Genomic DNA, 112,241 nt, shown 5'->3' on the forward strand with positions numbered 1-112,241 from the left:
TTATTACCAGTTACATTCCCTCAGTCGCCTCTAACAAATCCGCGGGAAGAGACGGGGTAGTGCAGTGGCGTGCACTTCATACAATTACAAAAGCACTGCATACCCTAAAACATTTACAAAGTTGGTATAGATCTGTCAAATCGGTAACCATTTGACGTCATCTTCCTAATTTTTGCCTACCCCAGTGAAAAACCTTGTACACGCCACTGGGGTAGTGGCAACTGAATTTGAAATTTGACGGCCGATTGGCGCAGTGGGCAGCGACCCTGCTTTCTGAGTCCAAGGCTTAATATTTAGGTTCATTAAGGTTCGATACCCACAACTGGAAAATATTTGTGTGAAGAACATGAATGTTTTTCAGTGTCTGGGTGTTTATATGTATATTATAAGTATTTATGTATATTATTCATAAAAATATTCATCAGTTATCTTAGTACCCACAACACAAGCTACGCTTACTTTGGGACTAGGTGGCGGTGTGTGTGTTGTCGTAGTATATTTATTTATTATTTATTTATTTATAATTCCGACCTGCCGCCACCGCACGGCACAAATAAGACAACGGATAAGAAAGTATCTCTACGAGACATTGGTCTAACCGGTCGATCTGATTTCTAGAAAACGACAGTAATGGTATAGTATTTTCTGGTTGTTTAATAGGATTTTCGCCATTACTGGCGTGGGAACGTAATACAACGGCGGCGAAGAAATTGATTGTGCTATTGAAATACCATTTACTATGTAGTATTACTTGCTTAGCTCAGAGAAAGGGATTTAACGCAGAATTAAGAACGTACAGAACCCTCATTCAGCCATTATTGAATACAGTGCATGGTGCAAGCAATTCACATATCACTGGATTCAACGGTGAAGGAAAACATCGTGAGGAAACCTGCATGCCTGAGAGTTCGACATAATGTTCTCAAAGGTGTGTGGAGTCCAATCCGCACTGGACCAGCGTGGTGGACTACGGCCTTAACTCCATCTCATTGTGAGAGGATGATTGATGTGATGATATACTCTGGCCTCTAACTCGGGTACATAATTGTTCTAGAGCAAAATTTTTCTTCATTTTGTATTATCTGCCCTGCCTGGCATTAACAGGGATACCAGTTTACCACCACTATATTATAAACGCATTCGACATGGAAATATCAGACATGCTTGCGCGATTCATAACCTATGCCTACTGACATGGGGTTACCCGGGTTCTGGTGTTAGGGGGAGTTATATTGTTTTAGGTCAGATCATCCGCGGCTGTTTTGTGAAATTTTTGGAGGGCCTTCTATAATCGATACTGAAGCCAAAACTGTACTTTTTCAGTGTCTGTCTTTTTCAGTCTGCCTGTCTCTATCTTGGTAGTTCATACTTATTCCGCGAGGTTTCCAGCTTCCAGCTTGGTACGCCCATGCCTACTGAAGAAGAATTTGCCATTTGGTACCATCACTCATCATGTCTTCTTTCTACTGATATACACCTCACTGAGATAAAATACCAAAGTAGACTCTTGAATAATTGAAACAGTTGAACATCAACCGATCGCTTCACAGTAATGAGGATATGTAGTTATAGGAAGAGCATCATTTCCTACCATATACGAACTGGCTTCGACGACACATTACAACGAGCTATTGTAAACTTTAAGGGCATTGCGTTTGGGGTGATAACTGTATGCGTTTGTAAGACGTGAGAGAATTCGACACGGCATTTTTGTAAGCGGGAGACATGCTTGCATAATGTTGTTAATTGGTGCACTTTCCAATATTGGACATCAGTCGGTTTTTATTTTCAACTAGCTGATGTTATGTCCCGGCTTCGCGCGATTGGGCTTACGCCTTCTTCACGATCCAAAGTCTAGACCAGCTGCCGATTTAGTCTAGATTTGTATCTTACAGTTATGGGGTCAAATCCTGGTTTATTTATTTTTATTTCACTATATAAGTTAGCGCTTGAGTGCAATCTCACCTGGGGGTAAATGATGAAGCAGTCTAACATGATAGCGGGCTAACCTGTTAGGGAGTATGGCAGTTGTATTTAACCCCTAATCGGTTTCTAAGCGACATCGTACCGGAATGCTAAATCGTTTAGCGGCACAATTAATTAGGAAATTGTTGAGTCATATAAAATTGTTCTACCGCTTAGAAAACGTCAAACCGCGTAACTTAAGTTAGCATGTAGAGGATTATTGCTGATTTCCTGTTTTATTTCAGCTTTTTACTAATTTGGTACGAAACCCTAAAATGTCAAAGCTTTATTCAATTAGGTCTATAATGGACATTTTGTTTTTCTTTTTTGTATGGTATCCCATGTAAGCTAGCTTTTTTTGTATATCTTAGAAGACACCGACTAAGTTTGTTATTTTTTGTCGGCTTCTTCTTATACCAGGGCGCGTTTGGAACCCTCGTAACTTTAGTTTTAAGTTGACGAATTTAGTTATCGCCAGCAGATTCAGTCGCGGTACTACCATACAAGCCGAAAAGCCGGGCTTGCGTTACAATAAATATCTCTTTTAAATTTGTCTCGACTATTCCGAAATTAAATTAACAGTATAATTAACACTTGATAGCAATGAGGATATAAACAGAATGTTTTAACTTTTGCTCAATAATGTATATACTCTTTGTCTACGTTACTGCAAGCACTACGTTACTCTGGCAGATAAGACTCTGTGGTAGCAACCAGCCGAACACGATAGCATGTCCTTTAGGTAAGTGGGCTTTCTCAAATTAAAAACCCTAGGAACGCCACTGTATAGATTGCATCAAGATGAAAGAAAAAAAGAAAGAAAAATCGTAAAATGTTACATTTGTGTCATAATTCTGTTCATGTATTAAAAAAATGTGTCACAAAGTAGCTGCCTCAGTATAGCTGCATACTAAAAAGCGCAACACAGGTTTTCAGCCAGCCACATTATCTTCGTCGTCACTTAATCTCGCGACTAAGCAATAACAAAATAATCATAAAAAAGGACAATAACATCGAATTATATATAAACAAACGAAAGATGTTTTAGTTTCCTGCAACCAATAAACTGTAGAGTTTATTATTACGCCCCAATCTCTGGATCTATTGGTAGTTTAAGAAATATATTTAAATTAGCGATGGCCCGCGACTTCGTCTGCGTTTGTTTTTGTTTTTTGATGTGGCATTTAATTTAGTTGTAGTTAAAAAAAATTAAAGTATTCATAATCGCTAAGCCTTAAATGAGGGGTTTGCTGCTGTCCGCTCAGAAGTTCTGTCCTCTATCTCCAACCACAGTTTGGGCAAAATTAAACACATATTGTAACCTCTATAGTTCAAAATTAATTATTTAAAACGGTTATAATTTGTCGAAGTTATGGTGTAAAATCGTCAAACACTTTCATCTCTTCTCCCAAAAGAACCGAACTTAATGTCCGGATAAAAAATATCCTATATTACTTCTAACACTTCCAAGAATATGTGTACAAAGTTTCATAAGGATCGGTTAAGGAGTTATTGCGTTAAAGCGTAACAAACATACTTACATTGACGTTTATAATATTAGTAGCGATAGGGATTATCACTACGACGACCTCAATGGCGCGGTGAACGCTGTGGTTTCGTGTAAGAGGTCGCGGGTTCGATTCCCTGCAGGTTTATTTATCTCTGGCCGTGACTGGTTACCACCCGGCAAAGACGTGCCGCTAAACGATTAAGCGTTCCGATAGAATGTCGCGTAGAAACCAATTAGGGGTGTGACTACCATACTCCCTAACAGCTAAGCTAGCTACCATCTTAGACTGCATTATCACATTCAACATAATTGCAGTCAAGGGCTAACTTGTATTAAAAAAAAAACTTTATATTTCCATTTTTTACACGGCCGATTGGCGCAATGGGCAGCGACCCTGCTTTCTGAGTCCAAGGACATGGGTTCGATTCCCACAACTAGACGAATAACTAGAAAGTGTTTGTGTGATGAACAAACCTGTTTTGTGTTTGTATGGGGGTATTGGGTGTTTATATGTATATTATAAGTATTTATGTATATAATTCATTAAAAATTATTCATCAGTCAACTCGGTACCCATAACACAAGCTATGCTTACTTTGGGGCTAGATGGCGATGTGTGTATTGTCGTAGTATATTATAATAATAATAATTTTAATAATTTTTATTGTATTTCATTTAGAAAAATGTGTACAGCAGGAATCTCCTTACGTACTAGACACAGTGATACTCTATTGATTTGTGCACTAAGGTAACTAGTATTACTAGTGTCGCCACCTTTCTTCGGATCCTTTACATATTTGTTATATATTTAGTTTTATGGTAAAGCGCAATAACCGCCAACACTCTATGGCAGAGGCATGTAAAACCTCGTTTATGCGCCTCAAACACGAGTAGTGCCGTTGTGCGCAGTTATGCAACGCAAAAACTTCGCGCATATGCAAATTGTATAAAGAATCGTTGCAAAATGTATAAATCGAGTTAATAGTTTAAAGAATCGTTGTAAAATGTATATTTCATGTTAACTGCTGCCGTTATGTATGTACGCTTGCAGACAGCACGGGCTTTCTGTTTTTTTATTATCTGTAGATTGATATCTTATGGTTGATTGAGTCTAGTATCTATGGATTTTTATTCAACTACCATTTCTTGCAGTGGTCTGATATGGTCTTAGTTATCATCACAGTTGCCTCGTATGTAAAAGGAGATACGGTTTTACAGCACCACGCTGCTTACATGCGGATTGTTGGGTTAGGTAACTAAACCTAAATGGTGTAGGGACTAAATTCAAAAATTCTAAATTTACTTATTTTAAGTAGGATATACAAGTACTTTTTTAACGTCCAGTCTGTATATTTGAAGTGACTCTACCACCAGCTCGGAAGAAAGAAGCCCACAAGAGATCAGCAGTTGCTCTTTTCAATTTTCAATTTAACATTCATTTTTGTATCTTGTGAGAGAACAAATCAGAGTCGAATACTTCCAAGAAACAGCTTGTCATTAAAAACTAGACATTTGTTACACATAGCATGGGCCATAGACAAGATGATATACATATACAACGTGTAACCAAATTACTAAATACCGATTAAAGGTGAGTAAGGATATTTGACAAGAAAACAACCCGTAAATATATTAAATCAAAAGAAGCATATTTATTTTTCCATACAAGCTGTGACAACCCTATTGAAGATAAAAGACCGAGAGGAGCATAGTACCTACGCTACTTGACGTTTACCTAATAAAGTGACAGGAGTGACTCTGATTTCTTTCAGTAAAAACTATGGCAGTGGTTTACTCAACCACTACTAACGTTACGGTTTCACAGATAAGTCTTAGAGACAGTAAATAGTGTACCTCTAATTCATGTGAAGTAATATTTCGGTTTTCATCTACACGTTGTATAATTTCGGGCATACGACTGTAAATACATAAATATTTTGTTTTTTTGGACGGTTTGAATTAATTTCCAGAAAACCAATTAATTTTAAAATATTATACGTACTTAATAACAGTTCAGAAATTTCAATTAAATAATAATGAAATATAAAAGTGTAGAACGCGATACGCAACGGAAGATAGGCGATGCCAAACCACTGCGGTTTTAATACAAAGGCCGGTCGACCGCATGCAAATAATACCTATCGACGCCCGTCGGACTAAGCTAATGCAATTTGTACTCGTTATATTACTGATAATAATGACCTACTTTATACTCGCAACTTATTATATGTAGTAATGTTTTTCCAACTGCATATACTTACTCAAAACCTTTTATTTCGTCATTATTGACAGACCGAGCCAGGACTCTGGACCGCTAGTGAAAGCAGGAGACAAAATTATATCCCTTGACAATGGATATTATTAACATGTCCACCTACACACTTTATTACACAGAATTAAGAATATATAGAAACCGTGTACACGATTAATATTGAGGCATCAAAAACCACTCCACTTTAGTACAGTATTGTTTCTCGAACAAGCGGTTAGTCATTTCATTCCATTTGGCAGTTGGCAGTATTATTTTACAGTTCAGATTGGTGGACTCAAAACACTTTTGAGAACTCTCAGGCATGTAGGTATCCTCACGTTGTTCTCCTTCACCGTTGTAGCAAGTGCTATTTTAATTACTTAAAACGCACATAACTTTGAAAAGTTGGAGGTGCGTGCTGGGATACGAACTCGACCCCACGAAAGTGCAGTCAAGCTGTCACCCACTGGGCTATCACCGCTTCCGCGTAATTTATAATATAGCGTCTAAATCTGTACTCCTTTTGATATTTGCTACAGGCTGACCGAAATCCACCTCTGGCTTTTCTTGCTCTGACATAAACAAAAGTTAAAGGTGCTGGGATTTGAACTCGGGCCCCCGAAAGTGAATTCGAGCTCCTACCCACTGGGCATACACCGCTTTATATACGTGATTTAGAATGTGTTAAACTTTTACCTATTTTACACTCTAAATAAAATTTTGTGCCGTAAAAATTAACAGTTTAAAAATGTATTCCAAAACTAACAGTTTTTAAAAATGCCACAAACTCAGGAGATAGTTAGACCCTCTGAGGCTATCTGAGATCAAAAAACACCTTTTTATGTCAGAGTAAATATTTCAATACCAAAGAGGTATAGTCCTGTATCGAAGGCTCAGATGAGTCTGTGTTCTCAAATATCTGAGGTCACAAAACACCTTTTTTATGACATAGAGCAATGATTTCAATTTTCAATGCCAAAGAGAAACAGCTGACCTTCTGGCTAGTCCTCAACGACGTTGAACCTTAAACTAATCCGTAAACAAAATAACATTAAATCCACAGGATGATCTTCACCGCAAGGGCAATGCAGACAATTGTGAATTGCTACCATCCTGTCACTGCCCTAACTTCCTGTGTCACCAAACAAACCGTTTACAACCCAATCCCAGTAAGTTTAAAGTCCATTTTAAATAAGAAATCGTTATATTTATATGTTACAATATAAAGGACTTTATCAGTTAAATGACAAGGTTTATTTTTGACTGGTTTTAATGTTAATAAATCCGGGTGCGGATGCAGCGTAACCGCATCGATTTGACAGAGGTTCGGTCTAAATTTAGATTAAGTTTGTTTGAGCGGCTTTTTTCTCTTTGTAAAAGAATTTCTTTTTTATTTTGTATGTTCACAACAAAGGTGTGACAACCGCCTAAGTTTCAATGAACTTTTCTCATTTTACTTGGCTCAAATTGGCTCAGTCACCTTTGTGATGCAGCAACTTTCTGGCAAAATTTTATCATTGTTTAATATTTTTCCTCTTTCAGAAACACGTGTGATATATATGAAGCGCTTGAGTATTTCTTTGTGACTGTTATTTTTTTCATTTTTGAAAATCTGTAAAAACTCATCTTTCTCTTTCATTCTGTCATTCTTCTCATACCAATGAAAGAAGGGTATTCTTCACTTAAACTTTTTTATCCACAATCCAATATTGATTCCGAAATACCTGTTTGCTATTGATATTATGTTTGTTGACAAAATATAAATAAATAAATAAATATACTACGACAATACACACATCGCTATCCAGCCCCAAAGTAAGCGTAGCTTGTGTTATGGGTACTTAGATGACTGATGAATATTTTTATGAATAATATTCACACAAACATGTTCCAGTTGTGTTAATGGAACCCAAGGCTACGGACTCAGAAAGCAGGGCCGCTGCCCACTGCGCCAGTCAGCCGCCAACCGTTTACACAAGCCGTTACTTTTAAGGACAATATTCACGGGTGATTTGATGCATCGCTTCTAAACTGCTGTCCACACACGTGCAATCGATCGCTGCGATCGAACGCTATGACGGGACGGTGCGGGACGCACAATACAAAGCAAATATAATCCCCCAACAATTTGTGCATGTAGCTTGCACCAGCCTTTATATTACGGTTTGATCGAATCAAATCTCTACCAGTCTGACCAGATAATTTTTTTGGATTTGCATAGCACACTAAATTTGAGGAAGGTTATATACCTGAGAAAAGGGTGGTGCGACGCTGTGTATTGTGCAGTGTAAGATAACGGATGAAAGTTTGTGTGCGATGACGATGTTGCACGCGGACCAAGTCGCGAGGAGAAGGAAACTTAGAGAGATAAGGCTCGTACCTAGTTAAGCGTACGCCAACGATTATATGGACTGACAATACATGGTCCACGTAGACAATTATCAGCACAAACAATAGGTAGGTGAAATACCTACTCGGAATTATAATAGTGTGTAAAAATATTTCGCCACCCTTGCAAGATGCAATTTGTGGAATTGTATTTGTGTAATATGAGTTTTAAGTCAAGGTCACAGTTAATATTAATTAGTAATATTACCAATACAATACAAATTAAAGTGGGTATCGTTTTCATTATCTTTATAAAACATAACTACGTGCAGTTAGTAGTAGAGCTATTTGTTACAGTGCCTAAATCCCTCTCTCCTATCTCTCCTATAAAGAAAAATAGAGAGAATCTCTACAATACTGAGCAATGGTCCATTAATAGGTTAAGAATACTATTTACATTTATTAAAATGTATGCAGTGGCGTGCATAGAGGGTATGCACAGGACATAAAATGAAGATTATTTTATTAGATTATTATTTATTTATTTTATTTATTTATTTATTTATTCCCATCTTACATTTTTGTCATTACAGGAAAAAGTTATCCTTATACAATACAATGCAGCATGATATGTAAATTTTAATAATATATATAACTACTAGCTGTTGCCCGCGACTTCGTCTGCGTTTGATTTTGTTTTTAAAGTATTCAGTATCGCTAAGCCTTAAATGAGTATAGTTGTATATACATATAACATGTGACTGTCAATTAATTATAATTGACAGTCACATGTTATATGTATATAATTTGCAATAAAATAAAATTGTGACTTTACTTAAAGATCTAAGCTATCCTATCTCTTAAGTTGGACCAGACTGCTCACGGTGTGCTAATTTAATTTAAAATCGGCTCAGTAGTTGAGGAGTCCATCGCGGACAAACATCGTGACAGGAGATTTATATATATTAAGATAGTGTATATGATAAAATCCAAATCGCTATATTTCTGAGTTCACTCAGAGTGCAACAAAATAAATCCGTCTTCTCGGCTATCACATTGAGGGTACGGAGTAAAATAAACGCCATTAGGAGTTATAGATACTTAATGGTAGGCTTTTTATATATCTTACAGTGCCTATCCTTAAGATTTTTATAACTCTTACTGGAGATTTTCTTAATTTTATATCATTTGCATACCCTGTGCATACCCTCTATGCACGCCACTGAATGTATGAATGAATGAATGAATGTATGAATGAGTGAACGTACATAGAAAAAAAAAAAGAAAAGTATAACAAAACAACGTATACAATTTGTTGGCCTCATTGCTACATAGCGATTTCTTCCAGGCAACCAATGGCAGAGATAAAAAACTAATATTTAACTATTCTTATATTTTAAGAGAAAAGATTTGTCTGTTCGTTTGCTCAATCATCATCATCATCATCAACCCATTCCCGGCCCAATACTAGCTGTTGCCCGCGACTTCGTCTGCGTTTGATTTTGTTTTTGATGCGGCATTCAATTTAGTTGTGGTTCTGAAAAAAATTTAAGTATTCAGTATCGCTAAGCCTTAAATGAGGGGTTTGCTGCTGTCCGCTGAGGAGTTCTGTCCTCTATCTCCAACCAAATTCATCAGATCTACACAAAGATTGGGCCAAATTAAACACATATTTCAACCTCTATAGTACAAAAATAATTATTTAAATCGTTTATAATTTGTCGCAGTTATGGTGTTAAATCGTCAAACACTTTCATCCCCTCTCCCAAAGGAACCGAGCTTAATGTCAGGATAAAGGTCGAGGATCGGTTAAGTTTTTTTTAAGTTTGCGTGAAAGCGTAACAAACAAACTTACATTGACATTTATAATATTAGTAGGGATTTATGCGTTACATAGCGCCTTTATTTAGTAAAATTATAGGAATCAGGCGTTTAAGCAATATGAGTTTCAAGTCAAGGTCGTGACCGATACCAATAATTACGAAATTGCAATTCAAATTAAAGTAGTTATATTTTAATTACAATAAGCACGCGCGCAGGTAAGGTAAAAGGCTTAAAATTCATACTTATAATGTAAATGCGAAAGTGTATCTGTTTGTTTGTTGGCTAAGTTCCGCTCAACCATTGAACCGATCTTTATGAAATTTGGCACACATGTAGTTTGCATTCTGGAGATGGTCATAATATAATATTGCTGGTAAAATTCACCCGAAGTTTTAAAAATAGCATGTTTCAGCATGTATGGCTTAACTAATTTTTTAGAAATTTTAAAAATATATATTGTTGCAGTTTGCAGTTTTAATTTTTAATGGATATACTTTTGTCTCCTGTTTGCCCTGCTGAGCGTTTAGACCTAAGCTACGATTCTCATACCGCCTATGCCGTAATTAGTACAGGCCATTTTTATCAAAATGTTTGGAAAGATAAAAGAAAAGAAGCTACCTTTTATAATTATAATAATAATTTAACAATAATAATAAAAAGATAGCACATTAACCGTTATTGTGAAACGCAAACTATGGATAGATATATGATCTATCTTATTATCGGAGACAGCTATCTATCCGTAATCTCAGACAGTTTCTTGGAAGTGGCCGTAAAGTTATTATCATCCTTACTAATACTATTCATGTGAAAGTGCATTTGTTCGTTTGTTTGTAACTCCTTTGCGCCCTTACCAAGCAACCGATTAAGTTGTTTTTTGGCATAGAGTGAGTTAAAAGTACAGAGAGTAACTCGCTACTTTTATCCCGGGAGAAGGAACGGTTACTATGGATTTTTTAGCTTTAGCTTTTTTTTTATTTTTTTATTCCACTATAGGTTAGCCATAGACTGCAATCTAACCTGGTATTAAGTAATCTAAGATTGTCAGCGGGCTAACCTGTTAGGGACGAGTACGTAGCAGTTATATTAAGCCCATGCCCCAAATTGGTTTCTACGCGACGTCGTTCCGGTAAATCGCTTAGCGGCACATCTTTGTCAACTAGCCACGGCCGAAGCCAGACATATTTTTGATTTGGCTATAAGATTATCCCATTTCATCGCCTTCTCGCTCGTTTCGCTTTTATGGTTTTTGCTGCAACCCAAAAGTGCGTTTTTAAATACTCCACGTTATTATTGGCACAGTTGGTAAAATAACTCGCCGAGGCTCGCGACAGTTTGGCGCAGTGGGCAGCGACCCTGATCTGTATATTGTAAGTACTTATGTATATTATTCATAATAATATTCACCAGTCATCTTAGTACCCATAATACAAGCTACTGTTACTTTCGGGCTAGATGGCGATGTGTGTTTTTCGGCATTGTCGTAGTATATTAAAAAAATTGTTATTTCTTATGTAGAACATGATGAGTCTGCATTTCACCGCTCAATGTCGAAATCGAACTATTTTCGCGGAGCCCAAATTACACCGACACAATAAACTTTGCAGTTGGCATTCCGTTCAAGGCCGACCGATGAAAGCAACGTGGAACAGTTTTTATTTTATCAGTTCACACTCAAATTCAAATTCATTTATTTCAAGTAGGCCTACTTTATAAGCACTTTTGTAAAGTCAAGTATGTATGTTTGTAGAGACTCTACTGGTTCGGAAAGTAGATTCTACCGAGAAGAGCCGGCAAGAAACTCAGTAGTTGCTCTTTTCCAACATCAACATTTACAATAATTTTTTACTCAAAGTATTTGACGCTGTATATGTAGGTAAACAGAGATAAACTGTAATTACTTTCATTCATGTGAACGAAATCTCAGTATCGCGGTTGTCATCATCATCACATCAACACATTACCGGTCCACTACACAGCCAGGTCTCCCTCAATGAGAAGGAGTTAAGGCCGCCACGCTGGCCCAGTGCGGATTGGTGGACACAAACGATTGTGTATTTAAGTTAATTTAGTAATTAGTGATAGCGCGGATCCTGCCAGTATATACGGTGACGCTATGGGTAATCTTGGTGGCACTGAGGAGCCCCGGGTTTACGGTGATTCCGAGGCTAACTCTCGGTACGTAACTCGCTCAGTGGCACCGAACGAAAGGCCGCAAACGGCTCGCGATCAGCTGGCATTGTTTTAAAAAGAAAAAAAATGTATTTGTTATGTAATAATCAAGGGAAACATATTTAATATGGCGATATAGTGATATTGTCATAATATTGTGGTGGTAATTTAATTAGCATAACTATTATCTATCTGACGACCGACTGGCGCAGTGGGCAGCGACCCTGCTTTCTGAGTAAAAGGCCGTGGGTTCGATTCCCACAACTGGACAATATTTGTGTGATGAACATCTATATATTACAAGTATGTATGTATATTATTCATAAAAAATATTCATCAGTTTTCTTAGTACCCATAACACAAGCTTACTTTGGGATTAGATGGCGATGTGTGTATATTTTTGTAGTTTATTTATTTTTTATTTATTTATTTATTGTTTAACGGGAAAGATGTTGTGTAAATACACACATTTTAGTTAATTTAGTAAATTATTAACGCTTACAAATAGTCACAATCAAGCAGCTGGTCGTTTCATTACATAAACCTTTGAGGACAGTATGTAGATCTCTCAGACATGCAGGTTTCCTCACGATGTTCTCCTTTACCGTTGAAGCAAGCGATATTTTAATTACTTAAAACGCACATAACTCAGAAAAGTAAGAGGTGCGTGCTGGGATTCGAATTCGACACCCCGAAAGTGTCGAGCTCCTGCCCAATGCGCTATCACCGCTTCAAAAAGTTTTTTTTAATTGTACAGGAGAGTTTTTCCATTTTTAATCATCTCTCCGCTGAGAGAGATCATTAAAAATGAAAACATTCAGAGAGAGAGTATACCATGGGCAATATGCATACCCTACGGTCAAGCCGGGAAGTCAGTCCACGTGGTCCACTAAACTATACAGAGGCACTTATAAGACGACTGTAATTAAACATCTTAAAGTAAATTATTTAGAAGTCACATATTACATTATCAACAAAACGTAAAAAAAAACATTAAAAAAAAATGTACACCATTCTCAACTCGATCGATGTAATCTTTCATCTATGCTATTAACGCAAAGTTAACTTTCAAACGTGAAGTGCACAAAAAATCGCCAGAGAGGCTAACAACTTTCAGTGCTCTATAGCATAATAGGTACATTTTACCGATCATTGTTACATGCGCACGCGCAGAGACAATAAAGATTGTAGGAATATTGCTATTTCTCGTTGGATAACCAAGTAACCAACTAGCACGTAGTTCTAGTGGTGATTTTGTTACAGATTTAACGACCTCCCGGGCGCAACGAAGAGTGGAAGGTCCCGGTTTCGATCCCCGGCAAGGTCACTTTGGAAATTTACAATCTATGGTCTACCTTCAGGCTAAGGGTCTCCTGTAATTGAACTCAAAGCTGAATCCAGCTATTGAGGCTACCTTTATAGTATCTATACTTCTCTACTATCCTACTTATATTATAAATGTAAAAGTGTGGATGTAACATTTTTAAAAGTCAGCTAAAGGATTATATCTTAGAAAATATTGATAAGTTAGTCATTAACTAGAATTCTTATTTTTAGCTTCACCATTGAAATACTATTATACATAATACTAGCGGACCCCAGCGCCATCTGTCGGGCTGATTTGTGAATCTAAGCCATCCACGGTGCCACCCGAACGCATAACAAAAAAATCATTCAAATCGTACCAGCCGTTTAGGAGGAGTTCAGTGACATACTCACGCACACAAGAAATATATATTAAAAAAAAAAAAAATTAATTCTTAAAATCTACACAGAACGCATGCATTATATTATTTATATATATATATATATATATATTTTAAGAATTAATTTTAAACCTATTAACAGTATTTTTTTTGAGAATTAAATATCTTTAAACCGCTATTTGTTACACGATCACGCAATAAAGGCTGAATGGATTTGAATGAAATTGGGCATGCATGTAGCTTTTGACATGGAAGAGAACATAGGCTACCTTTTATCCCGATTCCTTAATTACGGAAAATTTAAAATTGTTAACGCACGAAGCGTTAGACAATTCTGAAGTACACGCAGACGAAGTCGCGGGTAGAAGCTGGTATTTAATAATATTTTAAAGAGAAATAGTAATATAACTGGTTGGTAATGTAAATCGCACAATGGCTGGAGCATGGCCGCTGGACCGTGGTGTTCCGGTTCACCTCCACCAGATATACATTTATACATGTGGCCAGCATTCATATGTTTTACATTAATGGAAACGGTTCTTTCTCTATTTCTTGTATCGATAGACTCTGACTAGTTTTGCGTACCCTTAGTTTAGTTTTTGTAGCCTTAGTACAAGATAAACTAACTCACAATCGGGGAGTCGTTTTTGAGTATTAAACTCAGTAAGGTTAAAGTATAATGGATCTTATGCAATACGTCTTAGAGTCACAAATCCTGTACTTCTTATTTTAATTTTCCAAACGTTTTTTTTTATTCCACTGCAAGTTAGCCCTTGACTGCAATCTAACCTGGTGGTAAGTGATGATGCAGTCTAAGATCTTTTCTACCCTAATAGGTGTCTACCAGTGGCGTGCACTTCATACATGCAATTATGCAATCTTCCTGCCGTGTGCATACCCTGGTAAGAAACCCAGTGCACGCCACTGGTTTCTACGCGACCTCGCACCGTAAGACTAAATCGCTTACCGGCACGTCTTTGTCGGTAGGGCGGTAACTAGCCACGGCCAAAGCCTCCCACCAGAAAAACGATCTAAAGAATTGTAGGCATATTTAATTCAATATGAATACGATCCAATTTAAAGTGATGTTCAAGTATTTGGATCCTAAAACGACTCGATTGCGACTAAGCGGATCTTGTACTAGATCAGCTCTCTACGTCTATCTTCGATGCATATCAGTACAGCTAGTATAGACAGGAGACATTTTTATCCCCGGGAAAGGATAAAATTTAATCTTCTCCCACAGTTTTATCGAAACTTCGAGCATTTGCGTTCGCGTAGAAATAATATTCAAATAATATGTACGTTAAAAATAAACGGGGGTAAACTTCTCCTGTTGCCGTGCTCAGGCAGGTGGACACTTTAATTTTATCCCTTGTAAAGAGATATACGATAGAGATAGACGGCCGATGGGCGCAGTGGAGAGGGACCCTGCTTTCTGAGTCCAAGGCCGTGGGTTCGATTCCCACAACTGGAAAATGTTTGTGTGATGAGCATAAGTGTTTTCAGTGTCTGGGTGTTTATATGTATTTTCTAAGTATTTATGTATATATAATTCATAAAAATATTCATCAGTCATCTTAGTACCCATAACACAAGCTACGCTGACTTTGGGGCTAGGTGGCGATGTGTGTATTGTCGTAGTATATTTATTTATTTATTTATTATTATTTATAATTCTCCTGCATATGCTACCCTGGATGGTCATAGAACCCTTAGTACAAGGTTTACTCGCCCGCAATCCTGGAGCCGTTTTCTATTATCGAAATACTTGAACATCATATTAAAAAGGAAACAATAATCATCTTATATACGTATTTGCCTGAAATTATTCAGTTAGGGTTTTCGCAGAACAAATGTAAAATAAAAATTAGAAGTACGAGATTTGCGACTCTAAAAAGAGGACAATAAGTACCTTTTTACTTTGACGGTACAGAGCTTGATATGAGATAAATAAACCTCGATTGCGAGCGAGCAAATCTTAAACTAAGACTTGTATAACTTTCTGACTAGCATAGAACACGAGTTTCCACGCGTGCGCCAACGCTCGACGAGTTGAAGAAAATGTGGGATAAGATACAATTTTATACTTTCCCGGGGTGAAAAATGCTAGCCGTACTGAGCTATAAGAAATGATTATTTAAAATGTTTGAGACCATCAGGCAAAAAAAAAAAAAAATCTTTATTCATGTAGGCCTATCACAGACACTTATGAAGCGTTAATACATATGTTTACATAATTTTAAGGGGATGATAACGTTCGCCAACTTATTCCTAAAGCTACGAGGGTTCCAAACGCGCCCTGGTCTAAGAGCCATTCATCATATATTCAAAAATAGTGTTAAGACCATTGTTTCTCCTAAATAAACATTTAAAACAAGATAATTATATAATAATAGGCACTGCAGTTGACTGTCAGTTTTTACATAGGTAGATAGACTTTTGACTCCGTTGTAGTCGCGTGACCCCAAAACGAGTGTTTTGGCGCCATTTTTATTTATTTGAATTTATTTATGGAATTTAATTTCTAAATAATCTTATTGTTTATTGTCAACTTATAGTTCATTTAAGACGATAAAAAAAAGAATCAAATAACTAATAGATATAATATAGTCAAAGTTATGTGGTCAAAGTCCACTCTGTATTATCTATTCTCTATTAGAGTCAGAACGGCGGCGGTTATCCGAAGCTCCAATTGTGGACCTTTTGACAAAGATTACATAAACTAGCTAAACCTAAATAAGTAAAACCCATAAATAAAAAGTACCTAGGTAACTAGATCGGTTTTCTGAGTAAGATTCTTAAAAGAAAAAGATCTCAGGAAGACACTTAAACTGAGGTTGTTCAAGATGCGTTATGGATATGTGCACGTGTGTTCAGGATCGAATGTTTTCGTAGGTCACGTTTTTAGGTACCGAAATTGTAACGTATACCAATTTCTTATAGGAAATTGACAAATCTAATGAAGTGTTTTTACATCATTGCGTCTTTTTTGGAAGTCTTGTGAATCCAGGTATATCTGTTAAAAACAAAATTGGCACCTGTATTCCAAAAGTAGAATCTAGAAAGGACGAATTTTAGCACACTGCACTGTTATCAACTCTCGGTAGAAAAATATACAAATAATGAACGTGTAAGAATAAATGGGAGTAATCTTCTCCTATTCCAAGTTCCTGGCGGGAGTGCGGTGAATGCTCAAATGTGTACTATGTATATGTATAGTAGGTATATGCGTATGTATAGTATAGGCGGTTAAGAGAATTAGTGGGTTAATATAGTATAAATTTTCTGTAAATCATAAAACTCTTTTGTGGAAGTCTTGTGAATCCAGGTACCTATTTGTGTTAAAAACAAAATGGGCACCTGTATTTCAAAGGTAGAGACGATAAGTTGGCCTATAAACAATTAAATGGATTAGTTATGCTTTATCGATAGATTGAGGTACATAAAATATTTGCTAAAATTACTTAGAGATATACCTGCCTAGAAGACTAATGATACAGAGTATACTCCTAGATAGTAATTTACTTAATGCTTAATAGGTTATATGCTAAGGTTGTAAGTAGATGTAGATTCGAGACAAGTAAGTAGGTACCTATCATCAATCACAGCGTAGGTAGGTATACCACCACACCGATTTCCTCTCACAATAGTACAATTTGAGTACAATCAATGCTCATCTTCGGGAGATAGGTGGACTCCTTATACCTACCTAGGTACATTGTTAATGTATACAAAATGTAGAGTCGAATAGATGTACGTACTTAAAGGCATTAAATTCACTGACTGGTTTTGTTTCGCGTCGTATACCCAATGTATATCATGTGAACCTTTCACTGTTTATATTTACAACGCTGAACACAGTACAGACAGCAACCTTTGCCGACTTGTTGCCGACGAATAAAAGAAAAAGCAATGAACTCTATGCAAAATGTATTATTTTACAATCTAACTTTCGTTTAGTGATCGCAGATATGTTAACAACACGCACGTGTAGTGTCTCTTTTGTGTTTGTACAGAGTTTGTGGAATAGGAAAAACACACTTCGATAAACACAGAAATCTTCACCGACACATCGAGAAAAAAAACAACATTAAACTCTATGCAATAATCTTTGAAAAAGAATATTAAACATCATTACTTTCATTCCGCGCCTGTCAAAATTAGGAATAGGTTTACACGTACACGTACCTACACGTTTTACATTAAAATTATCAGTTTTATACAATAACACATTACTAGATCTCGAAATTATCCGGTGATCCCTTTAGAAAAAGGCTGTTGTGTCTATTATGGTTTTATTTGGTTGACATTAGTGTTCGGTACATACCGGAGCGAACCTCTCTTCTTCAGCGTTCAACAGATCTCCCACAGAAGATGCCTTCGCCTGGCTCGCCAAATGCCTCCTATTCAGCACATAGGACAGCTCATCCAGGTATCTTAACGTTAAATTAGCCATTTTACACAATCACTGATATAAACAAGAGCATTTAGCGTCACACGATTGTTACAAAGAAACGTTCACAGGTTCACGTAAACAATTTCCACACTGCACTAACAACACGTCCTTTCACATCCATTGCTGGCGCGCAACTGGCGGCAAGATATGCCCCGCGATCGCAGTTTCGTTTCCGAGGTCAAAGATTATTAAATAGATAGGTTAAAGTTATTTGTATCCAAAAATACACAAGACAGATTCCCTTACTAACTTAAAACCATAAATAATAAATATGACGATACTTCCTATTTTGTCCGCGCAGAATATCTCTTTTTCCGTTTCCTGAGTTGATAAAATTTTAAATCATCAAGCGTTAAGACTTCTAGATAACCAGGGCCAGTTTTTTAGGACAGATAAAAAGCCTACAACTTGTAAAGTTCTTTATCTGAGTATTAGGCCCGTAATAATAATAAACAAAGCTAAGAGCAGATTTTCAAGTATAAGCCAACCTATGCTTCAGAAGAACTAGGGAACTTATAGTAGTACCTACCTAGTTGCGACAATTGCAATGCGACGGCCGATTGGCGCAGTGGGCAGCGGCCCTGCTTTCTGTGCCCAGGCCGTGGGTTCGATTCCCACAACCGGACAATATTTGTGTGATGAACATGAATGTCTTTCAGTGTCTGGGTGTTTATCTATATATAACAAGTATTTATGTATATTATTCATATTATAATTATTCATCACCCATAACACAAGCTATGCTTACTTTGGGGCTAGATGCCGATGTGTGTATTGTCGTAGTATATTTTTTTAGTTTGGTTTTTTGTCTCGGAAGTACTACCTTAATGCTTATTTCTGCCTCTCTTCTTTTTTTTTTGTTATTTATAAAGTTTGAATTAGGCAACCTGGCCGATAAAAAAAACACATAAAATACTATATAAATCCAAATTAAAATTAAATAAGAAAAACTGAAAATCATGGGTTCCGGTGTAACTACAGCCACACGAGGATTAACATCTTTGCCTCAGTCTGATGGACAAAGGGCGCCACGTTGCAGGATGTATTCGTTTCATTTATTTGTTTTTTTTTTTTATTTTACATCTTGTTAGTACGGCAGGGCCACTTACACTAACTAGATAGAACTAAATAATTTATGGATGAAAATAAGACAAATGACTGGAAGATGACTTTAAACATTATACAATGTATATTTTTACAGTGTACTATAGTGATACTCTGCGAATATTGAAGTAAAGGTCATTCAATATTCTCAGAGTATCTCAACAATTCGCGGAACAATGCTGTCCACCCTTCATGGAATTGATCCTATTGAGCATTGCTGTGTTCATACCCTGCGAAGTGTTCTAAGCGTACCAGGGGCGGGCAACTCTGTTTCATGATATTTAAAGAAACAATTTGAAGCCGCTGCGCTGCATCAAAGAATGCCGCGTGCGGCGTACATCGGCAGGAGAATTTGGAATTTTATATCGAAGTGCCTATGCCATGCTGTAGTGTTTAATGTTTTGGTCGTACTTTATGTAGCACCTACGTCGAACAGATGTTATGCTAGGTAGGTATATTTTTGTAGGATTTAGAAAGTAATGACGTTGAATCCTTTACTATAACCGAACACTTCGCGTGATGAAAAATAGAGTATGTTTTACTTTCGTTTATCTATTCATATTTTTCATCCTTTAACTTGACTTTACTATTTATATTCTTATTTATTATAATACCATAAGTATAAAATAGAAAAACAATTTATTCAACAAACAACAAGGTACTCACATAAAAAGCAAAATTTACAAAAAAAAATAAGTCCCCAAATTCTCCTGCGGGTGTACAGACATTTTGATATTTAACAGACTATACACAGTTCGTTTCAAAGGTTCCCTAACGCATACAAAGTAACGGTTCAAAGTTCCTCTAAGCCAAACGACACGACATAATAGTTGAACTCATTTCATTGTTTACGTAACCGACAGCGTCAGGCAAAAGTGTCCATGACGTGACGACAGACGAGTGACAACGCGCAACTTTACGTGAATAGTAACGAGTGAAATAACTACTGGCCGCTTGACAAATATTAGGAAACCGTTGCTGAGGAGTTGCACTATTTTTGATATACGAGTGAACTATTTAGGCAAGTATTTCAATTGCGGTAAATATATACTTCTTACTTTCATGTTCTCCTAGTACTCATTTTCGAACATGCACCTATAACGACCTTTCTGGCGCAACGGTGAACGCTGTGAATTTAAGTTGAAGGTCCCGGGTTTGATTCCCGGAACGGGCAATTTGGCAATTTATAATTTCTGAATATTCGTTGGTCTAGTGGGAGGCTTTGGCCGTGGCTAGTTACGACCCTATCGACAAAGACGTGCCGCGCGCTAAGCGATTTAGTGTTCCGGAACGATTTCACGTAGAAACCCATTAGGTGTAAGACTACAATACTCCCTAACAGGTTAGCCCGCTACGATCTTAAACTGCATCATCACTTACCAGGTGAGATTGTAGTAGAATTAAAAAAAAGTAAATTAAAGTGCCTCGTTGGTTGACATAAGCACCGTGCGAATACGGATCGGATCACAAATTGAGTTGGGTTTGATTCCCGAGAAAATTTATGAGGCATTCTGTCAAATATTTTTAGTAACAAACCGTAGTTAGGAAGTTTGCCATTCTTTTATCGCGCTTGATAGTAATAAACACGCCTATTCGCATTGGAGTAGCTTGGAGGGTGTTAGTCCTATATGCTTTTGGAGGAAAATTTGCTGACGAAATTAAATAATTATAATCAACAAAAGAATTTAATGTTAAAATTTTAACACATTTTCGCAGACAAGATATTTGAAAAGTAAGAAAGCAATATGAAATGCATTGAAATGTTTTAGTTTGAATAGGAAAACTTTTATAAGACGTACTCGTATATTAAAATCAGGAAGTTTAAAGGTGCACCTTCAACATCATTACTGTGACCATTGTCCCAATGAAATGGTACAACGCAATCTCGATTTTCTTGTCAGAAAAACTAATTTTCCCTTTGTCTTGGAACTGTTACGGCAATCGTACACAAATCCTCGGGATACGCAGACTAAAATCCTAACCATCAAACCAATGTTGCACATTCTTATACAATATGGTTTAAACTTAGAGACCAGGAGAACATAAAGGTTTAAAGCATAATTTTGTCCCACGCCAGAGAAAAACTTTAAATAACTACAAGAAGCCATCGATAACTTCGAATACAGGGATAACTTAAGTTCATTGAGAGATCTTATCAGTGCTCCCCAGTCGGGCTTCTGTTAAAAGCAGAAAAATCTGATCTAGTATATGTCAGAACAGGAATGTACAAAGCTTGGTTCCGTATTCATGCCCTATAAGATTTGTGTGCGTGTGTGTCCAATATATGACCATTTAAATTGGTGCTGATATTGAGCCTTATATAGGTAACAAACAATCACATAAACAAATGGACAAATTTCATAATTTATAATATTATTACAGAGATTGCTCGTTCGCAATTACACATTTGTTTTAGTGGGAAAACGTTATTATTTTAAAGAGTTTTTAGGATTTCCTGTTTCACAATTCTTAAAGTTACTAAGAGGATGGCTAAAAATATATTTAAATATTTTTTAATGCATATAAATATTACGGAACTGACAGGATTTAAACCTACGACTCTCCTACGGCCGATGCCGCAATTAGTATATGCCTTTTTATATCAGTCTTATAGCGACTGTAGACTTTTTATATATGCATTAATAAAATATACAACGTGTAAATGTAAACCGAAATAGTAATGTACAGACTTTAGAGGTACATTATGTCCTATCTCTAAGACTTCTCTGTGAAACCGAAAACCTAATAGTTTTTGAGTAAACCACTGCCATAGTTTTTTCTGAAAGGAATCAGATACAGCTCTAACATCACATACAAAATTAAAATCATTTTATTAGGTACGCGTCGCGTAGCGTAGATACTATGCGCGTGTTGGCCTTTTATCTTCAAAAGGGTTGTCATAAGAACACTTACAATGTTTTGAATTCGTTTGTATGGATAAATAAATATGCTTCTTTTGATTTAATATTTTTAAAGGAAGTATGAAGTGTACTTATGTATTCTTCAACATTATTTCGTAATTCGGTTACACGTTGTATATAATAATAAAAATTAAAACACTATTAAAAGATAAAATATAATTTGAACAAAAATAACAGCACGGAATCCTAAAAACTCTTTATAAAGAATAACGTCGCCTGGCTCAAATATCACTCATCTGGTTATTGATCCTCTATTAAGCTTCGGATGAGGGTTTTACAATGTAATGGCTCTCGAGCCAGTAAGCATAGACAAAATGTATAAAACATTGTGCAGACATAGAGACAGTGTTATGCAATTATATCGACCTCCGTGGCGCAGTGGAGACTGTCGTGGTCTTAGAAGTTGGAGGTCCCTGGTTCGATCTCAGGTGGGGACAATTTGAAAATTTATATTTTCAAAGTTTTTTGTAGTATGGTAATCAGGCTAGAGTTTAGGTTAGTAACTGATAATAGGCATGAAGACAAATTTTTGAAAAACTACGATGTTCGGAAGTATTTATGCATAAAATATATCTTATTTTTGGAGAAATTCAAGGGTTGTTGTTAAAAATTGCAAATTATATGTCGAGAAATTATTTCCCGTGGAAACGCTCGCCGGGTGTCATGGCCGTACTCGTGTAGTCATCGGAAAATTAGAGCTTTAGAAAGTCCTTGTTTAATGGATGAAGATAATAAAAAAACTTAGCAACTGATAGTTAAAATCACAAAATATTTGATACACGCAAAGAAAGACACATGATACAGTTCCAGCGATACAAAACTATGTTTATATTCTGCGTTCCCATGTCATGGTGGACCGCTAGAAATCGCAGTTTTACTTATTGAAAATAAACTACTACAATCTCACTTCGGATATACTTAAATAAAAATACGTTTTTCATTAAACATAAATCATACACGTATGACATTAGATAAATACAAAATGTTAGCGACTCTTTGTTACTGCAATCATGCCTATTATATCGAGCTCCCTAATGCAGTAAAGACGGGTTTTAACGTTTAAATGTTTTTAAAGTGGACTGTAACAATTTAATATTAGAAGTAAAAATAAATTTTTAGTGCAGTTTACTAGGCTGCATAAAATTACAAATTAATTTAAGGGTAATTGTATCTTTTTATAACAAATTACCAGATTAAATCATCGAGATGTCTCTCAATAAGTTAAAAGTTTACATAAAACGTAAGCTTATAGAAAAATCCTATTATAATATTGAGGATTACATATATGATAAAAAAGCTCTGGTATGTATTGCTCTAACTTCATAGCTCAACATTAACTAGACTGTGAGATGGTGATAAAAAAAACCTGGCTAAGTTTGTTGTGGGCTCTTCTTAGACCAGGGCGCGTTTGGAACCCTCCTAGCTCTAGTTTAAAGTTAACGAATGCAGTTATCATCATATAACATTAGTGTAACATGTTAATTTTATGAACGCTTCATAAGTGTCTGTAATAAGATCTACATGAATAAAATATTTTTGAATTTAAATTTGAATTAAACCCTGGCGGGGACAATTAGAAAATTTATAATTTTAAAGTTTTCTGTGGTCTGATCATCAGGAAAATTTTGGAACTGACGGTCTTGAGTCGTGGCTAACTATCACCATAGCTACAATATAGCGCGATTTAGCTTTCCGGTATATATGGGTACAAGCTTACAGGTAGGCCCGGACCCGGTCAGATTCCAATCAGGAGCTACCATGCAAAGGAATAAAACAATAATATCAAATTAAAACAAAAGGAGCAAAGGGATCAAAAGTAACTTTCCAACCGGTTTGCTTAAAATATTTTTATAATATTTAATGTTCAATTCGCACATACTTCACTGGGTGTTACATTATTTCCTCCAGCTGTCAGCGCTTTAACGGGAAACGTGTTGAAATAAACGGATGGCTCGTTATTCCTTGTTAGTTTTTAGACATCCTAATGTTTATTGTTACAAAATCGTTAACATATTATAACTATGTTTGAACTCTCAATGAAAAGTGTTGTTCTCAAAGATGTGTGAAGTCTTCCAATGAAATTACTGTTGAACTCTCGATGTTTTTCGGACTTATTGTCGCAATAGGTTGTCCTCAAAGTGTGAGAAGTCTAGCAATTGTACTACTGTGAACTCTCGATGTTCTTCGGACTTATTGTCGCAATAGGTTGTTCTCAAAGTGTGAGAAGTCTAGTAATGGAGCTACTGTTGAACTCTCGATGTTCTTCGGACTTATTGTCGCAATAGGTTGTTCTCAAAGTGTGAGAAGTCTAGTAATGGAGCTACTGTTGAACACTCGATGTATTTAGGACTTATTGTCGCAATAGGTTGTTCTCAAAGTGTGACAAGTCTAGTAATGGAACTACTGTTGAACGCTCGATGTCTTTCGGACTAATTGTCGCAATAGGTTTTTCTCAAAGTGTGAAAAGTCTAGTAATGGAGCTACTGTTGAACACTCGATGTATTTAGGACTTATTGTCGCAATAGGTTGTTCTCAAAGTGTGACAAGTCTAGTAATGGAACTACTGTTGAACGCTCGATGTCTTTCGGACTTATTGTCTTAAATAGATTGTTCTCAAACGCGTGTGAAGTCTACCAAACCGCACTGATCCACCATGGTGGACTGCAGTCGAAACCCTTCTCATTCTGAGAGAAGACCCGTGTTTTAAAGTGGGCCAGCAATGGGTTAATACTGATGATAGTAAGGTAGTTATATGTTGACATAATAAAACTGATTAGATGATTGCCTGATTTAGATAGATAAAAAGAACCCGGTATCATCGCGCAAATAAGGAAGAAAGTAACTATTCCTTTAAGAACGTTAGCTAATATTACAAACAGAACGAAATATATAAAATCGGGAGATTAATTGTCTACACAAATTCCTAATTCGTTTTAACTAGGCCTAGTTAGAATCAGTTTTGCAACGTGTAGTCTGTCTTTTCGTAGCGACACTAACACCGGTTCGGACAGCTATTTTAATACGAAGAAGAAAATAACTGATACTGAACTACATTCACACGATATGTTGTTCGCGACTTTGTCTGCGAGTTTCGGTTTTTTGAAAAGCCAGCGGGAAAGAATATTAGGCATACCTACTTGAATTAATTTGTTTTTAATAACAACCGTCTATGAAAATACATTCTCAGAAATAAGCAACCTAGAAGAAGTCTAAAAATATCTGAGAAATTGGTTCAGATTTGACGGAGAAAAGTCTAAAAAATTAATATGTAACATTTTAAACATTCATTTCTTTTTAGTTAGTTTAAAAATACTAATATTGTTGTCCTTCGTTACATTGCACAACGAATTATCATATTCAATGTCGAATTATGCTAGTCATTGGCTATCTACGTCCGCTTTCTGTCCAATCCATTTAGGGACCGTGAATAATAAAAACGCTTATCGTAAAAAACATCAATCACCTAACTAAACTAAAAAGACCTGTAAGTACAACAATAAAAATCTATTTTACTGGGGCTTCCATCCTGTAGATGGACATAATAAGTCAAAGTCAAAGTCAAACATTTCTTTATCCAAATAGGCACTTTTGATGCGTAGGTACATTACATGTAAAATATGACATTGAAGTGATTTGATGGCGATAACTAAATTCGTCAATTAAAAACTAAAGCTACGAGGGTTCCAAACGCGCTCTGATCTAAGAAGAAGCCCACGACAAACTTAGTCGGTTGTTTTTTCTCGTTATCACCATCTCACATCTGGTTAGAGCAATAATTTACAGCCAAGCATTTTTATCGTTGATGTAGTCCTTAATATTATATTCAAATTCAAAATTCAAAATTCAAAATGTATTTATTTCAAGTAGGCCTAATATAAGCACTTTTGAAACGTCAAGTCTGTCTGTTTGTAGTGATTCTACCACCGGTTCGGAAGGCAGATTCTACCGAGAAGAAGCCGGCAAGAAACTCAGCAGTTGCTCTTTTCCAACATCAACAATTTACATTTTGCATTTTAACATTCATTTTTCTATCTTGTGTGAGCTGAAAGCGGAGCCGGAAGCTTCCAAGCAACCTTGTCATTAAAAAATTCATCAATTGTATAGTAACCTTGCTGTAATAAGTGTGTTTTAACAAATTCTTTAAACTTGTGCATTGGCAGGTCCAAAATCACCTTAGGAATCATATTATAAAAGCGTATACTCAATCCCACAAATGATCCCTGTATCTTACGCAGACGATATGCAGATGACACTAATTTATGACCATTTCTTGTAAGTCGACTGTTTATGTCCACTTTTTGTTTATAAATACTAATATGTTGTCTTACAAATACTATATTGTTATAAATATATTGTGAAGCTACAGTAAGTATGCCTATTTCTTTAAACTTCTCACGGAGGGATTCGCGTGATTTAAGTTTATATATTGACCGTACAGCTCTTTTCTGCAATATAAATATAGTTTCGATATCAGCTGCTTTACCCCATAACAAGATTCCATAGGACATAACACTATGAAAGTACGCAAAATAAACTAGCCTAGCTATTTCAACGTCAGTAATCTGTCTAATTTTTCTGACTGCGTAGGCAGCCGAGCTTAGTTTACCCGCTAGTGAATCTATATGGGCACCTTACTGTAGCTTATTATCCAAGGTCACGCCCAGATAAACTGTGGAAGTCTCTATTTTTAGTGATTCACCATTTATCATTATATTTTTATCAATTTTCTTTACATTTGGTAAGATAAATTCAACACACTTTGTTTTTTTTGCATTTAAAAGTAAGTTGTTAACTGTAAACCAGTGCGACACATGCGACATAACACGGTTTACTTCGTCAGAGTTATCTTTACTCCTATCAGTCTTAAAAATTAGAGATGTATCATCTGCAAACAATACAATGTCGCATGTTCCACTGACATGGTACGGTAGATCATTTATATACACTAAAAATAGAAAAGGACTCAAAATCGAGCCTTGTGGGACACCCATTGAGGTATTTGAACCCTGAGACTTTGCATCATTTATGCAAACTCTTTGGGTTCTATTGCTGAGATAAGAGGCAACCAAATTTAGTGCAACGTTTTGGATACCATAGTGGCTTAGCTTAAGAAGCAAGGTTTTATGATCAACACAATCGAAAGCTTTAGGTAGATCACAAAAAACACCCATGGCATTCTGTGAACATTCCCAGGCATCATAAACATGTTTTATAAGTTTAGCACCTGCGTCCGCTGTGCTACGACCTTTAGTAAAGCCATACTGCTCAAGTTATTTACATTAAAATGATATAAAAGTTGATTTAATATAATTTTTTCAAATATCTTACTAAGAGCTGGTAAGATTGAGATAGGTCTGTAATTGTTTATATCATTTTTATTACCAGATTTAAATAGAGGAATGAGTTTACTATGTTTCATTAGGTTCGGGAAAGTACCTAAATCAACACATTCATTGAAAATTATGGCTAAAAGAGGAGCAATGACGTCAATAATATGAGATATTACCTTTACCGACATTCCCCATATATCACCTGTTTTCTTTAATTTTAACAACTTGAAGTTTTTAATGATATCCGATGCATCTGTACGTTTGAAATGAAATAAAACTTTGCACTCATTTATGTTGCCTCTTAATAAATTCTGAGCTGCAGTAGGTGAGGAATTTAGTGAATCTGTTAACAAAATAGGAACATTCTGAAAAAAGTTTTCAAAAGTACTTGCAACTTCTGCATCAGTAGTTACCATATTATTATTAATAATTAATTCAAAATTTCCGTCTCGAGATTTAGTTTTCCCAGATTCATTATTAACAATTTTCCAGGTTGTTTGTATTTTGTTTTCAGATTTTACTATCCGATCTTTAATGTATAGCGACTTAGCTTATCTACAAACATTTTTAAATGTTTTGGAGTAACTTTTTACATATTCAAGGAAAGTTGGAGTCTTATTGTATTGTTTTTCATCATATAGCTCATACAACTTATCCCTGCTTTTGTAAATGCCTATAGTCGCCCAATCACTAAACCTCATTTTTTTATTAAAATCTATGTATTTAATATTAAATACTTTATTAAATGCACTTTCTATTTCATTGAAAAGCGTACGATAAAGATTGTCGGGATGACAGTTTTCAAAAAAGAGAGCAGGAATTTTGGCTGATATTTCACCTTTAAATCGCGTTAGTTTACTCTGAGTTATCGGCCTGTACTTAACAATATGTTTATTTCTATTTGTACCAACAACAGTAATTTGTTGGCCACAATGATCTGACCTTAAATTGTTTAATATCGATTTACCTAAGATATCACAGTTAAAAAAAATATTATCTAAACAAGATGCTGAAGTTGCTGTGATTCTAGTAGGTTCATCGAAAGCATTATTCAAATTAAAGCATTTAAATAAGTTTAACAACCTAGTCGTAGTAGTATTATGTAATAAGATATCAACATTGAAATCCCCGCATACTATTACGTTTTTAGTAGACATACACAATCGCTTAAGGACATCTTCCATTACATCTGTTGAGCTGACTGCCTTCTGGAGTTGGTCGCGCTCCTCTATGACCAGAGTGTGTGCACTGTTTAACTCTGCTAGTTCACCTTTCAGTTGGGAGTTCTTAGCTATAATTGCTCTCAGTTCAACTTCACTGTCATCTTGTTCCCTCACCAAGTCAGCATTTACTTGTTTGAGTGACTTGAGTTCACGGAGGGCATTCTTTAGTTTCAATTGCTCTTCCAATGCAGCCGCTCTTCTGGTTAACATTGGAGGAGCCATTTTATAGAACTTGTCTCTGAAACACACCAAACAGTGTATGTAAGTGAAGGAAAATAGATGACCTACAGAAGAGAGAGACCAAAGGAATAAAAGTAGGATTCAAATTATTATTAAACAGAGTAATATTAAAGATCTGATTAGAAATATAAAAACATACTAGTTTGGCATATCCAACAGTTACAAATACTATTTTTTGCGCTGACTATTGAAGTTATTTCTAAAATGTATTAATTACTAAAGTAGATTACTAGAACAGTGACCTATATCATAAGGTGTGCATGAGTAGATGCTGTAAATGTTGACTGAGACAGTTTCAATAATTCTTTTTCTTTACTTCCACAAATCCGTCAAGTAAAGCAAGAATGATTTTGTCAGAGTGTATATAGGGACGTGTCTCGTGATCAACGAGAATGTACTGTGTAGGGAGTATTTAATAGCTAGCGGATATTATAACGTGATAACAGAGAACGATAAAGAAAATAAAAGCAATACTCCCCAGTAAAATCCTTTGAACGTAAATCATACGTCGTTACAGACGTTGGATTTTGAATTCTCGCCGGACGAACCTCCTGTCACATGGATAGTTCGCTTTTTGTGCTCGCTGAGTTGATTACACTTTTTATGACTATTTATCTAATGAACAAACACTTATTTACAAATAATTTACACAGTTTTACGAATATTAAGACTAAAATTAAAACTTAAATTATAAATAAAATATGAGCAGCTGATTTTACGACATGTCAGCTTGACAGCGACCATAGTAGTGTAATACTATAGTAGGACTTTTCTATAAGCTTACGTAGTACAAACTTTGAAATTATTAAAAGACATCTCCAAGATATAAACGGGTAGTTAGTTTATTGTAAAATTATAAACAATTTCCTTTAAATGAATGACTTATTTTATGTAGTACCTATATATATTGCACTGCAAGATTATTTTCCTTCTAATGTTTTCTTAAATTTAGATATATTTTTGTGAACATACAATATGTTTTCAAATACGTATTGGCTAAAGACTGTCATTATCTTAACATCTTTAAATGTATTTCTCAATAACTCTCTCGGATCCATTTTATAGAGCGACGAAGAGCCCGCTGCAGCACAAAAATAGTGCCAATATCAAAATTCAAAAAATTCAAAATTCATTTATTTCAAGTAGGCCTAATATAAGCACTTTTGAAACGTCAAGTCTGTCTGTGTGTAGTGTCTCTACCACCGGTTCGGAAGGCAGATTCTACCGAGAAGAAGCCGGCAAGAAACTCAGCAGTTGCTCTTTCCCAATATCAACAATTTACATTTTACATTATAAAATTCATTTTTCTATCTTGTGAGAGATGAAAGCGGAGTCGGATGCTTCCAAGCAACCTTGTCATTAAGAAAGTCATCAATGGTATAATAACCTCGTTGTAATAAATGTGTTTTAACACATTCTTTAAACTTATGCATTAGTAGGTCCAAAATTACCGTAGGAATCATATTATAAAAGCGTATACTCAATCCCACAAATGACTTCCGCACCTTTCGCAGACGATATGCAAATGTCACTAATTATGACCATTTCTTGTAAGTCGACTGTTTATATCTACTTTTAGTTTATAAAGACTAATATGTTGTCTTACATATACTATCAGCAGCATTACCCCATAGTAAAATTCCATATGACATAATGCTGAGAGTGTAACTAAAATAGACGTCATGGGGCGTATCTCCTTAACTACATAGGCAGCAGAACTAAGCATGTTCGATAAATTATTTAAATGAGGGTCCCATTCAAGTTTAGTATCTAACGTTATTCCTAGAAAAACTGCTGTATCCATCAGATTCAATTCCTTATTACGAAGTATAATGATATACATAATGATGGGTTATATACCATTCCAGAAAAGCTTGGTGAAATTGTGGCCTATTCTTATTCTTATTGTTTTCATGCCAAGGTCATTTCTAGAAGCTTCCAATCTCTTTAACTTTTGTTATAATAGGTTGGGGAAAAGGTCTTTTCGCATTATAGTATGTATGAACTTGTAATAAATTCTCTTTGGCTATGCTATTTGTATCTAGTTGGTTTTGGTATCATTAAAAGTTTGAAGAAGATAGTTCCAAATTCCATTTAGGAAAATTTGTGATTTTTATTGGTTTTTCGTACTGCGAAGATGAGTGAATCTAATGAAGAAATTCGATACATTTTGTAAGCTGGCAGGTGTGACTTAGTAACTATGATAATAATTACAGAATATATTTTTTATTTATAAATCGAAAAGAAAATGAAAACAGTTTGTTAGTATTCCGTGGTACGCGCGAACACAAACAACAGTCGAGAGCGGCGGCATGACGGCATTAAAGGGCGTCACGCCGTTTTACGTGACGGCACACTGGTCGTATTTACTGCCAACGCGCCGCTAGATGTTACAAACCAAAAAACTACCAGACTTTTAGCATTCAAAAAGTAAGATGATAGAATTGCACATTTATCATTAACGACATCGTCGCCTAGACTACAAAATTTTCCTTATGCAACTTAGTATTACCAGATAATAATAGGTATCTACGCAAGTCGAGGCAAATCTATGACCAATCCGTGTAGCATTACCACTGAAAGTAATGTATTTTGTTTCGCAAAGCGTTTACTTCTGATATCGTAATTGGGTTAGCTCAGCGTGGAAACCTACATTTCTTTTATTAAAAATGTTATTTGTTTAGCTCTAGACTTTAGACAGAACAGCCCAGTTTGGACATCCGAATCTGGGCAACCGAATTTCATTAACTTTAATTAAGTTTCAACACAACAAGATATGATCGAGGCTGTGGTGATAGTTTATATAATTACAATAAAGATACAATTGCATTGTTACTTTAAAATGGACAGTAATATTAAACATTAGTATGTTGGAAAAGAGCAACTACTGAGTTTCTTCTCGGTAGAATCTGTTTTCTGAACCAGTGGTATAGTCACTACATATAAAGTAGGCCTACTTGAAAAAGATTGAAAAAATTTTGAAACAATCTTATCAACTTCGGTATCGAAATGCTTACAATGCCGCTAAGCGATTTAGTGTTCCGGCGCGATGTCGCGTAGAAACCGATTAGAGGTATGCCATACTCGTCTTAGACCGCATGATCACTTGGTAAGTGTGATATTGCAGACAAGGGCAGACTTGTAGTGGAATAAAAAAAAACATTTAACCATACCACATACACACACATTTTAGTAAGATTTGATTTGACAGCAGTGTCGAAATTTGAATCTTCCTAGAATAAGGCAAAGATCGATACCTATACAGCCTCTTAAATAGTCTGAACTTCAGCTACCACCTTAAACGATAAAAAAGTATCATTAAATTTCATTATTACGGAACTTGGCTTATATTGTCTTTACTCAGATTTTTTCTAAAAAGTTTATTAAACTTTTATTTATTCTAGTAATTTATTTGCGCGGCTACTTTTTATGGCTTGATTGATTTTGAACAATCTTATTATGATTACGTTGATTTCGTCATCAGACAGCCATTTGCAGAATATAGGCATCAATTGTTGTTCCAAGCAACACCAAAAACCATACTTAGTTGTAAACAAATTTAACTTTTATATTGATTTAGCTTCTTGATCGTAGATAAAATCATGTATGTATATTTTCATTAAAAAAAAAGCCTCTTGTCACAAAAAAGCTGTGTTTAATGTACTCATACCCCAGTTGCCTTACGTAACAGTTGCATAAATAGCGATTTTATTGGCGGTTTATCAAATATTTATTTTTATAATTCGAATCATAATTTCAGAACCTTAATAATAATCCTGAAAAATGATTAATAAAGTAGAATGAAGTAGAATTGAATACAAAAAGTACGCAAAGCCGAAGGTAACTACAAGTTCTACCATACAATGAATTCCCGCCGCCATCTTTGTTTCCGCTCGCTTTCACTGCAATTAAAAGTGGTACGTTTTTTTTGCAAACTGATAATATGCCCGCAACTTTGCTCTTGGATGGTTATAGAACAGGTTAAAGTTTACCCGAAGGAATTTTTAATTCGTGACTTTATTATTTTCTTCCCTTTTTTATCAGTTGAAAGTGATAGGTAAATTTTAAGCAGCAATCTCATGTGAAGTTATGACCCTGTGTCTATCAACATGAGGCGTAGGTATTTAGCCTCATGTGCCAGTTCGGTACTCAGCATTAAATATAAATAAATATAAATATACTACGACAATACACACATCGCCATCTAGCCCCAAAGTCATTGTAGCTTGTGTTTATGAATATAATACACATAAATACTTATAATATACAGATAAACACCCAGACACTGAAAAACATTCATGTTCATCACACAAACATTTTTTCGGTTATGGTAATCGAACCCACGGCCTTAGATGCAGAAAGCAAGGTGCACACTGCGCCAACCGGCCGTCAATGCTACTTAGCGGCAGATAAACATGGATTTAGTACTTCCCCGAACGAGCTCTGTCACAAAAAGCTCTTGGGCTACTAACAGTGATTTGAATAAAAAAATGTACAGACAGGAATCACTCGTTTTAACTGTAGATATAGACGATTGTTACGTCATCGCGCGTGCGATTCGGATCGCGATGCATCTGACAGCGAGATGAGGTTTGATTGTTATTATTTCTAACGTAATAACGCAGTCATAACGAAACGTCCGTACATACTCTACACATAGATATTACATTTACTTGCTTATAATGTGGGCCGGTGAAAGCGATGATAGCCTAGTGGATAGGACTTTGGCTGCCGAGGGACTGAGTTTGATTCCCGGACTTCACAGTTGAAGCAAGTGCTTTTTTAATCGCTTAAAACACACATAACTTGGTGCGGTACGTGCTGGAATTCGAACTCGGCCCTCCGAAAACAAGTAGTGAATTTTCTTGAAATAAATTCATTTATTTCAAGAAAATTCACTACTTGTTTTCTTAATTTTCTTGAAATAAATGAATTTATTTCAAGAACGCCAACCACCTCATAAATGAGCACTTGACAGACGTCAAGTCCATCGGTTTGAATTTATGGTAGAGTCAAGCGAGAAGGATGATTCAATCGAGAAGGAGCCGGCAAGAAACTCAGCAATTGCTTTTTTCTAACAGCAATATTTTTATAATTCTACTAGCGGTACCTTGCGACTTCGTTCGTGAATAAGTCAACTTTAAAAGATAGACATATGCTGTCTTTTTTTGGAACTTTTAAATGGGAACAAATTTGTCATTTATCATTTTATCATTACTTCAACCGTTTACTCAACGCATGCAGCGGAAGCTCTCAAGAGAAAAAAAACAACCCCGAACTTGAAACATTGTATAATGGTGCTATGCTGCTATTGGTGTTAGCGTGATAATATATAACATATAGCCTTCCTCGATAAATAGGCTATCCAAAACTGAGAGAATTTTTCAAATCGGACTGGTAGTTCCTGAGATAATCGCGTTTAATTAAATAAACAAGCCTTACAACTTTATAAATATAATAAATAAATATACTACGACAATACACACATCGCCATCTAGCCCCAAAGTAAGCGTACAGCTTGTGTTATGGGTACTAAGATGACTGATGAATATTTTTATGAATAATATGCATAAATACTTATATTATAACATAAGCACCCAGCCGCTGAAAAGCATTCATGTTTATAACAAAAATATTTTTCCAGTTGTGGGATTCGAATCCTTTCGAAGCCTTTGATTCAGGAATCAGGGTCACTGCCCACTGCGCCAATCGCCCGTCAGTCGTTTATATATTAGTATAAGATATAGGAGCGGTGATAGCCCAGTGGGTACAAGCTCGACTTCGGTTTCGGGGGACCGAGTTCGAATCCCAGCACGCTCCTCTAACTTTTCTAAGTTATGTGCGTTTTAATTATTAAAATATCACTATGCTTCAACGGCGAAGGAAAACATCGTGAGGAAATGCGCTGCATGCCTGAGAGTTCTACATAATGTTCTCAAAGGTGAGTGGAGTCAACCAATCCGAACTGGGCCCGCGTGGTGAATTACGGCCTTAGTCCCTTCTTATTGTGGGAGGAAACCGGTCCCTGTAGAGGGCCGGTAATGGGTCGATATGATGATGATAAGATATATAATATTTCTTCCGAGTGTAGATCAAAAACTCAACAACAAAAAATTCAAAAAAATAATTTACATGATTAACTCGTCGATTAATGAAATGCATCCAAAAATAAATAGCAACTATTTCTTATTTTATTATTTACTAGCGGACCCCAGCGCCATCTGTCGGTCTGATTTGTGAATCTAAACCATCCAGGGTGCCAAACAAACGCATACCAAAAAATTCATTCAAATCGGCCCAGCCGTTTAAGAGGAGTTCAGTGACATACACACGCACACAAGAAATTTATATATAAAGATTTACAACGTTGCATACTGAAATCGAATCCCGCCTTGTCGCAATCTTAACTACATCGTTTTGATCTATGTGATGGGAAAGCATTGTCATAGTTAACTCTCTGACAGCAACTGTGCGGTTTCCCTCGCTACACTACACTACACTACATTACACTATCGTATTTCCCTACCTGGCCGGTGTGCGTGCACCAGTAAATAATCTCAGGGCATCACCTTTCACCAGCGATACTGACCTTCCGCAACATTTTTCGCTTTACACATTTAGGGTTTTTTTTTTAAAACTTGGTGGATAAAATGCAGTCTATGATGATAGCGGGCTAACCTGTTTGGGAGTGACAACCGATAGCCAAACCCATGACATCGTACCGGAACGCTAAATCGCTTAGCAGCACGTCTTTAGACAGCCAATTGGCGCAGTGGGCAGCGAACCTGCTTTCTGAGTCCAAGGCCGTGGGTTCGATTCCCGCAACTGGAAAATGCTTGTGTGATGAACATGAATGTTTTTCAGTGTCTGGGTGTTTATCTGTATATTATAAGTATTTATGTGTATTATATTCATAAAAATATTCATCAGCTATGTTAGTACCCATAACACAAGCTACGCTTACTTTGGGGCTAGATGGCGATGTGTGTATTGTCGAAGTATATTTATTTATATATATTTTATATTTATTTGTTGGTATGTTGGTAACTAGCCACGGCCAAAACCAGACCAGACCAATAAGGTGACCTCCCAGGCACAACGGTGTGTGCTATGTATTTAAGTAGGAGGTCCCGGGTTCGTTTACCGGCGTGGGCAATTCGTGAATTTATAATTTCTGAATTTTCTACGGTCTGGTCTGGAAGGAGGCTTCCGCCGTGGCTAGTCACCACCGTGCCGACAAATACGTGCCGCTAAGCGATTTAGCGTTCCGGTACGATGTCGCGTATATACCGATTAGGGGTATGGTTTTTGTGTAACTGGCATACTCCCTAACAGGTTAGCCCGCTACCATCTTGGACTGCATCATCACTTACCAACAGGTGACATTGCAGTTAATGGACTTTTCTTTACACTTACAACTACTTGACGAGATAATGGGTAGACATAATACACGCGTGGACAGCATGCTAGCACTACAGGAATCAAATCCACCACGCAACCCATATAACAAAAAGGCACTAACCTATATTATTTTCAACGAGTTTTCTTTGCATCTCCAAGCACTTTATTGAGCTCGTGCAATAAAAAATAATTTTGGCATGTTAGTGTAACGGTATTGTAACTGTTTTTAATTGATGTAGGTACGTAACAGAAATAGAAATCCGACTGGTTTATTTTTAAACTAGCGAATGCAGTAGCATCTTTATAGAATGCGTCTTTTTTATATTATGAAAATTAAGCTTAATTTGCTAGCTTAATATACTCCGCGAAAGGCAGGATAATTTATTTATTTATTTATACTCTTTATTTGTATACCACTCAGAAACACAAGAGAAAATTAAAGAACAAAGTCATAATATGGATAATCTATATGGTGTAATTTATAATTTCTTCAATCCTTATACTCAACACCAAACAGATCTTCGACAATGTAACCTCTACGCACGTTTCGCTCCGAAACCGGAGCATCCTCAGGAAAAGTTGACTTTACATACCGTTAAATTGTTAAGAAGATCTGTTTGGTGTGGAGTATAAGGATTGAAGAAATTATAAATTACACTATATAGAGTCTCCTGCTTTTCGCGGAGTATAGCTAACTAAGCTTAATTTTCATAACGATTGATAACTAACAACAATTCAATTTAAAATTAGAAATGATACAAGCACTTTTGAAATGTCTAGTCGTTCTGTTTGTAGTGAATATCACATAATGCCCCCAACATCGATTTGAGCGGTAGGGAGAGTATAAACTCTATATCTCTATCTCCTACTGAAGAAGCACAGTTGCTGGCGACCTCTCTCATGGCCTCCTATGGAGGTATTCGGATATGACAGTTTAGCTACGTGGCTTTTCATCCGCCATATTAGATTTGTCATGACGTCATACAACCTTAACACGGAGAACTCTAAGACTAATCCAATAACACCCCTTTGGTTTAAAGTATTAATTTCTTAGTGATTATTTCGATTCAGGTTTATTTATTTCCAACACAATATGAAACTAATTGATAGAAATACGTCGCATCGCAGAATCCGTATAAGTGTCGGCTTTCTAAGGTCAGTATGAACTAGGGTGTCCATTTCGCGCGTTTATCTCATATTCTGTCCCAGTTTCAAGACCTCTATAAGTCTATACTCTATGGCTGTTTTAGAGTTGGTTTCGTTTGATTTCCATCATTTTAGCTAAGTTTAAAGAAAGATTTTGAAATTTACTAGAACTTACGAAATAGTATGGATGATAGAAAAGCTTGTGTATGAATTGCTATAACTTCATATCCAAATATTAATTCGACTGTGAGATGGTGATAGCAAAAGTTCATTACCTTAGGAATCAAAATATTAATCAACAAGAAACAACCTGTATACTGTAAAATAATTGTTTGTAATCTCCTTACCTAAGTACTTATTTTTATACTACCCACATTTAGCTGTAAATTTTTGTTAAGTACTTATTATTTATCGCCATTTGTCATAAGTTAATCAACATTAGTTTAGTTTAGCATAAATGTAATTTTAGAATTTAGGATGTAGTATTCACGACCAATGATTGTCGACGGCGCAGGGTGTAACGGTAAAACTTTTAAGAGTTTATGTTTAACACCTTTTAAATGTAATACTTTTTTTATTATTCGATGAAATAAATAAATAAAATAAAAAAAAATATCCGGCCAAGTTTGTTGTGGGCTCTTCTTAGACCAGGGCGCGTTTGGGACCCTCGTAGCTTTAGGATTGAGTTGGCGAACGATGCTATCACCATCCTCTTACAATGATGTAAACATATATGAATTAACGCTTCATAAGTGCCTGTGATAGGCCTTCATGAATAAAGAAATTTTGAATTTTAATTTTATTTGAATTCGTGATTGAATGAATAAATGTACTTTTATTTCACACCACGAATGCAGTGTACGCAATTAAGCGGCCTTATCATTGAATAGTGCATAGCGATGTCTATCAATGACTTAAAAAACACACAAGTATAGAAAATAGGTAGGTTTTGTATTGTGCAGATATCAATATTATGAAAATTAAGCTTAATTCGCTATACTCCTCATAACAATTATTCATTGTAAAGTCAACATCTCCTAAGGATGCTCTGGTTTCGGAGCGAAACGTGCGTAGAGGGTACATTGTAAAGATCTGTTTGGTGTGAAGTATAAGGACTGAAGAAATTATAAATTGCACCACACAGACTCTCTTGTTTTTCACGGAGTATAGCAAATTAAGCTTAATTTTCATAATATATCATGGATTTCCGCAAAGTAACGCCTGCTTCTATCCAATACACATACCAGTATAAATATTGATTTTATATGTTCTGTTTTCTGTACTTTTTATAAGAAGATTTTTATAAATCTCTTCAACCAGTGGCGTGCTTCTTGCAGGGTATGCATACACCAGGAAAATTGCATAAAACGGCACAAATTATCCTCCTATTCGAGTTATAATATCAATGTTAGGGTATACAGTGCTTGTGTGCATGTATGGAGTGCACGCCACTTCAACTCAACTTTTATACCTCTATATATTTTTTACCTCTTCTTTTTCAACTCCAACTCTTAGCTCATACTTATCTTAGCTGCAATTGCACTAGTTTGGAGTGTGGTAGTTATGTTGAAAAAATATCTCTAATGAGTTACTAGGCGGCATCGTATCAGAACGATAAATTGCTTGGGGCTCGACTTCATCGGGGTGGTAACTTTTAATAACCTTCGTAGCTCAGCGTTGTTTCTAAGATGGCCGGTCGTTGGTTCGATCCCCGAATGGGGCAATTTGGGAATTTATAATTTCTGAAATATCTCTGTCTGGTCTGGTGGGAGACTTCGGCTGTGGTTAGTTACCACCAATGTGCTGCCAAGCGATTTAGCGTTCCGGTACGACGTCGTGTAGAAGTCGATTAGTGGTAAGGCTTTAACTGCCATACGCTCCGGTTACCATCTAAGATACAATCGTCGCTTACAAACAGGTGAGATTGAGGCCAATTTTTTTTTTAATTTGGACGCGGCAATGTCCTGACTTAGGATATAGTCATGGTAGCTCTACTCTGAGACAGTGTCTGTAGATTAACTCCTCTCCCTTTCTAACGGTAAATATCTATCCGGTGAACATAAAAAATATTGAGGTACCAAAGAATAGCACTAATTCAATACAGACCCTCAACATTTAACATTTCTACTTTCTTCATTCATTTTTATCTTCATTTTCGCTTTCTACTTTGACGGTCGATTGGCGCAGTGGGCAGCAACTCTGCTTTTTAAGTTAAACGCCGTGGGTTCGATTCCCACAACTGGAAGATGTTTGTGTAATGAACTTGAATGTTTTTCAGATTCTGGGTGTTTATCTATATATTATAAGTATTTAAGTATATTATTCATAAAAATATTCATTAGTCATCTTAGTAACCATAACACAAGCTACGCTTACTTTGGGGCTAGGTGGCGATGTGTTTATTGTCGTAGAATATTTATTTATTTCTAACTATAAAATCTCTTCTCTGCAGAATATGTCTTTAACTATTACTTCTGTTAATAATACATGAAATTTAATATTTAATAATTAAAAATATCCTCGTCTTTTAATTAACCGTATATTAATTACACTACAAGTAAAGCACTTGCATTTGATAGCCTTTTAATGAGAGAGTTGTAAAAAAAGAAGTTGTTTGCAGTTGTGTCGTGGCGGCCATCTTGGATTTGAAATTTGCCATATCCTACTAATCAAGCCCTTTTATTTGATACCTATATTGTGGAAGTTGTGTTTTGAGTTGTGAAAAAATATATAATCCGCCATTTTATAGCGGCGGCCATTTTGGACCAATTTTCATCAAACATAGCTAAGTACACTCACGACTAATTCAACTTTTAAATAATAAGAACATAATCGAAATTGGTTCATCCGTTCGCGAGCTTCAATGCCACAGACACACACACACACACACACAGATATCTCAAACTTATAACACCCCGTCGTTTTTGCGTCGGGGGCTAAAAACGAGTCTCACCAAACGAGAGAAAATTTCAGTACCCCATTTAACCCTAACCCCACTATCATAAATGACCCATCTGCAAAATTATTTGTTTGAATATTCATCTTCTGATCTAATATATTCCTACCAACTTCTAGCAAAAACTATCACAAATCGTTCGTCAGCCCACATGGGTTATTTGATCCAAACCCACTTCTAAAATTGGCTACAAACATCTAGTTCCGAAACAAGAGTTACAGTAATTTTATAAAGTGGATAAATTCTTAAACTGAATAATTATTGATATCTATAAATTCATATTTGCCAGATATATTATCAGATTAATGAGGATTATTTTCAAATGCGCTAATAATGAATATTTAATTAATAAGTAATTTTCAAGAAACCATCAAAATTATATTTAATTCCCAACCAATGTTTATGAATGTGGGCACTTTGAGATTATAAATATGGGATAATTTTTTATAAACTTTTAGTCTTGTATGAGACTAGACTAAAAAATAGGAATAAAAAAAATGCTCAAAGCTTTAAACCAAATTCTTAATAATAACTCGGCCTAAGGACCAACAAAACGTTTTTTTGTTTATAATTGGGATATGTGCTTGCACCCAGTAAGTTTATACTTACGTGCCCCGTCTTTATGATCCATAACACATGTGCACGTGTCCCGGATGCACGTGCGTCCTTAACTATACCTACCCAGCACCTACCGACTCAATGCTATTGTAAAGAAATTCTATCATCAATGTTCTTGCGATGAGGAACATCAAAAGAATAATTAAAAGTGAATTAGGCAAAATGACAGTAATAAAGGAATGGAAAATGGAATATACTATAAACTAGCTGTTTCCCGCGACTTCACCTGCGTTTGTTTTTGATGTGGCATTCAATTCAGTTGTTCTAAAAAAAAATTAAGTATTCAGTATCACTAAGCCTTAAATGAGGGGTTTGCTGCTGTCCGCTGAGGAGTTCTGTCCTCTATCTCCAACCACATTCATCATATCTACACAAAATTTGGGCAAAATTAAACTTCTATAGTACAAAATTAATTATTTATATCGGTTATAATTTGTCGGAGTTATGATGTAAAATCGTCAAAAACTTTCATCCCCTCTCCCAAAGGAACCGAGCTTAATGTCGAGATAAAAAGTATCCTATATTAGTCAAAGTCAAATAAGTCAGTTCTAACACTTCCTAGAATATGTGTACAAAGTTTCGTGAGGGTCGGTTTAGTAGTTTTTACGCGTGAAAGCGTAACAAAAAAACGAAGCGTGTGAAAGGGAAGCGATAAATAAATAATATTTATAATCCCTATCCCTATCCCTACTAATATACTATACTATGGTTATAACAAAAAAAACAACCGGCTAAGTTTGTTGTGGGCTTCTTCTTAGACCAGGGTGCGTTTGGAACCCTTGTAGCTTTATTTTTAAGTTCATGTTTTTAGTAATCGCCATCAACTCACTTCTATGTCATATTTTAAATGTTAATGTACGCATCAAAGGTGCCATCTATATCCCTATTTGAATAAAGATATATTTGACTTTGACTTTACTCCCCGCCTATCTTACTAAAGTTCATTGGGGGCTTAGTTAGCAAGTTAAGGAAGGAAAAACAAACTCGCATTTGTAATATTAGTACCTAAGGATTTTTCGGTTAGATTGTCAACTGAAACACATCGATATTTGGAAGGAGCCAGTGGATACTCATCGATATGTTCAAGGTTGCCACTGTAATAATAGATAATGCACATGGGCAGTTTTCAACTTAGTTTTTATATCCAAATAGGTTAGGAGGATTATTTATATTGTGCAATGGTATAGTCTACACACCATTGCTTTATATGGACCTGCAACGCTGTGTTTGTATTCTCATTGGTACCCACTCTACTACTATTACAATTTAACGCCACGCCTCTCGATAGTCGAGCTGTTGCAAAAGGGACAAACGTTATTGTAAATTATATCGCTGTGGTACAATTCACCATATATTAGCGTTTTTGAACGTATCCTATATATTAAACTGATTTCATTACACAAATTTAAATGACTTGTAACTTTGTTCTCTTTTATTTATTTCTTGTGTGCAATAAAGTATTTTTGATTGATTGATTGATTAATTATAAGGAAAATGTAAAAAAATGATCCCTTGTTTAAGGAATTCTCAGTACTAGGGCAGAGTTAGGATCTTAGACCGAGAAAGTGACACAGTCTCCTATTTTAAGTACCTACTTCTGTAACTATTTATAATTAAATTCTGTTCTATAAAACACAGTAGGTACCTACAGTTCTATGTACATTGTACTCGTACCATAGATTTAATTGTTCTGTATTCCGAGTAACGTAACCATTTTTTAATGTTTTTATCTTGGTTTTTTTGCTTAGAACGCAACTTATGATTTATACTTAGATTATATTTCGGTTATTATCTGTTATGTGTGCTACTTGAATGTACAATTCAAAAAATTATAATTAGTCTCTCCACAAAAAATACGGTAAATGGTTTCGGTTCAAACCAATGCATCTAGCAATTTAATAGAAAACATTAAGGTTCAGAATTGACAGAGATTAATAAGTGATAGTAGTAAGAGCCCAGGAAGTGTTATGTCCTACGAAATCTTGTTATGGGGCAAAGCTGCTGATATCGAAACTATATTTATATTGCAGAAAAGAGCTGTACGATCAATATGTAAACTTAAATCACGCGAATCCCTCCATGAGAAGTTTAAAGAAATAGGTACACTTACTGTAGCTTCACAATATATTTATAATAATATAGTATTAGTCTTTATAAACAAAAAGTGGATATAAACAGTCGACTTACAAGAAATGGTCATAAATTAGTGACATCTGCATATCGTCTGCGAAAGGTACAGAAGTCATTTGTGAGATTGAGTATACGCTTTTATAGTATGATTCCTAAGGTAATTTTGGACCTACCAATGCATACATTTAAAGAATATGTTAACACATTTATTACAGCGAGGTTACTATACGATTGATGAATTTCTTAATGAAAAGGTTGCTTGAAAGCATCCGGCTCCGCTTTCATCTCTCAAAAGATAGAAAAATGAATGTTAAAATGTCAAATGTAAATTGTTAATGTTGGAAAAGAGCAACTGCTGAGTTTCTTGCCGACTTCTTCTCGGTGGAATCTGCCTTCCAAACAGACAGACTTGACGTTTCTAAAGTGCTTATATTAGGCCTACTTGAAATAAATTAATTTAGAATTTTTTGAATTTTGAAGTTATAATGTTATCACCATGCTTAGTTCTGCCGCCTAGCAGCATGGCTGAAGGGGTGTGTAAAAAAAATACTTCGATTCTAGGACCTCTGTGTGCCAAGTGTGAGATTTTCTACCCACGTTTATTTATTTATGGATGTTAAAACTACGATTTATACAAGACCATACTGTCACCAGATGTTGCTCTTTCAATACCATGGCATGAAATCACCCATACCTTTTGCCTTGCGCTTGAACGGAAAGACAATCGCTCGTGATGTCAATTCATTACCGCCCGTGAGTCGGTCTCACGATCGCAGACTTTCACTCGCCTTATGCGATTTTAATGATGATTTAATATTGGCGCGGTGAGAATCAAAATACATACAAGCGTTACTAGCAGTTGTAATAGTTAGCACGGAGATGCATAATAGTAATTGGTTTCGTAATGCGCGCACACGGTGACGGCAGACTCGCAGGCAGAACCGGAAGACCGTTAAATTTCAAAACCCTTTAAAACAGTAACCCTTCAGAAGGAGAACGAAAACAACTGGAAGCGATGCTCTTATATGACTTGTGTCATAATAAATATGACTGTATTACCTTAACCCGAAAACTTTGTTATAGAATACCCTTTAGAACACCTATACAAAAAAATGGAAGGCATCAGCTTTTTGCTACTACTATGTGTCGCACCAATGCAGGCAAGCGTTCTCCATTATTCAGAATGACACAATCATATAACGGGAACTTTAATAATATAGACATTTTTTCTACGCGAATAGGCGCATATAAGAAGTTGGTCATAGTTCCTTTAAAATAGTCTTAAAATTAAATTTATATACTAGTATTCCGGGTGATAATCAATTACTGTTACAGACAACGTTTTGCGATCACAATATATTAATAAATAATTGTAAGATTTCCTTCCAACATTTTTTTTATTTTTGTAGTAATTGTTGCAACAATAATGTCTTATTAGGTTTTGAATAAGCCTCATTACACAAATATTTCTTGTAATATGTGGTTTACGCAGTTGACGCCGCAGTGAGTAATTATTCGTACTATGTATACCATTGTGTAATATGATACTATGTTGTTGTTTGTAAACCCAAATAAATAAAGAAATAAATGAATAGAACCACTATCTTTCGGGTAACCTCACTGAAAGGGTTATTCCTTTTACCAGGTAACCCACCTGGTAAAAGGAATAGCTATTCATTATTTGCTATACGTGTTTTGTTGTTTTATCTGACATAATACGAGTATGTATGCGTATATAAGACATAATTATTGAGTACGTAGTTTCTCTATGCTTTTAACTAAGTATAATTTCTTTGTCCACCTCCGCCTTATAACATAACACATTCCGCAACCATAATCGTCATCAACATATAAACCCATTACCGGCCCACCACAGGACACGGGTCTCCTCCCCCAATGAGAAGGGTTAAAGCCGTAGTGCACCACGCTGGCCCAGTGCGGATTGGTGGACTTCACACTCCTTTGAGAACATTACGGAGAACTCTCAGGCATGCAATCTTCCTCACGATGTTTTCCTTCACCGTTGAAGCAAGTGATATTTTAATTACTTAAAACGCACATAACTTAGAAAAGTTAGAGGTGCGTGCTGGGATTCGAACTCGGCCCCCCAAAAGTGAAGCCGAAGTCTTACCACTGGGCTATTACCGCTTTAATTTTTTTATTCCGCAATAGTCCCTTTTAAATTGAATACAGACCTGATGATTAATTTGGAAGACAGACAACGGAACTCTTCAAAAAAGGACAGCAAATCAACCGCGATTGTTTCTAATCGCATTGTTTACGCTTTACGCAACATACACCGTTGAACACTCGAAAGGGTTACGCAGACGTATTCTGTATATCGTTGTACACCCACAATTTCTATCAGAGTTGCAATTTACTTCGCGACTGAAAATTACTTGCATCCTTGTTGTACCTAATGTTTAGTAGATAATAACATTTCTCTCTTTTTATGTTGAAAAACTTTCTATATTGTTCGCTAAGCAGTTGCTCTTTTCCATTTCCATTGGACATTAAAACACACAGACAGTAAACATATTTAGAAATCGCCTAAAATAATTTTATTTATCTAATACGATATAGTGTATACTGTTCTTTTGTATGTTTATATATATATTATATATTTATGTGTATATATCGATATATATATGTATATATGTTGATAGGTATTTCATTTTATGTTGATTGTATGACTAGCTTTTGCCCGCTTCGCTCACGTTAAGTTAAATTTTTGATTTGGTAAATTTTTACAACAAAGGTTTAAAAAAAAGTCTTGCTGCTAATAGTGAAATATAAAAGTAAATTACTTAAAAAATCAGAAACTTTAATTTATATCATGATGACTTTTACAATATGATTTTATCCCCTATTTTCGCCTTTGGAGTTGGATCTTTTAAAATTTTTGAAACGTAATACGTATTTCTAATGTAATTTTGGAAATACGTATTTCTAAATTTTTAATCGAAAGCCTAAAATCAAAGTTTTTTTTTACAAACTTTCATCCCCCATTTAACCCTCTGAGGGTTGGAACTTTTAAAAATCCTTTCTTAGCAGATGCCTACGTTGTAATAACAATCTGTGTTCAAATTCAAATTCAAATTCTAAAATGTTTTATTCATGTAGACCTTATTACAGGCACTTATGAAGCGTCCATACATTTAACATGTTACACTAATGTTAGTGATGGTAACTGCATACGCGCCCTGGTCTAAGGTCTAAGAAGAGCCCACAACAAACTTAGCCACACTCTAAAAAAAAATTGGTTATTCCTAACAACATAGTGATTGTTGTGATCAAGCATCTTGATTCCATACGAGCCTAACAAGAACATAGATACATCAAATGAGATGATAATGATTGTTTATCATAATTCAATGGACTGGGCAACTGTATTGCTCCTATTATTGTTACTTAACTAAGGCATATTCTTAACTGATTCAATTTACGTACCTGTTTAAGCTAAATAATTAAAAATGATCTAATCATACAAAGAAGTAAATAATAATAGAAACAACGTATTTATTTGTTAGAATCAATGAACATACCTACATTATTAGCTCAATCTATAATGAACTTGCTGCTATAACTAATCAGCTTTTGTTGTTATGTTTATTATCATAATTGTTATAATTTATATAACGTCAACTAAAAGAAAATCTCTCTTAGTTGGCTTTCTTTTTTTTGAGTGCAGGTTTTTTTTTGTTATCACCATCTCACAGTCTAGTTAATGTGGAGCTATGAAGTAAGAGCAATTCATACCCAAGCTTTTTTATCATACATGTATACCTTAATATTATAATAGGATTTTTATATGAGCTTACGTTTTATATGAACTTTGAACTTATTGAGAGACATCTCGAGGATTCCATCTGGTAATTTGTTATAAAAAGATATACAATTACCCTTAAATGAATTAATAATTTTATGCAGCCTAGTAAACGGCACTACAAGTTTATTTTTACGGCTAATATTAATACGGTTACAGTCCACTTCAATTCAGTCCGTTCAAAATTTTACCCGATCCGTCAGTCAGTCAATCAGTCAGTCAGTAACCTTTGCCTTTTATATAGATTAGTTTGAAAACTGTTGCACTATCCCGTTTTCCCTCGCTTCATTCTACCATAAAGGGTTGTCTGGAGGAGATCCTTCAAGACCGCCTTTGCGCATTTTATATCCTTACTTCCCTACTAATATTATAAATATGAATGTAAGTTTGTTTGTTACGGTTTCACTCGAAAACTACTGAACCGATCTTTATGAAACTTTTTATACATATTCTTGGAGGTATTAGTAATAATAAAGTATAATTTTCATTGAAAAATAAAATTACGTAAGAAAAAAAAATGTTTGTGAAAAATCTCAAAATCTCATATATGACTGACTCTAGGTGTAGACTATGTAGCAGTACGCTGCCTCATAAAATTACGCGGACGACGCCGCAGGGCACATCTAGTATGTATATATTTTTTGTATATATATATATTTTGTTTCGTTTTGTTATTTCTTGTTTTCACTTTCAATTTGTGCAATAAAGACTTTATCAATCTATCTATCTAAAACCTTTTTCTGGAACAGTGGACCAGGCTAAATCTAGGCTTGTTATTTTCCACTCCATAATGGCTTTCCGGTCTACATGCGTGTCTCATGTCACTTATTAAGGCCGCACCGTTGTTGTCTCAGTAGCAGGTAGGTATCATTTGCGGGTGCAAGTGCGCAATTGACACTTTTCCACTAATTAAGAGCCAGCCACTAACTGTGTCACGTTGGCGGGCGAGTGTCACTGCGTAATCAATTGTGTCACAAGGCGCAATTCTCGTGATACTAAACGAGTTACATTTTGTTACAGTAAATTTATAAAGTGGGTAAATAATTAAACTTTTTATAATTAAAAATCCATATTTGCCAGATATTAATGTTCATGACATTGTAGTTGGTGGGTATTTTGATATAAATACGACTGCATTATCGTTGCACCGCAGTCCTACATGGACTCGGACGATGCAAAGATACCTCCTGGTGTCTTAGTCGTTTATCAATTTATTATCATCATAACACCCCATACCTTATCAAATTCAAATTGGAATTCAAAAATTCTTTATTAATGTAGGCCTATTACAGGCACTTATGATGCGTGGTTACATAATTGTAAGGGGATGGGGATAACTTCGTTCGCCAACTAAAACCTAAAGCCACGAGGGTTCCAAACGCGCCCTGGTTTAAGAAGAAGAGCATTGCAACAAACATAGCCGTGTTAATTTTTTTTTTGTTATCACCATCTCACAGAAAATAATATCAAGCTATGAAGTTAGAGCAATTCACACCCAAGCTTTTTTATCGTTTAAGCAATCCTTAACATTATAATAGGTTTGTTTTTTATTAACCTATTCTTATTTTCTTATTTATCTGTGGTGTACAACAAAAGCGTATTCATTCATTTATTTATTTGTCTACACCTACTACATTTGGTTACCTGTAAGAGATCGCTATGTAGCAATAAGGCCACCAAATTGTATACTCTGTCTAATTTGCTCTGTGTTTTCTTAGTTTCTGTATTTTTTTCCTTTATGCAATAAGAGTGTCTAATTTGCTTTATGTATTCTTATTTTCTGTAATATTTTTTTTTCGTGCACAATAGGAGTCTATTCATTCATTCGTCTACACCTTGTTTTTACACCTTTGGCTGCCTGAGAGAGATCGCTATATAGCAATAAAGCCACCAAATTGTATCCTGTCTTATTTCGTCCTATGTAGGTATTATTATTTTTTGTTATATTCTTTTCTTTTGTGTACAATAAGATTGCATTCATTCATTCGCCTACACGGTTTTTCTACACTTTTGGTTATCTGAAACAGATCGATATGTAGCAATAGCGCCACCAAATTGTACTCTCTGTCTCATTTATGTATATTTATTCATTATGATATATATATGTAATTTAAGTTTTATGTATTCTTATTTTCTATTACATGTGTTTCTGTGTTGTACAAAATTTGTTAATTACGAACTACAGATTCATGACATACGAAAGGAAAAATAGACAAACAGATAAAAGCGCACTATCTTGCCTTTGTACATGAAACACTAAAAAATGGAGGAGTGGTTCTATCTCTTATAAGAATATTCCTCTTATTCTCACAATAAAACAATTGTCTATCGGACAATCGGACGTGAGATCTGCACACGTATCATATCACATCCTAATCTCGTTCAACGACTGATAACGGCAATAGATATATCATCTCGTACAGGATTATAGACTGTGTTGTACCTACACTTGATTAAGAAATTATTACAGTTTTATTGACTGAATGTCGTGCTTTTACAATAATTACGTTGGCGTATTAATCTATAGCCTATTACAGCCCACTGCTGGACTCTACAATTAACTAGAAGCTTGTTCATATACTGCGCTATCCTACGCGAAAAGCAGGAGAATCTGTACGGGCAATTTAATTTAATTAAATTCGTTTATTTGCTGATTGGTTTCACAATGTTGGTAGATAAAATAAATTCAAATTCAAATTCATTTATTTCAAGTAGGCCTACTTTATAAGCACTTTTGAAACGTAAAGTATAAATGTTTGGAGTGACTCTACCACCGGTTCGGAAAGCAGATTCTACCGAGAAGAGCCGGCAAGAAACTCAGTAGTTGCTCTTTTCCAACATCAACATTTACAATCATTTTTCTATCTTGCGGGAGATGAGAGCGAGGCTGGTTGCTTCCAATCTACCTCGACATTAAGGAATTCATCAAATGTATAGTAGTAACCTCGCTGTATCAGATGTGTTTTTACACATTTTTTAAATGTAGGTATTGGTAAGTCAAGAATTACCTTAGGAATCATGTTGTATAAGCCTACAAAGGAGTTCTGCACCTTTCGTAGACGATATGAAGATATCACTAATTTATGTCCGTTTCTGGTAAGTCGATTGTTGAAATCAGCTTTTTGTTTATAAAGAGTAATATTTTGTCTCACAAAGACTATATTATTATAACTATATTGCGAAGCTACTGTAAGGATACCTATTTGTTTAAATTTTTCACGAAGCGATTCGCGTGATCCAAATATGAGGAACAACAAACAATTTATGCCATCTATGATGGCATGCCAAAAATATATGTTCTTAAAGTAATTCCTACTTTCTTTAATAATACTATCTTAAATCGAATCGACATTATTGACAATGTACAAATAAACACCCAGACACTCTGGGTGTATTTGTACATTGTCAGTATTTATCTATAATATTCATAAAAAAAAAAAATATTCATCAGTTATCTTAGTACCCACAAGCTACGCTCACTTTGGGGCTACATGGCGATGTGTGTATTGTCGTACTATATTTATATACCATCATCACAAGCGCAACTAGTGTAATACGTACTATTGTATAGTTTCGGTGACCATCCTCGGCCTTCATTATCAGTATGACGTGAATAAATTGTACTTTTCGAAAGAAAATGCTCAAGTTACAATAAAAAATACTTGCTATAGGTGTTCCTTTAACATTTGAAGAGTTCCCTCGTTTTCCCAGGATCCCCCAGTAGATCTTTACCAAATTAAAATTGGACCACCTCTGAGGTATGACATACCAAACAAAAAAGAATCATCAAAATCAGTGTTTAATTGGCGAGGTAGTCGCGTAACAAATACAAACAGTCAAATCGAGAACCTCCTCATTTCTTTAATTCAGGCGAAAACCAATGATACTTAAAAACTCTTAAACTTCGCTGTTTTCGGAAGTCGGCTTATATAATAGGTACATATTGAATTTGGCCAAACGCAAAAATCGAAATACACAATATCAATATGTAGCAATATTGGTACTAATTATCTATATCGTCCAAGGTTTGGGATAGTAGTTGAAACTCTGATTAATAATGTAGATAACGCGCAAATACTACTAATATTTACATTCCTTCAGTAGCTAATTAACTGAACTATTTCGCTTTTTAATAAAGTATTTCAAAATGTCACATTTAATTTTTAGTTATATTCGAGTATCTCACTCTTAATCACTCAATATAAATAAAAAAATACGCTTTAATACAAATACAATGTTGTGTAAAAATATCAAGTAGATTCCTTGATTACTTTTTGTGATTTCGGTTTGAAGTTTGGTTTGGATTTTGGCGACAAACACGTACAAGTGGTTTATTATCTATATATATATAATGAAAATGGTCTTCGTTTGAGGCTCAATCACGCCTAAACCACTGATCGTATCGACATGAAACTACCACCATTCGATGCGAAATTTTTCCTAGATGGTTTATGGCTATCTATTTTTTGAATTGGGCTTTTTTTTTATCTTCAGAATTGTCAGGAGAAAGTTTTGTATGTAAGAAAATTTTAAAAAAGCCCGATAACAAGTTTAAAATTTCGATGATAATCGAAGAATTCCCATCTAAATAGTCACTCACCACGAAATCTCGGGAACCATAAGACTTAGAAACGTGAAACTTGGTAGGAATATTACTTTTGCTATGTAGAGGTCAGCTATGAATAGATTTTAAGAAATTCATTCCCCAAAGGGGATTGCGGGGGCGTTAACAATGAACAATTCCCGTTTTTAAACTATAGCTCCTATAGACTTCAAATTTGGTAGGAATCTTCTGTAAGAGGTGTAGAAATAGGCTATGAACGAATTTTACGATAGCTCACCCCACAGGGAGTTGCGGGGGTGGGTGTTAACAATTAATATTTTTAATTTTCCAGCTAAAGCTCCTACAAGCTCCAAATTTTGTAGGAATTTTCTATAAGTGATGTAAAAATGATTTATGAACAAATTTTACGATATCCCACCCCAAAGAAGATTGCGGGGGCGTTAACAATGAAAATTTTCAATTTCCAAGCGATAGCTCCTATAGACTCCAAATTTAGTGAGAGTGTTCTATATGTAATATAAAAAAGATCTTCGAGCGGATTTTAGACAGATTTAAACTTCACATATGAGACTTGCAATGACTTTAACTTAAACTTTCAATGCTCATTTCAAATTTTTTTCTTCATGTCAATTATTATTAATTTTTTGAAGAAAGGCACGGAAATGTTATAATGATTGCACATTGAAAGTTACAATGAATATTAGTGAGAAAAATCACCTGGATGAAAGATACAGGCTAAATCGATGGAATTTGGAATTTGAGTAAGTCTAAACAATATCGATGCTTACAGTTCTATCCGCGGGGCCTATTTATGTTCATACAAAAATAAAAAAAAAGGAGAATAATAAAAATATGAAAAAAATAAATAAAAATGAAACATAAAATGTAATTTATTTCCTTTTTCAATTCGCCCAGCGAAGCGGGCTGGAAACGGCTAGTATGCATATAAAAGAGACTTATCATAAATTAAATGGTGATATTATGAACGAACTTTCAAAATCCCAAAAACTCTTATTAAAACAAACATAAGAAAGGACAGGAAGTGAAGAAGGACAATCGAAGGAATCGTATCTTTAAAGAGATTTCTTGCAGGAGCCCTCGATATTTGCTTGGTTACTACCTTTTAGTTCCCCACCATAGAAATAAAATGGTGGTACGACTGATATATATTATTTAAATTGCCTTACGGATGTATAAAGAAAAATAGCCGATTGTATGAAATAGTTTTTACTTACATATTTCGTAGAGCTTATTCTTCTAACGCGACTGGTCTCCTTCTTCTGGGCTCTCCTGTACTTATTCTCCTCAGTTCTATCGTGGACCTGAAGCGGCGCAGGAGCCTGCTTATCCTCCAACACGAACCAGTCCGTCACTGAACCCCTTCGAGCACTCTTGGCACATTCACTCACACGTTTCACTTTCAAAATATTCGACAACTCCACTTTGAAATCTTCACTCACTTTATTCACTTTCGCCACTTGCACTATTTTCGGTGTTGGCAACGCATTGAAGGAGGAACTCTTCCTTTTCTCCTTAACAGCTACTTCCTTCGATGTTCTTGTGTAAGGTTCACTGTCGCTGAGATAGTTCTCGCTGAACATATCCACTGTCTTATGGAATTCATCCAGGAGGTCCTGTACTGATTCTGTTTTCAGGATGTTAATCGATATTCCACTTGATGCGGAAGCTGACGCTGTTGTAGATGTTGAACTCGAATAGTGGTCTTCTTCTTGCAGGCCTTTGAAGCTTTTAAGGCACACATTGTTTACTTTATCCGAGTAAACGTCAGCGATGTATTCTAGACTCTCTACAGAAATATTGTCCACAACGGAATCACTACTACCGAAGGCGTAAGATAAGCTGTTCTTTTTCAATTTCTGTCGCACCTTTTCCTGCCCTTCTTCTATAGCTCTTGGGAGAAACTCGAAACTTTTACTTCTAGTGTATATTGGCGATGGACTTTTCCTGTCCCCCATTGCTTTGTTTCGAAAAAACCAAAAGCGGTTGTGCGATTTGTGCTCACTGTCACTTCGCGGGCTGTGCTTTGGCCCCAGTAAGCTGGGGTTCAATTCCTTCGCCTTTTCTTCCTCGACAATTGTATTCCACTTGGGTTTATCAACGCTTTCCCGTCGTTCTTTTCCGAAGAAGCTCATGCGAAATTTGTCGCGGAAGCTGAAGGATTTTTTGAGTGGTGACTTCTCTTCTTCGTCCGAAGAAAACCTTTCGTAGGTCGGTGATGGGTAGTCCGGGATGACTGGTAAACATGCTGATAATAAACTGGTGGGTTTAGCCTCGACAAGTTCATTGGACTGGCCTCTGACAGGATAATTTGGAGTAGGTTTGAACCTATCAGGAAGATCGCCGAGTAGACCTCGTTCTATAAAGTGCAGGTTTTCTGCGTTAAGTTTCCTCAAGACGTCGGGCCTCCTTACAATGGGTTTCCGCTCCTTATCCATGGCTACGTCATCGCCGGGCAATGGTGCGATTTTAACTGGCATATCGCATACTGTGATATCTCTTAACTGATAAGCGATGATAACAGATTCTCGACAAGTTTGTTTCCATTTTTGTTCAATCATACGTAGATATGGAGATATCTATTCTGCGCGAATAAACTTAAGTTAGTACTAAATATTTTTTTGTTTTTCTTCGAAACACTATCTCTTTATGTATTGTTAAGTGGACCCGCGTTTTTATTAGTTTATTTTTTAGGAAATAAAACAGTCTATCCAGTCAAAATACATCAAAATAGGTAATACAGGAAGTTAACAACCGTAAGAAAATGACACTTATACAAAATCGTTTTCTTTTTACGGTACCAAAATAATCAATAAGTACTTACTTAAGGCTAAGTTACGAGGCTTAAAGACAATTTGGAACCGAAACAAAAAGTATTTGATCAATAACCGCGTAGCAACGTCAACATCAACACAAGTTTTGTTGCATTATTAATTCAATTATTATTTAAGCGCCTAAACAAAGTCAAGTCCTTTATTATTCAAATAGTTGGCAGACAATAACACTTGTAAAGCATTTATCAATTGTTTTAAGGTGATAGTGATAACTACAATCGTTAACAAAAAACTAGTACTTCCAAGCTAAGTAAATTTTTTCCGCTGCTATTTAAGGAGCAAGACGAGATGCCATAAGCAATAGCGCAATTTGCTCCTATGGGCTAAAACAAAACTGGTTCTACGCAAGAAGTATTAGTTCCAAAATATCAGTTGAAAGACCAATTCGACGCATGCGGAAACACCCAAATCTCTAGTTAGCTAGAGAAACCTCTTACGTTATTCGTATACCAAATCATACGGAGTGGCGGTTTAGTTTTCCCACCATTGTGCTGTGTAGATAGATAAATTGTGGTGTTAACGCACGGATGTGCAGAGATAATGGTGTTTTGTTATAAAATTATAACAGAGTCCCCGAGTCGCTCGCGCTGCGTGTCGCCGAGAAAGGCGTCCCCTGTTGGAAGATTTCCACGTAAGTTTTCATTTTACACATTCTTCTGTTACCTTTTAAGCATGATAATCATTTTTAAGAGATGGACGTCCATTGAAGAACCTATAAGGTTATTTGTAGGGACTTCTGATTCCTTGTCACCCCATTAGCACCTAGGTATCTCAATGTCGATCGTTTGGCTCCAACTGTTCTCTTATCATGATGATGTTGTCGTACAAAAATATCGTTTCCTTAATCTGGTGTTTCTCGATCAAACGAGGGCAAAGCGAATCAAAATTTCATAGACCTATATAGGACTTTGGAAGAAGCACTCTAGAAAGAGTGCTTCATGATCATCATCAATAGCCTGAAGAATTCCACTGCTAGACTTAAGGCCTCTCCCAATTTAAAGATAAGGGGTTTGCCCTTAATCACCAGATGGGCAGGCGGGTTGTTGATCGTAGGAGATGGTAGAAGTAGCAACAAAGCAGCTGCTGCACGTGATCCGTTAAATTTATTATGCTTAGTTGCCGCGTACGGCAACCGTGTGAAGAAGAGGCGAGATGACTATAAGACAGACGGCTGGGAAATGGAAGAAGTCGTAGGTAATTGCTTGTATCCTTAATCTTGTTTTCAGTACAAAACACTGTATCCAGTCTGGTCGCTTCATTCGACTATGAGACCGACAAGGGTGATATCTGGGACGCCATCCCTGATCGAGACTGGCGGTTGCTCGCAGCCCTCGCGAGAAAAAGAGAGGAAGATATCGAGCGGGAGAGGCTAGCGGAACAGTTCCAGAAGATGTGGCTTAAGGAGAAAGAGGAGAGGGAAATGGTAAGTTCTTAAAAAATTACTATTCTCTCCCATAAGGTTACCATTTCAGTGTATTTTTGTTCGATGACGTTTCTTCTTTACTCGCGGTCAATGTCCTACTGCCCAGGCAAAGATCTTTTCTAGGGCGGTAGATAGAAGCTGCAATATACCCTGGAATCTGGGAATCCACACGCCTCGGTCTTACGCCGCTTGTATCAACCGACTCGTTTGGTAGAAAGATCCTCGAACTCTGTGTTTTTCTGTACGGAGTCGCCCATTTAACACCTTGGAACCCCAACGTCTTTCGGGCCTCCGAGCTATGTGCCCTAATTATTGCCAATTTTATGTCACAACTCGCTATGGCTCTTTTACGTAACTCAGTTCTAATTTCTGATTTTATCACACATATAGATAGCTCTTTCTACCGCTTTCTGTATGTCTCTGATCTATTGAGACCCCTAGTGTCCATCACTAAAACATAAGAAAAAACAGTTTCCCGGACTGCACACGGCCACGGTGCAGGCCACTTTCCAGATGTGCTAACTACGCTGTAGATATTAACACACACACCTTTAAAACCATTATGGAGAACTTTTAGGTATGCAGGTTTTCTCACGATGTTTTCCTTTGCCGTTGAAGCAAGTGATATTTTAAATGGCCTGATAATAATGAGTTCGATCAATCCAGGTAGAGACGGAAAGTTCTGAGCAGTACAAAAAATACCTCTGTAAGAAACGTTGCCGAGAGCAAAGCTACCATGAATACAAGCGTATGATGCGGAAGGCGGAGCAACATGCCAAAACTGGGCAGCTGGTCAGCTGTATCCGGCATAAGGAGCAGAGGGCTGCGGATATGCTAGCCTGGAGAGAGAATAGGAAGGTATCCTGCGTTTTATAATATTTCCCTTACGCTAAGGATCTATACCACAGAATTAAGAAAATACAAAACCCTCGTTCAGCCATTATTACATGCAGTGCATTGTGTCCAAAAATAGTAAAGCCGCCCCGCGCACGTCTCACTTCACACTCGCAGAATGTTGCTAGATCACAAACTCTTCACATTTTCCTATAACACACATTACATTACATGTAGACATTAGAACTTAGTAAAAATAATTACTGACAACTTCTAAATAGTGTTTCTCGAACAGTTGTGTGGTTTTTTTGTTGCTGCAATATTAGTCGTGTACACGATTTCTGTGTGTTCTTTATTATAAAGAGGAAATATTAACTTCGACTTTATTTCTTTGTATCGAACCTTCCTTTACCAATAGAAAATTTAATTATATAAGTAATAACTTCAACTAATTTAAAAAAATACAGATTCTTATGAATATTTAGAAAATGTAACGCATTGCGTTACACTGGCAAAATTTTGTCTATATATTATTTGGCGTGCACTGAGAAAACTATTGATGATACATAAAAGTTATGTAATACATGATTAACATTATTACTTATAAAATAACCATTAATGTATTTAACTATCATAGTTCATCCACAGTAAACAGTTTAAAAGGTGGACAATAAAACATCAAATATTGGATAGAATGCCTTCTATGAAAATTGGGCTTCATTTGCTATACCTTTTCCGTTGACTGTAAAGTCAACATATGAGGATCATCTGGTGTCAGAGTGAAACGTGCATTGAGATTAGGTACCTTCATTGCCAAAGATCTGTTTGGTGTGGAGAAAGATTAAAGAAATTATAAATTGAACCGTACAAATTCTCCTGCTTTTCGCGGAGTATATAGCAAATTACGCTTAACTTTTCATTGAATTAAACATTACGTTACGACCTTTAGTTCACGCGGGTGAAACCGCGGAGAACAGCTTAATAAGATATATGTGACTAATGGGATATTTTTATAACAGTGTCAATAAATAAACGTATTTATGATTCAAGAGGCTGCATTCAAGCGCAAATCCATTGAATTATGGAGGGTAGAGGTAAGGAGAGTCATCTGTGTATATGAAAAAGTGTCGTCAAAATGTATTAAATTAGGATAGCGCCACATTTGCATCAGGGTAACTCTTAAAAGAAGCGCCAAATATAAATATTGTTAGAGTAGGCTTGAAAAATAAACAAGGAAGTAAGGTTATATTTACCACAATATTTTGTACAACGTAAGTTGTTGAAATTCTCAATAATTAACTACTTTAGTCGATAATGACATTAAATTTTTTAACTCGGCATACTTCAATTCATCTACGATTGCTACATTCATACCATACCCTGTGCATCCACCAGCGCCATTGTGGAGGATTTTTGAACTGTTATTTAGCGCATACACTGGACACTTTTTCAACTTTTCTCCCATATAAGATGACTCTCCTTACCTCTACCCTCCATAAATTGAATATAAATGTCACCATAGATTAAGGAAATAATCGGAAAAGCAGTGGAAGAAGAGGCGCGTGCGCAACTGGCAGCGGAGAAGCGATTAAGACGCGGCGTCGCGGAGCAATGGTGCAAGCAGCTCGAGCTAGTGCACACGTTCAGAAAGGCTGATGAAGCCAGCAAGAGGCGAAATGCCATGTTGAGAGACGCTTCTCAGGTATTCTCGGCTGACCATATTAATATAAATAATAAATAATAAATATACTACGACAATACACACATCGCCACCTAGCCCCAAAGTAAGCGTAGCTTGTGTTATGGGTACTAAGATAGCTGTTGAATATTTTTATGAATATAATACATAAATACTTATAATATACATATAAACACCCAGACACTGAAAAACATTCATGTTCATCACACAAACATTTTCCAGTTGTGGGAATCGAACCCCCGACCTTGGACTCAGAGAGCAGGGTCGCTGCAAACTGCGCCAATCGGCCGTCAAATTGCATTCTTCTTATTGTATTCTTCTTGTTAGACTCAACGAATCCCGAGACGATCTCTTTTTCTAGATAGCGGTCGTTGGGAAAGCTAATTTTATTTTGTATTATTTATATTTTTATTGTATTGTTGGGGCTGCCGCGCTTCTGCATTGCATCACAAATGTTTGCGGAGAATCATGTTGATGACTTCTACGTGAATCATGAGAAAAAGATCTGCATCAATGATGAGCAGAATGCGCGGAAGCTCCAACAATACGATAAAAATATAAATAATACAAAATAAAATTAGCTTAACCAACGACCGCTATCTAGAAAATATTAACCAATAAATGGGAAAATCCCTTTATGGAGCACTGGGTTGGTGCACACTCACACACCAAGTGCTCAAGAGGGTATTTACCGTAGGAGATTCCTATTTTTTTATTATTTATAGGTTTGGCCAATTTTAGTTTATAATGTAGTAAATAAGATAATTGTTATGGTTGTAGCTATGGATTTTTATCTGAATTAAACGTTATTATTATTATTATTATTATTATATATAGTAAATGACTTTATTATATTGTTGTTTATTACTTACAGTTGAAACCTAACTAGATTAGCGAGTCAGTTCAATGATCAGGCACTAACACTGATTTTCATTTCCACAGCGCCTGGCGATCACCAACGCCCTCAGCTCCTGGGAAACCTCGCTGATACGCCAAGAGGCGGAAGCGGTCGAAGCGGCTAAACGGGCAACCTTCGCCGCACACAACGCTCTGAAGGACGCGCACAGTTTGCGAATCTCCAAGATTAAGGACTCTCGCACACTGCGCGCGAGGAAACTCGCCGCTTTAACTGCGCAGATGAGGGAAGCGGTGCGAATGGCCACATAGGACATATTAAATTCCACTACACAATATTATGATTGCGAAAGTGAGTGACTGTTTTGTTTATTTATTTGTTACTAGCGTACCCAGCCAGCTTCGCCGGGCAAAATTTTGCTTTATTTTATTTCAACAATAAACTTACATCATTAAATTTTTAATTTAAGTCTCATAATATATTAAATCATTTATTTATCTCCGTATTCATTCTCTTTTATTCTATTCTCGAGCGGGTGAAGATCATTATCTACACCCATGTACACCCAACAATAGAATATCATTATAGTAAATAAAAGCTGTATTTGACAGTTTGACAGTTCAAAAATAGGAGTGCTCCGATCGTCACCAAACTTTACAGGATTACTCGCCAGGTCAATCCGGAGATTCCCTAAAAGTTTCATTGAAATCGGTCCAGCCGTTTCGGCGCCTATACGGAACATACCCACAGACTTTCTCTTTTATACTTATATATAGATCTATGTAACCACTGCATCGATCTTGAGTAGATCTAATAGAAATACATTCTGAAAACTAATATGCAGCCTAAATACAAGATTTGTTCGCTCGCAAACGAGGAGTCGTTTTTGATTATTAAACTCTGTATCGTCAAAGTAAAATGGACCCAATGTTAATACTTTTAGAGTTGCAAATCCATTACTTCTGTTTTCAGTTTCACAAACGTTCTGTCAAAATCCCGAGCTACAGAATTGTACGCAAATTTGAGCTATAATTTTATACAAATAAAATCCATTTTGCTCCTACGTTCAAGTGTTCATACTCTAAAAAGACTCCTTGTTTGAGTGCAAGCAAATCTTATACAAAGGCTACTGTTTGTTTATTTATTTGTTATCCAAGTTAAGCGCAACCACTGAATCGAACTTAATTAGATCTTATAGAAATACATTCTGGAAACTGATATATCATAATATGTAGAATAAGTACAATATTTGCTCGCTCGCAAACGAAGAGTCGTTTTGGAGTATTAAACTCTGTATTGTTACAGTAAAATGGACCTAATGTCCCTCGATTTAGAGGCGTAAATCCTATTTCTGTTTAACAAAACTTCTGATGTTTAAATTGAGCTTAGCAAATTTGAATTTTAACTCAATTTAAATAAGGTCTTCTTTACTCCTTTGTTCAATTATTTCCATGCTCGAAAACGACTCGTCCATTGCAAGCGAGCAAATCTTGTCCCAGGGATTAAAAAAATTGGCTTTATTACCTTTTCATGGCTACACAGCTTAACTGAATTTGACAAAGGTAGGTCGATGGAAAGATGGACGGTTCCAGTGGGATTTTCAAAATGACGAAAAAACGCGGGCATAGTCGCAGGCAATTGCAAATGCTATTGAAACATCATCAATAATTTAAAGTATTTATTATTTGATTTTATTTATTGAGAAAACGTAAGTAAAGTTTAGCCACATATTTCACAGACTCAACTTACACATAACGGAAAAATATGGCATACATAGGAAAGACTTTTTAATTTTTATTTAAAGTATATGTCAAATACCTGATCATAAATGTAACGAATAGATAAGTAATATTCATCATTCACATACAGTGTCGTTTTATTTTCTAGATAATTCCCTCCTTTATTCGCCTCGAACTAAAACCGGTGTAAAGTAAAATCGAGGCATCTTGTGTTCACTGGACGAATCGTTTCATTTCGTTCGTCCATCACGTGTGCGCTGAAAATTGCTCTGTTTTTATCAAAAGGCGCTACATAAATACGAAAATGTCACGTTCGCTGCGCTCTCTCTGTGTGCCGAGTGCGAGATTTTTCATCTATTCGATCGCGTAAAAGTTAACAATGATTTGTCGAATCGCGCCATCTAGGGACCAGAGATGGCACTCTTTCGACGCCATACAAAATCATAGTTAACTTTTACGCGATGGAATAGATGAAAAATCTCGCACTGAACACTCAGATGTTATTACTTATAGTCGGAAAAATGTAATAGGCCCGTTTTGACATTTGTGCAAGACCATAGAATGTAACTTAGAACAAAAATGAAAGAAACAAAAAAATTAAAAACAATTACATACAGTGTTTTAAAAAATACGTAAATTTTTTTGGGACGTTAAATAATATGAAAGAATATATCGCGATTATTCTTTTTGCGCTTACTTCATAGTATCATGCAATTTATAATTGTTGCGAAACGTTCAAAAAACAGTTACGTTCTCAGTCTTTTTTTTTTTATAATAGAGCTGTAACCATTTTTTTACTGAATATCGAAATTAAATATTGTGTAGTTATCTTTACTGCAAAGAATGAGCTTGGTTCTCAAAATGGGTTCTAAATAATGAGTCTGAGATGATGTATCTGACCAAGCGGCACATGACTGAAGCGTCCCCGTGCGCACTGCGCAGTTTTTCGTTCCTCATCTTGTAAAGTTGACTGTGCGCTCGTTTAAGTTTGATATATATTGTTTACTATTACGTTAACTATGGCTCTTCTATTTTGGACATTAATTTAAACATAGTGATTTGACTCGATTTTTGTGTTTTTTGTTATATAGTACTAACTCTGTTTCAACATGTTGAAAAGTGGACGTATAATCAACAGCCAGTCACGCGTATTGGTTGTGAAGTTAAAGGAATACTTTGAACGAACGAACACTTTACAATACATAATAATGATATTATCAAGTACTGATACAAACTTGAATTGATTTATCGTGAGTATCGAGTACAGAGTCTTATGGTTCCATAACTAGTTACGTCGCGATGACAAGTGTCAAAACGGGCCTATTACATTTTTACGACTATAGTGGAGTTACGTTAGCAAATAGGGATCAATTTCGGAATAATTAGCTGTACTCTGTAACTCGTACACACTCGTAAACACCTTTTATTTTGGTGTTTTAAAAGTTGTCTCAAGAGTCTCACAACTTCTTGTATCTTAAGTTATTCAAGGTCAAAGGTAACAAAAACGTTTTACTAATGCGAGCTTTTTTTTTATTCCACTTGCAATCTCACCTGGGGGTAAGTGATGATGCAGTCCAAGATGGTAGCGGGCTTACCTTTTAGGGAGTATAGTAGTCATACCCTAATTCGGTTTCTACTCGACATCGCACCGGAACACTAAATCGCTTAGCGGCACGTCTTTGTCGGCAGAGTGGTAACTAGCCAGGCCAGACCAGAAAAAAATTCTGAAATTATAAATTCCCATATTCTCCAGCCGCGAGTCGAACACCAGACCTACTGCTTAAATTCACCGTTGCGCCAGAGAGCTTTTTCCAAGGCGCGTCTTCTAGGAGCCTTTTGCTCAGCAGTATGCCGTAAACAGGCTGAAAAGTTCAAGGTCGCTACGCTCTTATACTTATAGTCAGTGGCGTACATAGTGGGTATGCAGATTATATAAAATGAAGAAAATCTCCAGTAGGAGTTATAAATATTTAAGGTTAGGCTTTTTTGTAATTCTCACAAAGCCTAACCTAAAGTTTTTTATAACTCTTACTGATTCACGCCACTGCTTATCGTCTACCCGTCCTTTGAATGCATGTGTTCCGGCACGCTACTCGTAGCGGCGGCCAGCGTTGCCTTGGCCTTCCTGTACTGTCGCAGCACTGCTTCCGCTCCACTCAGCAAGGCTGTGGAGGACCCCGCGGTGGAGGGGGACGGGGCGAAGCAGGCGGCGCCGGGGGAGCGAGATTGAGAGATAGTCCTCCAACGGACGGAGATAGAGCCTGTCTCTGTATATCTGAAGTTGGCGTTCTGTAACAATAAACCCGCAGGACTTGCACGGTCAGGAGACTTAAATTATATCCCCAGATTATATCCCCTGACAAGGTATATAATTAAAGTGTCCACCTTGTAAAGCACGGGATCATGGAAAGGGAGAAGTTTACCCCCGTTTATTATTACACATAAGTAAGTATATTATTTGGATATTATTTCCACTTGTGCGCCAGTGCTCTGAGAGTTGATGAAGCCGTGGGAAAAGATTACCCGGGGATATAATTGCCTCCCGCCCATGATAGCCGTGCTGCAGGGCTAGCACAGCAGGAGACAAACATATTATCCCCCGATTATATCCCCTGACAGGGGATATAAATAACGTGTCCACCTGGAACAGGGAATAGGAGAAGTTTACCCCCGTTTGTTTGGATATTATTTCACTATAATTATGAATAACACAATACATATTCCCCGACTTTTAGCGGAGTATAGCATATTAAGCTTAATTTTTATAATATATCATAGAATCCCGCAAATAAATGCCTGCTTCCAAAGTTTTATCCAATATTCAATGAATTTGGTAACAACTTACGTGCAATTGAGGATTGGCCAAAACGTCCAAATCTTTGATCAAATGACACCCGCCAACAAAAAATCTTCGATTGTTTGCTTTTACTGTGTCTAACTCTTCCGGGCGAGAGCAGGATAGATGTCGCGTATGTTCCCCCGGCTCCAAGGAGAGAGGGAGATAACTGTATCCTTCAGTGCGGTGACGGCCCCACCAATCAACCGATATCGCTTCTAGATAGATCTTTATAGGAACCGGTTCTAAAAGAATTACGTATGGTATATGCTAGATTTCGAGATTTGGAATAGTGTTTTTTTTTAATAGTAACTAGCGTACCCAGCCCGCTTCGCCGGGCTAGATTTTGCTTTATTTTATTTAAACAATAACCTTACATCATTAAATTTTTAATTTAAGTCTCATAATATATTAAATCATTTATTTCTCTCCGTATTCAGTCTCTTCTATTCTCTTCTCGAGTGGGTGAAGATCATTATCTACACCCATGTACAACCAACAATAGAATATTATCATAGTAAATAAAAGCTGTATTTGACAGTTTGACAGTTCAAATATGAGTGCTCCGATCGTCACCAAACTTTACAGGATTACTCGCCAGGTCAATCCGGAGATTCCCTGAAAGTTTCATAGAAATCGGTCCAGCCGTTTCGGAGCCGATACGGAACATACCCACACACTTTCTCTTTTATATATATAATAAGATAATTGACGGACCAAGTCCTGCAACATGCCGCCCTATGTCCATCCCATTTGAGGCGTAGATGTTAAGCCACATGCGCTTGTAATTACACCGGCGACCACGTTTTTAGACCGGAACCCAGCATTGCAACAATGTTGCTAAGCGGAAATAAGCTTGGCGATAGTAGGTACTTCCCCGGACGAGCTGTCACAAAAAGCTTTACTACTGAACACAATTAACATTCCTCGGTGTAATGGTTAACAATATAGACTTGTAAGAGGGAGGTGCAGCGACCGAGGCAATTTAAGAATTTATATTGTCTGAAATTTCCTCGCCTCGTCTGGTGGGAGGTTACACACCCTGCACACTTTAACGGCAAAGAAGTTTTAATATGGTGCCGCGTAGAGAAAGTATGAGGCTTTATATTATTGCGTACCGTTCAGAAATTATGATTATAAATAATAGAGATAGAGTTTTCGGAGTCGAGACTTTCTTCTTAGAAATTTCCTTCTCTATATTTTCTGAAATTCCTTGAAATGAATAGTTTTTGAGTTATTAACAAAAAAGTAAATGCTATTTTTCTTTTTCTTTATTTAATTCGTTAATAACAATTTGCAATTATTTATGTGCTAATACACATATACTTCCGAAACTTTTTCTAGACGGCATTCCGAATTCAATTGACACATTTTTGAACTTGTTAACTCAACTGCAGGTCATATGCCAAAGGTTAACTTTTAGTCGAATAAAAAGGTTACCTATCCCCGTAGCACATTCCAGCTCCAATTCCACAGTATGTCCGTATTTCCACTCGTACTTCTCAGTGGTCAAATGTTTGCTGATGTGAGTGCGGCCGCGCAAGTCGCCATTGCATTGCAGGTCATCTGATATCTAATACAGCATTCATAAAAACGATAAGATAGATGAGATGAGATTGAGATCATAAAGCATTAGATGTAGCGGACAATATTTTATCGAAGCCAGCTCAGTTTTTGCAGTGTGCGCTTAAATATAAAGTAACATAGTGTTACAATGTATAATGGTAAACGGACAATATTTTATCAAAGCTGGATCAGTTATTTCTGTACACGCTCACAACTAAATTAACAAATAATTCATGATGGTTTTGGTTCGGAGATATTAAATCTCCATTTTTCTCTTATTTGTTAATTTAGTTGTGAGCGCGTACAGAAATAACTGATCCAGCTTTGAAAAAATATTCTCTCGCGGTTTTATAAACTCCGAGCATTGGCGCTCCCTTCCCATGTTAGCAGTGCAGCTGTAAAGTGCGACGTCTGCTACGCATAAAAATAAACCAACACGGAATTGTTTGGTAATTGTGGTATTATAGATAAAAAAAAGCTTCAACATTGAAGAACAGTAAAGCCTGCCTTATATACAACATGTAAATGAAAACTGAAATAATACATCACAGGATTTCGAGGTACATTATATACTGTCTCTGAAGATATAAACCAATGCCATAGTTTTTACTGCAACAAATCAGATACAGCCCTGACATCACATGCAAAATTAAAATCATGTGATTCCATTAACTATATTAGTAGGCGCGTGACGGTCTTTTATCTTCAATAGGGTTGTCATAAGTAAACACTTAGCATGTTTTGAATTCGTTTGTATGGAAAAATAGATATGCTTATTTTGATTTAATATTTTTACTAAGTGATTCCTTATGGTATATACTTATGCATCCTTCAAGATTATTTCGTAGTTCAGTTACACGTTGTATATATATTTTTTTTAATAGATAAAGATCATCTTAAATTATTGTATCACCTTTATATGGAACTCTATATATAAGTTGTCCATATCGAAATCCATTGCTGAAATAATCTCGAATGTCACAAAGTAATTTTTGCGACCAAGAGGGGGCATCACAAAGCTTAATAGCTTCTTCTGTTGCTTTTCCCACTTCTTTAGAAGGTTGTTTAACTGTAATGAAAGATGAATAAAGAAAACAGTGGTTAGTAGCGCGTTTAGGGACGAGAGCTTATCCTAGCTTTAGTTTTAAGTTAACGAATGCAGTTAACATGTTAAATGTATAAAACATTTTTGAATTTGGATTTTGAATTTATTTCTGCCGCCAAGCAACATTGCTCTGTTCCGCAAGGCAATGAAGTATCTCACAAGAGGCTTGCGACCGGCGTAGGTAATTCACGCGATCTTTGCTGACAAACGTTACATTTGCATAAAAAAAACATAGAAGTGACGTGTGTGACAGCTTGACAGATTGCATTGTCTGTAAGTAGTGATACGTAATCAACCTGCTGGTCTGAAGGGTGCAGTTGCCGAAGTAATTCAAGACACATAAGGCTTAACTATCTACGATAGTAATTCAAGACACATAAGGCTTAACTAGGTTGATGAACACAGGGCGGCGTTTTGTGGGACTAGTTTCTTGCGTTTCCTGCGAAGTGTCGCTATGTTTCTAGGCTATGGTTTTCTAGTTACCATCTGCTATCTGTGATCCGTCAATTATTAATATAAAGAAAAACTTTCGTTTTTTTTTTTAAACAGACGAGGCATTGGTTCCATAACACTATGCCAACACTTTTTTCATTTGTTTACTTTTACGAACTACGAAATGTGTTTTGATACTGTCTGCTACTGTAGTTGCTATATATTTTCTCACATACCATTGCGAGCATGCGAGACGACTGTATACAGTGAGTACGACTGTACAGCGAGATGACTGTCTTTTTGTTTTATTTTGTTATTTAATCTGTATTTAAGAGGCATTTGCAGTACAAGTAGAAGAAATTTGAAATTATAAAATTCTAAATTTCCCGGGATCAAACTCAGAAACCAACCAACCCATATATATATATATGACCACATCGCGAAAACTTAAAATATGAAAAATATTACTCACTAACTCTTCTAACTCTGCGCTATTCTCTTCTCCAAACTCAATCTCCACTCCGTACTCAATCTCTGGCTGGTTCTCAACGCAGTATGCATTGAACTCTATGTCGTTTACATTAGGGGTCACTATAAGATAATTGTATGTTACATTATGATATAACGAGACTAGTATGTGTTCTTCCTTGAACAGAAGTTGGGAGTCCCTGAAATGATTTAAATACAATTAACTCAATAAAAAAAGGTTTTATGGATTTAATATTTTCCTATCTTTAACGACTAAAGATAGAAAGGTAGTTAAAAGAAAGAGCTCCGCTTATACCTAAATACCAACTTACTCATTATACTCCGAACTGTCCAGAACAATATGCATAGCTATCCATCGCTCCTCATATGAGGACATATTCTCTTCACTCCTTAACAAATGCTTCATTGAACTGGATATATCACCGTCACTTCCAATATCTTCTAAATTCAAACGATTGAAGCAATCTCCTATTGAAACTATAGCTTTTCCAACTTTTTTTTCACTGGTGACAGGCAAAGGTAAATAATAATCTTCATGGATGTAAGAAAACACTTTTTTGCATTCGTAATTATAAGGTTGTTTTAACCGATCATGATATTTTAGTTCTGTTTCTGAATTGCAGTTGTAAACATCGGAATATTTTTGATATTCCCAATTGCTGAAAACTTTGTTTTGCCACCGAAAGTCATGTTCTTCAATTATATTGTTATCTAGTTTATTTAGATTTTCTTCGTTCGATTTGTCTTTGTAGTCTTCGAATTTTGGCAACGCTGAAATACCTTCTCTGCATTTCAGCTTGATTCTGGAAATTATATACATGTAATTTACAATTTTAATGACTTGAAATTGCATCTACACGTGTATATGTATGCGTGTAAACGTGTTTAAAATGTAAATCACTGCTTTAATATTAATGACCTTTTGGATCTCTTTGCTGATACCATAGTAATCCGTGACCCCATTTGACCATCAATTTAAACACAGCTGATGGCATGGTTGTCATTGCGTATTTTTTATGACAACTCATGTTTCGATAAGTGTTGATCTCGGGATAAATATAGAGCAAAAGTTTTTTATCATTATGAAAGGCTGTAGCTCTAAATGAATAGAGGATAAGGCCTTATATTATCTTCCGTCATCAGACCCTTACTGAATATTGTTATAGGTTAACTCTCGAAACCACACCAAAAGCAATTCATTTGATTCATTATTACATCATCACCTCAACCAATTGACGTCCACTGCTGGGCAAAGGTCTTTTGTAGGGAGGTCCTGGGCCGCTTGCCTCCAGCGGCTCCCAGCTACTCGCCTGATGTCATCCGTCCACCTCGTTGGGGATCGACTTACCGGTGCGGGGTCGCCATAATTTTCATGATTGGTGGAGCATAATGCCTACAATTAAAAACCCCTACGGATACACATATTTATAATGATTATTTAATGAGTTTAAAAAATATAGCCTAAATTTAAACATTTAATACCCTTTTTTTTAATCGGTTCAGCACTAATATTGTTATACATGCAAACAAATTAAAAATAGCAGATTTACATTAAAAACAGATCTGCGCTTACCTGATGGATATGTCGTCCAGAGGTTGCTTAGGCCAATAAATACCAGCTAACTTGTTGCAAATAAACTTACTCATTTTGTACGCACTCTTCTACAAGCTATTGACAACATTTTCTTTCAAACTTTATAAATCAATCGTACTATTAATATTCAATCGTATTTTATTAAATTACTTTAGAAAACTTAGACGGATACCTAATGCAAGCGTAAATGTTTAGTAAATAGCCGGAATTGTTTATAAGCTGTTACCATGGTTACCACATATCTATGGAGGGTAGAGGTAAGGAGAGTCATCTGTGTATATGAAAAAGTGTCGTCAAAATGTATTAAAGTAGGATGGCGCCACATTTGCATCAGGGTAACTCTTAAAAGAAGCGCCAAATATAAATATTGTTAGAGTAGGCTTGAAAAATAAACAAGGAAGTATGGAGATACAAGGAAGTAAGGTTATATTTACCACAATATTTTGTACAACGTAAGTTGTTGAAATTCTCAATAATTAACTACTTTAGTCGATAGTGACATTAAATTTTTTAACTCGGCATACTTCAATTCATCTACGATTGCTACATTCATACCATACCCTGTGCATCCACCAGCGCCATTGTGGAGGATTTTTGAACTGTTATTTAGCGCATACACTGGACACTTTTTCAACTTTTCTCCCATATAAGATGACTCTCCTTACCTCTACCCTCCATACACATATCATAAATCATAATACCTATTTACCTTCTGTTATACAAGTTACAACGTATAACAAAATAACGAAATAATATTGAAGCATGCATAAGAATATTTCATAAGGAATCACCCTGTAAAAATATTAATTCAGAAGCATATTTTTCCATACAAAGTCAAAACATTCAAAGTGTTTACTTATGACACCCTATTAAAGATTAAAGACCGATACGGGCGTAGTACTAACGCTACGTGACCAGAGTCATTTGGTTTTAATATTGCATGTCATGTTTGGGCTGTATCTCATTTCTTTCAGTAAAAACTATGGCAGTGGTTTACTCAAAAACTATTAGGGGTTCGGTGTCACAGATAAGTCTCATAGATAGTACATAGTGTACCTCTAAAGCCTGTGAAGTATTATTTAGGTTTTCATTTTCACGTTGTATCTATATATTTTTTTTAAGGAAAAGGCATAGGTATGTCAGCCCACAGCCATATCTTCAAATCATAATATAATGCTCATCTTCTTTGGCCTTCTTTCTGGGGACGTATTTGCATTTTACACACAACAGGCCTGAATAGACGATCCATTAAATACCGATGGCTTTATCACTGGCCAAGATATCTCAACTCACATACCCAGACTGACAGAACACTCTTTGACTTTAACTTTTTAAATATTATCTAAATATATAAAAAAAATAATGAGAGGCACAAAATTCATAAAGATTATATCTTTTTATGTTGTTTGTTATTAACATTTACTTGAAATAAATGAATTTTAATATTTTTTTTAACACACCTTTTTTTTTTAAATACACACACAATGAAATGATTTTCTTAGAGATAATATCTCAAAATAAAACTACATAAAGGTGTTTGAAAATAGTCTTACAGGAATTTATTTTTTCTGTTTTGTTATCTAGTATATACACATATTTTAGCAGTTAAGTAATGATGACAAATACTTTGTTATTGTTAGTCAAAAAGTTACTATTATGGTTAATATACGAAACATACGCACATATGTGGTTGAAGGTACAAACATGGCTAAACTGAAGTGCCATATCTCTATTTAGTGCTATTCTTATATAGTTTTTCTTTCCGGCTTCTTTTCTTGGTAGAATCAGCCTTCCAAACCGGTGGTAGAGTCACTACAAACAGACAGACTCGACTTTTCATAAGTGCTTATTTACTTGAAATATTTTTTTATTTTTTTTAGAAAAAGTTAGAGCTTCTAATTCAGATTATGCTATTTTTCGAAATGGGAAGGAAAAAGTCAAATTAATTATGTAATAAAAAGTAGTTAAGATCTTCTAGGCCAAATATTAATAAACCAATGTCGGGTCGTTAGCCGGGCCGTAAAGGGCTACACGATAATTAAGATTAGGTTAGGTTAGGTTATTTTAACATCTACATCGGGTCGCGACTTGTTGTAACACCGTGAGGTTTTAGCCTGTACGAGTCCGACATAACCACATGACCAATGGTGCGGTATTCATGAGGATTTCCACACGAAAAAAAAAAACCTTATTTAGCATTTTAATACAAAATCTTCAATTGGCAGATGGAATTGAATGTAAAATTAGATAGTGCTATCCTTCACTTATTCTTACATTAAGATATTAGCAATACTAAATTCAATCTGCCATCTAAGAACTTTTCATAAGATTGTTTATTAAATGGAGAATTTCATAACGGAAAAACCGAAAGCCCAACTATTAAGACTAACCCCATAAACTAACACACAGTTCAACATCCCAACTACTAGACAGCAATAATCTGTATGTCGATTGTCGGTCTGTCTCCTATATAAGAACTCATTTTAGACTGTTAACACATCAATCTAAAAATATAAAACAATAAAAATAATAAAGACCAACAAAATAAATTAGGGCTCCTTAAATTACATTGGAATTTTTATTTTCATATTTTTTAAATACCTGGAAAAATCCATAAAACCATCTCTTACACAATAATAATAAAAATTTACACTTCAATAAATTATCGCTAAAACGCTTATAGGCGCGCTTACTGAACATAATATACGCCCAAACTAAGATACAGGTACATTACATCTAACTTATTTCCATACTCAATAAAAGCGTGTAAAAATATAACATGATGCAGATCCTTACGTTACGCGGTTCCATGGTAAAAAGGTGAGAGGGGAACTAGATCATACAGTTCTTGAGCACACTCTCCGAAATATCTTTATATATATATTTCTTGTGGACGTGTGTATGTCACTGAACTCCTCCAGGACGGCTGGACCGATTTGAATGAATTTTGGGTATACGTTTTGGTACGTGCGTGCGTGCGTTTTGGTGGCACCCTGGATGGTTTAGATTCACAAATTAGCCCGACAGATCCGGAGTCCGCTAGTATCTTACAGATTTCTAGATTCTGAACTCAAAGTTTTGATCATGAGATACTGTAAACAGTATTCCCAGCCCAGCGCAATGGTCATGACCCATTGTGTAAACTTTCCTTATGACTTCGAAGCGTTACCCTTTGAGCAAAGCTCTTGTCGCACAAATCGCAATGGAACGGTTTCTCGCCGGTGTGTGTTCGCAAGTGTTTCGCAATATCTCCTTTGGTGGAGAACCTCTTGCCGCATGCGTCTAGTGGGCACACGTAGTTCTTGTTGTGGAGCCTAGAGTGATGGTACATCTTCCTATACGTGTCGAACTTCTTTGAACATATCTGGAAATAGAGAGAGATGAATCTATGATGACATACGTCAGGCAAAATCCTTGCCTCTTTTTGAAAGTCGTTTGAAAAACTATTTTTTATTTATGTAGCGTTATAGTATGTAGTTTATTATCATTATATGTATGAACAATATATATCTTATATCTTTAAATGAGAATTCTTGTTTATATAATCGGAATCTCGGAATCGGCTCCAACGATTTTCATGAAATTTAGTATACAGGGTGTTTCGGGGGCGATAAATCGATCTAACTAGGATTCATTTACACACCTTTTTGCACACCTTAACTTGTTTTTTATTTTCTAATGTGTTTCTCTTTGTATTTTGTTTTTGTGTGTGCAATAAAGAATTTAATAATAATAAGTCCGACCGCTTTTTGTGACAGAGCTCTTCCAGAAGCGCCATGCTTATTTCTGCCGTCAAGCAGCATTGTTGCAATGCTATGGGGTATTTCTACTAGTAGGAAATAGTAGTAGAGCTTTTTGTGACGGAGCTTGTTTGGACAAGTACTACTGCCAATGCTGTGTTCCGGTCTGGAGGACAGGGATGCCGGTGTAATTACAGTTACAGGAGCCTTAGCACATATGCCTCACGTTGACGGACACATAGTGGCCATCTTTTAGGTCTGGCAACAATTTAAAAAAGATTCAATCTAAATTCAATTCTTGTTTATGCCTTTTATTCAGATGGAGAAGGTACGACGGAGGTGATCAGCGAAAATAATGAAAAGTTATTTTTTGATGTTTGTAATTAATTGGCAATAATTTAAAAAAGATTAAATCTAAATTAAATTCTTGTTTATGGCTTTCATGTAGATGGAGAAGGTACGGCGGAGATCAGTGAAAATACTATATTTTTTTTTTTTTTTTAACAATTCTCCTAAATCCTTTGTCATATTTTACATGTAATGTACGCATCAAAAGTGCCATCTATGTGCCTATTTGAATAAAGAAATATTTGACTTTGACTTTATTTCTTTCTAATGAGAACAATACTTGATTAGGCTCATGCTGCGCCTTTAGAAGTGCACTGCGCTAATGTATCAAAATAATTAAAAAAAAAACATACACTGCATATATTTTCAGAGCTTCTATCGGGCTTCTTTGATTTATCTGATTTCTGTGAGCTGTCAGGTTGATTACAATCTCCTTTACTGGTCATTAATGTATCCTGAAAATTACAGTTGTTATGTATTATGTTTGACGGCCTATTGGCGCAGTTTGCCAGCGACCCTGCTTTCTGAGTCCAATGCCGTGGGTTCGATTACCACTACTGGAAAATGTTTATGTGATGAGCATGAGTGTCTGGGTGTTTATATGTATATTCTAAGTATTTATGTATATTATTCATAAAATATTCATCAGTCACCTCAGTACCCATAACACAAGCTAAGCTTACTTTGCGGCTAGATGGCGATGTGTGTATTGTCGTAGTATATTTATTTATATTATTTTGCATAGAAGTTTTTAAGTTCGTCTTAAAATATATCCCACAATACTGTATTATTAGTTTGAGTTTATTTTCATATAAAGTTATATGCAGTTTCAAAGATTATTTTTCCTTGACGGAAAATAAATTAATATTATGTATACAAAATAACAATCAGTTTAAATTAAAACAGGTTGATTATAGTGTAAGTGTTTGTAAGTAAACCTAATAAATAAAATAAATACTAATAAATAAAAATTTTCATTAATTTATTTTCTATACAATCTATTATCACCTATTCTACAGCATTGATTGCTAGAGAATGAGAGAGAGATTTTTTATGCAATCTTCCAATTCCCTATTCATCCCAGACAAAAACTCTTTCGTAACATTTAGCAAATGTTACTGAGTTTGAAAAACACTGGAGTTTTAAACAGTCTTCAAATCACATTTCACTCCTTTAGAAGATTTCCAAATAAAAAAGTCCTGTCAAAATCGGATATGGCATGTTTATCAAAGTTATGGATATACTCGTAATTCTATTATATTCATTTCTTTGAGGGTATTGGTAAATCTGCTTGAAGTTTAAGGTTAAATTAAATTAAATTTAGCATAATTATTAGTACCTCTTTACTTATTTTTAAAACAACTGTTAAGGGTGTAGCATAGAGGATAAAAGTTGTATCTGAAGAAATTAACGTAATATTGTTTCATTTTTATTTTATTTTATTTGTTACAAATTATATGCAGACATAAGCTTCTGCTACTGGTAACTACAATAAAGATACATCAATTTTTTCTTATTACCTCAGCCACTGAAGAATCAAACAGGTCCATTCTTACTTTTAAGAAATTTTCAATGGCAGAGTGTTTCTCGTAGCAAGAATTTTCTTCTCCAAAATGTGTACTGGTTACGTTTTCTATTGGTTCCTGACCGGTGTCCTTGAATGATGGAAATAATTTTATTATTATTCATTTTCCGATACTATGTTTCACCACCCTCGGAACCCTTGTAGCTTTAGTTTTAAGTTGGCAAATTTAATTATCGCTATCAACACACTTCTATGTCATATTTTACATGTAATATACGCATCAAAAGTGCCATCTATGTGCCTATTTGAATAAAGAAATATTTGACTTTGACTTGACACCCTTTCTCCCAGAAATGGCTTGAGGAAAACAGAATAACAAGGGTCTAAATTGAATATTTTTTTTAAAGTAAAACTTGTTTAGGCGCGACTAGAGAGTAACTCAGATTTTTTACTGACGGAAGTAACGCTTACCTCAGACTTCTATGTAGTTTCCGCTATTTAATAATAATAATTTGGATTGGTTGTAAGTATATGTCATATACTCCAAACTTCTTGACTACACCAGCCAGTGGCAAATATCATAATCAATTAGGATTCTTTATTTCTAATATTTTGAATTGGATCAATTTATTACTTTTCTAATAAATAAATTATCAACAAATTTTCTGACGATTGAAACTTTCTTTGATATTCAATAACAAGGTTATATTGATACATGCTAATTTAACCTTCAATTTTCTACTATCAATTATTCTATTTAACAAATGAAAATATTTATAAAATTTGAAAGTGATATTTATGAATTTTAAATAAAATATAAAATGAAATAGTGAATATTAAATGAACTGGTGGAGTCCCAGGAACATTTTACTCTTTCATGAATAAATAATAATAAAAGTTTACTTAAATTGTGCATAGAGGTTACACGCACACACTTTTCTTTTTCCAGTAGTCACTAGCCCTTGTCTGCAATATCACCTGTTAGTAACTTTTGATGCAGGCTAACCAGTTAGTGGTATGGCAGTTATATTAAGACCATACTCCTGATCAGCCTGTGAGTTTGGAGCCTGGCTTTCATACTGCGCTAAAAATCTTAATAATGGTAAGCAGACAAATTGTTTAGTATCATACAATATACTACCTTTGGTTCTTGCTCTTCATCACAGAATAGAATCTTGAGATGATGTTCATTTTTTTTTGCAGTTACACTGAGCTTTGTTGCTTTCTCTACAATATCTAAACAGGTTTTACATATTCTTTGTGGCAAATTATCTGAGAGTTTAACCTAAAAAAAAGTATAACAGATTATTAAGAATCCATACAGTCCTTATTCATGGGCACCATCAACCCTACCAACTCATTACCTGCCCACTACTGGGCACCCCCCTTACATAATGAGCATATAAACTCTTCTCCACACTGGTGAATTTGTATTTCACAGATTGGTAGCCTTCCCACACTTGTGAGAACATTATGGAGAACTTACGGACATGCAGGTTTCAGTTAAAGCTAGTGATATTTAAAATGGTGCCCCCAGAAGGGGACCCAAAGCCTTACCTTTTGGCTATCACCACTTTAGATATAGTTTTGAGGAATTCGGAGATAACATTGTAAGCAGTAAGTAGAAGTATATGAGTAGTAGTAAGAAGAAGTATATGAGCGAAAATCTCGTGGAGTGTAATAAGCAGGCCAATTAAGATTGTGATATGCTCCAATCATTCATGCCTGATTTCGTGAAGAACAAGGTAATGTCTTAATAGGTAACGCCTTATGTAAGCGGATTCGTAGCCAAAATAAGTACACCGACCGTTCACAAATAGAATCACTTAGAATCGTTTCATCGCCTAAATCCTTAGGCATTCTATGCTTGGCGATGCTTAGGTTTAATGAAAACGGGCATAAATAATGTAACTTTAACCAATTACCTTTACTCCAATACACCTGTGAATGTCCTCTGACAAACCATCTCTCTCGAATATATCACAGTGCCCGTGTTCGTCTAAACACAGTCTACATGTCTCATAGAACATTATATTTTTTTTCTTCTGCTCTAACTCCATTGCTTCAAATTATTAATATTTGGGGCAGGTGAACTAGAAAGAAGGTGTCTAGAAATCTTATTTATTTTAAATTTGTAATTTATTGGATGAATGACATAATTTCATTTTTTGGGTTTTTCGTTTTCTCGTTTTACGCCCAAAGGGATTTTACAGTTTCACTATTTTACTTTCTACTTAGTACTCCTTAAGTCCTTATAGTAACTCCTATAGTCGAGTCAATTCAATACGAAATACCTAACTCTAGACATACCTATTGACAGTTTAAAAAAATAAAAACAAATAATTGTTTAATAATATAAACTGCCATTAAATCGAATCTAGACTCTCGTCATTTACACAGTAATAAGCACAGATTACGAAGAAAGCAATTTGACAGGTTTTACCATGAAGCTGTTAGTAAGTGTGGAAGTCGAATAGGTAATTCTTATCTTCTTTTCATTCTTCCCATGCTATATGCTATATTTCTAAATACAAATATTTTAATATATTATATATACACATAAAATTAACTAACTGGCTGGTATTAGGTTAACTAAGCGTAGATTTGCGAGAGTCAAGGCCAAAAAGTGAATTGGTAACTAGAGAATGATATAGTGATAATAGGAAATCGGACTACTTTTCAGTGCTAAAATATTACCATGAAAAATATTTTTATTTACACAGCTATTAATGTATGTACCATAAACCAGGCTTTAAAAACATAATTGCCGCACTAATGGCTAACGGTATAATAAAGAAATAGATTGAACAAATCGCTTTTCCAAATCTTCTAAATAATAGAAATGGATCAAAGATCATGCTGCTGGTGATTAGTACCGCATTATACAAATACTTCTGTTATTACTCCAAATAAAATATTAATTATTATTCTACAAAATAAGAAAAAAAATGGTTAGCGTTTCGTTGGGTAAACCACAGATAAAGATACGATTATTTTTAAGTTGAATAAAAATTGTAAATAAATATTATTTCACTAAACTGTTAATTTATATATTGTAAATAAATATTATTTCACTAAAATGTTAATAATAAATTAGTGTCTATTTTTGGTTCCACTAGTTACTCTCCATATTTAGTTATAACTTCATGTTTCCAATCATTACCTTGTTGACATTTCTTTAATCAACTTTTCATTCAGTTCAGTTGCAAAACATTTCAAAGGTGGCTGGTTGTTTTCGACTAAGTAAATACAAATAAAAACAATACATCGGGATAATCATAATCGCTTACGCTATCTTATCGTGTGCTAGCAATAAATACATCATGTTATATCAAAGGCCCTTTAAAATGTACGTGTAATAATGTGCTACAAGTAAACTATAAATTTTAAAGAAGTGTTTACAGTTTTACCTAGGTAATTGCAATCAGAATTTTGTGAAAGAAGAATGCCGTCAGGACGTGAAACCACGGTTTCCATACCTCTCACACCAACGAGATCAGATCTTTACTGGAGAAGAATATTTACTAAGGTATTTGTTTCATTACATTGTCCTAGATTATTGGGCCGTTCGTAAAATAAATAGATGTGCCACTTACGTATTGTTTACACTGTTGCTGTAATGTTTGTAAGTGAAAGTTGGTTTGAATTTTTATGAATATCTCTTAATGTTTTGAGTTTGAATTCATTATCATCATCATATCAACCCTTTACCGACCCACTACAGCGCACGGGTCTCCTTTCAGAATGAGAAGGGTGTAGGCCGTTGTCACGCTGGCTAAGTTCCGATGGGTAGTTTTCACACGCCGTGAAGAACATTATGGAGAACTCTCAGGCAGGCGGATTTCCCTTTCGATGTTTTCCTTCTCCGTTTAAAGCAAATGATATTAAAAGTGATGCGTGCCGGGGCTCTTATCCGCTAGAAGCACTCCCTCTCAATGCTGCGATTTTAACACCCACTAGAATTAAAAACTTAATAGTCTACACAACAATTATAGGAACGGTGTGATCCCAAAATGGTCTTCACTCAGCATGTTTGCAGTGCCTGTTAAAGACACAGCGCTGATCTTCCTTGAAGCCAGACGTGACGTTTGGACAGTAGGCACTGAGAGTGACGCTTTAAAACGGATATGGATATGCTATAAAATAATATAATTTAAAAGTATTGTATAATTAAAAAAAAAAAGAAAATTGTGTAATAATAAATAAAAAAAAAATAAAAGATAAGATAAAATAAAAAACGTAAATATGAAAACCTGGATAGCAGCTTCATTTTTGTGCCTTTTGGAACAGAGACTTTGGGACCTCACTCTTCGCCTGCGTTTATTTATGACGGTTTTTTTACAAATCTGTTTTTATCAGCCTATATTATAAATAGTAGCCTATATTACCCTGTTTATTTTGGTGTGGTGGAAAAGCTTTATTGCTAACTCCGACCCTTGGGCAGGATGGAGGTTATGTGGGACTCCCCCCTCTAAAGGGGTATACCCAAACTAAAAACCACCACAGCATGTCCCTCTTGTTGGCTTTGTTAGATGCCTGGGGAACCTGTTGTATACCAGTTTCCAACAATCAGTTGAGGTACTTGGTAGACATCCTATATTACACTCCTTACTTTCAACTAGCTGTGACAAAAATCAAGTTGGTTGGTTAATTTATTATTTTTTATACAGTATAATGGATCAAATATATGTTATTTGATCCTTTTTACATTCCAGAATCTATTGTAGCACAAAAAAGTTTGTATGGCACACAGTGTATCATTAATAGCGTAATAACTCACTGCTAAACTGAAAGCAGGGCAGGGTTCTCTCAAGGGCAGGGTTTACCCATCATCAACATGCTGGTCAGACTGCTGCCCATTCTCTGTTATATTCCCTTAGTCATTTTGTAGAACATGCTGCGGGTTACAGTCTGATGTGCACAACATAAAACATTCTGTTCTATACCCTCAAATATATCCCTATAATCGTGAACATGCAAATCATATTTCGACAGTTAAGATTAAAATTATATAATAAAACTAAGAACAAGGTACCTGCCTACCTAGAACACAAGTAAACAATCATTAAGCTGCAATATGATTTTCTGTACTATTATTTTTCCGTAATACTATTATCACTCCGACAATTACTATGGCTCAATGAATGTACCCAATGTTCCTATTATAATGTGGAAACATAGATTTGAATTCATTAGTTATACACATTCACTTAAAATGGGAAGTGCACATTGGCTGACATCAGTTAGGTCAACCTTTACACAATTACGAAAGAATCTTTCAATATAAATAAGAAAAGCTTCATATAGATATAAGAACTTTGTTGGATTACGCTTTTCAGGTCTGGAGTGGCGTTGTTTTGCGTGTAGCACCGCGGAGCGTTGCAAGGTTTTATATAAACTAAATGTTATAAATAATATAAACCTATTAGTTTATATAGGTCTCAAAGGCGTTCAAACTCGTACCGCATCTCAAACTTTTAGAAGTTAAGTGCGTTCTAAGCAATTAAAAATCACTTTCTTTAATGGAGAAGAAAAACATCGTGAGTAAACATGCATTCCTGAGAGCTCACCATAATGTCCACCACGTTGGTCCAGTGCGGATTGGTGGAATCCACTCACATGCAGGATTCCTCACGATCTTTTCCTTCACCGTTGAAGCAAGTGATATTTAACTACTTAACACACAAATAACTTAGCTAAAAAATTTCCTATTTTGTGTCTCATTATTGCAATTTTTCTTATTCATGAAAATCATCATTATTTTATGAAATCACTTTATCCCTTCTTCTTCTGCCTTCTTCTTCTGCATCCCTTATTTTATGAAAATTTATCGCAGCCTATGTTACTTTGTGATAGTTTAGATTTCTTTTGGCGAAGAAATGGTTATAAACGAAACATTCAAAGAACGAATTAAGTACTTTCGGAGCATATTGGGTACAAAAAAAAACGTTTTCTTTGTAATTTTTTTTTTTGTATTGATATGAATTGATATGAATCACTTATGTGTATTCTTTGAAATAATATTTATGACTAACGTGTTGGTAAATACACGCCTTTCCGTTCCTTATATCACGACGCTATCATTAAACTTGACATTGTTTTTTTATCAAGTCATAAGGTAAACTTTATGATAAATATTATTATACCGCCTATGATCATAAAAGCTTTTTTTATACCTACCGGCGACTTCGTTAGCCACGAGGTCGTCCCTTTTTAAGATATTGCTGTAATGATTCACGAAGACCATTAAGTTACAATCAGAAATATAAGCACTAACACCGATGTCCTGGAAAGCTTTCAAACAGACGTTTACGGTGACGATCGAAACGTCGTCGTGAGCGCCGATAGACTCAATAAATTATGGTTGATGGCGTAAACTGTACCTAAACAAAGTTACCTTCAAGTCGAGACGGCCCAAGCATTTTTTATGCCCCACACTTCAGTGCACCAGAATTAAGAAGATACAGGACCCTCACACAGCCATTGCATGCAGTGCATTGTGTCCATAAACAGTGAAAACGCACCGCGCACTTCACTTCACTTCACACCGCGGAGTGCTGCTAGCACACAAACTTTTCCCCATTTTATGGTAAACGCTACAGTATAGGTACGATAATAACCGTCAAACGCTAAATGGAATGAATTGACTTACCGCCTGTTCGAGAAACACTACTAAAGTAAAGTGCTTTTTGATGCTTCAATATTAGTCTTGTACACGGTTTCTGTATGCTCTTAATTCTGTGTTCAATGCATCTATATCATAACTCCAAGAAGGCATCTCATACAACCTGTGCACTGCGTCTTTGCCGACGAAGACGAGGTCCCAGATTTCTGGCGCCATTCGGACTTTGTCTACCACAGCGTCTGAGGCTAAGCGTACTTAATAACCTGCTAAGTGATGATGCAGTCTAAGACGGTAGCGGGCTAACCTACGGGGTTTCTACGCGATATCGCACCGAACACTTAATCGCTTAGCGGCACGTATTTATCGGTAGGTTGGTAAATAGCCACGGCCAAAGCCTCCCACCAAACCAGACCAGAGAGAAAATTCAGAAATTATAAATTCCTAAATTGTCCCTGCCGGGAATCAAACCCGGGACTTCCTGCATGAATTCACAGATCTCATCGTTGCGCCAGGGAGGTCATCAATATCCAAGTTCGTTCCAGAAGACTAGCAGGTAGTAGGCTACCGAGGACTATGATGAAAATGATGTGACTATGTCCGATTTAAATCGTTGTTAATATAACATTGCAACGTTCTAAAATCGCTCATACGCGGATAGTAGTTGCCAAAGCGTAACAAGGTTGGCGGTCTGCCAAACAATTAAATGTTTTCTTTTTAATAAATAGCATTGTAGGCATTGGATTCATAGAAACATAATATTGGAATTTATCCCATAATAACCCATTACCGGCCAACTACAGGGCACAGGCCTCCACACACAATGAGAAGATGTACTCGTAAATGCCGTAGTCCACCACGCTGGCCCAGTGCTGATTGGTGGACTCCGCACACCTTTCAGAACATTATCGAGAACTCTCAGGCATGCACGATGTTTTCCTTCACCGTACCTAGGTACCTATTTAAGAAGAACTTTCCATCGTTCACGCATTTTTGTTTTTATTTGATTACCATTGTTTGATACGTGATAAGAACAACACATGACGATTCACTCATGAATTGATAACTGCAGAGTGCAGATCTTAAAGTACTCATATGAATTTTATTATCATTTGTCCTACTGGGTACGGTTATACTCTTTGGTAGACGAAAAAAAAAGAGAGATGTAAGCTTGAACTTATTATGCTGCCTCAGTGTGGTTGGCGGCCGGTCTTCACCGATTTGATATTGTCACATGTTAGATATGTATACTAACGCTTTAAATTACGCACTCCTGTCGTGACCTGAGAACTAACATGTTATTTCGTTTCCATTATAAGTTGGCTCTTGAATGCAAAGCAGACTATCTTAAGACTGAATAACTTACCAGGTAAGAACCTGGTAAGTTATTCAGTCTTCACGTCGACTGTCATCAAAAAATCATTTAAAGAGTAATACGCTTTAGCATTCAACCATTTTTTCAAAACTGGTTTAAATTTGAAGATAGGGAGATATAGTATATAATCTGGCAGCTTGTTAAAAACTCGTATCGCCACGATGTATGTACTTTTGCGGTATGTATAACAGGCTAGGGGTGGCATATGCAGTGCATCCTTGTTTTCTTGGTCGCATACGTAATTGACGAAGTAAAACTTCTTTAGGCGCGATTAGGGAGTAACTCAATTTTTTTCTGACTGAAGTTACGCTAACGTCAGACGTCTGTATAGTTTTCGCTAGTTAAAAATATTAATTTGGATTGGTCGTAAGTATATGCCACGCTTCTTGACTTACACGCCAGCTTTAAGGATTATTTATTTCCAATATTTTCAAACGGATCAATTGTGAATAGCAAAGTGAATAAACATTCAACAGTTTTTGAAAATCTCTAAATATACTATTATTTGTTACTTTTGTAATAAATAAATTATTAATACATTTTCTGACGATTGCGACATTCTATAATATTCAATGACAAAATTATATTGGCACATGCTGATCTAACCTTCAAATTTCTACTCTCAAATTAAACTATTTACAAAATGTGAAAGGTATTTTAAATAGAATATAAAATGTAAAGTGAATATTTAATTAAATTGCGGAGTCCCTGGAACATTTAACTCTTTCATCAGTAAAAAATAATAAAAGTTTTGCAATAGCATGTATGAAACGCACACAGTGGCGTGCGTTTCATGCACAAACACACTGCATACCCAAATAATTTTATATAACTCGTATTGGAGGGGAATATTTCTATTTTATATGCATAAAGCACATATATAGCAATATGTGCTTTATGCATACCCTGACCAAAGACCCTGTGCACGCCACTGCACGCATATACTTTTTTTTAAAAATAGATTGCTGTTGTGCCTGCAATAAACGAATTTGATTTTGTAGCCGCATTTATATATCATAGTTTACTAAGAACTGAAACATATCGCCCGAAGTCTGTTCAATTCCTGGACGACTATTTGGTGACTAACCCATCGTCCCGTAGGAGATTCGTGTACCTCAATAACCATTAACGCCCCATCCTCACATCTCATACCAATGACTCACTCTATTACACGCAATTGGTAATTCGACATCGATTACATTTGTAACTGTTTCCAGTATTATAGATGACGTGGTGCCGAAATTAAACTCGCTAATTAAATAGTCTTCGAATTCGGTTACCCGATACGTTTATTACTGCATTTCATCGCAATGGAGTCTTGTGAGTTGAGTAACTGCAATGTATGATGGGTCTTGAGGTGTTGAGGGTATGGGAATTGATGGCCGATTGGAGGCCGCAGTTTGCGGCGACCCTTCTTTTTGAGTCCAAGGCCGTGGGTTCGATTCCCACAACTGGAAAATATTTGTGTGGTGAGCATGAATATCTTTCGGTATCTGGCTTAAAGCGATAAGACCGCCTTTGCGCATTTTTATTTCTCTTGTATTTATTTTTTCAATATATATTATCTTTATCCCTTAATTGTGTGCAATAAAGAATTAATCTATCTATCTAGATAGATATCTATCTGGGTGTTTATATATATATTATTCATAAAAAAAATATTTATCAGTCACCTTAGTACCCATAAATAACGCAAGCTACGCTTACTTTGAGGCTAGATGGCGATGTGTGAAATGTCGTAGTATATTTATTATTTAATGGCGATCCAGGACCGGGAAACCCAGTGTTTGTAGACCGTCGATAGGTAGACAGATTCATCATTATAATATCGACCCATTACCATTAGAAACTTTTATATTCGGTATAGACAAATATTTCTAATACATTAAGGCTGTGTTCTCAAAAAATGCAACGATGTGCAATAGGCTCAATTTTGTCGGCATAAAGAAACCCATTTATTCAGGAAGGCAGGCGGGCGAGTCGATGCGGCGGGTCGCGGTATATTTTTTACATTGCGCCACACATTACAATACTAACACAACACATATGTGGGCGTGGCCCAACCTAGAAAATTATGAACAGAAGTTGTACGCGCACACGAGGTTGCTTTGGACCGCTAGGTATTAATTAATAAGGCAAGGCTTTAATGATTGGATAAGTCTACTCATGTTATTTCATATTCGCATAGCATTATTGATTTTACAACTGGTTTTCGGGGGAAACCACGAATTCTCCGTGCACGTGATATTGTGGAATGTTATTTAGATTTTGAGCACGTAAACAACTACTATACAAGTTTATATTACATATTCCCCGCTGTTTCATTCGCGATAACTTTGTCGGAACAAAATGTTTTGTACGTCATGCCCAGTGGCGTGCAATTCATACATGCACAAAAGCACTGCTTACCCTAAAACTTATATATAACTCGTATTGGAAGAGAATTTTGCTGTTTTATGCAAGTTTCCTACTGTATGCATACCCTGGTAAGAAACCCAGCGCACGCCACTGGTCATGCCGCATAGACGTAAACTTCCCCACATCTTAAGGTAGACAGGCGGGCAGGCAGTGGCGTGCACTTCATACATGCACGAAAGCACTGCATACCCTAAAAATTATATATAACTCGTATAGGAGGAGATTTATTGCAGTTTTATGCAATTTACTGCTGTATGCATACCCTGGTAAGAAACCTAATGCACGCCACTGCGGGCAGGCAGGTGGTCAGTCAGTCCGTCCGTCAGTCAGTCAGTCAGTCAGTCAGTCAGTCAGTCACCTTTGCCTTTTATATACAAAGATATAGGTTCATGGCAACTAAAATAGGATATAAACAATTTTGATTCGAAGGTATTTAAATATCTTGCAATTACCGCACCAGTTGTTCTTTTATATCTCATTGTGCTAATATTGCGTTTATTGGGCATAGTAAAATCAAATTCTCTATTCAAAAATTCAACTAGGTGCCACTCGTAACGTTACAGAGATTTTATGTCATCCAAAAATATGCGTACGCGCTAAAATAAGTTTTCACTTCAAAAAACCCTTGTGCATTTTTAATATTAGTTAGGATTAGAACTAGTTAGGATTCTAACATACTTTTTTTTCTATTTTAAATACATTACACTGATAAGTAATGCAAATAATGTTACAGTAAACCTGTAAAGTGGGTAAATAATTAAACTATAAATTCATATTTGCCAGATATTTATGTTTATGACATTGAGTTGGTGGGTATTTTGATATAAATACGATTGCAACGATGCACGTTCCAGTCCCAGTCTTACATGGACTCGAACGATGCAAAGATACCCCCCGGTGTCTTAGTCGTTTATCATAAAACAAATTTGAAAAAATTGAGTCTAGATGTACTCATAGGCCGAAGGTATGTGCAATTCAAATATTTGCTTTAATGAGTTTGTAGATAACTCATCCGTGTTTGCGCTGACCTAATGCCAGATAACACATTGTGAGTAAAGTGGCACGATTCACACACATATCGTGTGTTTTCGCCGATAGGATAGGAAATGCTGTCTATCCTTTTATTAACGCGGCACTTTGCAGCGATACAGTCGCGTTGCCATCGTTTGTTTTATATCTTCACCCATGTAACTAAGACTTTACATACTAGCTATCGACGGCCTTCCCTGGAAAATGTTGTATGATGAGCATAAATGTTTTTCAGGGTGTTTATATTTTTACTTTATTGTAAATGTTTATCTACATTTTATTCATAAAAATATTCATCTGTCATCTTATTACCCATAACACAAGCTATGCTTACGTTAGGGCTAAATTGCGATGTGTGTATTGTCATAGTATATTTACAACTCTCTTTATCAGCCTATGGATCACGAGGTACATAGTTTGATTCCCGAGTTGGGGCAAAGTTTATTTGGTAAGTCGTCGGGCCATGTTGGTCACTCACTCTTCAACGCGCATTGCTCTAAGACCCACTCTCTCGTTTAATTTTCCTAATAAATAGGATCATAGATTTTAGATCTAGGTATATGAAATTACTTATGTATTAATATAAGCTAGTTGAATAATATACAGGAACCACTCATACAAACACGTTATATAATGCAACTTTCAATATATATAATACTAGCTGTTGCCCGCGACTTCGTCTGCGTTTGATTTTGTATTTTGATGTGGTTCTAAAAAATTTAAAGTATTCAGTATCGCTAAGCCTTAAATGAGGGGTTTGCTGCTGTCCGCTGAGGAGTTCTGTCTTCTATCTCCAACCACATTCATCAGATATACACAAAGTTTGGGCAAAATTAAACACATATTATAACCTCTATAGTACAAAAATAATTATTAAAATCGGTTATAATTTCAAACACTTTCATCCCCTTTCCCAAAGGAACCGAGCTTAATGTCGGGATAAAAAGAATTCTATATTACTTCTAACACTTCCGAGAATATGTGTAAAAAGTTTCATTATGATCGGTTCAGTAGTTTTTGCGTGAAAGCGTAACAAACATACTTACATTGACATTTATAATATTAGTAGGGATGTAACAAAGATAGCCACTCGAATATAGATATTAAAAGTTCAACGTTCTAAAACACTTGTTACTTACGCTGCTGCTGATTCTCGAACCCTAAAATCTTCAGTACATGTTTTTTTTTCAGTACGATCGAGACCACGATGGGCGAATATCATACGTGGAGCTCAAAGACATCATAGAATCCAGGGAGTACGACCACGATCTACCAGACAATGTGGTGGAGAAGATCATGTCTCTGGCAGACCGGGACAACTCAGGGTATCTAGACTTCGCAGAGTTCGTCGCCATGATGCAGAACCCTGATCTAAAGGCGGTGTTCGGACATTTTGTCGCCAGATACGTCCACTCGATTATACCCCATCGGGATCCTATCGATACGATTGGTGAGTTTCCTTGCCATTCTGAACCCCTAGTAAATATCAAGAGAACAAATGTTATGAGTTACGTATCTAATCTGATAACTATGGTTTCATCGAACCATTTAGTTATAAGCACATACTTATTTGTTATTTGTACAAACTTTAAGAAAAATCAACAACAGAAACTTTGAAAAGTGCGATAACAAAGGCGGTCTTATCGCTCAGAAGCAATCTCTGCAAGGTAACCTTAGCAAGTCTTGACGTTTGGTGGTACAATATAAGGAGAATATAAATGACAGAAAAAACGATCACGTACAAACGTTTGTTTTCTTGAAAAATAACACAAGTTTCTGTAGTACGAAGTTGAGGTTTCACATCTGGGCAACATTGCTGTTATTATGTTGTAAAATGGACCTTATGCTATTTGTTTTGAAGTCCAAATTTTTTTTGTTAATTGCCACTAGGGCATTAACTATAGATATACGGACGAGTTTAAGCTTTTAAAACAAGGAACGTAGTGTTCATTTTGCAATGCAGTTATATATTTCTGCCCTTATAGATTGATTAAAGATGTGAAACCTCAAAGATATGCAGTTTTTAAGTTTAAGTTATGCAGTGCTCTTTTCACGAGCGGCTTCCAAATGATGCTTTGTAAGTATCTTTTTAAGCCAAGTTGTTTTGGAAATTCATACAAAATGCTGCAATTATGTCCCCGCTGAGCGATTTTTAATGCGCCATTTTTATCTATATTACCTGCAACAATTGATTCGGAAACTTTCACGTAACTGCATATCTTGGATTTTATCTGATATCAGAGATTTGAATGAGCTGTATGAAGTAGAGTAGCATGCGATATGTGAATGCCGTAAAATTAATATTTAGGGTATAAGGGCGCAATTAGACGTTCCATTTTAATGAGCTTTAAGGATATAAATAAAAAACATCAGAAATGTCAGATGAATTAGTAAACATTAGTCGGTTCAACATACATCAAAGTGTACAAATTAATGTAACCAATAATAAACTGTCTAATTCCGCCCATAATTGAATAAACATCACATTATCGATATCTCATTTTGTTTTAAACTCGTTATCATATAATGTTTGGATCTAAAGGTTAATTTATATAAAGTAAATAGGTAATAACCCCAAAGTCATCGTAAGATTTCTTTGCGGTCTGAAAGGTGAATTTAGTATTTCTGATGCTGAGTTTAGGGCATGCACAAATGAAATTTGTCATATAACAATTAATATATGAATGAATGAAAACACTTTTATTGTACACCAAAGAATGAATGTAAAAAAGTAGTAACAGAGATACAAACATAGAGCAAGAAAGTACAATTTGGTGGCCTTATCGCTACATAGCGATTTAATCCAGGCAACCAAAGACGCAAAAGAAAAAAACATAGAAACGAGGTAGGTGATGCAATAAATAAGATTTAAACATTACACAGATAAAAAATCTTTAAACGAACAATTCTTGTATATATATTTGGAATCTCTTAATTGGCTCCAACGAATTTCATGAAATTTAGTATACAGGGGGTTTCGGGGGCGATAAATCGATCTAGCTAGGATTCATTTATTTGGAATCTCGGGCAAAAACTGCAAAAAATACACTTTTTGAGAGATTCTGATGCTAGCGATGCATGAACGGTAAACGTTACGCCAAACGACGGAAGTATGTAGTAAGTATTTCGGAATTGTCGAAATTGTTGTTTCTTTAAAGTTCTATAAAACAGTCCGCGACAAAATACGAATATTATTTAAGTAGGCTCATTCGCGGACGAAGTCGCGCGGGTCTGCTAATAAAATATAGCGCTATATAATATATATATATGAGCTAAAAACATACATGAAATAACATTATCCATAACACATGCAATCTACTAAAAATATATGTATATACATAATATATAGTAATTGTTATATGACAAGTGCTTGATCATTTAGAGAAGCGATAAATAAGGTTTAAAACAAAAGGTCGATATTGTGATCTTATTGTATATAGCACGCAGCACGCTAATACTGTACACGTCGCAAAAGTTGAATAAGGACTGTTACTTTTTCGTTAAGACTTAACTTTGAACCTCCGTGCACGGTTGCATCCGATGATGGGTCCCAATTAGCCGCTTTTTTTTTATAAATACCTATGGAAGTTCTGAACCCTTACAGACCCTTAACAGAGCCTTAGTATAAGATTTGCTTACTCGCAATTGAGGATTTTCGTATCAAACTCTGTAACTTTAAAGAAAAATGGTTTTTATAACAGTTGTATTAAGAGTCGAATATCCTGTACTTCTAATTTTCATTTTCGTTTTGCCAATAGCTACAGAATTTGTAGGTACATTTGAACTTTAAGTAGATATAAATAAAATCAAATTTACTCTGATGCTTAAGTATTTCGATACTCGTAAACGACTACTCGATTGCGAGCGACCTTATCTTCTACTCAGGGTACTGTTCCTAACTGATTTCGATATTTATTTTTTATTTAAAAAAATGGTTTAAATGCTGTCTAGTTCGAGCCATTTCTACTTGCTGACGATCTAATGAAGATCTTCATAGATGCAGAGAGAAGCGTATTCAAAGATCCTGTTTCAACTTTCGCGATGTGAACTGTACTATTAACAAAGCATTTTGTTCCTACAAGATGTATATATATATAAAGACTAATTTTGTTTGGTAGACAGGTGGACAGGATTCCGCGCGGTGTCCTCAACAGATGGCGGTACATTTTTTTAAACTTATTTCTGTGTCGTTGGTTTTTTTAATTGGAATCATTTTTAAGGCTCATTTATGTCACAGACCACCCTATCTTATAAAATAGGCCAACTTGGATAGGTGTTTATTTGTTGATATTAATTAATAAAGTCGAAACAAAAAAAAGTAATAAAACACTGCCCAATAATAATAATTTATTCTGACAGACTATTTTACAAATTAAAACATATATAAGAGACTCTGGTGAGTTAAAGAACATATAACTTGGTCTGTTTACCCACACTCCAAAGACCTCCAATTATTCCAGTCAACCGTTAATCGCTTCCCTAATCCATGTTTTCGCTGCTATGGCTAAATAAAATCCACCACTATGTGGTATCTTAAATCGATGGGATTCTTAACTAGAGGCCAACGTACCTTACAGTAGATATTTCAGAAACTGGAACTACGTGACGTCTTAATGTAGTAAATAAGTAGTTGTTGTTTTTTCTCCTTTAATAACAAAGCTGAAGAGTTTCTTATTCGAGAAAACCAGGCATGTACCAGTGATGTACCAACAAGGCAGCATCGCACGAGTAGACGACGCTGGTCGCGGTATATTTTAAGGCCTAGCGAGTTCATCAGAAGTTGTAGAACGAATTAGCGGGGGACCGCGAGTTCTGTATGTATCTATGCCAAAATTATGTGACGTCAAACTTGACACCCTTTTATACAAGAAAGTTAAGACGATGCACACTGCAGTTAAAGAGTTTTTTTTTTTAAGTCGTACAAATCGAAGATCCAGTTTCGCTGGTTTCCCCTGCATGACATGGGTTTACATGACATGAAATGGTATATTCCTTCCAGTTGGGCTAAGATGCTCGCAGTAAAATAATTATGTAGGGTCAATATGGCAACCCTATTCCATTTAAGACTGCAGGGTGCATCAGTAATCAGTATATTTCATAAGGAAATACCCTGTAAAAATATTAAATAAAAGAAGCATATTAATTTTTCATACAAACGAATTAAAAACATTCTATGTGTTTACTTTTGACAACCCTATTGAAGTTAAAAGACCGACACGCTCATAGTACCTACGCTACGCGACTCGTACCTAATAAAGTGACGAGTCACAAGATTTTAAATTTGTAAGTGATGTTGTGGCTGTACCGGATTTCTTTCAGTAAAAACTATGTCAGTGGTTTACTCAAAAACTATTAGCGTTTCAGTTTCACAGATAAGTCTCAGAGACAGTACATAATGTACCTCTAAAGCCTGTGAAGTAATATTTCGGTTTTCATTTACACGTTGTATACCTACTGAGGTTAAACATCGCATTCTTAAGTTAGAATTGGAAAAAAGGACCTCCGATTTACTTCTATAGGTTGGGTGGTTTGTGACGTCATCGAAGTTTTTTTTTTCTAAATTTCATTTTTTGTTTAAAACATCATTTGGTTCCGTACTGTCATCTAAGTGTTGCTTTTTGTTACTAACCGCAACTTTTTTAGCTTTTGCTGTGAGCGGAGGAATATCATCTTATACATCACCCATTACCTATTTTAATTATATTCGTATAATATTATATTAAAAACCCACCAACCCGCATTGGAGCAGCGTAGTGGGTATATGTCCTTAAACCCTCTGGTCTAGAGAGAGGAGGCATGTGCCCTAAGGATGATGATTGATGAATATAATATTTGATAAAAAATTACACGTCTTTTACGAGCATATAAATAAAATATAAAAAATATCTTTGCAAAGCCCTGACAGCACCTCATGTAATTTTGACCTGCTTTCAAAAATTTTAGTATATTTTTATGTATCTTCTAAGTTTTTTTGGGTATGAAAACATTACGGGACTAACTTAGGTTAGGCAGGGCGGTCTGATGTCACCAGTACTGTTTAAGTTTTATATAAAAGAATTGAACAGGAAAATATTTTTCCATACATTTCACAAGTAATCACCGTCGAATTTCCACAGTTCGTCGTCAACATTCGATAACAACTCAAATCTCTATGTAATGTGGTTCAGTTAGGAAATAATAAACACGTTTTTTAAATTCCTTTTGTTTATTAATATTATCATCATATTATGACCTTCGTCGGGCATTCGATGGGTATGAATCATGATTTACGTATCAGCCTGTATTACCTGTCCTCACACGGCCTTATCACTGATAACGCATGTCATAAACATACAATGAAACTTATAAACGATATATGTATTGACATGTGCGGCACACCCTAGAAAAACCGGCTAAGTGCGAGCTGGAATCGCACGCCAAGGGTTCCGTAACATGGTGCAATATGAATTTAACATAGTTCTGACATTATCGAGGAGGTCATCCTCTAATTTCAACTTTATATTATACTAGCGGACCCGAGCGCCATCGGTCGGGCTGATTTGTGATTCTAAACCATCCAGGGTGCCACCGAAACGCATACCGAAAAAACAGTTCAGTAACATACACACGCACACAAGAAATATGTATATAAAGATATTTTTTTAAATGTTATAATGTTATTAGTGTTTTTACCTACACTTGGAGGAATTATAAATTTAGAATGCATATAAATTTTTTCCGAACCGACAGGATTTGAACCTGCGACTATCTGGCAATCGCAGCCTGAATTATAGAATTATAAAAAAACAATGTGTCATCTCTTGTTTCAAACATGTCTCATTGTAATAAGGACCTTTGAAAAAAGTAGATACTAGATGGCGCTACAGTCGCTATAAGACTGATGTAAAAGGCGTACCTATTCTAATTTCTTCATCGACGGTAGGAGAGCCGTAGATTAATTGGGAAAGCGCTCTGGCCGCGATTGCCAGAAAGTCGCAAGTTCAAGTCCTGTCCGTTCCGAAAAATTTGCGGTTGATGGAGAGAGCTATGCTTGGAGTATATCTACGTGATCAAATCAGAAATGAGGAGATCCGTAGAAGAACACGAGTTACCGACATAGCTCAGCGACTCGCGAAGCTGAAGTGGCAATGGGCAAGGCACGTAGCTGTGCAAGGCATGTACATTTGGGTCTTAAGGTGCTGGAATGGCGACCCGCACCGGTAAACGCAGCGTAGGTCGGCCCCCAACGAGGTGGACAAATGACATCAGGCGAGTCGCTAGGAGCCGCTGGAGGCATGCGGCCCAGGACCGTGGGTTGTGGAACTCCCTACAAAAGACCTGTCCTGCAGTGGACGTCAATTGGTTGAAATGATGATGATGTAACAAATGTAATTGATAGTATCACCTAAAAAATACATATAACCGATTAAGAGCAGTATGGGTTCTGTCTGTCCTGTCATATTCACTTTACATTATGGACCGCTGCACACCATCCATACAAAAGTCATCGTTGTCACACAGCCCATCTCTCCATTGATACGGTTATTATTCTTATTTGTCTACGGAACCCCAATAAATACTTAAAATATTAAGAAAGAACCTGCCTATAATATACACTGACGCATATAATTTTTATTTTAGTTTATAGACCGAGCAAAAGGTCAAATAGGCGAGTAAATCCCGTCCGAATAGACGCTGGTCTGAACCATTTAATTATAGTCCAAGAGTTGATAGCACAAAAGCCGATAGTGCAAGTGACAAGATCGACCCAAACAGAGACACCAAGACGTGGGTAATGAGGCTGATTTCCTCATTCTGCTAGTTAAACTATGTTACAAGTAGCAAGTAAAGCCAATTATTGGAAAGTAAATTAGTAATCACTATTCAATAGCCGGGTCTACACCAATAACGCAGCCTAGTGTGACTAAGTGACTACGCCTTGCTAGAAGCAAGCGAGCAACCTGCCTCGGCCGGCAACGCTACCACGCATCAAAGTCAATCAATTAAAATTACTGACAGACAAGATTCTTTTATCTATGACTGTGAAGCGCATTCGTAGATAAGAGATTTCTTAGCTCAAGTAATTCACTTCTTGTCAAATTGTCCTTAGGGCAATAACGTAACGACAAGCTAGCTACAATGGCGTTTGATATGATGTCGTCTAGAAATAGATTCGTTGTTGAATGATTAATCAACTGCCATAGCCTTTTCGGTATAACACAAGTCCCACATCTACATACAGATATATTTCATAAAATTAAAATCAGTATAGAATTTGCGCCTCTAAAACGAGAATGTTAGATCCATTTTAATTGAATAGTGTTTCAATACATGAAAACGACTTTACGTGTGCGAACGTTGCAATATTTTACACAGACACAGTTAAGGGTACGAACCGAAAGGAAATTTCCTCGTAAGGCTGCTCACGTGATGTGGACCCGACCATTACACTATTGTTGTTATTGTAGAGCCAGACGCAGTCTATGAATTTTTATGTGTAGTAAACATAGTCACGTTTCTTTTGTTTGGTTATCATCATCGTTGCTCAAGCGTAATGAATTAAGAATTCAAAACAAAAAGTACTTGCTCATAAAATCATCATTCATCATAGTGTAGGAGATAGGACTCCAAACTAATCTAGCTTCTCCTTCGCCTATTTATGATCGAAGTGCGAGGTATTGTCTACCAACTTAGACTCCTTGACACCAATCAAATAACTACGGATATCTTAAGACTACCTGTATCAAGCGACCAGATCCGAAGTACCTACCATATTAAATATACCATAATTGTCATTAAAGTTTCATAGCATGCCAAGTTTAAGTTAAATCTAAAGGCAGCAACTGCTTGAAAAATGAATAGCAAATCTTGACCCGGACCTCATACGAAGAAAAAAGTTCGGAAAATAACCTTACTCGTTATATTGACCACATTGCTTATTAATAAGTTACCACGTCTTTGGAATTAGTTAAACGCAGCAACGGGGTTTTTTTTTTTACCGAAATTCTAAGGCCGAACCAGGTCGTTACACCTGATATTTTTATCTCAAAGCCTGCTACGTCATAAAGGTCCAATTTGAGGCTTATTATGTTAACTGAATAATTGGAGGTCGGCCTTATGCCAGATGGCATCAAAAAGGAAAATGGTCAAGGATTTATTTATTTTTTAAATTACGGGTCATAGGACTGCTATAGTTTTTGGCAATTAGTATGTTAACTTGTTGAGGTTATGTTTCTTTATAGTCTTATATTATGGTGACATAAACGGAAGCCAGAATGGCATTCAAGATCTTTGTGGTCCGTATTAGAAATGAGGTAGCAAAACTCTTAGTACGTAGACACGAACTCTTAGTACGTGGACTCTATGGTATATCAACATAACGGAGCAGATCTAAATTCCTCCCGATGTAAAGAAGGTACAAGATTTTGGGCACACTTTCGAAAATATATCCTGAAGATAGACAGATGCTTCAAACTCTTATGTGTTGTTATTTGCTGGGTCGTCGCACGATCACACCTGAGCTTGAAGAAGCTGTTTCGGCGTCAAGATTCTCTTGACTTTTTTGAGGATCCCAAGATTCTTGCCAATTCTTTTTGGCCTTTGATTCAATGATTTTCATTTATTTCTAATTGTTTTGATAAGTTTAGACATATAACTGTTGCAGATTGATAAATATTCCGAAACTTCGTCGTTGATATAACGCGTCTTATCATAGTTTCTAAGAGGGCTAGAGTAACTAACTATATTTTTAAATAATCAGTTGTGTATGAAGTCACTTAATTCTCCTCTAACTAATCAGTTTATCTAAAGTAAATAATCCAGGTAATTTATTCATGGAAGAACTTGTGCATTATTTTTCCAAACGATATGTTAATTACGACTTACGCGGTATAGGAATATGATCCGTGTTATAAAATTTGATACAGTACATCTAATACTACATAAGAATATTTATTTGGTGACTTTTATTATTTGCAATACATTAATTTCAGACAAAGTTCAGAAATTGTTTTGCAAGTTTAAATAGTTTATTGCCGTTAGTATACATTAACTCGAAAGTATATACAACTTGGTGCATTCCTGTTTAGCGAATGTATTATTCGAGAAAATGCAATTACGCTTGCAACTAAACGCATTAGAGGTCTGCTGCCGCTAATCGTCACAAATCCTTGCATTTGAACGCGTTGAGTCGCCGTTAACCATAGTATTTTGCAATATTTGTTGTTGAATGGACGTATATAACGTTCCCAAATCCATCCCGGACCGCACGTTAATATATTAAACAAGATAAGCCATAGTATATTATTTAAAAAAAACGTGTGTTATAAAGAAACTAATGAGCCGGAATTAGTAGTGGCCAACTAAAGAGGTCAAAGTAAATGGCATTACGTCACCAAATGCATAAAATGATAACTTTTGGGAATGTGTTTTTAATTGTATCTCCAAATGTGTTTTTTATCTAATTTCAAGTGAAATGTGGCTCAAGACATGTAAACAGATTGACAGTTATAAGAAATTAAAAAATAACGTAGACAATCGAAGAGTTATAAAAATATATGTGACAAAAGTTTTGGATTGCATCAAAAATGTTATTGAGTATTTTGGTATGAGACTATTTTTATTTTGACTCGTAGATATGCTATTATTCCAATAAAGATTATGTGAAATGTCTTTTCCCTTTTTTTATTTTTCTTTAAGTTTTAGTAATCCGGTTTTAGCTGAGTAAGTTAACTAAACCTTTTTGTTTTGTTTATAAAACGTCATAGGTATTGTAATTTTTGGGTATGGTATATCCATTTTATTGTTTGATAAAATGATTTATTCATTATAATATCAGTACCTCACTAAACAGAAGTTATTCTCTTTTCTTATATATTCCTCCTTATCTGGGGTAAATAAGCTGTGATAAAATCGAGTGCTTGAATTAATTTAAAATTTAGTACCACATTCTTGGTCACTTTTTTTTCAATCTTCATTCTTAACTCAGACAAACCAGATAGCAACAGTATTCCGTAGAACATTAGCAGTTGTAGGAAGCCTTTAAACTAGGTAGGTAGTTTTATTACAATAGACGCGTTATGTCATTATTATGTATACAATGCTGTCCTTGACCTTAACCATTATCTTTCACATGTTATATCGCATCATTATATGTGTATCATGAATGTCTATATAACCTCATAAATAAATCATGCATTTTTTCTTTCAATTGTAAGTACTAATAGAAGTTCAAGGTTAAAGAAATATAAATATACTAGTCTTATTAGGTAAGTAGTTAGTCTTAGCTATGTATATAATTAAAGCATTGGGCTGCGGTTGCTTTTCAATAATATAATATTTAATATTTTATTCATGTAAGAGTCTATAATAGCTGTAGTAGTCTTTAATAGTTAATTTTACCTAACAGACCTAGAAGACGATAAAAGTTTAATACGTATTAAAATTATATTTGAATTTAGTTAAATCCTTTTTCATGAATAAATTTAATAATATACCATAATAACTACATTTTGTAGAGTTCTCCATTCAAATTGAATCATAACACAGCATCTCACATTTTAACGCAAAATTTGACCGTTACGATTTAAATCTGATCAGTTTATAATTTATGAATCAGATAAAACAGGATTTTGCGTAATGTGCTGTGCTGTGTGTAACGTTATTTAACTTTTTAAAGAATCATAGAAACCTTATTTAAATAAATGGAATATTGTTAACTTTGGTTGAAGAGATTAACATAGATATAAGATTATAGCATGTAATACTAACGATTTTTTTTCTTTTTTTTTTCCTTTCCCCGTCCTATTGTTGTGTTGTTGACCTATTTAATGTGCTTCCAATGACCTAAACCAATTAAAAAAACAAAAAAAAAATTAATTTCCCGGTAAATAATTTATCTGCTTAAATCTATTTGGTATTTCAAACTGTTATCTTCGCTTACAAAATATGTCTGAAATTCGCGTCCATATTATCTTGTTAACTTCAATTCGCCCTTTCAACACTCGACCACTTAATTGATTTAATACATCCTGTATGCCGTAATATCACTCTTATCTCGCGTGTTCTATTTGTATTATTGGCGTCTATTTTCGGACCATCTCTTAACGGCAATCTAAACCAATTTGAATCGGAAATAACCTTTAACGTTTAACCATTGTAATTACAATTTACTATCACATAACGTACATTAAAAATTGTCTGGACGATATTCATTAAAACATCTACCATCTAAAAAATTTATAACTTACCAAATTACACAATTAAATTGATGAAATGTAAAATTAAACTATCCGACCGTCTCTTTGACTATTAACGATCAATTAATATTAAAAACTTAAATTACTATAATATCGTCTTTATGAAAAAAATATTATTGGTTTTCATAATATTACTATAACAACAATAACTCTTGACTTTTTTTGTTATATATTAATCGTTATAAAACATGCAAAAATAACGACTATAAAACTTCGCGATTACAAAAACCCTTATCCCTTCCACCTTCCTTGTTGTGTTGTGTTATACAGTCCGAAGTCGTAGCACCACCATATTTACGTACACAGACGGCACCTACGAGGAGGAATATACGTGTTGGCCGCCAGCCATATGCATGATCATCATATCGATAGCTGAGATCGTGCTATTCTGCTATGACGCCGCCCAAGGCAAGACTGACGCGACGGGGCCCATTGCGCAGATATTTATATACAATCCCCACAAGAGGCAGGAGGCGTGGAGATTCCTGACTTACATGCTGGTTCATGTTGGGTGAGTTAATTTTTTTAATCATGATATTTACTTATTTATGTATTATGACCACTAACAACATGCACATTACAAGATTTTAAACATAGCGCACACACAAATGCGTTAATCGGTTTTTTACCGGATATACTTCGGTGAGTGTGCTCAGGAACTTCACAATCTTGTTCCTCCTTCCCTGTTCTACCACAGAACAGCGAGACACCGTGAGCGGTGGCATCCTTATGTGGTTGATATTCCATCAACACGCACGAAACGTTTTTTATCCACGTTTCTGATACGTGCCGCTAAGATGTGGAACGCCCTCCCGGCAACTGTGTTTCCTGCCACGTATAATTTGAGTACCTTCAAGGCTAGAGTGAATAGGCTTTTTCTAGGCAAGCGTGCTCCAACCTAGACCTCATCATTGCTTTCTAACGGGCATGATTGTCGTCAAACGCTGGCTATATCGTTAATAAAAAAAAAAATACCATTTAATCCAGCCTGTTTCGCTAGTTCACCTGAACTATTTTAGCTTTACCGATCATAGTTCTCCTTCCTTTCAGCGTAGTTCATCTTCTAGTTAATCTGCTGGTCCAGTTATTCCTCGGCGTACCTTTGGAGATGGTCCACCGGTGGTGGCGCGTGATCCTCGTGTACTTGGCGGGGGTCGCGGCTGGATCACTGGCGACGAGCCTCACTGATCCAAAAGTGTACCTGGCGGGAGCCTCCGGAGGAGTTTACGCGCTTATCGCTGCTCACATCGCTACTATTATTATGGTAAGTTGTTTAACACTTTCAGCCGAACATCGCTGAAGCGGATCATTTTAAGTGTGTAATTTTAATTATCTATGTATTTCATATAAATTGAGGATGTTATTTGTTATCTATTTATATAGGTATTTATGTTTAATATTTTATTTGTAAAATGTAAAATATTTATATCTTAATATATATAAATCTCCTGTCACGATGTTTGTCCGCGATGGACTCCTAAACTACTTAACCGATTTTAAATTAAATTGGCACACCGTGAGCAGTCTGCTCCAACTTAAGAGATAGGATAGCTTAGATCTTTAATTATAGTCGCAATTTTATTTTATTGCAAATTATTTGTCTTTAATTAATTGACAGTCACATGTTATACATATATATACTACTTTACTCATTTAAGGCGATACTGAATACTTTAAAACCAAAATCACACGCAGACGAAGTCGCGGGCAACAGCTAGTATATATATATATATATATATATGTATATAGGCAACCAATGGCGTAAAAGGAAAAACATAGAAAAGAGGTAGGTGGTGCAATAAATAATATTTAAAATTATACAAATATATAAATGAAATATATATATTTTATTTATATATTTGCAGGCCATTTTTCATTTTTTATTTTATACACGAGCGCATGACTGCAATCACACCTGATGGTAAGAAGATGCATGCCTCTTCACTCTTGATTTAAAGGTACTCATATTGTAGGCACTTCAGATCATAGCGGTGCGGATCAGAAACGAAGATGCGAAGCGCTTCGTACGCTTCCGCGGTATATCGACCACGTAGGGATGCAAATCCTTACGGTGCCTCGCGGTTCGATGGTAAAAAGGCGAGGGGGGAACTAGATCAAATAGTTCTTGAGCACACTCTCCGAAATATATCCTATAGAATACCGAAAGGCAGGCAACCTTGCGACGGTGTTCCAAACTTTGGACTGAAACTCAGGACATGTTTATAGGCGATGGTTTTTACTTACTAATTTTAGTGGGCAATTTGATTGATCTGTAAGAAATATTCAAAAAGGAGGAGGTCCTCAATTCATCGGAATCATTTTTTTTAATGTATGTTACCCGATTACTCGAAGACGACCGAACCGATTTGAAAAATTCTTTTTTTTTGTTTTAAAGGGCATAGCTCTCTAGGTGGTCCCATTTAAATGTTATCGGAATCGGTCGAGCAGTTATTAAAAATCAAACCCAAAGTAGCAAATTTTTGCCTATAAAGTTCATTATTTGGCGGGCGCTGAGAAAAGTATTGATGACACATAAAAAAATATGTACTGCATGATTAAAGTACTCTTTATTAACTCCAAAATAGTCCGCGAGGGAATATATCTAACTATCATATCTAGGTCACAATAGTAGTCACGTTTGTGTTCTAAAATTTAATTAGATCGCCGGTAAAGACAAGTATTTTTTGCTTTTTAGTTGAAACCACATTATTGTTAGTTTGACTAATTTGCGGACGAAGTTGCGTGGAACCGCTAGTATTATATATATAAAAACAATTTGTTCCGAATTAAAGGCATTTAAAGGCATTCCAGTACATAATTTCTTATGTTAAGTTGTTATGACTTATTAGTTTTTATGATTTCTGAGCAAATTGAGAATTGTGTGACTATATATTTTCCAGAATTGGTCAGAAATGGAGTTCGCGATAATCCAACTGCTGGTGTTTCTTCTGCTGGCGTCAGTGGACGTCGGCACGGCAGTGTACGACCGCTACTGGAGGCATCTTCAGCAGAACATTGGCTACGTGGCGCATCTGGCTGGAGCAGTTGCCGGTATGTATATTTCTCCTTTTCTCTAAATATCTTTCGGAGTATGACCTCAAGTTTCGAATTGTAGAAAAATCTTATATCATCAAAGATGATAAAAATAATTCTTTTTACAAAAAAGAAATAATATTATGATAAGTATAAGATGCACAAATGTAACATAATTTTTTTTTTCGCCTATCTGTTTGAACCAGATCGTTGTCGAGTTAGCGCTCATCTAGTTTACGTCTAACATGCACCTAAAGCTAAAATATAATAAAACTGATTTTTGAACGCGAAAAAAAAAAAAAAAATAGTCTAAAACAAATTTCTACTTGAGGCTTATTAAAGTGAAGAAATTAAATGTGATGTGTTCCTTGCATGCCCTTACTTTGACGGATGGACACGTGCCGCTAACCGCCTGAGGGGTTGAAACGGCGTCACCGGGGGAGTGGGGAGAGCGCGAAAGCTCGCCATTTGAAGAGCCCCAGCTCGGCTAGCATGGGCAGGAGACATTTATACCCCCGGGGAAAGGATATAAATTTATGTTCTCCCACAGCTTTATCAACTCATATATCACTGGTGCACAGTTGGAAATAATATCCAAATAATATATGTGTATTTATAAACAGCAGGGCTAGCACGGGCAGGAGATATAAATTATATCCCCCGATTATATCCTCTATCAAGGGATATAATTATCTTTTCCCCTTGCCAGAGCACGGCAACAGGGGAGAGGATAAATTTATCCCCGTTTGACATTTCTCGTGGATATATATCCCCCGCCCATAGCATGGGAAGAAATGAAAGGGGAAAGACTATCCTTTTTTGACATTTGAAAGAGACAATTTTATCCCCGTCCTTAGACGTGGGTTTAAAATTCTGTTAACGAATTAAAGTCGAAAAAAACATGTCTCGTGCTTTCTGGGGCTCTTATTATTCAAGTGAAATGGAGAAATCTGAACGAAAATTACACCGGCGATCTATACGTGACGCCAGTAATCCGTTCGAATTTCCCGATCCAGAGTTCCAACACTTGTTTCGGATGGGTAAAAATTGTGTGCTGTACTCGTGCGAGGACCTTAAAGAGGCACTAACCACTAAATGCTGTCGATGGACTACCAGTGCACATAAAAGTAAGTTGTTATTAAGTACCTAAAATCACCTTGTGCAAAGACATCATCTATATATGAACGTAGGTTTAAAAAAAAGCATGGCTAATCACTTTTTGTCTAGGTTCTCACATCTTTAAGGCTATTAACGGACGGTAGTTATCAGCGGGGACAGGTCAAGACCATGGCTGTTGCTCAAACAACAGTCAGCAAATAACTGACCCAAATTACTGGAGCTATTGTCAGTATGTGAGTATATATAGGTACTTACTTCCTAATAATTCTCATTAGTAAATATAAATCCCATCCTGTTCAAAGTGCAGTGATGTGATAACTAGTTTTCACTTTATAGCCGAGTGCCCCTTGTACGTGTTGGTAAGATGGGAACTACAAGGTAAGGATAGAATAAGTGAAGAAGACCTAGCAAACCTCACCTTAGGGGATATTGTTAGGTTCACCACAGAGACTGGTAGGTTTCAGGGGGGACCCTGCCGGGACACCAGTAAAACCTGTGTCTCAAACATGGGGAATAGGGTGGAATGGTCCTTACATAGGACTGATCACCCGTCTGGCAATGGCAGACATCCCCTCATCAAATATAGATATACTTACTTTAATAATTAAATTATTAGTCAGTACTTAGTACTTCAGTATAAGTACATAGCAAAGATATTCATTGCTAGGTACTTTAATTATTTTTCATTTCATTTTAGACTAATGCCAAAGTAGATATTATTCCCGGGAACAGACTCTGGAGATCCACGATAGATGTTCAAGTGGTAAAGACAAATTATTTAGATCTAGAGTTTATCAAAAACTTAAACAATCAAGTAAGTTAATAATTTTAAAATATGTTTTACAGATTGTGGTGTGTGTCCATGACCAATTCATATTTATTAACTCTAAAGTAAAATATGAAAAGATACAGCTGTATGAAAGTAGAATCGGACAGTACTACATCTTATGTATGTTTTAAATAAAATGTGCAAACTTTCAAAACTTTACTTATTGTTGCCATTTACTAGTATAAAAGGGAAACAATGCAAATCAAAAAAAGTTACACACCTACCTATATCATTATATTATACTCCTCATAATTACCTAGAAATTACATGCCTAGGATTCTGCTGCATATGTTGTATACGACTAGTCTGGTAAATTATTTATATGAATATACAAAAAACAATGTCTCATTATAATAAAATTGTTTATTTGAGGAATTAGTACAAAAACTTGGCAGTAGATACTGTATTTAGTAATGAAATATAAGAAAATACAAAAAAAATGTCTGATAAATTATTTAACATGGGCATGGGTTAATCATCACGTCGAAATTACAATGTAGGATTGTGCATATATTTCTATTCAACATTTTATTAAAATCTTGGAGAAAATCTGAAAAAGCAAAACAAGTAGGAATTAATTTACATGTTTAAATAACAAAGTAGAATTTTATTGGGGACTCAGGCTATGCTCTAGGGCCTTGGATGATGACTCCGGATTTAGAAGCTGCACCAAATAGTTCTGCAGAGAAGTACACAAACTGGCACTGCCAAGTAAGAAACTGTGTGAAAAGGGTCAATAGGTACCTCAAAGACACATTCGCAGCTTGGGGATTGACTGGGTGCTTCATTACAGTCCCGAAAAAGCATCTCCACTTATATATGCCTGCATAACACTTTATAATATTATGCATCATTATAGGCATGTATTGTAAATATATACTTTAATGTTTGGTAATATTATAAAATTATATCTTATAATAATGGTTCCTTATAAATCATTGATCCTGCATTTTCACATACAATTTGCCCTACTAATTTGGGTCAACAGTATTGAGCATAATATAATTTGTATATTTCAGAACTCTAATGGAGCAAATGACAGTAAATTTTGTAAATACGAGCGAAGAACAACATCAGACATCAAATATGGATCAAACAAGATTGTTCACAGTTGCTCGACAAAAAAGAGAAAGATTTATAAATACATATTTTAATTAATAAAATTTCTAAATTAACCTTTTCATCCTTTTTAATTTATTTTTGTGTGATAAATGAGCATCCTGCATTCTTCCATCTATACCTACTCTGGAAAATAAATAAATTCTTCACTTGGTTGACTTTACAGCAACATGTATACTATGTATATGTTGCCTGTGGTGCTGCGTCCCCGTGCTGTTGCAGCTTTTTTAATGTCCTGCCACGTCTGCAAATAAAAGAAAAATTATGCAAGACTTGTTTGATGCCAACAACACTAATAAATAATTTAAATTTTTTGCACTTGCTTACTTTACCGCAAAATTGACTTAACTGTTTCCACTGATTGACCGTCCCGTCTGGCCCATGCTCCTTCAGTAATGACTAAGATTTGCCACTGGGAGTCTGCCCTTTTGGCTCCTAAGAGTTCCTGTGAATTCCCCAGTGGCAAGGTGGTTGTGGATTGGCATGAAATCTACCAACATTTGCAATTGTATTTTATTACTTCTTGATCTGAATAAACACAAATTTGTCAACTAATGGGCCATAGAAAAAGGCAAGCACAACTTTAAATAAAATAGTACAAGATCAATAATTTGATATGTAAACAGGATTGGATCTTGATGATTAACGTCTCTGTTTACTTTCACTGTAAAACATTCATTCATTAGGTACGCTTCTAAATCAATAGGTAGTCACTTTTTCAAACATTTTATAATAGAAGACTTACTTTTTAGCACTCATTTTATTTTCTCGAAAGGTAGGTTTTATACCACTTTGAAAAATCCAGAATAAATAATATAAACAAACAGCCGCAGACGAGGAACATTTATAGATAAAAAAAACAATAAAAAACTTAGACAACTAAAACAAAACAGAAAACGAAAAATTTATTTGTCAAAATCATGAGCACAGATTAGAATAATTAATTTGTGACATTTACCGGGGGTTCGTCTTTCCCCTATTATATCCACCGTGGATATATTGTCCACCCGTGTGCCCATGCTCGGGGGGTGGATATAAATGCGTGAGGGGATAAACGTTATATCCTTTCCCCGTGGAGAAGTGTCCCCCGCCCATGCTAGCCCTGCAGGGGTAAACTTCTCCTATTCCATGTCCCAGTGATTTAACAGGTAGGCACGTTAAGATTATCCCTAGTCAGGGGATATAATCGGGGGATATATTTCTTATCTCCCGCCCGTTCTAGCCATGCAGGGCTCGACGACATCGGGGGGATTGTATGCCCCGCGAAGTGTAGTTCTTTTCATACGCGATTGTTTTCACTTCCGCAATCAGGCGGTCCATCTACTTAGTCCTAATTATTACTATAAAGAAGGAGAAGAAGACTTCATCATCACATAAACCTATAACCGACCTACTAAAGAGCACAGGTTTCCACGTTGGCCCAATCCGGATTGGTGGACTCCACACACCTTTCAGAACAGTATGTAGAACTCTCAGGCATGCAGGTTTCCTCACGACGTTTTCCTTCACCGTTGAAGCAATTGATATTATTACACATATTATTTGACAGCCGATTGGCGCAGTGGGCAGCTGCACCTGCTTTCTGAGTCCAAGGCCGTGGGTCCGATTCCCACAACTGGAAAATGCTTGAGTGATGAAAATGAATGTTTTTCAGTGTGTGAATGTTTATCTGTATATTATAAGTATTTATGTGTATTATATTCATAAAAATATTCATCAGCTATCTTAGTAAATATAACACAAGCTACGCTTAATTTGAGGCTAGATGGCTATGTGTGTATTGTCGTAGTATATTTATTTATTATATACGCACAAAACTTAGCAAAGTTAGAGGTGCGTGCTAAGATTCGAGCTCGGCCCCCCGAAATGCGCTATGACCGCTTAGAAGAATACTTATGTTGCTTTAATTTTCATAATTCCAGGTCTCCTCGTAGGCATAGGAGTACTCCGTAACTTGGAGAAGAGAAAGTGGGAGAAGCGACTGTGGTGGGCGGCAGTTGTACTCTACTTCTCTCTGATGGTAGCCGGGGTGCTTGCCAACATCTTCTGGACGTCGCATTTCCAAACAACATAGATTTTAAAAAAAACATTATAACAACATCGTTTTCATTATCTGTCTGGAAGTGTTCCTAGGGCATGAGAAGAGAGTCATTGCAGAACCAGTATTTGAAAAAAAATCATTATCTTTAGCTTCATAATGTCCCACTGCTGGGCAAAGGCATTAAGAATGAAGAGAAAACTCAAGGATAGGCATTGCAAGAGTTTTAAAAATGATACCCTTAAGTTTTTATAACTCGTACTGGAGATTTTCGTCATTTTATATCATCTGCATACCCTGTGCATACCCTCTATGCACGCCACTGATTACACGCTGTATATGACAGTAATCATTCAAGCCCAACATCATGCATTCAAGCATCATGTTTGGTTAATGCTCTTATTCCTTCTAAAGAGTTGGCCTGTGACCAGAACTAGGACATTAATAGTCTGGCGATGATGATGACGATGCAATAGATTACTGGATCTGCTCTCAAGTAGGTTTGCTGTAACCTAGAAACTAATGTATTTATTTTCTTTCGTGCTGTAAATGCTCAATGTGGTTTCTGAACACAGTTTAGTTATCATACAGTACAGCTATGCCGTATTGGATAGAAGCAGGCGTTACTTTGCGGAAATCCATAATGTATTATGAAAATTAAGCTTAATTTGCAATACTCCGCGTACAGCAGCAGAATCTGTATGGTGTAATATATAATTACTTGAATCCGTATACTCCACACCAAACAGATCCCCGGCAATGTACCCGTTACGCACGTTTCGCTCCGAAACCGGAGCATCCTCAGGACATGTTGACTTTACAATGACTTAACAATTATTCATTCAAATTAAGCTTAATTTTCATAATAGCTATGCCGTATCTATCAACGATTAGCAACACATTATAATCATGAGTTCGGTGCTTAATCTATATTGGTCGCGATCTTGTCATTTGCTTACACATCGTTAAAGAGTTACTGAGTTCTGGGTTTAGATTGAAGACCGCAACAGCGTTGTCTAACGCCCGAAATTAATAATTAGTGTAATCAAAATAAATTAAAAAAAAACATGTGAGCCGTCACGGGACGCCTGGCAGGTGTGAAATAACGAAATTGTTTTCTGTAAGTTATTGCAGATATTGTATAATGAAAGAATAAAGCATTACAAATTTGTTCCACAAATTAAAAAAAAATACAACCAAATGAATAACCACTCCTTTTTGTAAGTCGGTTAATGACTTGTTTACTGACTGTTTTATTACAAAATTAATTTTATTTTTTATTGTTACATTCGAAAGATAAAAATTCAATCATACAGCGTGGCGAAGCGTCGCCACGGCCTGTGTCGCCACGCCAAAAATCAGTTTTACCCTGCGCCTATAGATGTTTCACATTAAAAAAAAACGGTTGACGGGGGCCGAGGTTATTCCCTATAAATGCCTGTTCGGAACTGTATGATAGCTACACTGTGTTGTTTGTTTATATTATAAATGCTGTGTAGTGTATGCATAGAATTAAGAACATACGGAAACCTCATTAAGCCATTATTGTATTCAGTGCATTGTGTCCAAAAACAGTGAAAACCGCCCCGATGTGGAAATAGACGTACTATTTCCACATCCGCAAAATGTTGCTAGTTCACAAATTTTTTTCCCATTTTTGTATTTTATGGTAATCGTTAGAGGTAAAATAATTACTGTGAACTGCTAAATGGTTTGTAGTGACTAACCGCCTTTTCGAGAAACACTACTAAAACGGTGTGGTTTTTGATGCTTCAGTATTAGGCGTGTACGCGGTTTCTGTAGTTTCTTAATTCTATGAGTGTAGAATAATTTTATTATAGTCATTTATTCAAAAAAAATTAAGACCAATTTTGTATAGAATATGCATTTGTGTTTTACAAGTGAATGAATGCATCTTTACGGGCTTAATAAGTATTAAAAAGCCGTCCTTTTATTTAGTGTAAGTTATTACCAAAGTAGACTCATTTAACGAACAAGAGATTTACACTTGGTGCGTATAAAGTATGCCTTGGCTTCGATCAATAGGTAACTAGATGTGCAGTCCCATACCAAATCGGGGAGGCTGTCATCGGTTAGTGGGTAAAACATTGGCATCCAAAGTCAAAGTCAAAAGTCAAAAGTCAAAGTCAAAGTCAAAAATATCTTTATTCAAGTAGGCCCATAGGTGGCACTTTTGATGCGTACATAAGAATTACACGGTAGTGAGATGATGGCGATAACCACATTCGTAAACTTAAAACTAAAGCTACGAGGGTTCCAAACGCGTCCTGCTCTAAAAAGCCCACAACAAACTTAGCCGGGTGTTTTTTTTTTATCACCATCTCACAATGTCATTTTAAATTATTAGAAGAGCAACCTGGTTAGAGCAATAATTTACACCCAAGCTTTTTTAGCGTTTACGTAGACCTTTATACTATAATAGGACTTTTCTATAAGCTTACGTTTAATACAAACTTTGAACTTTTTAAGAGACATCTCCAAGATGTCAATTGGTAGTTTATTGTAGAATTAATATGCAATTTCCCTTACTGAAATAAATCCCCGGCCGCAGCTCTAACGTTTCGTAGCTATGTGCATTTTAATTTTAATTAGGAAAACATGCATGCCTGAGAGTTGCCTGTAATTTTCTCAAAGACGAGTTAAGTTTAACAAACTCCACTTAACCTGCGTGGTTGGACTACGGCCTAAAACCCATCCCTTTCTGAGAGGAGACCCGTGTCGTGTAAGTCGGTAATGTTTTTATAATGATGGTACAAAATCTAGAAGAGAAAGTTTCGGGTTTTTCTTTTTTTAAGATAGATTAATCTTTATTTGCATAATACACACGTTTACATAGATGGCATTTAAATATCAATTAGGAAGTCACAGTGTATTGCCATTAGCTGGCGTGCAAATATTACAAACCATTGGTTGCAATTAACACATAGAATCAATTTAAAAACATGCAGTTTTAATACAGTACAATAATACAATAGCGGTAATAATAATTTAAGTAAAAAAAATTAAAAAAAAATCAGAAACATTAATTGAAAATTCGTGTTCAATGTCAAAATAAAATACATATGTCATAGTTGTTTTTTGTCATATTGGAAAAAACAGCTCCGGAGTAGAAATTTTTCCCTTGCAACCATTTCTTTAACTTTTGCGTAAAATGTTTTATTAAAGTTTTAACTTTTGGTCATCTGTCAGACTGCTTAAATATATTGACTTTGACATAATATACGTGTGCTTAATAGAGATTTATTTAAGTATTCAATTACAATTCCAATACAATGTCTTATGACACAATTATTATTATTTCAAAACAAGAATGTCAATCTAATATATACTTGCGACATAGAGAAAAGATATTGCTTCACTTTAATTGCTCTCTCGGACATTAAGCGCTAACATATTGAATTTATCACTAGCAAAGTAACGAAAATAGAAAAAGGTGGGATCTTATTTTTCACCGGTAGCACATCTAGTTAATTATTGATCGAAGTTCACAAAAGTAAAAACTCTTGCATATAATAAGTAAGCATATAATAAGTAAGGCCTAAAGCATGTAGCTATTCTATGCATGCAACTTGCTTGATGTGTCTACTTAGTCTAAATCTAAAGTACCTAAGGTGAAATGTTTTACTAATGTGTTCAGGTTATATCAGTATACCCGGTATATGATATGCATGCTCCCAATCGTTGAGTCGCTTGTGAGTATTAGAACACTGTAAAGTCAAAGCAAAATGGACCTAAGTGTGCTTGTTTTAAAGTCGCAAATTCAGTAACCCTGTTATTAACTTTGCAAAGAGTTATGTAGAAACGTGTGGACAAATTTGAGCTTTAAAGGAAGTGTAAAAAATTTCATTTAACCCTGCGTTGCAGTTTATTTAGTTGTTAGTTTATTAGAAGCTCGAACAGTTACTTTGAGCCTATGTTCTTTTAGCACTATTTTATTATCGCGGTACCGAGGCAACGTCGCGGCGCCGCGAAAGCTAAGTGGCTGCCATTGCGTCAATTTTTTCGGTTCATTTGCAACGCGCCGTGTGTCCCGGCCGTAAGACACATATCTATTACTGTTAATAAATAATTAGTGTTGCCATATATTAAGTTGTAACTTAACCTACATTTCCTCTACATTATTATAAGATTGCTAATTGTCTAAAAAATAATATTGGGGTTGTAAATTACTTTTTAAGATTACGGTGAATATGTCCTTTATTTAATTCTGTTCTTTAGAATTACAGGTAGCTAATAAGTACTTACTACTTTTGAGCGTGCCTTATAACGTATACATTACCTTTGGATGGATTTACAAAACTTTTGGAAACCTAATGTATTAAAATTTCAGTATTTTGTAGCGAATTTTCTGTAAAATGTGACTGAGTAATATTTAATTAGTTAAAATCACTTTGAAAATGGGGAACAGATGATTTTTCAGGTTTTTATAGTGTTATAACACTATAACAACCTTTACGTTATTAGAATGTTGGTTATTCTATTGCTATAGAAGAATAAGAAATAATGTGGTATAACAAACTTTACTTATTATACACATTAATTAATATTTTTTTTAAATGCCATCCTTTTTACGATATTTCTCACCCAACAGACAGACACAATAGCTGATACTTATTGAATAAGTCGGGTCAATAATGGTCTGTACTCTAGAAATATTACGAATCATCTTCAGCCTAGCTTTATCCCATTCGCTAGGAGCAGCTTCCTAGAAAAATATCACCAATGTTAAGTTAAAATACTTATAGCTTTAATGTACATACAATTTTACTTTAAAATTGTATGCAAATAATATTATTTTTTACTAAGGCACTAATATTTCTATTGAAAAGTCAAATATGTAAATGAACATATCTCACTGAATAAAGAATTATCTAATAATCAAGTAATCACATAATTAACTAAATTAAATTAGTCTTCATTATAATTTTATGTTATTGGCCTGTTAGTGTCTACTCATTAACCAAGCTCTCCTTTAAATAAATTTTTCAGTATTGGCTTACGGATTTATTTTAGAAAAAATCAAAAAATTCCTGTTATTGTATTGTTTCCGTAGTGACTGTTTTATTTAGTTTTAATTGAATTATATTTATAATAGTAAATTTTTACTTATAGTTATTCTAAGGAAGTATTACGTGTGTACATGCAATTTTTCATATTTTAATGATGCATTTCTAGTATTCATTTTATTTAAGCGTGCATTTAAATATTTTTGTTACAATTATCATTGAGATAGAGGCCTGCCTCCAGAAGCAGAACTATCAAGAGCAGGTTATTTTGATTTATTGCAAACAGTAGTACCGCATTTCAGCAGTATTCGAGAAAGTGTCAACTGAATAAAAAATAGGCAACTAATTTCAATTTTATGTTACTGTCAGTAAATTTTATGTTACTGACAGTAACATAAAATTGAATTTTATAGTACTAGTAAGTTATTCATCATTATACTATGTAACTTGCAAGTTATCGAAAACTGTATGAAATCAATAAAGATAACAAAATAACGGTGTCTACAAAATTAAGGTGATTGTAAGAAAAAAATCGTAGTGTGATCAACGCCGAATTCATCATTGCCAATCTCACTAAAAATACTGCCAATAATATCTTAATTTTATTTTTATTATTACCTTCATATAGTGGGTGGGCTTCTTCGACGCTAGATTAGTAACGAAATATTTCTAGAGGTAATAGCT

General features: G+C 35.6%; 4 protein-coding genes across 8 annotated transcripts; 2 read left to right on the forward strand and 2 right to left on the reverse strand.

Moving 5' to 3' along the window:
* Positions 1-17,924: 17,924 nt before the first annotated feature.
* LOC120627884 lies at positions 17,925-59,649 on the forward strand. Its single transcript, XM_039896000.1, has 6 exons — positions 17,925-18,191; positions 55,095-55,157; positions 55,753-55,949; positions 56,616-56,807; positions 58,306-58,485; positions 59,425-59,649. The coding sequence occupies exons 1-6, from the start codon at positions 18,134-18,136 to the stop codon at positions 59,647-59,649; spliced, it is 915 nt and encodes a 304-aa protein (XP_039751934.1). The 5' UTR covers positions 17,925-18,133.
* A 3,134-nt stretch (positions 59,650-62,783) lies between these two features.
* LOC120627885 (Meckel syndrome type 1 protein) lies at positions 62,784-69,152 on the reverse strand. The gene is made up of 7 exons (XM_039896002.1): positions 69,079-69,152; positions 67,817-68,308; positions 67,489-67,684; positions 66,393-66,548; positions 65,354-65,486; positions 63,923-64,158; positions 62,784-63,366 (listed from the first exon to the last, which is right to left on the reverse strand). Exons 1-7 carry the CDS (start codon positions 69,150-69,152, stop codon positions 63,133-63,135), a joined length of 1,521 nt encoding a protein of 506 aa, XP_039751936.1. The 3' UTR covers positions 62,784-63,132.
* A 2,927-nt stretch (positions 69,153-72,079) lies between these two features.
* LOC120628115 (myoneurin-like) lies at positions 72,080-77,087 on the reverse strand. The gene is made up of 5 exons (XM_039896338.1): positions 76,638-77,087; positions 75,854-75,997; positions 74,708-74,842; positions 73,541-73,642; positions 72,080-72,463 (listed from the first exon to the last, which is right to left on the reverse strand). Exons 1-5 carry the CDS (start codon positions 76,770-76,772, stop codon positions 72,224-72,226), a joined length of 756 nt encoding a protein of 251 aa, XP_039752272.1. The 5' UTR covers positions 76,773-77,087; the 3' UTR covers positions 72,080-72,223.
* An 836-nt stretch (positions 77,088-77,923) lies between these two features.
* Positions 77,924-107,196, forward strand: LOC120628237 (rhomboid-related protein 1). Of its 5 annotated transcripts, none has more exons than XM_039896507.1 (7): positions 77,924-78,241; positions 87,348-87,606; positions 90,275-90,316; positions 98,663-98,903; positions 99,443-99,656; positions 101,293-101,443; positions 106,415-107,196. In XM_039896507.1, exons 1-7 carry the CDS (start codon positions 78,158-78,160, stop codon positions 106,564-106,566), a joined length of 1,143 nt encoding a protein of 380 aa, XP_039752441.1. In that variant the 5' UTR covers positions 77,924-78,157; the 3' UTR covers positions 106,567-107,196. The 5 variants fall into 5 exon arrangements, with proteins under 5 accessions (XP_039752441.1, XP_039752442.1, XP_039752443.1 ...); XM_039896508.1 differs by having other exon boundaries at positions 98,699-98,903; XM_039896509.1 differs by lacking the exon at positions 90,275-90,316.
* Positions 107,197-112,241: the final 5,045 nt, after the last annotated feature.

This window comes from Pararge aegeria, chromosome 12 (genome assembly GCF_905163445.1).
Source record: "Pararge aegeria chromosome 12, ilParAegt1.1, whole genome shotgun sequence".
NCBI classification, from domain to species: Eukaryota; Metazoa; Arthropoda; class Insecta; order Lepidoptera; family Nymphalidae; genus Pararge; species Pararge aegeria.

What these genes read in the sequence shown, in the direction of transcription:
- LOC120627884 (XM_039896000.1), top strand. Translation starts at nt 18,134, where the DNA reads ATGCCTTCGCCTGGCTCGCCAAATGCCTCCTATTCAGCACATAGGACA. An exon ending in CCTGGAGAGAGAATAGGAAG is followed by an intron (nt 56,808 to 58,305) that starts GTATCCTGCGTT and finishes ATGTCACCATAG; the next exon opens with ATTAAGGAAATAATCGGAAA. An exon ending in TGTTGAGAGACGCTTCTCAG is followed by an intron (nt 58,486 to 59,424) that starts GTATTCTCGGCT and finishes TCATTTCCACAG; the next exon opens with CGCCTGGCGATCACCAACGC.
- LOC120627885 (XM_039896002.1), bottom strand. Translation starts at nt 69,152, where the DNA reads ATGAGTAAGTTTATTTGCAACAAGTTAGCTGGTATTTATTGGCCTAAG. An exon ending in GCGCAGAGTTAGAAGAGTTA is followed by an intron (nt 66,549 to 67,488) that starts GTGAGTAATATT and finishes CTTTCATTACAG; the next exon opens with TTAAACAACCTTCTAAAGAA. An exon ending in ATATAGAGTTCCATATAAAG is followed by an intron (nt 65,487 to 66,392) that starts GTGATACAATAA and finishes ATGCTGTATTAG; the next exon opens with ATATCAGATGACCTGCAATG.
- LOC120628115 (XM_039896338.1), bottom strand. Translation starts at nt 76,772, where the DNA reads ATGGAGTTAGAGCAGAAGAAAAAAAATATAATGTTCTATGAGACATGT. An exon ending in TTGATTCTTCAGTGGCTGAG is followed by an intron (nt 73,643 to 74,707) that starts GTAATAAGAAAA and finishes TGTAATTTTCAG; the next exon opens with GATACATTAATGACCAGTAA. An exon ending in GCTCTGAAAATATATGCAGT is followed by an intron (nt 72,464 to 73,540) that starts GTATGTTTTTTT and finishes CTCTATTTCCAG; the next exon opens with ATATGTTCAAAGAAGTTCGA.
- LOC120628237 (XM_039896507.1), top strand. Translation starts at nt 78,158, where the DNA reads ATGCCGTCAGGACGTGAAACCACGGTTTCCATACCTCTCACACCAACG. An exon ending in GGATCCTATCGATACGATTG is followed by an intron (nt 87,607 to 90,274) that starts GTGAGTTTCCTT and finishes TTTGTTTGGTAG; the next exon opens with ACAGGTGGACAGGATTCCGC. An exon ending in TACATGCTGGTTCATGTTGG is followed by an intron (nt 98,904 to 99,442) that starts GTGAGTTAATTT and finishes CCTTCCTTTCAG; the next exon opens with CGTAGTTCATCTTCTAGTTA.